The sequence below is a fragment of the Juglans regia genome, chromosome 3, assembly GCF_001411555.2.
Source record: "Juglans regia cultivar Chandler chromosome 3, Walnut 2.0, whole genome shotgun sequence".
Taxonomy (NCBI): Eukaryota; Viridiplantae; Streptophyta; class Magnoliopsida; order Fagales; family Juglandaceae; genus Juglans; species Juglans regia.
The window spans coordinates 4,280,317-4,407,247 of NC_049903.1; the positions used below are offsets into that span (position 1 = coordinate 4,280,317).

Below are 126,931 nucleotides of genomic sequence, written 5' to 3' on the forward strand. Positions count from 1 at the left end.
ATGTGAGCATTATGGGAATTACGAACGGACTTGGATTTTTGGGTCGAAAAGTCAAATCGTTTGAATGTGTTGATCACAATTAAATCTTCCATAAAGAGGTATCATTATCAATGTAAATGAAAGTAAAGCAACAGAAAAAAGTTGTTTAGAATAATGGAACTGATCAAATAATATAAATGATCCCTTTCTTTAAATAATAAATATATATGCAACGACGTACAATATTGAAAAATGGAAACATACAATTCTGAAGTAGTGCCACTGGACTGGACTTAATATTAATCTTGGAAAAAGACCAGAAGATCATTGACTCATATGATATGATACACAGCTGTTTGAAAAATCGACAGACAGACAGACGGACAAAGAAATCCATATCATCTTTATGAAAGAAACGTGATAATTAAAGCAGTTAATAAGTCTGAATAAACTCAATTAATTCCCCCTCTCTTTCTATTATTAAATAATTAATTAATTAATTAATTAAAACTCTCTCTCTCTCAGCCGTTTCTCTCCAACGTTCCCATCACCTCTATCGGAAAGTCTTTTTGTTCACGGGATAAGGGTTGATGCTTCGGCTCCACCCACCTCCCCTCCTCGTCGGCCATGGCCTTCATTTTCGTTTATCTTTTTTTCTTCTTTTTTTTTTTTATAGTTTCCCAGTAGCACCGTTTATCTTTATCGATCTGTTGCTTTTCAGCGACCTAAGGTGGACATGTGCCCCTTCTTCAACTTCTCTAAGTGCCAATCGTCAAACTGGCAAAAGAAATCCGCCTATATGTGCAGAGTGTTCGCCTCACGCGTGGCTTATGCTGCAGGTGATCTTCACATGCCGTCGTGCCTCGGAGAGCACTCTACCACCACACACAGCAGTCTTGGGATCTACAGCTTCAGATCTTCCAAATCTGACTGTTCTCTTCACTCCAGCTATGATGCGTGGCCTGCACGCGCCACCAACGCTAGTAATGCCCCCTCACCAGCTATTTGTTACAGTTTTCGGTTGCTACACCATGTTCACGCTTTTCCTAATCAAGGATCGAGTGAAAGTTGATGAGACAGTTCTTCCAACCAATTCAGACTAACACGTTGCAATACATCCCTTTGTACTGCGGATTCCAGCTGCAGTTTTATAGTCTATTCATCAGACTATTTAAAAACTATCACCAAGCGGTCTCCCCTTGTGGGAATTGGATGAGAATCAATTTTTTGGCTCCTATTACCCCCTTTGTTTTTTTACTTTTGTGTTGTAATGTGTGTTAGTTTTGTAAAGACCGTAAGCGACTCCCAACCCACCGAACTTGTGTATTGTATCCATTAATTTATCTATAAATGCTTTATTTGCCGAGAAAAAAAAAATTAATTAATGCATGAAATGGCCATTATAATGTGCGGTATATATAAAGATTCAAGCAAATTAAGTCAAACTTAGTCAAATTAAGTAATTGATTAGTCGCTTAAATCCATTATAAATATAAAAAAATAATTATCTTCTTCATCAGATCATGATATGGGATCTTCGATCATTTACTGAATTAATTATCATTCACCATGCATGCATCCAGCTCTCAAAGATGATCTGTAGCGTTAGTGTGTGTGTGTGTGTATATATATATGTATGTAAAAGATGATCTTTTGCCCCGACAAACAACGAGAAATTTGTTACCAACGAGTGGCGTTACGGCCAAGTGCATTGGACAATTAAATTGCTTGGTGGGGGCAGCTCGTTGAACCTACTGCGCGAGAAGCAATTTATATTGTCTATATAATAAAATAATAATATATATATTTATATATATATGTATATTCTCGTAGTCGTGGATGGGGAAGCCTTTTCTTCGATGATCTCCTTAATGCTTTAAAGTTGAAAAGAGACGTTTCGTGTATGGATGCAGCCTATTCGAGCTTTGATCAATCAGTACCGCGTTTTACACATTTCCCTCGCGCACGAAACTTCTCACACTAGTACTAATGGTATTGGAATTTGTGGTCGGCGCGGGTCCTCTACAAAGAATAATTATATAGATTTTTTTTCTTCCAAGTACCCTCCTAATTAATTGAGAGTAGTATATATATATATATAGTCTCGTTTTAAAATTAATTTTGACTTTGTGAAGAAATGTCAATTTTAGTGTATCGAATTGGGACCCAATTACGTACGTACGTACCACATCATAACCATTATTTCCCACACTGCGTTAGGCTTCCGCCTGAATTCTTCATTAAACGTGGGTTGAATCTCTACAAAGAACCACGCGGTGTATATATCGTTGAAGGGATCGCAATTGGTACTTTTATTCTTTGCATTAATCCATGAAATAAAGGGGAATATAGTACTGTCAAATAGATCAAACGTTGATAATTCATGCATATTTTTTTAAAGTTCAAGGGGTGATTATTCTTGGAAGAAGAGGGGAAAATTCCCTGCAAATTAACCAAATTGGACGAGACCAAATGAAGGACTAGGAGTTTGGTTAAACCAAGAAATACAACCACTTCGTAGCCGCCACCTCGACGATGAGTACTTTAAGATAGGAACACACGACTAAACTAGATTATTCTGAATCTTTGGGGCGTTTTTGTTGACCATTAGACACCAGGAAGCATGACATCATTCTACGCCTTCCTAGAGAAGAGTTGAAACTAAGATCAATAATCAAGTTTATTCAGTCTCTTTAAAAAAAAAAATAACTCTATTCTAAGGCCTGACTAACTGCATGACATAATCTAATTTAAAAGATAAATTTTAAAATTTAAATTTTATAAATCAAATTATGAAATGCAGATAGAATGTGGTGTAGAGGCTTTAGAATAGTATTTCTCAAAAAATGAGACCAATCATAAATAGGTAATTTAATTAAACAAATAGATATGATCGGCAATAGCAACCCATGAAAATCAGGCTTTGAATTTATGACATTTTTCAGAATCGCTATACAACTTATACCATTGATCAAAGGTGAATGCTTCTCAATGTGATCAGGGTCTCCAACTTGAGGAAATACTAATCTGCGATTTTTTATTTTTTATTTTTAAAGAAAGAAATTCCACCCAAGGTTATAGTGAAGCATTCCTCTATCCCAGTAATTAGTACCGATTACCAACTTAAACATCCATCTCCTATTTGAGAGCTGTACAGGCTAGGAGCAGTTTCCATCTTTCCATTGAGAGTGCTGACTTCAGTGTACTGTTGAATCATTATCCTACGCAGATTGCAGACTCACTTGCCCGGGAGTTGTTTTCTCGTAGTCGGCACAAGCCTCTGGGCCGTCTTCTTCACTAGGCGGAACCAGCTGCCAAAAGAGTGGCAGATATGTGTCCCACTCCTTCAGAATAGCCGAACCTTTACTGCTCCCGGTTTTTTCCTTCACAGATTAGTTAAAATTAAAAGATCAAGTTTCAGTAATAAAATAAACAATGCATCTAGTGACAGCTCCACACGGGATCTTAAAAGGAAAAGATAAGTAATTCGATGTGCACCTTTATAAAAAGATATTAGGATTAATTACAAAATTAGTTCCTGAGTTCTAACCCGCTTGCAAATCATTACCTCGATTTCAATTTTTACAATATACTCCTAGGTATGCAAACTTTGCAATTAAATCCTTCCGCCCATCTCCCGTTAGGTCATCTAACAGCGGAGTTACTATGTGACAACCAATTAGACTCGACACATGGCTCTATAATGCCAGGTGGCAACCTCACCTTCCGCCCATCTCCCGTTGAAATCAATGGAGTGATTTACAAACAGGATAAAACCCATGGGACTAATTTTGTAATCAACCCAAGATATCATGAAGATCTCCCAGCTAGTGTGCCAACATAACCTTGAGAGGTAAGTCTCAGGCATAAATGTAAAGATATGAAACTATTGAAACTTTTTCATTACAGTGTGCACCTCTGCGGTGTGTTGTGTGGGTGCATGCTAGCTTGGAGTTCATTAAGTGCACTTACAACATGGGCCTCAATAAGGCTCTTCAGCTGCATTTGCCCCACGGGGGCAGTCAATCTTTGGATCTTCACAATTTCTTTATTCACCTGTCAGTGAAATAATCATAATGGTCTAAGAGGGAAAAGGGGGGCAAACGGAGAGAATTATTATTCTTTTTTTTAAAAAAAAAATAATAATCATAATGTTCTAAGATGAAAATTGAACTGCTAGCAGCAAGAGAAAAAAAAAATCAAAATAAAAAAGGAAACTCAGACAATTTTTTTAACTGCACAGTGATTCCCATGAAGCGCTGCAATAAAAAAACACAAACCTTGGGGAGGAGAGTGTTGTCCTCGTCAAGAATGTATGCCAAACCCCCAGTCATACCAGCAGCTACATTTCTACCCACTCTGTCACAAGTTAAATTTAGTTCAAATCATTATCTTCAATTTGCTTCGGTGTAAAGAAAAATATGCCAGCTATGAGGCGTTACTCACTTTCCAAGAACAACCACACAACCACCCGTCATGTACTCACAACAATGGTCTCCAGTGCCCTCCACTACTGCTTGAGCAAGAGAGTTTCTAACAGCAAATCGCTCTCCAGCTTTCCCTCTAACAAAGATCTGACCACCAGTTGCCCCATACAAACAAGTATTCCCTACAATGGTCGCATCTTCAGGGCAGAACCCAGTATTATCGACAGGAGTTACAACCAACTCACCTCCAGCAATACCCTTGTAACATATATATTAGAGTGTCAGATTTTGTGACTCATTGGCCAACAGAGTTAGTACAGCAAATCAGCCAAATTTGAAATAGCTCAACTCGGTATATATTATGCTTAGCTCTAATATTATCCCAAACTTAAGTAGAAGAAAGAGAAGGTAAGCACAACTTTTTGGGTGAAAAACAATTTGTTGGCTGTCTAATGAACTGTCACTTCAAGAATAGCAAACTAACTGCCATGTCGATGTAGCCCAGTTAACATTTTTTTGGCAAGTAAAACGTAACCCAAACTCAATTGGATTACAATATTTTCTTTTTATAAGTAATTGGATTACAATATTGCTCAAGTCATGAACTAAAAGTCCCAAAAAATAATAGCTCAACCATGTCATTTGATTGGGTTTCAAGTAAAACCTTCAACTTCTCAAACAGTAAAGGAGGCAAAGATTTGGTCAACCAACCTTTCCCACATAATCATTAGCCTCTCCCACCAGCCGAATATTCATGCCAGGAGTCAAAAAGCATGCAAATGACTGCCCCGCACTCCCTGTAAATCTGAATATATAGAAGAAAACTGATTAGCCAGCTTTTCAACAAAAGAGATTGCCATATGCACCCTTTCAGTTATTAATACTTGCTATGTCAATCCCACAACTTACGTTATGTTCAATTAACTATTAAAAAAAACTTACGTAATGTTCAATTGCCCAGCAAAGCCAGTGTCACCATACTTCTTTGCAATTACCCCCGCTATGCGCCCACAAACAGCACGATCAACATTGTATATCTCTATGGTCTTATTTACCACTTTTTCATTCTCAATTGCATCAGATATCTGCGCAGAAAAAAAATCTTATTTTTGTGGCCATAGGTAACAAAACACAGAATTAATGTTTTTTGCTAAATTGGCATTAACCAACACGTCATTTTTGTTTCATATTCTTAAGAATCAACAGCTATCAAGCTCCTTCACCTCAAAAGAGTCAAATGTAACAAAATCTGAATCAACCATCAACTTCAACAAATCATTTTTTTTTATAAGTAAGAAGAAATTTGATTGATATAAAGATAGGCATTGCCCAGGTACACCGGAAGTATACATGTGAGTACACCAAATTAAACTTCTTCAACGAATCATGTTTGAAGGATTAGACTTTGAGTCTAAATTACTAATTTTCTCTAATAAGTTTGTGGCTTTAATTTCATATGTAGGAAAATGAGTATGATTAAGCCTAAACTAATATTTATCTATAATATGTTTGCTGCTTTAATTTCTTATTTTAGAAAAATAAGGTCTCGAATAGGTAAGTTTAGTTTTAGCAATGATTTTATCTACGTTTTTCGTAGAAGTAGGACAGTTGATATACAACCTCCATTGTATATCAACTGATGGTCCATTGTGAATATCCTGTGCTTTAATGTCCAATCCCTCAATTTGACTCCTAAGTTATAGCAAAAGTATATTCCAAGAAAATTTTCTCGAGTACTACTTCGCCATTTTTTCCTAATAGAAGTTCGATTTAAAAACTAAGTAGCAAAAATACCAATAAACAAACACTAAATGTGTTGTGTTGAAAGTACCATTAACATCAATAGTCGTTACCTCTGGATCTGCTAGTAAAATATCATCCAGAACAGGACCATTACTATGAACACCCTGATTCCTGATTTCGGTACTGCTCCATTTTGGTAACCCAACATTCTGAAGACAAATGATAAAGTACTTTTATTTTCAAATGATAGAAACCACACATGGTAAGAAAATAAGTCATTAAATATATACATACAGAGAGAATAACACTGAGATCCAGATGCTGAGTTTTCATCAGAGAGATATCTCGTGGTCTTAATAAATCTGTCCGACCAATTATATCGTCCAACTTCTCATATCCCAACTGCGCCAACATGCCTCTTACCTGGCCATTTTTTAAAAGGAAAAAGTACATGAAAAAAGCTAGAAGAAATGGACCTTGATGGGTTTAACAAAAATAATGGTTGTCACAATAGTGAGGATTCTACAGTGATAAAGAATGAATCCTCAAGGACCATAAAGATGGCAAACAAATCTCATCAGGGGAAAAATGAAAAGGCAGATGGATTACCTCTTCAGCAACATATAAAAAGAAGTTGACAAGATCACCAGGCACACCAGGGAACCTAGCACGTAATTCTTCTCTCTGAAGTAAAACGTGTGTTAAAAGAATGGACAAAACAAATGCAAACCAAACTCTATTTGGAAAGATCGCAGGAAATAATGAAATGAAATTAACAAATTAGCCTTACCTGACTAGCAACACCAACTGGGCAGTTATTTGTGTGGCAAATGCGAGCCATCACACATCCAGTAGCAATCATTGCCACAGAACCAAATCCATACTCATCAGCACCCATAGCTGCAGCCAGTAGGACATCAACTCCACTTTTGAAGCCACCATCAACTCTGAGAATAACCCTTTCCCTGAGCCCATTTTGGATGAGTGTCTGGAGAGGACATCAATAACTAAATAGCGTATACAGTCTCTACAAAGAAAATCAAAAGAAGTAACTGCCTCTACATATCTCATGCGTGTCAAATACTAACCTGGTGAGATTCTGTAAGTCCAAGTTCCCAAGGACCACCAGCATGCTTGATGGAACTTATGGGGCTGGCTCCAGTTCCACCATCATGCCCTGATATCTGCAAGGCAAATGAGAGTTGTCGGTAAAATACCAAAATAGGGAAAGAAAAGGTAAGAAATATTAACAGTGACCTTTGAATTTTCACTGGACAAAGAAGATAGAATTTTCAGCTAGAAAGTAAAATTAAACTTCTTTCAACATCTCCAGTAACATACTTTCAGAAAATGTAAACAAAAACATACAAGATGTTATCCAGCAAAATAAAGAAATGGTTTCATATGCAAACGAATATGTGCATTTAGTTAGAAGGCTTATTCCAAACTAACGGATTTCTAGTTACTCGTGGTAAAAAGCCTATTGGACACTTGGAGTATCTCAGAATTATGTGAATAATAGTAAAATGGTTTGAGTTAAGATGTTTTATTGGATTTTGGAAAATAAGAGAAAATTTTGAATAAAAATATTATAAATTTAAAAAATTGTTTGAATATTATTTTTGTTTTGAAGTTTGAAAAAGTTGTATTGATTTCAGTGTTTTGTTTTTAAGTATGTAAAGGTTATAATGGTTAGGTAATGATTAGATGAAAAAGTCAAATATTTAAAATTGAAAAGTGTGTGTTGAAGTGATGTTTGGAAAGAAGATTGTGAGAAGTTTTGAGAATTTCTAATCTCGTCTCATTACCCAAGCATACCTTAAGATGCTTAAATTCAAAACATAAGTTGCAAGACTGATTAAATCCCGTTATAATATTTAGCAAAGAGATCATCTCTTTACTTCATTGTGATGTGGCTAGCACATTTTCGCAAACTGTCTCGTTATGATGATCAAGAGGTAATATTATTTCTCTTTTTCTTCTCGTTATTATTTTCCTTTGACGGTTCTATACATACATTTTTTTTATCAGTATTCTATACATACAATAGAGAGGAAAAATTTAGAATGGGGCAGTTACCCATTAGCTTTCAAGCATTTGAGCGAGGGGTGGCGAACCAAAGGAAACAAGCAAAAGAATACTAGAACATGGTTTTCTTAGTTAACAAAATAAGAAGCCATAGACCAATGTACAACATTTAGTTCAAAAAGAAATTAAAGATCAATATAGAACGCCCTTTACAAACTCAGCTCTCATATGCTACTGGGTTACCATGCTATACTAGCATACTGTCTGTAACATAGTCTGATGGAACACACAAGTTATTGACATCTCTATAATGAGATATAGAATGGAGAAACTATGCTGCGGAAATGTAAGATAGGTCACTGCTTAAAATACAAAGATGACAAGCTATATACCTGTATAATATCAGCATTACCCTTTGAAACCCCAGAAGCAACAGTGCCAATTCCAGCTTCTGCCACTAGCTTTACTGAAACCTTAGCCTTAGGATTAACCTATTTATTCAGCATAGATTAGTTATCATTTTGATCAGAGTGCTAAGTATCTCATTCTTACAAAATATTCAGATTTATGCAACTGATAATCACCTGATGAAGGTCAAAGATCAATTGTGCAAGATCCTCTATAGAATAAATGTCATGGTGTGGCGGTGGAGAAATCAGTGGTACCCCAGGTTTAGAATTTCTCAACCTTGCAATATATGCACTAACTTTCTTCCCCGGCAGTTGACCACCTTCACCAGGCTTCGCACCTTGTGCAATTTTGATTTCTAATTGATCAGCATTGACCAAGAATGTTGGAGTGACCCCAAAACGTCCTGAAGCAACCTGAAGATGATGTAGTGACTTCAGTAGAGCAACAATATTTAAATGCTTAGTTGGAAGCTAAACTCCTAACAAATTCATCAAGAAAGAACAGCCTTATGATTATGATTAAAAGATCATCACTTTCATCTCTAATCATCGAATAAACACAATTATGCAACAGTGCTAAACACTGATTATGATTATGATTAAAAGATCATCACTTTCATCTCTAATCATCGAATAAACACAATTATGCAACAGTGCTAAACACTGAATAATATAGTTAGAGATTGTGGAAAACACTAAGTTATGAAATTTTTCTGAAGCAGAAGTTTAATGAAGTGACCTGCTTGATGGCACTTGTAGCTGTATCCCCATTTTGAAGACCCTTGAGATGAGGCAGTGTTGGTGAATACCCATCAACAACATCTGTAAGTGGTCTCCAGCGTATGGGATCCTAGATGTCAAATATACAGAGCATATCACAATCTCCAAAATATGTCTCAACTTGACAGATGGAACTAAGAGGGGATATAAAAAATTAAAAAATGGTTGTGCATTACAACCAACTTATAGAAAGAGAAAACTACCTCACCACCTTCTCCAGAGTTTGATCTTCCACCTAATCTATTCATTGCAATGGCAATTGCTTCATGAGTTTCCCTTGAAATTGCTCCAAGTGACATCCCGCCAGTGCAAAACCGCTGAACAATAGAGACAGCAGGTTCAACCTTTCCCACAGGAATTGGGGTGCGATCACTTTTGAACTCAAGAAGATCACGAAGAACCTATGCCAAACAAGACCAGTAGACTTTATATGATAACAGAATGTTGATTTAAAAAAAAAAATTCTAAAATATCAGAAGATGAGAAAACAATAGATGACAAGGCAGCACTCACATTGACAGGTCGGTTGGCCAAATGTTGCTGATAAACTGAAAAGGAACTTTCACTCTTTTGGCGAACAGCTTTGTGGAGTAACTTTGACATCTCAGGGTTGTTTCCATGATACTCCCCTAACAAAAATAAAAAAAATAAAAGAAAAAGAAGTGAGAGCAAATAGGCTTCAGAACTTTTTTGATCTCTCTCACATTTTTTATTCTCTCTCCGTACATCTACCATGGGTGAACCCTTCTGGTGATCTACACTGGAATCATCATCCCATTAGCTTTTACTGGGTCTGCAATATTTCTGGTTTAAGATGGGCTATTTAAAGCACTTATTAATAGAAACCAAGGTTTTTGTATTATCATTAGAGGGGGGAAATTTCTTCCATATTACTGAAAGAAGCAGGAAGGTTACCAAGGAGTTGGTATTCAGCCTTTCTAGCGCTCATTGGCTGGCAAACACGGTGGAAGAATGCTCCCTTTCGGAGAGAAGGATTTTTTCAAAGACTTTTCGGGTTGGGTCTTTGGCAATAGTTGCTCACCGGCGTTCTAATGCCTTTGGACGCTACTTGGAAGTCACTGAATATGGTGGTAATGAGCATCGAGGCCTGCTTATGTTCCCGGCAGGGATGGAAGGACGGGCTGGAAAAATCTGTCCATGGAGATGAAGCATGCTCTATCTTCCCTCTCCAAGGTTCCAGTGGAGGTTCAGGGTGGTGGGAAGGGGAAAGAGGTGGGTGGTCAAACTAGGACGTACGCTGAGGCTGCATTAGGTGGTGGAGTAGGAAGTAGGGGGTGGCGCATGGTGGTACGGGACAGGCTATGGTGTCACAAAATGGAGAAAAGGACAAAAAGAATTGGGTAACAAGGGAGCGTTCTCTAGCAGGGAGGGTTGGTCGAAACTCTATACCTGAAATAGTTGGAGGTGGCCCATCCGATGCCTGTGCAGGAGAAAGTGAGGGGCAGAAGGTACTCTTTGGTTTGAAGGAGGAGCTAGTTGGCGTGAAGGAGGAGCTTTGTTGTTTGAAGAAGGTTGTTGAAGCACTTATAGGCAGTGTGGACTGGGATTAGGCCGAAATTAAGGTTGGATAAAGGTAAAACAAAGATGGGCTTGGGCTTGGGCTTGGGCTTGGGCCGGACACGCCAAGCCCAACCCAAAATGAGCTGGCATCTCAAAAGGATTGGGCCTTCCTTTGAGAAGGGCTCCACATACTTAGCTAGGCCCAGTGCGACATTGGCCAACAATGGCAACAGCCCAACAACAGCCAGTGAGGGACTATTATGTCGCCAGCAACGGCCCAACACCAACGGCTCATCGCCAACGACTTTAGAGGCTAACTTTGGTAACCCCTGCACCAGAAATCATGCGCCGGAAGTGAGTTTGTGACCTGAGGAGGCTACACAGCTAGATCCCGTGTCATCGGGAGGGCCAATGGTCAATGGAGAGGCACAGAAGGGTGCAACAGACCTGTCTAGGTTGCCTCCCGCCATCACGACCGTGAAATCGACGTCACCGATGCCCACGACTATTGAGTTACCGCAGGATTCTGAAAAGGAGATGACAGGAGCGTTGCTGGGAGGGTTGCAACACTGTGAGAAGTCACAAAACATGCTAACAGCGACCTTTGGGCTGACAAAACTTCCCTCGATTGCCCAAAAACCGATAAAGGCACCGGAATCCTCTTTAGTTGCCCAAAAATCCCTATCTGTTGACCCTAACAATGCGGGAAGCCTAGTTAACTCAGAGGAGGTTGCTATGGAAGGGGCTCTGGTAGTATTTGAGTCTACAAATGGAGAGGATGCAGCAAGGGGCAGGTTCTCTGTTGAGAGGATAGTACCTACTCCATTGAACTCGTTTCATCCGAGGGTGTCAAATTGGGTAATTCAAAAAGCCATGGAGATCAAACATTGTGTTGGGATTACACGCCAGGGTTTTGAAGATGAATTTTTGGCGTTACTCACAGCTATTGAAGCTGGACGTGCAGAAGCCAAAGCTGATCCCTCTCTTAATTTGGATAAAAAAAGAGAAAGAGAACTCAAGAGGCTTACCTGGGCAATGAACGATGAGGGAGGGGAGGGGAGCAGAGCTCTAGCCAGGGGCGTCTTAAGGGAAGGGCAACGACGGTTCTGATATGAAGCCAAAAATTATATCTTGGAACGTAAGGGGGTTGAAAGAGGAGGCCAAACGGCTCCAAGTCAAGAACTTACTTCGACAATGGCAAGGTGATATCATCTGTTTACAGGAGACCAAGTTAGAATTAATTACAAGTCAAATAGGTCGAAGTTTGTGGAGAGGGCATCATGTCGAGTGGTCGTATCTGCCTTCTAAAGGAGCATCGGGTGGTGTCCTTATCATGTTCGATAAAAGGGTGGTGGAAAGATTAGAGGAATGCATGGGTGATTTCACTATGGCTTGCTCCTTCGTAAATAGAGAAGATGGGTTCCAATGAGCATTTGTAGGAGTTTACGGCCCTAATATTGACACAGAAAGAAGATCATTGTGGGAAGAATTGGTGGGACTTCTTAGTTGGTGGGAGTTACCAAGTTGTATAGGGGGTGATTTCAATGTATCTCGTTTCCCAAGTGAAAAGTCAGGTATATCCCACATCACACCCGCTATGAGGGAATTTTCTGATTTCATTTCAGAACATGCGTTTATGGATATCCCACTAACGGGAGGCACGTTTACTAGAACCAACACTCGAGAACTCCCATCTTGGTCGAGAATTGATAGATTTTTGCTAAGTCCAAAATGGGAGTTACATATTCTTGATGTAACTCAAAGAAGACTTCCTAGAGTATGCTCTGATAATTTCCCTATCCTCTTGGACGGTGGAGGCATCCAAGGAGACAGAAGGTATTTTAAATTCGAAAATATATGGCTTAAATCTGACGGTTTTGTAAGATAGGGTTAGGCAATGGTAGTCCTCTTATGATTTCCAAGCTCCAAGCTTCATATTGGCAAGAAAGTTAAAGGCGCTAAAACACGATTTGAAGCAATGGAATGAACAAGTGTTTAGCAATGTGCTACTATAGCGATGCTCCCTTCTGGAGGAGTTACAGGGTTTGAAGGGTGAGGAGGAGGCAAGAACTATCTCTGAATCCGAAAAAACTCCCAAGAATCAGGTAGTCGCTAAACTTGAACGAGTATTATTGATTGAAGAGATCTCTTGGAATCTCTTGGAAACAGAAATCAAGGGCACAATGGCTCAAGGAAGGAGACAAGTGCACGAAGTTCTTTCATAGGGTAGCTAATTCACATCGGAGGAACAACGCTATTGATACATTGATGGTAGATGGAGCAGTTTCTTCAGATCAATCAAGTATCAAGGACCACATTGTACAGTATTACGAACATCTTCTAGCTAAACAACAACCATGGAGACCGATAGTAGATGGGTTGACTTTCTCAACACTAGATTAGCAGTGTGCAGGGTGGCTCGAGAGGCCCTTTGAGAAGAAGAGGCATGCAAAGTTGTTCAAGGCATGGCTAGTGACAAGGCCACAAACCTTGATGGTTTTACCATGGGTTTTTCCAAACCTGTTGGAAAGTGATCAAGGGTGACCTTATGCGGATATTTCAAGAATTCCATACATATGCTAACTTTGAAAAAAGTCTCAATGCTACCTACCTAGCACTCATTCCCAAAAATGTGAGGTTAGTGGATGGTCGCAACTATCATCCCATTAGTTGCTGGGGAAGTTAAATCTCGAAGCCACAAAACGCATTTGTCGAAGGCAGAAAAATTCTAGATTTGGTTCTAATTGCAAATGAAGTGCTGGACGGATGACTCAAATCTCAAGAACCTCGGCTACTTTGCAAACTAGATATGGAAAAAGCTTATGATCATGTTAATTGGAAATTCTTGCTTTATTTACTTGCAAGATGCGGTTTTGGAGAGAAATGGATGAAATGGGTAGAGTTTTGCATCTCAACAATCTGTTTCTCTATCTTGGTGAATGGTTCACCGGTGGGTTTCTTTGACTCCTCCCATGGTTTGAGACAAAGATATCCACTCTCTCCCCTACTCTTTCTATTTGTCATGGAAACTCTCAGTAAGATGATTGTGGGCCTTGTGGAAGGTGGTTTTCTCTACAGTTACTCGGTGGGGAATGGTAACTCTTTTAATCTTTCTCACTTGTTGTTTACTGATGACACTCTCATATTTTGTGGAGTAGACCTCGGGTATATCCAATCTTTGAGGACTCTTCTTCTTTGTTTTGAAGTTGTTTCGGGTTTGAGAGTTAATCTCTCAAAATCTGAATTGGTACTGGTGGGGAATGTTCCTAAAGTGGTAGCTTTAGCCTCTCTTGGGAAGTAAGGTATCTTCTCTACCTCTTCAGTATCTTGGCTTACCCTTGAGTGTTTTCCTTTAAATCAGAGCAGATTTGAGATGTTGTGATTGAAAAAGTGGAGCGCAGTTTGGCATCTTAGAAGAGATTGTATCTATCGAAAGGTGGTAGGCTCACGTTGATTAAAAGTACTATTTCTAACCTCCCCACCTATTTTTTGTCATTGTTCCCGCTCCCAGCTAAGATTTCCAACCGTATTGAGAAGCTACAATGAGATTTTTTGTGGAGTGGTTTGGGGGACGAGTTCAAGTTCCATATAGTCAATTGGTCCATGGTTTGCACTCCATTTTCTGGGGGTGGATTGGGGATTCGTAACTTGATGAAGTTCAACCAAGCTCTATTGTGTAAATGGTTGTGGCGATACCAACACGAAAGTGGGGCCCTGTGGAAGTCCGTCATTGATGCGCAGGTTGGGGAAGTATGGAGTGGTTGGTGCTCGAATAAGGTACGAGGCCCACATGAGGTGGGTTTGTGGAAATACATTAGGAAGGGTTGGGAGACCTTTAGGAGACATACACATATTGTAGTGAGTGATGGCTCTCGTGTTAGATTTTGGCACAATAAATGGTGCAGTGAACGAAGTCTCCAAGACACTTCCCCCGCCATATTTGAGCTCGCACGAGCAAAGGATGCATCAACTCTCTTGGCCTTTTCTAGTGGCTCCCCTCACTAGAATGTTGATTTCACTAGGCAAGCCCAAGATTGGGAGTTGGAGGTTATCACAGAGTTCTATGCGGCACTGTATTCCGTGCGCATGATCAAGGGTACAATGGAAATGATGTTTTGGAGCTCTTCCAAGAAAGGTAAATTCATGGTTAGATCATTTCACAAAGTTTTAACGACCTCAGGCATGCCCACATTCCCATGGAAGAGCATCTAGCAGACGAAAGTCCCTTCAAAAGCAACTTTTTTTGTTTGGACATCAGCATTGGGCAAAATTCTCACCACAGAAAACCTAAGGAGACGTCAGATGATGGTGTTGGACTGGTGTTGCATGTGTAAGAAAGATAGTGAATCAGTTAACCATCTGTTTCTACATTGTGAGGTGGCTAGGACCATGTGGGCTGATTTTTTTACAAGATTTGAACTATCATGGATCATGCCCCGTAGATTGGTGGAGTTTCTAGCATGCTGGAGAGGTCTCCGAGGAAATACACAAGTTGTAGCAATCTGGAAAATGGTCCCCATATGTATGTGTTGGTGTATTTGGTGGGAGCGAAATGATAAAAGCTTCGAAAACCACGAGAGAACAATAGAGGAGCTGAAATTTTTTTCTTTAAAACATTGTTTTCATGCCATTGTTTGTAACAAACTAAATATCCATGACTTTCTACTTTCAGTTGTAAACTCTAGTTAGGTACTTCTCATCTATACTCCCTGTGTACTTGGATTTTGCCTATTATTATGAATAAAACTTCTTGATTACTGATAAAAATAAATAAATAAATAAGGCTCAATTTGGATTGAGAAACACTCTCAACCCATCTCATCATTACAACTTTTACAAATTTCCACATAAAATACAATAAACAATTCAGCTTTTTCAAATCCCAAAACAATAATAATATTAAAAAATAATATTCTAACAATATTTTATTCAACTTTCATCTCAACCCATCTCATCTCAACTCACTATCCAAACCTAACCTAAACAAACCCAAAATTTTCAAAAAATTTTGGTTATGTATTACTTATCATTTACTTGGTCATGTATTAATTATAGCATGGTTAGAATCAGTTCTGGAATGGTATAACATGTTCAATTAAAGTGATAATAAGCTATACCTCCTGGTCTGAATTGTATAAATCCAAAATTTTCTAGTCTTTTAGCCGTATCCTCAGAGAAAGCCTTCACCCAAAAAGATAAAGTCTCCCTTGCTAGCTGCAAAAAAGGAGGATTTCAAAAAATGGAATTTAATTGACAAAGACACCATCAGTACAATGCAGCATCATGTATAAGTTCAAAGATTATAATTAGTTCAGGAAATTGCACTATACAAACCTACCACTGTCTGTGAAACTTAGGCGAACCAACTGAGAAACTCTATAGGTGACAATGACATGTAGCCATAAGAAATAAAGCCCCAAATTAACACACTAAAAACAAATTGATAGCAGTAATAAAAAGTTATTACAGTTCTCCAATTCCAAAGAAAGTGAGTTCCCAGAAACATAGCTTTAAGTTCAGTCTTTATGCTCACATGCAAACTCACAGTAGTTGTATATTGCAATTTTGTGAAACTTATAGCTACCTACTCTCTAACAGTAATTGTACTAGTTCATCACCTCCTCAACAATCCAGTTTCCCTATTCACTGGTTTCAAAGAGAATTAGATATGCTCGCAATGCAGTCTTTGCTCAAGCCCAAACTCACAGCAATACAATTTTATCTTTCACTGAAGTGAAACTCATCTAATTCTGCAGTGAATTCATTTGTTTTTGCTGAAGAGAATACCTTTTTGTGATTTAAATGGGTTCTAGAAAAATGATTTAAAAATAAATTTCTTGGACACTTGTACTATATGCCCCTTTCTGTACTGATATATATGTTGAATTTTGTCTACTGTTGAAGTTACTAATCCCCCCAAAAAAATATGTTGAGTTTCATGGCCAAGTGCTTCATTTAAGCTGGGTTTCTTACCTCATCAAAAGTTAATCCACCAATACTGGAAACGCTCCCACAAAACGCAAGATCAACAATCTCCTTCCCCAGTCCATAAATCTCAAATATCTGTGCACCACAATAACTAGATACCGGAAACTGGTAATTAGATTGTCACCATGATCAGAAAACATAAATAACAAACGCAAAATATAAAGGGGCCTATTAAAAAAAGGATGTGGAAAACAATGTAATCATATAATAATTCATACAGAAACGATAAAACTTATTCTAAAAACAACAGTAGTGAAGAAGCGGTTCATACCTTGAGAGCAATGAGATGCCCATTTTGGAAAGAATTTTGAGAAGACCGGATTTAACAGCCTAAAATGGTACAAAGCAGTCAATATAAATTACTAATGAATAGGATAGACCAAGAATTTAATGTTTCCCATTATAACCATGGATAAACAAGTGGATAAGTCTTAAGACAAGTCATTACATAATGGTCTTAAAAGAACCGTCAAACTTCCCTATTCCTAGAAACTTTATAGAATAGTCAAAAGAAGGGATGTTGATTACATTTTCTGTCAAAACCCACGATAAATATGCCAGGTATTCAGAGTCTTCTTTACATTTTTCAACCGTGTCCTTCAACGTAATATTGAGGGTGCGTGCGCACAGCATCGGTGCTATCTTCTCAGTCCGTATATTAGTTTGATAATTGTAAAATTTTAAATTGTACCATAACATATGTAATCTTCATCTTATGTATTAATATGCTGGAGAATAAACAAGCTCCGTATGTTCTAGATGGCTTTAGTAATTGTGTACATTCAATAACTTGTATATCCTCCTCTGAAAAACCCTCAATTTTGACTATAGCTTTCCACGTCCGTTAATCTGATAAATTTTAATGTTAGATCTAAACTTGCATTGTTATGTGAAAACAATTTTCAACCAATACCTAACGAACAGGTTTTTCTACACAATCATAACTCGTTTCAAACACATAGTGCATTATCCTTTCAGTCTTGATTCAACAAAGTATTTTACCTTCTTGTTTTTTGTTGGAAAGTTTCCAAAATCTGCCTAGTCAACTCTGCTGTATTCTAGGAGATATCGGGTGTAAATGTGTGAATATTCTAAGAGATTTAGTTTCCTTAGAAGTTAGTATTTAATTTATTATTTCCTACTTTATTCTTTCCTTTTTTCTCTTCAGCTGTAATCTATATATACTGTCTTGTACCTATATTACGAATTTTAATGAGAATAATTCCTACAAATTACTCTCTCATTCTAGATTTTTCACTTTTTGATACATAAAGACAACAAAATATTAGTAAAAGAGTGTTGGGGTGCAACTCACATACATAGGAAAGACACAGCGACTACCTAGTTCTCCTTGCAAACCCAGGTAATTTTATTTAAAAGGTTTCTCTCATCATATTAGATTAGTACCAAAAATATATTTTAAAAAAACCAATATAAACAGCATAAGAACCAATACTGTGATGGGTTTTACAAGAATTAACTAAATATTTCTTCTCACGTTTTTTGTACACAGTTAACATGAGTGCCTGAATTAAATTTGGCCACAAACACAATCTGGATGTATGATACACCAAGTACTCCTTCTAATTAGTACAAGAGCTTTGTCATTTATCATCCTCACACACCACACTTTTTTATTTTTTTTCTAAAAAATTTGGTTTTATTCTTCTTAAACTAATTGAATTCTTCTACTCATCATCTATATATCACACATTTAGTAAGAGAAAAAAATAAAAGTGTGGTGTGTGGGGATGATAAATAGATTTTTTCTTGTTACAATAGCCATCTTGCCATTGCTCATGATGGTGTAGATCCAAAAATATTACTTCAAATATTGGCATACTGACCTTGCAAAAGTTCTTTTGAGCCTGCTCAATCGTTACAGTAGGCATCTTTCCATTCCTCATCAAGTTTACTGTTTTATTACTCAGACGCCACTGCCGGCAAGTCTCCAATGCCAAATACGGACATATGGCACTGAAAAATTAATTTCAGGGCTACAGAGTTGAGCATTTTCAGGACGATAAAGCTCAGCACAAGCAACATAAGAATTCTAATATCGATGGAAGCAGAACCCTCCAAGGTCCCTTAATAAAACAGCTATTGTCAAGTTTTTAGTGGATGGAATATGAGAATTCTTGGCAAGCATCAACACATCCTTACTGATATGCATGTAAAACAGCAACAGTTGATGATACAACAGTCTATTTTGAAGCCTTTTAAAAGTACAAAATTCTAAGATAATGGGGAATCAAATTAGTTACTAGACATGCTGAAATCTAATCTTGTCCCTTTATCACATAGATTTACTTTCAAGGAACTGTTCCTACATTTGTTGAAAATACACCATTTCATTTTTATGGACCTGGTTCAAATTTCCAACAATTGATATATAATACAAAAGGACTTCTTTTGCTTCCTACGTAATGTCATTTATCCAATTGAAACAAAAGAGAAGGTGAATGAGCCTATATCAGTAAATATCTTATTTTATTCTCTTGTGAAAGAGAAGATAAACATTCCGAAGTAATTGGCACCAGATCAAACAAAATATTTCCTCAAGAAAGTAATATGAAAATTAGTTTCAATATTTTTCAGCATAAACAGAAACATTATAAAATGTAAAAAAGCCACTATATAGAAAAATATAAGGAAAAATGACCTTGCACCATATCCAATTAAACAGGCAAACTGATGGGTGCTGAAGCACTGAGCAGTGTCCACTATAATAGATGCTGACATTCGCAAGCCATTCTGAATAAGATGCTGATGAACAGCACCAACAGCAAGAAGTATTGGAACTGCAGGACGAGTTGCTTCCTGGAAGAAAGGCAAAGACCATGTTACTCAGAATAACCAAATCAATCTTCAAAACGGTTGTCTTGGATGCCTAAAGAAGGAGAAGATGAAAGAAAGTAGTACAAACATCCCCAAGAAGAAACAATAACATTGCAACCACAAGCTACCTAAATAAGCACACCCATCTTCGGGACAGATATATAATCACAAGCACGAATGAGAGAGAGATCAATGAACCCCTATGTATGTCAAAATGGGAATTGTTTATACAACTTCCACTGCTGATTATAAAGCCACATAAACTTAATCAACAAAAAATGCCCGACAGAATAACAATCAGGATGTAAAAAGGTTGATTATCAATAACACAAGCAGTGAACCCAGAAAGTTGATATTCAATGATCACTTGATTAAATATATTCTGAATTTTTTCTAACAACTAGGTATGAAGTGTCAGACTGAGTTTTTTTCTTTTTTTATAAGTAAATGATTATATTGATATGAATAGGCATAGCCCAAGTACACAAGATGGTATACCAAAGGTAACACCTATTTCGGAAGAGGAAATCGAAAACTAGAAATTCATCAAAATTGAGGCCACGAAAATCCACAGCTGTGGCCCATAGAAAAAGAGTGCTGACAAAAAATAAGTTTATATAGGAACGATATTGTAGAGGGAAGATGCAATGCTACTTACAAGCACATCAGCACGGTCAGAGAGAACAAGCAGTTGGGAACCATTTCGAACAGCTTCATCAGCAGCTTCACAAAGTTTATATAGCGTCTTTTCCAAGGAACCATCAACCCCTTTATGGATATCAAAAAATGTTGGCAGCACTTGGCATTTTAAATAGGGATCCTTCAGCAACAACTCGAGCTCCCCTTCATTCAATACAGGACTAGACAAAATTACCTGCCCCAAGGCAATAAACTAATTAAGCACAGTTGAAAATACAAAAAGTATTACAAAGAATCTATTAAAAAATACTAAATAAAACTAATTTCAAAATAAATATTACAAATATCATTAAAATGGCAGTGATGAAGAAAGAGATATGCTAACAGACCTGCTTAGCATTTTCAGGTCCAACCTCCAATATATTTCCTCGCTTCCCAATATTGACTTCAAGAGACATGACTAATCCTTCCCTAAGAGGGTCAATAGCTGGATTTGTAACCTGAAAAGTACACAATTGAGTTACTGAGAAAAAATGAATATGATCTTTTTTTATAAGTAACAGATTATATTAATAAGAATTGGCATAGCGCAAGTACACAGAGGGTATACAAGAGTTTACACCTAATTAGAGGAAGAAATAGATACGAGAAAATCATGAAAATATAGGCCATTGAAATCTACAGCATTTGCCCAAAGGAATCAAGTTTTCACAAAGAACAATCTAATCTCCTACAAACTAAAATATCAAGATTTTGTCAAAAAGTTAATTTCAAACTAAAATACTTAAACAGCAAAGAAACACCATAATTTTTAGAATGGTTTTTATCATATGATCCCACATATGTTATACTTGTGTACATAAGAACAATTCACTAGCAAAGAAGTTCAAGAAAAACGTATTCATTTAATAAAAACAGTCTAAATAGTATCTCAACTAGGTAGCCTTTTAGAGAAGGCTTGATTGTTGTTTGGGTTGGGTTGGGGCGGTGGGGATTGAACAGCAAGTGGCAAGTTGCAGAACTGCATATATTTTAAATCACCACATCCAATGGCGTCACACCAGCTGTAGAATGAAAGGCACAACATGCACACACAATGCCCATCACAAATCATTCAAATACTGCGCTCTATGATCTTTCCAGGCCGTAATGCCCTAAAATTGGTCAAGCATTATATGAGCACAACTCTAGAGTGGTGGTAAATTGAACAAGAGCATACGCATGTGAAAGGAAGTTTCAGACAGATTTTCAGGTGCACTGGCAAGAAGATTGAAGGGGACTATGACTAAAACTTCAATTTAACATTTTATCATATGCTGAGGGAAAGAAGTTAAAAAAAAAAAAAGCATAGAACTCACATGTGCGCACCCGTGTGCGCACATAGTAAACTCCAATAATAAAGTACAAGTTCATCCAAAATTACAGCAAACCTGTGCAAACCGTTGCTTGAAATAATCATAAAGCATGTGTGGCTTCTGAGACAATATTGCCAATGGAATATCATCGCCCATGCAAAACGTAGGCTCCTTCCCTTGTGCAGCCATAGTTTCAATAACCATTTGAACATCTTCGCTTGAATAGCCAAATGCCCTGGTCCCATCAAATACAGGATAATAAGCTCCATTCAAGATGGTGACTGTTGAAAGAATATATTCAAAATAAATTCTTGGCCACCACCATTTTTTTTATCGATAAACTAAATTTTATTGAGCATGAAATAGACAAAGGCCCGAGTATACGGGACATATAAAAGAGCATCGCCTATGCGTGCTAGTTTAGCGATACAAGGAGATCATGAAAAGACATGCCATTAGAATCAATTATAATCGACCAATGAAGTAAAGTATTGAAAAATAAAGATAAATGTTACTTAGGCACCACCAAATTACTAAAGATAAATGTTACTTTGACCAGCACACACGGGCGATGCTCTTGTATATGTCGCCTATACGTGAGCTTTTGCCTATTCTTATGATCAATAAAATTTTGTTTACCGATCAAAAACTTTGACCAAATAAAAACCTTTAGTACTCCCGTTGTGATGAATTAATTCAGTAACACAATCAACATCAATATATACAAAAGTAACATTATACTTTACATGGAAAATCAGTCCATCCAGTGTACTAAATGCAATGTATTTAATTTAGCTTCCACAATTTTAGAAACTAAGATGAATGCCTTCCTTCAAAGGAAGAATAGATAAGCATTCATAAGCAAAACACCATTGGTATAATTGGAACCAAAATGCAGTCCTTTGAGATGCATTGATCATGAATCATAGAACTTTGATTAGATTTCATAAATGTTATAGGCAGAGTAAAATATGTTTAATAGCATTTAAGAACGAAACATGTCCAACATCTATTACACCACAATGCTATAATATCAGAGGCATCTCCTAACCATTAATGGAATTGAATACTCACTGTTGGTGTCTTAATATTGCATCATTCTCCATTCCTGTTGTTGACAAGAAGTTCACAGGATTCAAGGATCGCAAGTTTTCCTTGACCCACTTTCCATAAGGATTTGACAAGGCTACTCGGCTTTTCACCTCCGTATTCTCATAAACCTGCAATTAAAAATGTTTAAGATGTATGATAAGCCTTAAGGCAATAACAAAATTCAAAATATAGTTATGAACAAACCTGGCCACTGTGTAAATCAACAGTTATCATCATCCCTGGACCTAGACGGCCTTTCATTGTAACTTTTGACTCATCCATCGGTAGGACACCAACCTGAATAAGAACAAAAAAAAGGTTAATATCTTAAAAAAACATTGCTGGAACATACTGGCCTTTTTTCAGAGAAGTTGAGACATACTACCATTAACAATAAAAGCAACAGTGAACAACATGGCTTGTTGTGTGACTTATAACACTGTAGTTTATAAGACAATCCCTTGATGTCCATAGCTGACAGATGACCCCTAAAAAGAGCTAAATCTGAGTATATTGGTGTCTAGGAAGCCAAGGATTTCTAAGCTCCAAACTAAATGCTGACCCCATCAAAATACAAGCCAGGGCTATGTTCCAATTGTCCCACTAACCCTTTTGATAGTAGATCGATTTTTAGTTATAAACAGAGAAACCAAGCTTTTTTAGTTGCTCCCAGGTCCAAGTCATGCCTAAGCCTGAACATCAAAACATTGACTTGATTTCCCTTTTACCGTCCAAATAATACAAAAAAACAATCAAATCAAATAAAACACAGAACACACCTCAGATGCAACATAGACAATATTGTCTGAAGTCCGCCAATACCTAGCTGGGCGAAGTCCATTTCGATCAAGACATGCCCCAACTGTTTTTCCATCGCTGCACAGTATGAAATAGGAAAACAACATCAGCAAGAAGAATGGAAAGTTTGAAAAAAAAATACATAACTAAGAGATAGCAACTTATTTCCTATCTCTATATCCTTTGCCTGTAGGAGTGGCTAATAGAATGGAAAGGATCTTTCGTGCTTTTTTGTGGGGAAGATTGGAGGATGATAAAATATTCCACTTGCTTAAGTGGGACAAGATTTGCACTCCTTTATCTTTGGGAGGTTTGGGGGTTTGAAATCTTTTAATATGGCACTTTTAGGGAAATGGTTGTGGCGGTACCAGCAAGAAGGGGATGCCCTTTGGAGGACCGTTATTGATGCCAAATATGGGAGTATTTGGGGAGGTTGGTGCTCAAATAAAATAAGAGGGGCGTACGGTGTCGGAGTATGGAAATTCATTTGCAATGGATGGGGGGCTTTCTCCAGAAATTTCAGATTTGAGGTGGGTAGGGGTAACCAGATCAGTTTTTGGCATGACTTATAGTGTGGAGATGATGTCTTGAAGAATGTTTTCCCTTCTCTTTTTAGGATTGCCTTTGATAAAGGTGCTTCTGTCTGATTATATGGATAATTCTGCTGGTTTTATTCAGTGGTCAGTGAAATTTATTAGAGATGTCCAGGATTGGGAGGTGGGGGACATCACAGATTTTTACAGCTTGCTCTATGCTCTAAACATAAAGTCAGGAGGGGATGATAGATTGCTTTTGGATTCATCCTGAAAATAAGAAATTCTCGGTTAGATCTCTGTACAAGGTCATGGTGATACATTCTCCTACTGATTTTTTTCCTTGGAAGAACATTTGGAGAAGCAAAGTGCCTCTCAAGGTGGCTTTCTTTGTTTGGTTGGCTTCTCATGGGAAAATTCTTACTATTGATAAGCTGAGAAAGCGTGGTATAGTTGTAATGGATTGGTGCTTTATGTGCAAAAAGTGTGGAGAATCAGCGGATCACCTTCTTCACCATTGTGATTTGCCGAAGGCCTTGTGGGATGAGGTTTTTGTTAGGCTTGGCATTGCTTGGGTGATGCCCAAGAGAGTGGTGAATCCTTTGGCTTGTTGGAGAGTTATTCAAGGCAATCGACAAATTCCGCCTGTTTGGAAGATGGTACCTCCATGCCTTATGTGGTGTATTTGGAATGAGAGAAATGGGTGCTGTTTTGACAATAGAGAACATTCAATTGGGAGGGATTAGAGACTTTTTCTTTTATACGTTGTTGCTTTGGGCTTCGGTTATTGTATTGGATGGGACTAGTCTTAATGACTTATGTGATGTGCTGTTTTTCCGGCTTTAGTTTTGTAATTAGGTATTTTCTCTTGTATACTTCCTTTGTACTTGAGCTATGCCTAATTATGTCGATTAATAAATTTTCTTACTTATCAAAAAAATAAAACAGAATGTGAAAGAAAATGGAAATTAACAATATATATTCCACAAGATTTTTTTAAGATCCAGGACATAATAGGTAATAATCACAGAGCAGTGACGAGCAAATGGCTGAATTGCTTAGATGGGTCATCCCTCAATTTGGTGGGATCAAATCTACATAAATACAGGTTGGTAATGCAATCCTAATTCCTACTACTCTGCGACAAAGGCATTGATGAAGAACTTCTATTCTTGATTTCACAAAGGCTTTCTGCCACATAATTTGAGCATGAAACAACTGATGTTTCACCTCAGTTACAGAAAGTCCATGATAGCATATTATCTTATGCTGGGACTATAATTTTCGGAACCACTTATAAAAAAAATGAAACTAAAACTGGCACCCTAAAATGATCAGGTATAGTATGGTGCTGTGGACCAAAGTGGCTTCAACTGAGACTTCCAGAATTCTGTATCCTAGTTGACAGCAGCGATATAGCAGCATTTGGCCAAATCGATAGTGCTATATTTGGCAATGCTCCACTAGAACTACATTCCCCCATATTCTTAAACTTCTCAGTTCAGCATTTCCTCTTTCATTTTACTCATAAAAAAAAAAAAGGTTCAGCATTTCCTCTTCTTCATTTTGTCAACTAGGATTATCATCTGGCGATAGAGATTCTAGCGGTATGGAAGATGGTTGATGGTTCCCACGATGCTACCTCCAGAAGGCTCCTCCATTTGGCCGAAACCCAACCTCCCTCTGTTATGACCGGCTTTTCCTCCAATCTCCAAACTGCCGCCAACTTCTTGCAGTGCAACTGCCATTTTCTTCCACCACTTCCCCTCCCTTTCTTCGGGTATGAAGATGATATTTCATCTGCCACCAACTCCGTACTCCACTAGTGCCATGTATCAACCGTGAGCACTATAACATCTCTAACCAATAAAACTTCAACTACCCATGAGATTGCAAAGAATTCCTTCTTCTTGCCAATCGAGTATTCCTCCAGCATTTTAGTGAATCAGTTCACCGTGTACATCCCCAAGATCATCTCCTTCGGAACCTTCCAACTTCTCTCTGTTATAAGAATTGAACTACTGCCTTCCGCCAATTATGCAAACACTTTAGACTCGATAAGAAGCTGTTTCAAGAATCCCATTATTAAATTCCTACTAATCAAGACTTTTTTTTTTATATCAATACCCTACTAATCAAAACTTGAAAACTCGTCGTTAAGCACCAGGAACCATCATTGGTGAGAAAGGGGTAAGGAGAGAGAAGTTCCTAAATACTTCAGTTCAAAAATCCCTGTGGTTAAATTATATCTGTTTATAGCAATATAAACAGATCTGAACTCAAAATTATTCAGGCCATCCAAACTCATTGACTACCACAGATCCGAACCCTATCCCTACGAATCATGATTAAGATTTCCAGCAAGCTCCTTAAAACATAAAATAAATGGTAGAAGCAATTCAAATTTTGATTGCATCAGCCAATTGGAACCTTTCAGTTATTTTGTCTAATGGCCTTTCCCATTGGAACCTTTCCTTCCATAGAGATGCACAAGATTGGGAGATGGATGACTTCTCGGCCTTTTTTGACCTTGTGTACTCCACTAGTGTGTCGGGGGAAGGTGAAGACAAGATATATTGTCGTCCCTCTAAGAAGGGAGTTTTTACGATCCGCTCTTTTTATCATTCGTTGAACATGCACAATTATGTCTCATTCCCATGGAAGAGTATTTGGAAGACAAAGGCACCTCTAAAGGCCGCTTTTTTTGTATGGACAGCTTCTTTGGGGAAGATTCTTACAATAGATAACCTCAGGAAACGTGGCATTATAGTTACGAATTGGTGTTACATGTGCAAGAAGAGTGGTGAGTCTGCTAACCATCTATTACTACATCGTGAGGTTCCCAAGACCTTGTGGAACAAAGTCTTAGCACGTGTGGGGTTAGCATGGGTGATGCCAGAAAGGGTATGTGATTTTTTAGCCTCTTAGAGAGGCATTAGGGACAACTCTCAATTAGTAGCCATATGGAAAATGTTACCTATTTGTCTATGGTGGTGCATTTGGAGGGAGCGAAACGCAAGATGTTTTGAAGATCAAGAGAAATCAATGGAAGAACTTAGATTTTATTTTTCAAAACTTTACTCCATTGGTCAATTGCAATTGATTTTCATGGCAGATCTTTTCATGATTACCTTGTATCTCTGAACTAGACATAGATGTGCTCATGTATATGTCCTGTATACTTGGGCTCTTTTTGTATCCCTTTTGATCAATAAAATTTGTTTACCGATCAAAAAAAAAAAATCATATTATTTAATCTCCAAATCCTCATATCCTCATTTTGGCCAATCAATTACGATTGATTTCCTTGTATCTGTTTCAATGGGCTCAACTTTCATGATTTCCTTGTGTCTATTTCTAGATCCTAACTAGGTGTTTGCTCTTGTATATGTCCCGTGTACTTGGGATACAGCTATTCCTCTGTTAGTATTAATAAAATCTCTTCTACCTATCAGAAAAAAAAAATGGCCAATCAAAGTAGACTTAGGTACACTTCAAACACTTGTTGATCTAGAAGTCTTACTGATGATTTATCATTTCATTAAAAAAAAGGACCATACTATTCTTAATGCACTAGGTAGTCATGAGGGATTACTACCAAAGGGTACATACCAAATTGATCAAAGGCTCCTCACACAGACTAGAGCACGTAAGATATTTCCTTATTCTTCAATTTATAAGTCATGGCCTTTTACTAAACAATATCAGTGGCACAAGTCCATATTTTAGTTACTGGAATTTCTAACCTGAAAACTTCCCAAAACCATGAACTATAAGAGTCACTAACAAGAGAATTGAGGTCCTTTAAATTGCCTTTGGAAGTGTTACCTGAATAAGAGTAAAGCAGGTCCATCCCATGCCTCCATCTGACCCTTGTAGAAGTCATAAAAATCAATCACCTAAGGAAACATAAAAATTTCACCACTTTTCATGAGTGATATCAATTTAAAATTACAGAAAGTTCAGTGTGATCAAGAAGTGGAAAATTACATAAAACATGTTGGTAAAAAAAAAAACTCTCTTTTTGATAGGTAACTGGTAAAAAATATTTGGAGACTAGATTCATGTGATTTGACTTAATTTAGATTGGGGGAAATTTTTTAACAGACTTCACAACCACCATAAGATTGCTGCTAATTGGGACATTGTATCATGGTATAAAGTGGAAAGAAATAGATATCGCAGTACAAGATTTTTTATTTGTTCGCACTCTCAAGGGCATGTAAATTGTGAGCACAAATACCTCAGGATACTTGATCGCAAGCGTTGGATGATTCTTGTATGCCTCGGGAACAAGAATCATTAGAGCTTCCTCAGGAGTACGGCCACTCTTTATTAATAACTGGACAGCGCATAATGAAGGAACTATTGTCAGGCAAAGAAAAATAAACTGGTCAAACTTAACAGATATAAATAAGAATGTCAAAAGGACAGACATTGACAGATAATCAGGTTGGCCACAAAGTTTATGTTTCAAAGAAGAAAATACATTAGATAGGGAGAAAATCCTCCAGCAGCTCATGAATGTCCCAGAATATCATTAAAAACATATTTAGATCAAAGATTCACTTCAACATGGATCATCAATAAAACACACTCTTTCAGGCACCAATAAAAGCTGGCAATCAGTATAAAAGAATAGGAATCTTTCAAAATTACAAGCAACTTTCAATTTTGCAAAGATCTTTCTTTTTTTTTTCTTTTTTCTTTTTTTGGGGGGGGTGTATCATAATTTTGCAACTATTTTTTTTATAATTAATAAAGTTTATTGATCTTCAAAATTAGGCATAGCCCAAGTACACAAGTGGTATACAAGAGAAAAATACCTAATTACAGCCTACGAAGAAAAAAAAGATGCATGCAAGTCACTAAAATTTTTTTGATAGGTAAAATGTTAAATGCAGTTCACTAAAATTACCCCCATCTAATACAATAGTCTTAGCCCAAAGTAACAGAGTTTGGAAAAATGAGTCTCTAAAGTCTAATCCCCCCCAATGAGCGTTCACCATTTTCAAAACATCTTCCATTGTATTAAATTAACAGCCCAAAGTAACAGCGTTCACTATTAATTGCCTACAAATAGGTAAAGTTTTTACTTTATATGCTTACTTGCTAGGATGGCAGCCTGTCATTATAAGTTACAAACTTGAAGGTTTCAGAAATAAACTCCACCAAGAGAATATTTTTCTGAAACAAAATTCAACTTCTCATACTTTTGTCTTTTAAATAAACAAGGGCTCCTATGACATATTATTAAAATGACGATAAATGTGATGGCTCGTACTTCTGCTGTACTATCAAGATTTGCAGAGTCTGACGCCTTTGAGTTTCCATATGGACAAATTTCATTTTCACGTCCATGCCATACAGGTGACTTCAATGAGGACTCCCGAGATTGCATCCAGTTCAAGTTACCCTAAACAAAAATTCCAGTGTCAAAATAAAGAAACTATATTCTAAATCATATATGGCGTTTGCAGCGTAATATTACACAGAAAGAAAAACTCTATTCATCATCCCCACACACCACACCTTTTTTTTTCTCTTACCAAATGTGTGATATATGGATGATCAATAGAAGAATTCAATTAGTGTAAGAAGAATAAAACCAAAAAAAATAAATTAGAAAAAATAAAAATAAGTACGGCGTGTGAGGATGATGAGTAGCAAAGCTCAGAAAGAAAACTCCCATAGATAAGAAATCTTAACCTGTATGGTATTGATTTCTCCATTATGTCCAAGTAATCTCATTGGTTGTGCAAGAGGCCATCTGGGACTAGTATTTGTGCTGTACCTTCGATGATAAATAGCAAAAGGGGATGTATAAAGATCATTTCGAAGGTCATAATAAAATGACCCAAGAACTTCTGAGCGAAGCATTCCCTTGTAAACTATTGTTTGATTGGACAAAGAACAAAAATAAAGCTCATTTCCCCAACTTTCTGAGCCCACTGCTCTTTCAATCAATTTTCGGCAGATGTACAGTTCGCGTTCAATGTCATCAACATTCTCTTCTTTCACAACTTTAACAAATACTTGCTGTATGTTGGGCATGGTTTCTTTTGCATAGTAACCAACTACAGAAGTATTCACAGGGACAGGCCTCCATCCAAGCACCTCAAGACCCTCTTGTCTAAAAGTATTTACAATAACTACAGAAGCAATAAGGATTAACCATCAATTAACAGATTACATGTACAAACTAACAAATACAAACACACATATTTTTTCATTTGGGTACTGGCACATAGATAATAGATAGGCAAACAAATGGTGTTACATAAGTAGATATTAAAATAAATGGAAACGAGCAATGAATATTTCACAGAGAACTAAGGAATGAATGTATTAAAAGACACATATTGTATAAAATTAACAAAATGGCATATATGGAAATTGAATTATGATCTTTTGGATATGGTTGAGTATATCCTTTTGTATACTTGTGTTGTGCCCCTCTGCACTCTTGATAAAATTTGCATTACTTATAAAAAAAACTATATAAGTAAACAAATCGCTTTATTTGACTCCAAACACAGAAGGTATAGTCTCGAGCCGTGAGTGTTGTGGTGCCAAGCGTGGCCATTTCAAAGATCGTGCAGAGACGAGGGGGAGATGGCAGTGTACTGTTGGGGTCAAATGAGGAAAATATTCTAAGGGTGCTGGGTGATATGGAGGAAAAAGTTGGGACTTTATTAGATGAAATAGATTGGCGGAAACACTATGTTAAGGGTAAGGAGGTGCTGAAGATGGGCATGGCCCATGATTCAGGCTTTATTGAAGGGAGGAGCTTGGGCCCTGAATTGGGCCAGGCCGTAGGCCCAAAGAAAGGCTAGAGGGCAAAGCAGCGGGCGACCGATATTTCGGCCCAGGTGTCGAGTCATCCTCCGATGGCGCTGATAAGCACCTCGCCGGTTTCCACATAGGCACAGAAAGAACCACTGGTCGCGGTCGACCACTATGGTGAGCCGATAGAGTCACTCCAACGGGAGGATTTGGAGGACGGCGAGATAGCAGAGGAGCTGGTAGTGGCTGAGACCTTGAGGGTTGATCCCCTGTCGTCGTCAGGTGGGCTGTTGTTGGGGAGTGCACAGACTCAGTCATACGTGGTGGTCAAAGGCCCAGATGTTGCTCCTGCGCGTTTAGTCTCGCCGGCAGAGGATGGGTTTATGGTTGATTTCCCGTCGCCGCCTCGTGGGCTGTCTTTGGAGAATGCACAGACTGAGTAGTGCATGGTGGACGGAGGCCCAATGGTGATTTCTGTGTAGTCAGATGTGTCGGAGCATGTCCTCGCGTTACTGGGGTCTCTGATAGACTCTCTATCACTGGGGATGGTTTCTTTTGAGGAGAATAAGTTTGGGGATGGGGTTGAAGAATTAAATTTTTTTGCTCCTGCCAGTGGGGAACCAGATTCAGTGTGTCGCTCAGAATTGGCTTTTTTTACTCCTGCCAGTACTGATGAGGAGGGGGTCATTCTAACTCCTTTGTGTACACTCCTTCCCAGCTCTAACTATGGGAGTTGTTCGTCAAAGTGGGTTTTCAAGAAAGTATAAGAGATTCAAGTTGTCATTGGGATTTTGTTTGGAGGTTACAAAAAACAATTTAAGGCTCTCCTCGTATCACTTGAGGCTAGCCATTCGAAATCAGCCTCAAAGCGGGATAGGGAACTTAAAAAATTAACTTGCTCCATTAATTATAATGTGAAAGAAGGGAGTGGCGGAAGCGATAGATCGAGAGGGAGGGGTAATATAGTTTTTTTATGAAGCCTAAGATTTTATCATGGAATGTACGGGAGCTCAATGATCGCAATAAACGCATTCATATTAAATCATTATTGCGGATATGGAAGGGTGATGTGGTGTGTTTTCAAAAAACAAAGTTGCGATTCATTGATAGGAAAATTGTGCGAAGTTTATGGGAGTGCTCGTATGTGGTTTGGACTTATTTGGCCTCTTTGGAAGCCTCAGGTGGAGTGTTACTTATATGAGATAAAAGAATGATTGAGTTGATTAAGGAATGTATTGGAGAGTTCTCGGTTGCGACTCTATTCAAAAATGTAGTTGATGGATGGGAATGGGCATTTGCAGGCTCCTATGGTTCTAATGTGGATAGGGACAAGAGAAGGTTGTGGGAGGAGTTGGTGGGCATATACTCCTTATGAGATGTGTCGTGGTGCATGGGAGGTGATTTTAACTCTATTCGCTTTCCTAGTGAGCGATCAGGGCACCGTCGACATTCTATGACCATGAAAGAATTCAACAAGTTCATCTTTGATCTGAACCTCATGGATCTCCTTCTGGTAGGGGGCGAGTACACTTGGTTAAATGGGCGGGTTTGGTCGAGATTGGATAGATTCCTTGTATCTCCTTCGTGGGAAGCAAAATATTCGGAAGTAAGTCAGAAGCGACTAGCTCGAGTCAGTTCAGATCATTTTCCTATCATTTTGGATTGTGGGGGTATTCACAAGGGGCGCCGGTATTTCAAGTTTGAAAACATGTGGCTAACAGTGGATGGGTTTGTAGAGATGGTGCGTGCTTGGTGATCTTCATATCATTTTATTGGTACTCCAAGTTACATTCTTGCAAGCAAGTTGAAGGCACTAAAACAAGACTTGAAGAAGTGGAATTTTGAGGTTTTTGGTCACATTGACAATCAGAAGATTACACTGTTGGAGGAACTGCAAGACTTGGAGGATAAAGAGTTCTTGGGGGATAATTCGGAGGAGGTGTTATTGAGGAATGGCATGGTTATGGCAAACTTGGAGAGAGTTTTGTTGTCAGAGAAGACTTCATGGCTTCAAAATTCCAGGACCCTTTGGTTGAAAGAAGGTGATAGGTGTACGAAATTCTTTCACAAAGTGGCTAATTCACATCGGCGTAACAATGCTATTGAGTCAATTCAATCAAGTTCTCAGGTGCTATCTTCTCCTCCTGAGCTAGAAAACCATATAGTACAGTACTATGAGACCCTTTTCACAGAATCGGTTCCTTGAAGGCCGAAGCTTTTAGGCTTTGTTTGGTTATTAAACCTCTCTCAACTCATCTCAACTTATCATTACAACTTTTTCAAATTTCAACACAAAATATAATAAATAATTCAACTTTTTCAAATCTCAAAATAATAATAATATTAAAAAATAATATTCTAACAATATCTTATCATCTCAACTCAATTCAGTTCAATATCCAAACGCAACCTTAATGTCTTACATGTTGAGGCAATTGACTCGCAGAATGTGAGTGTTTTGGAGAGACCTTTTGTTGAAAAAGGGATTTACAAGGTCATATATGGCATGGCTAAGGATAAAGCGTCGAGGCCAGATGGTTTTTCAATGGGGTTCTTTCAAACTTGCTGGGACATTGTGAAAGGTGATGTTATGCAGGTTTTCAGTAAATTTCACTCTTTTCAAAAGTTTAAAAAATCTTTTAATGCGACCTTTATTGCTCTCATTCTCAAAAAACACGGGGCTTTAACTATTGAAGACTTTCGGCCTATAAGTCTGGTTAGTAGCATATATAAGATTATCTCGAATGTTCTTACCAACCGGCTTAGCCCGGTATTGGAACATATTATTTTCAAGTCCCAGAATGCATTTATTCGTGGGAGACAAATTCTTGATTTAGTACTCATTGCAAATGAGTGCTTGGACTACAGATTACAGGAGAGAAATTCAGGTGTTCTGTGCAAGCTTGACATGGAGAAGGCATATGATCATGTGAATTGAAAATTTCTCTTATACTTGCTTGAGAGATGTGGTTTTAGGGATAGGTGGATTGCATGGATGCGTCATTGTATTTCAACTGCCCGGTTCTCAGTTCTGATTAACGGCACACCTGCTGGTTTTTTTGATAGTTCGCAGGGATTGCGGCAAGGAGATCATTTATCTCCTCTTCTATTTGTTATAGTTATGGAGGCTTTAAGTAGGATGGTGCAGGCTGTTGTTGGGGGAGGTTTCTTATCGGGTTTTCAGGTGGGCAATGGCTCTGGTGACCCTATTATCATCTCACACCTTCTTTTTGCAGATGATACATTAGTTTTTTGTGAAGCGAATAGTAGTCAAATCCAAACTTTACGAGCATTGTTACTTTGCTTTGAAGCAGTGTCAGGGCTAAAGGTGAATATGGGCAAGTCTGAGATGGTTCCTGTGAGTGCGGTCTCTAATATCCTCATCTTAGCAAGCCTTTTGGATTGTAAGGTGTCCTCTTTCCCAATGAAATATCTGGACCTTCCGCTGGGAGCAACCTTCAACAATAGAGCTATATGGGATGGGGTAGTGGAGAAGATAGAGAAAATGTTGGCTAGCTGGAAACATGTGTATTTATCAAATGGGAGCCGCCTCACTCTTATCAAGAGTACTCTCACTAACATCCCCACTTATTTTTTATTTTTGTTTCCTATGCCTGTAGAGGTGGTGAACAGAATGGAGAAACTCTTTACGGCTTTCTTATAAGGAGGCATGAGGGAGGAGAAGAAATTTCATCTGGTTAAATGGGAGACTGTATGTGCCTCAGTTGTGAATGGGGGGTTGAGAGTGTGTAACTTGAGAACTTTTAATAAAGTTTTATTGGAAAAATGGCTTTGGAGATATCATTTGGAGGGAGGATCATTGTGGAAGGATATTATTGACACTAGATATGGTGTCGCTTAGGGTGGTTGGTGCTCTAAGGAAGTGAGAGGGGGTATGGTGTGGTTTTATGAACGTATATAAGGAAGGGGTGGCCATATTTTGCAAATCAAATTCGCTTTGTAGTTGGTGAGGGCATTCGAATCAGATTTTGGCGAGACGTGTGGTGTGGAGACCACGCATTGGAAAGGGCTTTTTCGGCCTTATACCGTATTGCAATCAATAGGGAGGCTTCAGTGGCAGACGTGTGTTTATTCTCTCATGTTGTGCACCAATGGAATATTCTTTTTAATAGGGATTTCCATGATTGGAAATTACCTATTGTTTTAGAATTTTTCAGCTTACTATATTCTATGGAGACTTCTATGGCACAGCGAGATAGTTTGAAATGGAGGTCTAATAATCACAAGTTATGTACAGTTACGGCATATTATAGCATCTTGACAACACAACTTGATATTACTCCGTTCCCTTGGAAGAATATTTGGAGGTCTCTTGTGCTTTCTAAAGTAGTTTTTTTTGTTTGGAGTGCTGCTCTTAAGAAGATATTGACCATGGACAACTTAAGGAAGAGAGGATGTGTAGTGTTAGATTGGTGCTACATGTACGAGAATAATAGAATCTATGGACCATCTCTTACTATATTGTGAGGTAACAAGAGTGTTGTGGGATGAGATCTTTCAAAGGGTTGATGTTGCTTGGGTTATGCCTATGAGGGTGGTGGATTTGTTGGGTTGTTGGTCAAAGATGCAAGGCTGCCATCAAGTGGCAGCAGTGTGAAATATGATTTTGTTGTGTATTATGTAGTGTATTTGGACAGAAATGAATGCGGGTTGCTTTAAAGATAAGAAACGCACAATGACCAAGTTGAAGAATTTTTTTCTCCACACTCGAATGTGTTGGTTTTCCACTATTGTATTACATGGGGATAATGTTCAGGAATTCTTGTCTTTAATTTATCGCTTTTAGAATGGATTTAGGAGTTCTTATCTATACTTCATGTGTACAAGAGCTATGCCTATTTCATTCATATATATAATATCTATCTTTTACTGATCAAAAAATAAATAAAGCATCTGGAAACTGCAAAACCTGCAGAGACTATATTGCAAGACTCTTAACTATGTGGTGTACTTAGAATGACCACTTCTGAGTTGCAGAACATTATCTTTTTTAACTCTCACCCTTCTTGTTTCAAGTAAAGTGACTCTATACCCATACCAATCCTTCCATGGCATGTCGAAGGCTCAAGAACCATTGACTAATATATATGTAATCCTCATCAATCAACCAATTTCCAATTATATTATCTTATTATTTGTATATATGAAAATATAAAGGCAAAGAGAGCCATAAACAACATTCATGAAGAGACACACATGCTTGTATCAGAAAACAAAATGAAATAAGTCAAGCACACTTGATCCAAACTATAAAAAATAGATAAATAAATAAAACCTTGTATCAAACTACTTAAACACACCTTTTTTGGCTTCTTTCAATAGGTCATCATCTTTGGGAAGGAAAACCATTCCAACACCAGTATGCAACTTATCAAAGGAAGCAATCCCTTGCTCGTTAGCCCAGTTGTTAAATAGATCCCAGGGAATAGAAGTCATCAATCCTGAACCATCACCAGAGTCATTATCTGCTCCACATCCCCCACGATGCTCCATGCAGCTAAGAGCTATGAGAGCATCCTTGATTATCCCATGGGATCCTTTGTTGTCCAAATTGGCAATGAATCCAACTCCACAAGCTCCTCTTTCTGATATTATATCATCCAACTTTGCAACCTGCCGAGTATGAAACTAGGTCATGTAGACAGACATGCAGCAGTTCATCTCACAAGAAAAACAAAGTAATATCACAGCACATCAAAGTGCAATGCCAACTCCAAGTTTGACTGAAACAATTGGCAGATAACACAAAATCTGTGTAGAACCTCTAGCATATCAAGATCATTGCATCTTTATCTATTATGAGGTCCTCAAACACATGAAGACAAAAATGATAGGGTAATTAAAGGGTACTTGTCTTGTTTTACCTCTTGAAGCAACGATGGAAGAAAGATCAAGTTGCTATATTTAAGTAGTTTTCAGTTTTGACTTGAAGCTTTCCATGTGTATGATTCACATTGGATTTAGACCTGTATTACATGATTTTGAAGTCATTAGGATTATGGAGTTAATTAACTTTTCCATTTGGTTTTTCATTTTATGAGTGGTGGTTAGTTTTATAATTAGTAGTGTAACAACTCAAGGAAGGTCCAAGCCACATATGGACCCATACTCCAAAAGGACTAGTCAATATTATAATTAGAGTCTCTTGAAATCGTTATGAAGGGCAAGATCTTCTTCCTCCTTACCAGGTTGGGATTTAATTCACTAACTTCCTATACTTAATCAGGGTATTACAGATAGATCTATAATTTTTACATCTCCTGCAAATTAAGGGTGTTTTGGTAAGACTAGAAGTTTCAGAGTGTCTTATAACTATTTTCTCGGTGTCCCAGGATCGTGACTAACATCCCGTGATACTGTTTGGATTTTTTTTTTTAAGTGTTTTTGCTGCTACTGTATGACTATGAGTTACTCCCAGATTGCATATAACTGATCCTCATTCCCAATTAGTCGATAAGCATCCAAAAAATTGACCCTATTGATCTAAAGAATTGAGCTGTGTGTGTCAAACACAAATGTTCTCGCTCTTGAGTTTAGCTCCTAAGAAAGCAAGAAAAGAACTTCCAAAACATTATATATGTTACCTATATCAAGTATGCAGCGGTTTAGTGCATCTCAAGAGAATCTATATCCAATACGAAAGAAAATGTGAATTATATTACTGCAGTAAACTTTTTAGTTCCACGAACTAACAAATGAAAACGACGCGGAACTTCTCTCTGGAACTCACTTCAAAACGACATGTTTTGCGGACACATCAACGAAAAAAAAAAGGTTCTTCAAGTGATTGATAATTGATATGTGAATCTTGATTCCATTCCATTTCACCAAAAAATTAAAAGAGGATCTCAGTTTTTTAGCATTGAAAAAACTCATTTATGGAAATGAAGCCCAAACACGTTCTCCGAGTCATCACGTTCTCCAAGCGCTTAAATAAAAGCAGCAATCAAAGCAAACGTTCAGAACTCAGTCTCATTCATAACCGCACCTTCGCTTTTAAATCAGAAGCAGCATCCGGTTGATCATGCAAGGCCGTACTTGCACGTCCAATATCGAGGACAGCTTTGGCAGTCGACGACCTCGTCGCCACAAAATGCGGGAAACTCCTCGCGCCTGAAGACGCTACGAATTTCCGCCTCGTTCGATTCGATTTACAATACAATCCGACGAAATCAACGAACAAGCTTCCATCATTTGACTGAACAATGGAAGGCGGTCGAGAGAAGGAGCGACCATTGGAGTGGAAAAGCTGAGCAACGGGAGGAACTGACCGCAGAGCCATAGAGAGAGAGGGGGGAAAGAGAGAGTGAGAGAGGATCGGGGTGTGGTCGTGTGGCGAAGGGAATGTGGGGATGAGGTAGAAGATAAAAGGGAGAGAGGTCCGGAGCTACCAGCCTCACACACACCTCTGGCGTCTACTCCTCTCGTCTCTCTTCCGATTTTCTTGATGTTGCCTCTCAGTTCAGAGTTTCTCTCCACTGCGACGCGGCCCACGCTTCTACTATGTGACTGATGGTTTATTACATTTCGACATGCTTACAATGTGACAACTCTTTTAAAATTATTTTACAACTTATTTTACCGTCAAATAATAATTATGCTCATTCATTAAAAATAATTTAAATTTAATATAAATATCTTTTATTTCAAATAAATATATTATCATTTTTAATTTTATTATTCTCTCATTTTGATCATATCAAATTCAAAAACGTAATAAATTGAAATATGTGTATAATTACCCTTATTTGTGGAAAGTATATTGTGTAATTAATTTATATACTCTACTAATAAGATGGTCAACCTCGTACCATTTCCATATGTCACTTCTAAAAAATAACAAAATTATTAGATAAAATAAGAAAACGATATGTTTTTTTTTTTCAAAAGTCCGAGTAAATAAAATATATTTTGCACTTCTTAAAATTATTGTTCATTTTATATCCGATCACTTTTGGATATTGCACTCTTAAATTACCACTTTTTCTTAAATAGCATCATTATTTTTTTTTTTTTTTACGAATTTAGACGATAAATAGGTAAACTAACAATGTTAATAGCATTACAATTTTAAGGGTCGAATTTTTAAGTTGAGAGTTGAGACTACTTTTGTAGAGTTTAATAATGCAATGTTCTATAATGATTAGTTGGAAGTGAAATGCGTATGTTAGGCTGCAGGAGAATCAGAGGTTTGGATTTAAAATCTACGTCAACTCATTTCAATTCATATCATATTATCATTATAATTTTTTTAAATTTTTATATTAAATATAATAAATAATATAATTTTTTTAAATTTTAAAATAACTTTTTTAAATTTTTATATTAAATATAATAAATAATTTAATTTTTATTTTACTATTTATAAATTATGTCAATTCATTTTTAAATTCAAACATCTCCAAGCTGAGGACTGCTGCTTAGGAAAATTGAGTCGAACTCAACCCGAGTTGAATCCCAACAATATTATAATAAAGTCGTCGTTAGCTTTATTTTGCAAGGAGAAAATGCTGCATCCACCGTGGATGCAGCACTACAAATTTGTAGTCAGCTATTGATATTTTATTATTATTATTATTATAAATCTTTTATTTAAATATTAAGTAAATATTTTTTAAAAAAATATTAAAAAATATTAAAAAATATGTGAAAATAATAATAAAATAAAAAAATATCATTTAAGGTTCATTTGAGTAATAGAGTGTGATGAGAATATTTTAATATTATTTTTTATTTTATTTTTTATTTTATTTTTTTTTGTTACTTGTTATTATTATTATTTATAAAATATTTAAAATTATCTCACGTGCTACATTATGTTTAGAAGACGTTTGAATTTAAAGATAACTTGAGATGAATTGAAATGAGTTAAAATAAATTATGAATAGTAATAAGATGAGTTGTGAATAGTAATGAGATTTGTGAGTTAAAGTTATTGAATAATAATGAATAATAGTGAGATGAATTGAGATGAACTGAAACGTCTTGCAAATTCGAACGTCTCTTTAATCTTATCGACCCCTCTCGTGCTACACTGTCCACTGTCGGTGGTGTAGCACGATTCTTTAACAGGGATATTTCAACTCAGTTGTGGCTTGAATTAAACACAGCGTCGAGTCGTTTTCAGGACGATAGGTTCTTTAGCGGGACAATGACCGGTGTTTTCTGGACATCTGTCGGTCACCATGAGGAATGTCCTTTCTCGTGCGAGTAGGATGCCGGTTTTGTCTGCCTGAAGTAGTTGATCCTAGATAGTTGACTGCCGTGGATACTTGAGGAAGAAAAACACTTGGAATTTTGTAGGATTAGCTTGGTTTCTGTGGGATTAAAGTCTGCATCTCTAACAGAATCTTTATTTTTTTTAAATAATATTAAATACAGTTATAAAATACAAAAATACAACATATTTTTTTAAAAAGAATAGAGTTTATTATTAACTAATTATTTTTTTTTTTTTTTTAAGTGTACTTGCTCACTCTATCTTCAAAAATATAACATATTGCGTGGCCTTGATCCCGGGTATCCTCTCTGATGGGAAAGTCGGACTTTTGGCCTGAAAAATATGAAGATTCGTAATGAAAAACACCTCACTTTCTATAATATTTTACATAAGAAAAACTCTACTCCCACCGAGTAATATGACCAATTTTCTGTATCGATTTTTTTTATTTAATGAATTTGTGATTTTTTTATTTTTTAAAAATATTTAAAGTGTTTCAAAAAATAGTTGATAAAAAAAGGAAAAATTTAAACTGTTCGATGAGGATTTGGGTGTAGGCTGTAGCATCAGCCTTTACATGATTATATTTTAAAATAATAGATATTTTATAAAATATTTTATAAAAATAACGTCAATTTATAAAAATACTTTTATTTTAAAACATATATTATGAAATATATTGTACGTCAAATGTGTTGTATGAATATCATTATTCTGATATTTTTGCTACCAGAATCATTTCTAAGTAAAATAATGAAAAATCACTAATATAGTAACCCAATCGGCAAAAGTTTGGAGATCGTTCTTTCCTCTCTTACCTGAGATCACATGTTGGAAATAGGTTATCTTAATAAAACTTGGAGGTCTTTTCATATTGGTACTTTGGCAGGGTTGCGGTGCCGGGCTGCCCCTCTCAGAATTAGTTGTTATGATTCAATCCAAATATACTGTAGTAAGGTTGCGTTTGGATGTTGAACTAAATTGAGTTGAGTTGAGTTTTTTATGAATAGTAGTGAGTTGAGATAATTGAATGAATTTTATGGGATCTACATAAAAATAGTTTAAGTGTGTTTGCATATTAAGATGAATTTATATATATTTATATAAAATTATAAATATATGTGACGTCATAGCTGACGCAACTGGTAAAAAAAAAATATTTAAAACCATGCAACCGGCTTTTATTCTTTCACAATTGTGTAAACCGATCAAATGGAAATACGAAAATCGAGGCATGGAAAGAAGAAATCGAGGTAAAATGAAACAATAGAAGTGAAATTGATCTGATGTTTGTTAGTATGGGGCCCGAAGATGAGTTGTTTATTGAACTTCATTCAATAAAAGTGAACCTTTGTGTTTGGATGTCGGAGGCATTTTAAAAATGAACTCATCTGATATGAGTTGATCATCCAAACGAAACCTACAAGTCTTTCTGATCAAATCTATAATAAGAAGCTACACCAACCGCCTATCCCAGTCTTTAAAAAAAAAAAAATTGTGAAACAGTGAGAAGTCATTCCATATCCCACTTTTGACTTTACACCTCAAATTCTTTTTTTTTTTTTTTATTTCTTCTTATTTATCTGTATTTTATCCTAAAAATAAAGTGCATAATGGTAGTTAAATATTGGTTTTAGAAAAAATATATATTAATTTATATCATTTAAATCACCATTTGTTTATCATAATCTGTCATTTTTATTTTTATCGTGTTTAATGTCACGACAAAAATAAATATGATAATTTAGAAAATAATAAAAATAAAGTTTTTTCTTAAAAAATATATCAGAAAATAATAAAAAGTAAAATTATGGTAGTTGGACTCGTTTGGTTACGCAGTTTAAATAAGATGATATATTTTATTGAAAGTTGAATAAAATATTATTATAATATAATTTTTATTTTAAGATTAAAAAAAATTAAATTATTTATTATATTTTATGTGAAAATTTAAAAAAATTGTAATGATTATATGAGATGAGATAACCAAACCAACCATAAATCTTAGTTTTGGTAAAAATATGTATTATTTTAAAGTCCTGCTAGGTACAAGTGGGTTGGTGTGTTAATATTTTATTCAACTCATCTAAAATTATCTCATATCACTTCGCTATTCATACTAATTAGTCAATTACTAATTATATATATTTTTTTATCAGGATTTGAGAGAGTGCCCCTGGGGGGAGAGAGAGAGAGAGAGGGAGGGGGGACAATAACATTGTGTTGCTGATTGTCATTAAATATTAATTTGAATAAAATAATTATAAAAAAATAAGAATAATTAAGTTTAGATAATAAGTTGAGATGAGATGAAAGTTAAATAAAATATTATTTTAATTTTAAATTTTTTTAAATTGACTTATTTATTATATTTGATATAACAAATTTTAAAAAATTACAATAATTATATAAGATGAGATAAAATGAAAGAAATATCTAAATAGTGTGTAGTCGTGTAGGCGGTGTGATATTGGATGCATGGGCTTATCTTTGACCCCTGGGTTGGTTTTGGATTTCGTGTGACACAAAACGTACGACTAGGACTGAGCACCGACAATGTCAAAGTCAGAGTCAGAGTACCCTACCTCCAACTCCGACTCCAACTTCTTAGAGCGAAGTCGGATTTGGGTTTTATTTTTCTTCAACTTATTTGAAATTTAAATTTGACAATCTCATGCTCTCACTAGTCGGATTGAAAAAATAAATCATTTGTACAAATTAATGTTATTATACGTTAATATTATATGTTATTATATATTAATGTTTATACATTAGTATTACATTTTATCATACATTGATTATTATACTTTAGTTATTATATATTAGTATTATATGTTATTATAAATTTATATATTTTTGTTTATACATAATACATTAGTATTAAATGTTATTATGTATTAGTTATTATATAATTAGTATTACATGTTATTATACATTAATATTTATACATTAGCTGTTATTATTCATTAGTGTTGTATGGTAGTAACAATCAATAGTATGATGTTTACATATACATATATTTTTATAAAATATGTACAATATCAGAGTCAGAGTTGGTACATTGCCACCTCTGACTCTGACACTAAATCTTTTTGTTAAAAAAATTCTGATTTATCATAATAGCGGAGCTAGAGCAGAGTTGGTGCAAAGTTAGATTTTCAAATTTTTATGCCCTACTTAAGACACCGCCAAAGCTATTTAATGAGAATTGTTTGTTTCACGTCTGAGTTATTTAAAAAAAGTAGTTCTACAGACCCCGCTAACAAGTCCCGCTCGTAGATCCCGCTTGACGTGGTTTTTCACATGACAACCACGTGTTTATTTTAATTATTAAAAAGAATGGAGAAAAGGAAGAAGAAGAAGAAGATAAAAAAAACGAGATCCTTTATTTCACAATTCCGAAATCCCCTTTATGCTCCCCAACTCCAGCACCGTCATCGAATTGAGTTCGCACTGCAACAAAAAAAAAGATTGCCTGCATCGTCTCTGTAAGAAGCTTACAAAACTGTAAAGCATGAGAATGCCAACTTCGACGCAGTTCCTCAAACAAAACACAGTAAAATATTATCGCGCGAGTAACAATTTGCACAGGAGATTGTATCAGATTGACACATTTTCTCCCTCAATTCATTTTCATGTTAAAAACAAAGGATAAAAATAATAATAAAGACAACTTTTAAAACTCAGTCACAATCCAAAACGAAGAAACAAAAAGTCTCTCCAATGGTGGTTTATACTTTATAGTGGCTAGTAAAAATTACGGAATTTTAGAGTTTGGATCGTAGCTTTTCCCCGTTTGGTTGGGTTCCTCGTCGTTCTATGGAGGCGATGAAAGGGTATGTTGGCTAGGTTTCGAGTTTGGATCACAACATTTTAATTTTGGTTTTTAATTTTATAATTTTATAATTTATTCGGCAGCCACATCAAGCGGGATCAACGAGCGGTGGGCGTAGCTTTTTCTATTCTAAAATTCGAGAAAAAAAAATTAGAAATTTAATACATATTATTTAACAACTTAATTAGTTTTTATTTTTTAAATAAAATAATATTTTGACTATTTTTATAATAAATTTCGAGAATATAAAAATATTTTTTTATTAAGCTAATTAAGTTTATTTGTCAAATGTTATGTTTTCTTTGTGGACTTTTTAAACATAGGACATGGAACTTTAATAGAATGATATTTTATCTGAGGAATATTTTTAAAAATAAAATACCGAATGAAAATTGGTTAAGAAAAGGAGAAAATAATAAAATGAATTAAGGTAACAATTTAAAAAAATAAAAAAAGAAAAAAACTCTCCGCCGACCTGGAAAACCTATTAATACTCGGTGCAGCGCCAAGAAAACAGCAACAGAAGCTTGAAAGAAAAAAAGAAAAGAAAAGAAAGATTTGGAACGTTTCAGAAGCCACCGAATAACGGAAACCTAGATTGTTCTTCCTCAAATTTAAATTGTGGTGGCATATGCGTCCCTCACGACCGCTGAATTTAAATCATTGACGGCGATTCGTGTCTGGAAGACGATATCTCCGCAGATCTGATTTCAAGAAAGAGGTTAACGTTAAACTCGATTTCTTTTTGGTCTATTTATTTCGATCCAATTAAATCTTTCAATTGAATGCATGCTTGGTTAAAGGGATTTTTTCCCGTCTGTTGGATGCGATCATTAGGCTATTTTCCCAATTTTGATGGGTTAGGGTTCGAAATGTTTTCTGATGTCGACTTTATGGTTGAGGACTTGATTTTTTTAGTATTTTATTTTGAAACCATGACGGTGGTTATATACATTATGCATGTATTCCTGCGTATCAACGTATGTATTAGAACTTAAATATTACGTCGATAATTTTGGGGAACTTGGAACATTTATGGTGAAGTTGGTGAGCAATCGTTTCTGGACGATTTTTATTGTTTTGTAAAAAGATTGGATGCTGTTTTACGGTGTTTTGTAGGCTGAGATGGAGTGTGCTGATTAACCAATTTTGCTTTTATTTTAGGGGAACATTACTGTTTCCCTCTTGAGAAAAAATTGTACATGATCTCTTCCTCGACGTTCTATTACTGGCAAGACCGGGACATTACGTCTTGTAGACATCAGAACTGATGGTCCTTGCAGCCTAAAACTTAAAAGTTGCTTCTTAGACATTGCATATGATGCGTTTAATTTATTAGAGGGGAAGTTTATCTGATTTTGAGGTCCTCTGTGGTCCTTGTGGGAAAGTTATAAAATAAAGGGCGTCTATTACTAGATTTCTTTATATGATTTGGATAAAATTATATTAATGATGGAAGAACCAAAAGTTATATGTGCAAATGATAAGAATTTTGATGTAAAAGCGTCCTGTATACTTGGGTTATACCTTTTATTTTTATCAATAAAATATTATTTTACCGATCTCAAAATAAGAGTTTGAGGTAAAAGCTTTGGTGAATCAATTGTAATTGTGTGACTGGGAGGACTTTCTTGTGCTGAAATACCACATTCGAATGACCTGCTAGATGTTTATTCACTTTCCTTTGCATGTAACTTTATTCACATTATTATTAGACAACTAAAAAGTAGCAATTGCAAATCGAGGACTAGTAATACTTGTATAAAGAGTCAACATATAATATGAAAGTAATTGGATATTGCTCAAAAGATTTGACATGTTTTCCATTCGTATATCCGTTTTCTGAAATATCATGTCTGAAGCTGTACATGTGATATGGCATGTCATATGTTAAAGATTATAATTGCTGTGTGGTTGTTTATTCATTAAGTTTGAGTCCCCTTTTGGTTTCATTTTGAGATTTGTTTTCTGATCGACTTGTAGCTTCTTTGCAGGTTAGATGTTGTGTATTGCTACTAAAACTGCATTTTTCCGAGTTGAATTTCGTGAAACTTTTTTTATGTATGATGGCGGTTCTGATGGATAATTCGTTGGATCTTTCATCAAGGGAACGTGCTCAACGTCTTTACAAATTGGTATGCCACTTCTTTGTTGATAATGTATTATTTTAAATTTTTTATAAATGTTAAATTCTCGACTCTTTCTTTTCATATTTTATGACAATGTCTACATAGTCATTCGTAGATATATTCTAGTCCATATGTTTTTGCTTCATCACTCTCTCTCTCTCTCTCTCTCTCTCTCTCTCTCTATGTATATATAAAAAATATATTCCTCTTCTTTTTATTCTTTTGTAATCCAACATTTTAGTGTTTCACTTGACAACCGAGCCATCTTTCATGGACAAAATGCTAATTATTATTGGCAAGATGGTGATAGGAAGGAAAGATTAAGGATGTATAGTAGACTGAGTTTATCATGTTTTCTCTGTGAGGCATTATAATTAAGCATCTCAGTTATTTATCATAAGGCGTCTGTTATTAAACTTTTGGTAGCTAATTGGTTAGGCTGTTCTAGCTGATTGCTTAATATGAGCAACTTTTACCATCGATTATTTTTCTTTTTGAGTAAGAATTACGAACATCTTTTTACTGACATGTATTGTGCTGTAGAATGTCGACTTGGAGAATAAACGCAGGAGACTGGCCCGGGCAAGTATTCCCTCAGATCCCACTGCTTGGCAGCGGATGCGAGACAATTTCGAAGGAATTATACTTGAGGATCATACTTTCTCTGAACAACATGATGTAGAGTTTGGTCTGTGGCAGTTGCATTACAGGCGAATAGAGGAGCTTCGTTCACACCTCAATGATTCTCTGGATTCAAATGGTTCAGCCATGATCCAGGATGGGAAATCTTCTTCAAGACCTGATCGAATCTCAAAAATACGTTCTCAGTTTAAAACATTCCTTTCTGAAGCAACTGGATTTTATCATGATCTGATGTTGAAAATCAGAGCAAAGTATGGTCTACCCCTAAATTGTTTTCCAGGTGATCCAGAGAATCAGTTCGTAGTGTCTAAAGATGGAAATAAATCTGCTGAGATGAAGAAATGCTGGATTTCTTGTCATCGCTGTCTGATTTATCTGGGTGACCTATCACGTTATAAAGGTTTATATGGGGATGCTGATTCCAAAAGTAGAGATTATGCAGCGGCATCAAGTTATTATATGCAAGCTTCTTCAATCTGGCCTTCAAGTGGCAACCCTCATCATCAGGTTTTGCTTCTAATCCATTGTTATCATGATTTTATCTCACCTGTCCCCTATTTTTCATAATTGATTTCCTTATCATGCTAATTTGTACTCTGCTTATTTCAGCTTGCATTATTAGCTTCATATTCCGGGGATGAATTGGTGACAATCTTTCGCTATTTTCGGAGTCTGGCAGTTGATAACCCATTTTCAACTGCAAGAGATAATTTGATTATTGCATTTGAGAAGGTATTGTTTCTTTGGCCTAAAATGAGGTTTTCTCTCATGCATGAAGAAGTACGGCAGAAAATATGCATATATTTTGTTATTATGTGTTACAATACCTATTCTCATTATACAAACTGATACGTACCTAAGATTTATTTTATGGCTGGAACATTTAGGTGCGGTTTGGATAGTGAGAGATGAGATGAGATGGTTTTAGATGAAAATTGAAAGTTAAATAAAATATTGTTAAAATATTATTTTTTAATATGATTATTGTTTTGGGATTTGAAAAACTTGAATTGTTTATTATATTTTGTGGGAATTTAGAAAAGTTGTAATGATGAGATGAGATAAAACACTTTCACTAATAAAAATGGAGAAAAAGGATGGTGGTCAGATATATGGCTTTTTTATATTTATTGGTGCCAAATTACATCATACATTGTTTTTCCTCAGAATCGGCAAAACTTTTCCCAGCTGCTTGGTGATGGAAAAGCTTCCTCAATCAGGACTGCACGTGTGCGAATGCATGGGAAAAGAAGAGGAAGAGGTGGAGCAATGCCTCTCTTGAAACATGAAAACACAGATGTGAGTTCTGTTAAGGAGACTGCATCCAGTATATCTGATATTTCTAAAGCTTTCAGCATTAAGTTTGTTCGACTTAATGGTATTCTTTTCACTCGTACAAGGTATATACTGTCAACATTTATATTTCTGGTGTATTTAAGATATACCTATGAAATGAATACTTTCTGATATATAATATATTCTACAGTCTGGAAACATTTGGAGATGTTTTCTCTATGGTTAGAGTTGATTTGCTTGAGCTTCTTTCTTCTGGGCCAGAAGATGCATACAATTTTGGTTCAAATGCTGCAGACAGTGGAATGACGATTCTTAGGCTTATAACAATTCTTATAGCCACAGCTCACATTGTTAGTAGGGAAAATGAGAATCAGTCATGTGCTAAAATGTTACAACGTTCGGTTTTGCTTCAGAATGCATATACTGCCATCTTTGAGTTTATGGGGCTCATACTTGAGAGATGCATGCAACTGTTTGATCCATCGAAAAGCTATTTACTGCCTGGAGTGCTGATTTTTATGGAGTGGTTAGCCTGTCATCCTGAAATTGCAGCTGGCAGTGAAGTTGAGGAGAAAGAAGCTGCTGCTAGGTCATTTTTCTGGAGTATTTGCGTTTCATTCTTGAACAAGCTCTTGTCAAGTGGATTAATTTCTGTTCTTGAGGATGAAGATGAAACTTGTTTTGTTAATATGACTAGGTATGATGAAGGTGAAACTGCCAATCGGCTTGCACTGTGGGAGGACTACGAATTGAGAGGTTTTCTCCCTCTCGTTCCTGCACATATGATTCTTGATTTTTCAAGGAAGCAATCTTTGGGGAGTGATAATAGTGATAAGGAGAGACAAGCTCGCTTTCAAAGGATTATAGCAGCTGGAAAGTCTCTTGTTAGCATAGTTTGGGTTGGGCAAGAATATGTATCTTTTGATCCAATGCTGAAGAAGTTTGCGATTGGCATTGAATCTCATATATGTGATGATTTTGTGCTTACTAGTTCTTGGGAGATGCCTGTTTCAAATGGCATGGGACATCCACCGGGGAAGAAAATGAATGTGGGAAATTTGCAGCCAGAGGCACAGCCATATTTAGAAGGGGAAGAAGAGGATGAGATTATTGTTTTCCAACCATCTGTGACTGATAATCATGCAGATGCGATTGATCCCAAGTTTTCTTATAATTTTCATGCCCCCCTTGGCAATGCCCCCCTGGGTGACAAGGGATGTTGTATCGAATCTGTTTCAGCCCCACTTGATGGTAAAATATCAGAGAGCACTTTAGATACTGATTCAATTAACCCAAATGCTCCAATATCTCTTACTACCATTCTGCCCCAACATCTGCAATCAATACAACCATGTAATTCAAAGTGGCTGCTGGAGCAACAAGTTTGTCTTGCCAATGGATTGAACAGTTTGAACTTAACAGAGAATAGGCTTGTTGGGAAACCTAGTTTGCAAGAACATTTTGAAGTTTTGGAGCCGGCTGCACTCTCAGATGCCCTCCCACAGACTCTGGATATCAGTGCTGGCAATGAGCTTTTTGCTCAGGTTTCTGACTCCAGGATACCATCCAAGTTTGATTCAACTATGTCTACTGGAGCCAGGTTTGATAGTCTCTCTCTGAACTCATCAATGACCTTGCCAGCAAGTTTAAGAAAGAATCGAATGAGCAGGCCGCTGAGGCACTTTGGTCCTCCACCTGGATTTGGCCCTGTTCCTCCAAAACCAGTGGGCGAGTCCTTGTCTATGACTACTTTGGAGAAAGAGACTTTGAAGCTAGATGATTATAGCTGGCTAGATGGATATCAGTTACCATTGCCAACTAAGGACACTGTGTTTGACAAGCCTGTCACTCACACTGCACAATCGTATCATCAAGCAAGCAAGGGCAATATGGGTATGATATGTTTTCCATTTCCCGGAAAACAAGTTCCAACTTTGCAAGTCCAAATGGAGAACCAGAAAAACTGGCAGGGATACCAGGCTCCTGATTATCTGAAAGTATACCAGAGGTGGCAGCAACAACAGCAACTTTGTAAAATAAATCAGGACTCTATTCCCATGCCAAAGCAGTATGAAGGACAAACGTTGTGGGATGGCCATTTCTTTGTGTGAGGTCATTATGAGAACATAGATGGTAAATTGTTAATCAGCAATGTTTTTTTTGTCTTTTTGCTTCCGAGTTTCTGTACTCTTAAAAAAATCACTGTCACTATTACATTTGTAAATTTTTTACCGGACAGAATTTGCTGATTCATTTCCTTTTTTCAGGTTTTGAAGAATCTACTGTTGTGATCAATCCTGTGGGCTGGCACAACACTAATTCAGCGTCACCTTTTTGCAGTCCTGCTGCCATTTTTATTAAGCTTTGTTGGAGAGCATGTCGTGGAGTTTTTCAAGTGCCTGCTTTTGAACAGGTCTCTTTCTCCCTCTCTACCATGTGCAATTGCATAATTTTTTTCCCTATTTCAGGTGCATTACATATACTTACATGTTCTGTATGAGGTAGTAGTTTGCCTGCCATGCCCACAATGTACATATATGTCATGGGATGCAGGTATAGTGACAATTGAAACTAAGGTGAAATTTTGGTTAGAATGTACAATTTTTTTTTTTTCCAAAAATGGTTAGTTTATCTGCAATGCACAGACTGGTGGCCATCTGAGCATTTATGATGCAATCTAGGTCTGATTTTTTTGTGCCACAAACCAACCCACTCCCCATATTATACAGGGGATTGGAGAATTGCAGTAGATTACTTTGCCAATGATCTTAATCCATGGCCTAAATAAATTTTCTGTGTCTTTTGATCAGCTTGTGCTGAGGTCCCAGACTGGATAGGCGGTGATGAAAAGGGAGCAAGTTGGGAAAAATGGAAAATTTACTGAAGAAAACTGATGGTTGGATGTTGGTCACAAAAATTTGTACCCCGGCACTGGGTGGGGACCGCCCAATGTTTGGATTGACATAAAATAAGAAAGCACGAGTTTATCCCATGTACTTTCTCGAGGAAAAAGTTAGTTTCAGGAGGAATGCTACTAGTCAGTGCATCATTGCTGTAGCAGGCAACCGATTGATAGAAAGCTATTGAGGCAATTTTGCATGAGCTACTTGAAAGCTTCCAGTTATCAGATTCAAAAGGGTTTGTGGAAAATAGGGTTTGGCTAAATATGTAGTCGGATTTGGGATGTTATGTGATAAATAAAGCATGTTCTGCGAGCAGAGACACATTTTGGGGTTTTTAGCTATTTGGTTTTTAGAGCGTTCATGTTTCTCGGTGAATGCTTGACGTGATTGTTGGTATTGGAACACTATTTTTCGAGCATTTGTTAATGGCAATACGTGGGTTTTGGTATTTCTGTTGATGTCTAGGTTTCATTGTTCAATAACTTACTGCCTTGTGTTGGAGTTTCATCAACCATATAAAATCCTTCCAAATTACGATTTGAAAAGGATAAATAATTTTAAGTTTTCCGAATTTTCCCATTTCTAGGAACATAAAAATAGTTAACCGTGCAGGTCTTGCTGAAGCAAGATCTTCGTAATCTCAAGATCTCTGACCTAAAGCAACTTGCAGGAATAGTGCTACTATACTTCCTCAATTTGACAACTTGGTGTCCTTTGTGCAAATTGTATTTTTATTTTTATTTTTGCTTTTATTTCAAACATTTTTAAAAAATAAAAAAAATTTAAATGCATGAGCTGTTAAAATAAGGGAGCAAATTGAGGAGGCTTAGTAGCAATAGTAGCATTATTCGTGTTTACTGCTGAGTCTGCAGTTTTATTTTCTATTTTGCTCATCTTTATAACGAAAAAAGGAAGGAAAAAAAAATAATAATAAAGGAGAGGACCAATGTCAATGGAACAAATAATTAATAAGTTCATCTGCCCCATACAAAATTCTCAATTGAAAGCAGAAAATACAAATCACATACACGTGTTTGTCTCATTAGACCAAAGAATTGATCAAGATAATAAATTCTGTTGCAGTTTTACAATTAGATGAATACACTTGTGGCGCTCCTGTTTATATATATAGCATATCTGTAATTAGCTGAAACATATAATTATATATTATCTGTAGGTGTATATAAAACGAATTAAAGCATATATAATGGACAAAAAGAACCAATCAAAACTACTTGAAATTGATTTGTTTCAAGTGTCTTGGGCAAATATGTGAAATATGAAATCCCGGAAGCGCCTTGAATATTGCCTTGGATCAACAGCAGATATGGAGGTGGGGTCGTATTGGATGGATTTGTATGCATGCTCGATCTTCTTGCTGATGTCGTAGTCTTGAAGTATGTCAATTATTCCAAAAAACATTACAACCTCGTAATACTCCCCGGTTGGTTCTCCGAGGATCTGATATTCATAACCACTTTGTCTTACAGTCTTTTCCACCCGTGCAGGCATGTTCAAGCCAAGCTTAATACTAGCCCATCTGCAATGCTCAGATACACCATTATATCAAAACATCTTTCTGTAGTTTGAAGGACAGCGATCTAGTGCTGTTTTAATGTCTTTTAGTTGTATCAAAGTCATCATTGTTGATACATAGAAGGCGAATGTTTTCTGATCGAATGTATATAGGTCATGGACATGTAGATATATACTTTTACATCGGGAAGATCTCACACATTGACTATTACTAATGATTATTTAGCATAGAAATTTCACCTGGATGGATCAAGAAGAATCTGGTCCATGTCTGCTCGTGAAAGACGAGCTGGAGCTCCTTCATCCTGGGAGTCACCTGCAAGAAGACAACATTCCATTGTTGTAAGCGAAAAGCATATGTGTGAGATTATGAATATAAAGCGGATAATCATTTGAAAGAGTGAAAAATGACCGATAGTTGTAGTCCGGGATTGGGAAGGAATCAGGTCACCAGTAGGTGATATTTCTTTGAAGTGAAGACCCACCAAAAGACTATAGTCCATAATTCTCTCCTGCTCGAGAAATTCACAATCCCTATCAATTTGCCTACAAGAACGAATGTACATTTAAGAAGGCCAACAAAGATAATGAAAAAATAAAAGGAAATTGTGCCCCATGTGGTGGCAATGGTTGTTGTTGACATGATGGAAACTGAATAAAGCAATTAGAGACTGAAGGGCCTTACTACATTCACCTGCAAAACTCCTGAAACCATGACTTCTGCAGTCGGAATATGAAGTTTAGATCAAGGTCTTTAAGGATAGTGGTGTCATCAATCTCTGTCTCGGACTTATCTGTTGTGCGGCCAAGGGAAGATCCCTTCAAGTCGTAGCGTCTATGGATGGAATATTCAGTACACATGAGATTCCCCATGATGATGAACCGTACCTACATAATCAATCACATTAGTAGTTGTGCGCATGTAGTAAGTGGTGATGGACTCAAAAGTTTTTTTTCTTACTCGACATGCAGAACCAAACGCATAGGAGCTAATGCAGCTACTAAATTGATAGTATGATAGTGTTCATATACTCATATTACTTGATATCGAAAGAAAAAATGGGAATTGATGACTTTGCCACATTCATGCAAATTTATTGCACAGGTTGCTATGGGACTACTAGCAGTTTTACCTTCTTCTGGATAGGCCCGGTTAACTTTACACAATGCAGACCATAAAATTTGGTAACTAGAGTGTTTTCAAAGGCCCGGAAATGGTTATAATAAGCTGGAAGCATCCTTAAAAGCACCTATATATGCAAATCAATCACCGGATTAAAACTGGAAAACAGTGTTTCAAACGACAAATATATGGGTAAAACTCTGTACGACTCACTTTTGTTTCTGCCTTTTTTATAGTCTTTATCATGTAGCGGTCATCGTTGGTCAAGTAAAAGAAGCTACCACTTTTACCAGGAGAGGAGAGTTCCCGAAGAGCATCATTTCCACAGATCGATATCATGTAATCAGCAGGGTCCACATTGAACAACTTCCTTAAAGTCCTGAAGACGAGAAATGATAAACATTCAAAGATTAGAATAACAAAAAACAAAATCATCTGCTTCTGCCTTTTTATAGTCTTTATCATGTAGACTAAAGGTTGATATGATCCAATCATCATCCTATCAAAGTCTTTTATTGGCTCCCCCCTCCTCCTCTCAAGACAGTCCTTCGATTCAATTCCTGCTCCCACATGATGCTCAGCAAGATTCGATGACCCATGATCCAGGTTGGAAGGCTCTACTGCTAATTTTTTTTTACAGTGGCAACGAAGCATTAATTGCTCATGTGCACTAGAAAACAGACAGCAGAAACAATATGTTATACCTGAACACTAATGGGCAGTAATCCTTCCATCTAAATTCACAAGACTGGTGTGGTGGGGTGTACTTGGATCCTTCAGGAGGAAATCTCGTCCATACTTTTTCCTTGGGGTCAAAAGCTGAAGGCTTCAAATCAAGGGATGCAGCTGGAGCGGGTCTTCCAACAGAATGCCTGTCCGTCAATCCCATAGTGAGTGAAAATAATAATAATATGCAGTCATATATAAACTAAAACTCATAGAAGGGAAATTTTAAGCTTTTTATCTGTGAAATTGAAGTAGGAAAAGGAAAAAAAGATACGAGCCTTAGCCTATTTTTTTCCAGTTCATAAATTTTGTATCTTTGTAACAATCATTTTTGTTCATTAACAAGTGAATAAGAATGAAGTTTCTTTAACATAAGAAAACATGCATAAATGATATATCATTGCAGCAAGCAAAATTATAATGGATTGGACTTCTTCTCAAAATTCTAAAATTTGAGTGAGAAGATCAAATGAAAACAGACTAAAAATATGAGTAATTAATACCTGATTCCCAACTGCAAATTGAGCATGAGCTCATAATTTTTGTGCCCTTTGCTTATTGTCTCTCCTTGTCGCTTTGCTTTCCTAGGTACTTTCATTGGTAATCCGGGGTTTCCCCTTGCATCATCGATATGCAGACCCAACAAATCATCCTCCAAATCTCTGCTCGCCATTGAATTCCTACGAGCAAAGCCACTAGATTCATCCCCATCACCATCCCACATTTTCGTTCTGCTCTCCACTCCTACGCTTACCCTTCCATCAACTGACATTCTCCTAGGCCTAAAACCATCCCCGGACTTCGATGACCTCCACACTGCAAGCTTCTTTTGTGATGGCAAAATGGAAACTTTCTCTCCGGGACAAATCCTGCATTCACTCAAATCAAAATTGTACACATCTTGAGGATCCCATTCAAGATTCGCTTCTGGGGATGACCCTGATGGATAATAAGTCCCATTTCGCTCACACGGATCCTTACTCCAGTTCCCCACATAAAAACTCCCATCTGGCCATTTGAATGTTCCATTCCCTTTAGGCAGCCCATCTTCCCAATACCCATCATATCTGTTCCCATTAGTCCAAACAAATGTACCCTTACCACAAATCTCTCCGTTCTTCCATTCTCCAACGTAATGGTTCCCACTCTTCCATTGATACCTCCCTATACCTTCTTGCAACCCTCGCCGCCATTCTCCTTCGTAACAATCCCCATTGACACAGTTCTTCACGCCATGGCCGTGCTTTAAATTCATGATCCATTGTCCCTTATAGGTATCCCCGTTGGACCCCGTATACGTACCGGTTCCATCCATATAACCGCTCTTGAACTCGCCCTCATAGGTAGCACCGGAAGGCCAGCTAAACCTACCTTTCCCCATAGTTTTGCCTCTGAACCACTCTCCCACGTACATGCACCCGTCGGTCCAAAGGTACTTCCCCTGTCCATGAGGAAAGCTGTCGGACCATTGGCCTGTATAGTAGTCACCATTGGGGAGAACCTTCTCTGCATGATATATTTCGCTGGTGCCACTTCCACTGTTGTCGTTGTCATCATTGTTGTTGTCGTCGTCGTCATCTGCATGGGCTACTGTTGTCGTGCCGAAGAGGCTGTTGGCACGTTTTTTTGCAGCCTGTGTCTTGCGCAGCGTGGCCTCCCATGCCCTTAGAACACCGCTTTCTTTGCTCATTTTGCAATGCTTTTCTTCCTTTTATTTGTTTTTATTCACATTCCCACTCTCTTTAGAGAACGATTTTTAGACGCAAACACGAAATGGTATTGGATGATACTTGTTCGAGCGAAATCATGGAGACCCAGATGACGAAAAAATATATATGTATATATATCAAAAGTGTATTGTGCAACAATGCATCGACAGAGAAGGATCAGAAAATGTTGAATCTTTCAATGTCATCTCTTTATCTATGTTTCTTTGTTTTTCTGAAGGAAGCGAAAAGAGCGATTGAACCAAAGAGTGCCTTTTCTTTCAGAACCAGAACAACCGGTCATGGCCGCGTTAATTTTTGGTCTCCAAAATTTTCAATTGGTTGGGGTTACGATATTGTCACAGCTGGTATACCTAGTATTCGTACAATGTAATGTCTAGATCTTGGACACTTGTCACTAATGAAGTGGCCAAGATCGAGGTTGCTGTGTCGGATCGAATTCTATGTTTTATTTTCTAAAGCTGTGTCGGATTGAACTTGTTCAAAACTAAGATTCGCGTGTCCTACTTCTTTAGTGTGATGACTTTTGACTCAGAACCCACAAAACGTCCCCCCGTCTTTGTGATTCAGAGAGACAGAGACTCGTTCATCTCCTACAACCTCTACAAACCGTGACAGTTGGAGAGAAGCGCGAAAAGCCAGCTGATGTTTACTGTTCTTGGGTTCGCTCCCTTACAAAAATAGGGGAACTTTGATTTGCTAAATTAGGATAAAGAAGTTAAAACCAAACCAAAAAAGGAAAAAATTATTATGCCGCCCAATTCTTACCTTTTCATTTGACCGCTGATCAGTGGTTTTATTTTTTATTTTTTACTTAATAATAAAGAAAATGATTTTAAGTATATTGATATATTTTTTTATTTTTAAAAATATTAAAAAAAATATGAAAAAAAGAAGTTACTTTTACAATTAACGGTATAAATGAGCGGTACTACTCAGGTGGCGGTCACCAAAAATTGTTCTTTTCTTTCTTTTTGTTTTTCGGAGGAAAAATCAGCCCTCACACTACCAGAATGTTCCTATGGATAACAAAACGGGCTCTAAGATAGATATATACCAATAATAAAATGGGGCCAGATCGAATTAACTGTCACAAGAAATTCATTTGACATAGATCAGGAGATAGATAAATGTGAGCATGAGCACAAACCGATCGAGTTTAGCTTACCTCCAATAAATATATAACAAGAGTACCAATATTGCAATAAAGAGTGAGTTGGGTTACTATTCTTTTTCCCCCCTAAAGTGATTTCTGTATGGCCAGTTAGACAATTGTTAGTGATAGTAAATCATTCAGCCAAATCCAAGTTTCTTAACATGAATTAATTCTGTGTAATTGTTAAGAGTAATACTAGATACAGTTTTAAGGTGTGCATGTCTCACACACTCTATTTGAAAAAAATAGGATTAACCATTAAAAAAGTAATTTTTTCACGTGAGCTTAAGATGTATTCACTTTTTTAAAAATGAATTTGCAAGACTTACACACACCGTGAAACTGCAAATATCATTTTTCAATAAAAAATTTTATTCATCATCCATACACCACACACGATACATAATTTTTTAATTTTTAACTTTTTTCCTTATTGAATATGTGATTTATGGATGATGAATAAAAAAACTCAATTAGTTTGACATGAATAAAACAAAAAAATAAAATAAAAATAAGTTCGGTATATGGTGTGTGTAAGATAATAAATACCAAAACTCTTTTTCAATTGTTAATAGATGCGTTTTACCAGCTACATGTGGTTCTCTTGGGATAGTTCGCATGCTTTAGAGGCCACAGCTTGGTCGTATGTTTTATTTTACATGGGAATGAAAAGCTATTGATCATTTAGCCATGTATAATAGAAGCACACACATATTATTGCTATATATCCATTAATCCATGAGATCATAAATTTAACAAGCACTGCTTAGCAGAGATTATGTATTACAGTCGATCGACTAATATGAGATCCTCGCTCATGCTTCTAAGCGAGGCATTATATATATATATATATAGATATATATATATATATATATTTCAATAATTACCAGTACTCATGGCGCGCCAATAAATTATGAAATCAACTGAAGAAAACCCAGTAGTTCCAATGTAATATGGTCTTAATTTCATAACTTATTAAGTTTTGCCATAATCAAGACAGTGACAGAAGTGGCGACTGGGATGAAAATTTCATTAGGAATTGCTCGTGGCAGTACTCTTTGCTTGACCGCCCATGCAGTTAATGGGACACCAAAGATGTAGAGTACTGAATCCTTTATTCCAATGCCAGCAACCCCTGTGCCCGAAACCACTTCTTGGAAGATCTTTTGAAACTCATCCTTCGTCAACTTTCCTTCACCTGGGTGGTATTTCTGCAGGCAGCATTAACCATATATAATGCATTTTTAATTAAACATGCATGCATGCATATATATACACTTTTATGGACTTTATATAGCATTTATTACGATAAGCTAAGCTTTAATAACTAAGAAATACTCTAGCCACAAAATGATATACAAAAACAATTCTACAAACTAATCATGTGGTTTGATGTGGTTCGTCAGAGTATAAAATTATTTTTATTGTAAAGTAGATCTAATGGATCAGATGAAGTCATGTCAGTTTGTAGGATTACTTTTGCGTAATTCCTTTATAAATGTAGTAATTTGTTTCAAGGACTAGCGGCCCGAGTATTGGAGGATACCTTGTAAAACATACATGCATATGAATTAGGATTAATCAATGCTTACTTTATAGGCGTCTTGGAGTTTGTCAGCCTTTGGTACAAGAATTTGTGTGCAACCAAGTTGTTTATTGATTTCCCTGTCAAAATATGACAATGCATGTTGTCACAGATCGAAAACTTGTTAGAAAATTATCAATATTGTACACGAATTAACTAATGTGTTCATCATATCTGAACAAATATATATCTGATATGGAAACAAATTAAAGGTTGATCATTACTCGACCGTGTCGCATACTACCCTGTAGAATTCAGCAAACGTCCACTCCTTTGGGGAATTTGCAATATGCGTATCGTAGCAACTTCCTAATATTTTCGGATCGATTTCTTTGCCCTTCTTTTCTTCATTTCCTGTATAATACTTAAAAAGGGTTACTCATTCCAATAGGAAAATAATTAGGGGAAAAAAACAAAAAAGTCTTGATTTTTATACGGTTACTACGATCGAATTAAGTGGAATCCAAAAAGTTTCTTGGGAAGTGAAAATCGAAATGCCTTGTAGGAAATGAAAATCGAAGCGTACGTCTTTCATTCAAGAAATTATAATTCATGATCATTTAAATAGAAGGGAGGTGCATATATACAATATTAGATGGGTAAGTGATCAATGATCAACGTGGTTGAAGTACTGGAATTTTAGTGTTGTAATCAAGATAATAATAAAATTAAGGAGCCAATAATATAATAAAAAAAAAAAGATAATTAAGAAAATTCTGTAGAGAATGGATAGATATATCTTAATTCAGAAAAGTTTTAAGGACGGATCAGAGATCATGCATGGCAAGAGAAAGATAGAGATATTCAAATATCGATAGATAGTAACTATTTATATATATATATATATATATATATATATATATATATATAATACCGGAAGAAGAAGATTTCGTCAGAGCTGTGCCCATCTTTCTCTAGCTGTTGGCTAGCTTCTCGATCCTTTGAAAGAGTTGTGACAAGTACTAATATGAGTCCTAGCTAGGGATAGACAAGAAATCAACTTCATATATATATATATATATATATATATATATGTTTGATCTGATCCAAGAAACAGGAAGATCACTTGGCCTGCAGGTTGCCGGAAAGAATATATATGTTCATTTCTTAGGCAAGAAGCAGACTCTTAGGCCGGAAGCAAGCGGCCTTATCATATATGCTAGCTAGGAGACAACTTGATGCATGCTTAAGGAATCACATTCCCAAACTCCTATGGATTTTTTTTGTTTCATCTAGTTAAACAGGAAATCTAGTTAACTTATTATGAAAATCTAGTTAAACTTATTGAGCCTTCGATCGATGTCAATGGCATAAATATATATATATGATGGTAACACAGTACCATTTCATGTGATGGACAGCAAAATATAACAATGATTCGCATTAATTTGTTAAAAAGTTGTTATTTTTCAAAGAAATCTTACAAAATAAATCTCACAAATTAAATAGCATAACTTACTGTATAGATAATGTTAGATTTACGTACTTTACAATAAAATAAATTTTACAATTTAATGTACTATAGCAAGTTACAAGATGATTCAAATATTCTGCTATTTATTAAATGGTAATTGGACAAGTGACACGAAGATCATCTTCGGAAGATGATTCAATAGAGTACTGTACGTGTTTTGATCAATGTTATATTGATCACTTTGTTCTTATAAATTCCAATGGAAGGTTTTTTTTTTTTTTTTAACCTATAATATGTGAAGATGATTATCAATAACAAATCTCATACACAAACCCCTCAATTTAGGTATAAATTGTAGGAATTATATCTTTTCTAGCGAAAGAAAATTTCTAAGCTAATTGATCTTTACGCAGAAGATCGGATCATGGTATCTTGGTATCTCCACACAAATGGGTTACGTACGGGTAGTAGATCAACGATGAAAACGACATAAACATGACCTCGTTTGTTTTTAAAAAATATCTTATCTTATCTCATCTAATTTTATCATTATAACTTTTTCAATTTTTAATATAAAATAAAATAAAAAATTTAATTTTTTCAAATTCTAAAATAAAAATAATATTAAAAACTTTTTCTCAAAAATGATATTAAAACAAAAATGAAATGAAATCATTTGAAATTCTCAAAACTTTTTCTAACAGTTTTCTTTTTAAAAATCAAGCAAACAGAGAATATTTATCAATTTCAATTTTCAACATTTTTATCTAATCGTTACTTAATCATTACAATTTTTATAAATTTCAAAAAATAATTCTAAACTCACTTAGGATTCATTCTTGATGGGTCCCGATGAATTTTTTTTAAATTTTTTTTTATTTAATGATTACGAAATTATTTTTTAAATAATATGTGAATTTTTTTTAAATATGCAAAATATGAAAACATATGAATTAAAAAAATATAACAAAAAACTATAATTTGTCGGTAGCCATCCTCGTGTTGTAGCACGGCTCAATTTCAAAACAAAACCTAAAAATCAGTATATCTTTTTTAAATTTAAAAATAAAAATAATATTCAAATAATTTTTTAATATTCTTATTTAACTTGTCTCGTCTCATTTTTCAAAATTTAATAAAATATCTTAAATTAAATATGTTTTTACTATTTATAAATTATTTTATTAATATTTACATTATTATGAAATATTCAAAATGTGCAAACATGCATACGGATTAAGAAAAAACAGCAATACAGCCCATATATAATTAAAAATAATAGGAAAGATTGTAAGTTTTTTAAAAGAATTCTGTTACGTAGAATCAATTTTATGTATTTTTTATATATTTTATTGATGTAATTAATTAAAATAATTATTTTATATTAAAAAAAGTGATACAATAAATGTAGAGTATGTAAAAGAATATGTAAAAGTGATTGGATATGAAAAAAAGAAAAATCCCTAAAAAAGGAGTAAAATTATCACGTGCAAACTTGATTGGGAATGTGTATTCGCTAAAGAAACAAGCTAGCTAGAAGGCAACATTATTATTCTTGAATCGTGTCATCTGCCGCCGGTTCATTATCCTCAGCCATACGTGCACGCTTATTGTCTTTACCGATTGATGGTTGGGCAGAGACATGTGTAAGTTGGCACAGTAAAGTATTTTATAAAAGCATATTTTATTTTAAAATATGGTTACGTGTTGTAAAAAGTAACGTATTAATATTTTTTTATTTAACGTACATGTTCACAACTGAATCACAAGCGCAAGTCTTCTAAAAAAAAAAAAAAACTCTGAAAAAGCCAACTACAAAAACTCTGCCTCCCTTCCCATTCTTAATCCAGAAAAACTACCTTGGGTTAATTTGTTTCTCTTGTGGGAGCTCCGACGGCAAATGGCCGCAGAGAAGTATGGGTGGAGAGCAGCCGAGCAGTTTTTCTTGGAAGAGAATGATGGCGATGATGACGAAGGTGTTGGGTGAAACAATATTATAGTGGTGGTAATGGTGGTAGCAGCAGTGATGAAAATGGTGATGAGGAAGAAGGTGGTCATAATCAGGGTTCGTTCTCTGATGCTTCATCTTCTCAGCAATGGCCACAGAGTTATAGGTTGGTGTTCTTTTCCTTGGTTTTTTCTCTGTTTGGTTTTTCAGAAAACATGTTCTGGAAAATATTTTCCTGGAACATAACAGTATCATGAAAGGCTTTTCAGATTAATTTGGAAATACTACCTCTTTGCATTTCACTCCAAATCCAATATCAGTAGCAGTGAACCGAACTTACAAATCCAAGATTAGTAGTTTATGATGTCTAATAGTTTTGTTATTTTTGTTCATGTTAAATTTCGGAATGAACAACTTCAATCTCTTGAAAAAGAACAGATTCCATCTCTGACTAGAGTTTCAAGTCCAAATTTGACTCGAAAGTTTTTCCGCCATCCTTGAAGCGTGTGGGAGGAGACGGGCTATACACAGTGTCTTGTAGTTATTTTTCCGTGATTTGATCCAGAGGGTGATAATTATATTAAATCAATTTTCCTGTGCCAGTTTAGGGACCCTTTCCCCTATTAACGTTTACGCTAAATTTGTTTGGATGATGAGATTTGAGAGGTCACTCACTATCTAGCTTGATGAGAATTTTGAAAAAGACTGTTGCCGCTTATATCCCTATTTCAATGTGTGATTTTTTCGGCAGCCCTTGAGAATCATGCAGGATTGGTTTGGGAATTCACGGTCTTCCAATTAAATTGTAGCATTTAATGACCTCGGTGCCAACAAATAGTTATCGTGCTCAAACGGCACGTACATACTGAGAATGACATGACATACACTATAAAATGTGTGACTATTACCTGACGAATGATTTATGAAAATGAGAAATGTGCCAGTTGGTCTTTATGTTCTTTGAATTTCTTAAAACCAGTGTCTTGCACACATGAAAACAAGAATATGAACTTCGCTAACTTGGCAACGCTGATATGTCCTTAAAGGCACCCTTACGTATGTAGCTGAGGTCCAAAATAATAAAAAAAAAAAAACTAGCTTTACACATGGAGAGGTCTTGTTTAGTAGGGTAACTTAAGTATATAGATATAATGTCGACAATTCATAAAGTACAAATAGGAATTACCTGGAAGGGAGTGCACATTTCAAGAAATTCTATAATAGATTGAATTCGCTCAAGTACTAAACATTTTCTCTCGGTCTTTTTCTCATTTTGTGGCAGAGTGACTACTGATTCTTATACCATCATAGCATCACCAAGTTTTGGATTTCTTAGACTTGGTTCAAGTGCTATATATTCAAGCTTTGACGATCGTAGTAAAAGCAGTTCAGACCTGGATGGAAAGTCTCCTTTACTTTCTGATCAGGAAAGAATTCATCGAAGGAAGACTTGAATAGGATCTCAAGAGCTCAGTCATCGTTACCAGAGAAGGCCTCATTTAATAAGCAGCTGACTGGGGAGTTACCCATTGGTCATGGTTGTAGCTTTACTCAGACTGTCTTCAATGGGGAGTTAGTGGTGTTCTGTTACTATATAACTAACATGTCTGAGCTTCCTTTTGATACGCGATACACACTCTACCACTGATGCTGAGATTCCTGATATCTGTGAAAAAATTTTCAAGAAATGAGATTCATTACTGAAAGAGAATGTCTAATGTGTGAGAAATCAAAGGTTCGACTTTGATATTTCTCATACTAAGGAAAGCAAAAGTTCAACTTTGAGTAATAGCTCACCTTATCGAAAATCTTGTGAATAGGGCTTTTGTCATCTGTTTATGCTCTTCGATTTGAACTTCTACTTTCGGCTCTCTTTGGAATGAATTTGTCACATTGCATTGTTTTGTGTCAGGAGTTAATGTACTGGCTGTTGTCGACCTTCTTTCTACACCTTACATGGTGAAAGAAGGTGGCTGGGCTAGTTGGTGGTGCTATTTCTTTTTGCAGCTATATGTTGTTACACTGCCTCCCTCATGAGATAATGTTTTGAGAGCAATAAAGGTATCATAACCTACCCAGATATAGGAGAAGCTGCCTTTGGAAGATTTGGACGCCTTGTCTGAGTTGCTTATCACTTTAAACAGAAGCACGATATCTTGTTTATAAGTTGCTCAAGGATAGTTCTTTACAGTCATTGATGGCAAATCTTTTGTTGCTCTACTGTCATATTAACAAATTATAGTTGATCATATTTGGTCGGTTCATAGCACATATTCAGACACGATGATTTGACTACATTAAAGTCATTCTGAATTGTATGGTTGAGCTCTATTTTCTTCAGAATTTTTAAATTGGTAATATCAGGATATGAAAAAGAGTGCACGTATGTATTTATAGTCTATTTTACTTACATCTCAGTTTTCTCATTTCCAAAATCTCTGATGTTAGTGTATTTATGGATCTTTGTGCAGATTCTTTTTTATACTGAATTATATGTTAGTGGCACTCTGATCCTGATTGCTTGAATCGGATGTACTTAGTGCTTTGTCTGATTTTAATAAGATTTTTTCCCATGTGTGCAGTCCTATTGTGTAGATTTTATAATTTTGGAAGGAGATAATCTTACCAAATCCGCTGGAACATCATTGGACTGGGCTGATGTTCATCTGGACTCTATGCATTGGTTTGGAATTCTTAAGTGCCCTGATTGTTCTGCCAACTGTTTGGATGATGGATCTCCACATGATCTCATACCTTTCAGGTGTTGTAAAATTTTTCTGTAAGGCCTCCATCGGGTTCCTGAGATTGTGAGATTGTGTATATAGCTGAGTTCTTGTGATCTATTTTACAGCTGGTCAGGTCTTTGCCACAGTTTTGATAGCCCTATGGGTTATGTGTATGTTTCCTTGGTACAATAGATGGCATTGGGTTCCATCAAACTGCTCAAGTCATGAATGAGGTGGCATTCCATTTGTCATTGGTGTGCATGGATTTTGCCATTCTGGGCATTCTGTGTTTCCAAATATCTACCAGTCAATGGCGGACAAGACAAAATTTAGCAAAGCACTCATAATATGGTGAATAACTTTGTGGTTCCCCTTGGGCGCACATTTACTTGCCTTTCTGTTACTTGTGACTTATCTTTTCATTTCTGTGCCGTTTCCTGTTATGTGTAGTTATATATGGGGTGTTGCAATCATGGGATATCTCATGTTTGGTAAGCATACATTGTCCCAGATAACTTTGAACATGCCACCACACGCTTTTGTTTCCAAAGTTGCAATTTGGACAACCGTAAGTATGAGATTCTTTGAAATGGGATTTTCATCCATGTACATGGGTTGGTGGACATTTATGTGGTTTCTAAACTTAGATTTCTTGCATTCTGGCAGGTTATTAACCCTTGCACTAAATATCCTTTTCACAAATACTATCCTTTGATTGAAATCAAAGGTGTATTTCTTTAGCTTTTTCTGCATTTTTTCTTTTGGCTAAATTTGATTCCTTAGCATTGAACAAATATGCTCTGTTGATGAACCCTTTGGCAAGGAGTATAGAGGAGCTGCTGCCAGTTAGAGTTTCAAATAGTGTTGTGGTGTTTCGTTCTTATAAGAACAACGCTTGTTGTTTCTTCAGTTTGTGGCATTGTGCAGCTTTTCTTCTTCCCTTTTGGAGGGATGCTACTCATCATCCCACACCACACACTTTACATATTTTAATATTATTATTTTATTTTATTTTATTCTTGTTAAACTAATTGAGTTGTTCTATTTATCATCCATACCCACATATTTGTTATAGGAAAAATGAAAAAAAAAATTAAAATAGGTGTAGTGTGTGGTGTGTGGGTACTGTGGGGGATGATAAGTAGAATTATTCTTTCGGTAAATATTTGTACTTTGACTTAAAGAAAATACTTCAATTTTTTCAGTTTCATCTTATATTTGGTTAAAAAAGTTATCGAAATATCATCTGCAAAATCATACACTTCTGGACATAAATTAATGTTATATGATTTTCTCTAAATAACTCTTTTGCTTTGACAGTTAGCTATATAAAACTATGGAATAGCCCTTTAGATCAGTTTTACATTTTGACCACGTCATTCCAAAGTCAACTACAATTCGCAGTGGGATAGAGGTGTGAGGGTGATGTGCATACAAAATGCCCAATGCTTGTGATATTCCTGTGAACTCTTGACAATTACTTTTTTATGTGCTAAAGCCTTAGTTTATTTAGTTTGTCTGGGATTAAAGGATAGTAAATTGAAGTTGAAGTGAGTGGGTCTATTGTGCATCTCCATAAAGCATTTTGTTAGAATCAAGCGTAAAGGACCTCATGATATAATTATACAACATTTGGAATTATATATTACAGTTAGTTTCTAATGAGGTGTTTTGTATAATTTGCCCTCAGTTGACCTAGTGCAACAGGATTAGTTTTAAGTTTGTATAAAGGGAAAGCTTCGATTTGATTCAAATCCTGAACCAGGTCATGTTGGGGTTGCATGGAGTTCAATCTGATTAAGTAATGCCACTTTGGTGCCATCAAGATTTAGTTTCTATTTTGAATGAGATCATTTTACTTTCAGATGATCCTTATAACTAATTTCCCTTGTTAAAACATATTCATAAGGAGGTGGTGGAAATAGCTTCTACTTTTGATTCATTCTCATTCTTCATTGAGGGACTCATAACTCAGTAGTTGTTTTGTTTTGGTTGCAGGTCTTCTGATGGCTTTAATGGGTTCTCTCCTTAGTATACTTGTGGTAAGCATACATACAACTAAGATTGATAAATACATAGTTGCATTCCACAATTGCCAATTTCAGGCAAGTGAATTAATATCATTCAACATATTTGAATGCCGCTTCTATAAAAAACTTTGGTTTAAAGAAAACACACTTAGTTGAATTCATTAAAAAAAAGTTTTGTGGACAACATGACATAAGAATATTTTAGCTTCCCAATGCTGATTTATGCCAGCATGACATAAAACTAATATGTTTTATGTGGTGGATGTTGCTTTAATCCAGGCAATGATAATGCCGGCTTTATGTTTTCTTAAAATTGTGGGGAAGAAAGCTACAAGGACTTGAGTAAGCAGTCTTTAACCTGACGTGTTCTTTGTGCAAATCATCTTTGCAAGAAAATTATTTTATACATTTGGCAGTGGGAATCTGATGGCAATTTCATGCTACAAATTACCATGTCACATTAATAATGGCTGACATGAAACCTTCTGAGAAAACATGCAGTTGGCTTTGTTTTTGGCTTATTATAACATAATAAACTGGGAAAGGGGAAAATGTAACAAGAAAAAAAAAAAAAAAAAAAGCCACCGGGTGGGCCTACAATGAACTTGTTGATCCAAAGGTTGAGTTAATCAGATGACAATTTCAACTTCAACAGTGAGTGGTTGTGACTACGAATACAGACTTAGAGATGGATCTAAATTTTCTGATAATTCCTCAGGAGATTGTCCTACAAACAAAAAGAAAAGATTTCTGTATTCTGGATCTCGGATTCTCGAGGCTGAATGATATGGGAAGAGTAATAAGTAATACCCAATTGACAAGGAGTAATTAAGGAAGCCATCAGATTGAAAGGAAAGCATTGCAATCACAATGCATTTTCAAGTCCCTCTGGTTGCTTGAATCAAAGTTGTTTTGAGACTTATTCTTGGTTGATATGTTTCCCATGCAGGTATAGTTCAGACGATAGGGTAAGAATTAAGAAACTTCTTAGGGATGCAGATATAAAACATGTTTCACTAGAGTTTGTTTTTTACTCTTGACCTCTTCCAGAAAAGCCAGAGCCTTTCTGTAAACAAGCTCCCTTTACTTACCATGTTCATGTCCTTTTCCGAACGTTTCTTGCAAAATAAAAGAAAAGTCCTTTTTCTGAATGTGTATTGGTTTGTCCTCCATTGTTTACACTTTTTCTTCCTTCATATTCAGGTCCTTGCAAGTTCCGCAATAACCACAGATTGTGAAGAGTTGCTGAAATATTCAAAGGGTTGAACTTTTCAATAATTCTGGTGGGTAATCGTCCCAGTGGTAATATGGTATGCATGTTCATTTTTGCACTGCACCAAATATTCAACCCACATGCTTGAGCAAAAGGAATCGGACCGCTGTGAATGTTGAAACTCGATATACTCTGTTTATCATTAGCATTTTAAGTTTAAGGACTTGTGTTAAGACCATTACTATGGCAATTTGTTGTAGTAAAAACGGCTTCAAAGATGTTTCCATTTATCTTCAATCCTCATGTCGAACCATGCAACTAAATCACGCTCTATACACTGGCATGAGAATATAATTTTTCTTCGCAACATATCAGTCTGTAGTCCAAAGTTTTTTTTTTTTTTTTTGTCCTACCAACTAACAAAATTATATATATTTTTTAAAAAAATTGAATTTTGTAAATGAAAACTGAAAAGTCAATTTTATCTAAGAAATTCATTTTTTTAAAATATATTGACTATTGTTAAATATACTGATCAATTGGGTGCTCCAACAGACTTTCTTTTTTATTATATTATTTGGAGCAGAGCTGTAGCATAATTGATGACACTGGAGCAGAGTTGAAGTCTACCCTGAGGCCATTATCGCGGATTGCAGGCACATAGTACAAAAAGCCCTTTTAAATTGGCAATGGCCATTATCATTTATCCATTGTTGAATTGAAGCCCCACCCATTTGAACATACAGTCGCCTTCCTAATTTTTTTAAAGGTGGAATATGCTACGTTTGTGACAAATGACACAGCACGCATCACTTCCACTCATATATAATATGAAATTTTAAAAAATTATTAGATACTCTCAAAGTATAAATAATAATGTTGCATTTTTATCCAGTCACTTGAAAAAATTAATTTTAATTAATGTGATCTCTTATGATATGATATGATAAGACTACCACGCGTTCGGGAGTTATAGTATCTAATAATTTCATTATTCTTCTTTTGGGTCTATTAAAATCCTCAAACAAATTTGGTTCTAACTTCTAACTTTTTTTTTTCTCACTTTCTCTTTATAATTAAGAAATGAAAGTCAACTTGATTTTGTAATTTTATGTCTTATTAGTGTATCCTCACGCCAGCCTATAAATATTAAAATTATTTTATTTTCAAGTTAGTAAATAGAATGTATTATCTATATCACTTAACTGGTAATATTTGATTTGTAAAATTTATCTTTTAAATCAAATTAAGTAATGTAAATATTTTACTAAGTTCTCTACAAGTCAGCTTGGAAAAAAAATTTCTAAATATTAAAGGTAAATGATATTTGTAATCCGCAGGTTTTGTGCACTTCCTTGAAAAAAATAGATATTCACATATAAAAAATTATATTTTAATAATAGACCAAACTTAAAAAAAAAAAAAAAAAAAAAAAAAAAGGGGAAGTGAAGCTTCCACTAACCAAAACTTGTTTTCTATATTTATTCAAATAATAAATAATAATTATTTTCATTAGTCACTATTTATTATTTTACATTATAAAAAATATCTTGTACTTTATAGAAAAAAAAATAGAATGTAGAGATAAATAGTGACTGATATATACTCAATAATAAATGACCATGTTAATTTCTTGATTTATTTTTCTTTCTTAAATTTAAAAAGTTAAAAAATAAAATTAATAAAAAATTAAAAATTAAATAAAATATTATTTTTAATATTATTTTATTTTAAAATTTTAAAAAATTAAATTATTTCTTATATTTTACTCGTAGATTTAAAAAAGTTTTAAGGATGGTAACCAAAGTTACCAAACCAGCAGTTTTGAAATCAATCAAGTGCTTCTCTCTTTGTTCAAATGAAAAATTCTAAATATAAGTTCCACACCTTGTACACCTATTTAAAAACATGTGATTTTATTTTTTTATCCTCATATTTCATATTGAATTCAATATGAAATATGAGGATAAAAAAGTAAAATCACATGTTTTTAAATAGGTGTGTAAGGTGTGAGACTTCTGTGTAGCACAACTCTTGTTCAAATACCCTGCAATCAAAAAAAGAGGGAGTTTCTAAAATTCTTGAAAAACATTGAATGATTTCCATTTCCCATTGTGAGTCGTGACCGGCCACCGTTTGTGCCGGTTGACAAGCTCGCTACAAATACAGTTCCATTTCATTAGGAGTTCAATTCCCAGGGAAAGAGGGGAATTCATTTCAGAGTAATACTACATACAGTCGTGGAATGCGCAAACGCCATGCAGTCGCTTTGAAAAAGAGTGGGGTCTATTATTAAAAAATTAATTTTTTTTCAGGTGAGTCCCTTATTTATTCACTTTTTTCAAAGCGACTGCACGGCGACTGCACGCTCACGACTGCAAGTATCATTTCTCTTCATTTCATAAGGAAAGAAAGAAGAGAAATAAAAGAGGCACTGGTATTGAAATTTGAATGTGCAGTAGCAGTACTGGCGTGGTGTGTCCTGATTGACTAGCCATGCGTATTCCGGTTTTGGAATCGCAATGGGAAATGGACATGGAAGGTTGTCGTTGTAGTAACTAAGAGGCAAAGGAAAGCGGACCCACCGGCGCCAATATTCCGCAAAATGTCAGAATTGGTGGCTCGCACCGGTCGCCATCAGCAGCGCTACAACGAAGGTTGCCGCCTCGTCGCCGGGTATTTCTTCTCTCTGTCTCTGTGTCGCTTTCTTTTCTTTTTCTTAATCCAATATTTTTTGCGGAATGCCAAATCCCAAAATCAATAAATTCCCAATGTCAATCTGGAGAAAATCGTTACCTTTGGGGATAATTAACTATTTTTTTAGCGAAGAATTAGTTTTTGGAGTGTTTCGACAAGTTGTTGAGTAGAAGATTGATTGGATTGGCAGGTGTGTTCCTTTCAAGGATACCAATGGTATTGGAAGTAGTGATGGAACGTCTAAGAAGGATGTGGAGGTACTAATGATCAACTCAACTAGTGGACCTGGTCTTCTATTTCCGAAGGTATTTAATGAACACTTATGTTTTTTGGTGATTATTTTCATGATCATAGATTATGTTTTCATCAGTATCTTGCTCTATTATATTTAGTCTACCAAGTCACGACTAGCCTTTTTTTAATAAAAAATACTTGGGATTTTTGGGCCTTCATCACTAAAGTTACTATTGTCTTCTCGGTTGTCCATATATGTGTGTATATTTATATACATGTATGTAGATTCTAGTTGTTGTTGTTGTTGTTTTTTTTTTTTTTTTTTTTAAAGTAGAACAAACTTCATTCATTCATAACGGGACATTACAATTTTAACCTGCAACATATAGAATACAAGCCAACTAATGCTTTTAAGGCTATCAAATACACAAATTTCTTTGTGACTAACAGGATTAGAACTGTAACTCTCTACAGACAAACTGTCTAAGAGACAACAATCTATCCTAAGACAAATTTAACAAATTCCACATTCTGTCCTAAGACAAAATTTTACAACCCCACACTCTGTCCAAGACGGAGCAGAGGACACACTTTATAGACAAAATCCAAGAGACTATGGTTTTTTTTTTTTAAACTTAAAACAAAAGAAATAACAAAAAACGTAAAAGATACATGGGAAAATAGCGTATTACAGCTTGGAAAGCTATAGATTCATATTTTCAACCTTAGAGGAAATTAAAAAATACAAACACCAAGATTGTAGTGGGAGGGACACACGCCACCCTGGAAATACGGCGGAACGTTAGGTCTGAAGAAACCAATGGCCCTGGTCCCAGAAAAGCCGTGCATGACAGCGATAGAACTCTCCTTGTGGTGGCGCGTGGATGTCACGCGCGCACTTTGGGCCTCACGTGTAGCTCACGTGCTGCTCCATTCAACAAGATTCTTAATCCGTCTGAAAGATCGGCGCCTTGGAAATCTTGTGGTGGTCGCTGGCTCCGGTGAACAACAAATATGCATTTCGTCCTACTGTCAACGAAAAAACAAAGAAAACCAGAAAATAAAAGAAAAACTAGAGAGAGGAGGGAGGAGGGAGAGAGGGGCCAAAGCTCCAACCCCCCTCCTCTGGTCTAGGTTTTTGAAGGGTGGGGGTTTAGATTGTAGAGAGAAAAGGGAGAGAGCTTTAGGGTTTTTTCGGATCCTTCTAGTTGTTGTTGTCTAAAGAGTAAAACTATCAAACGATGCATTCTATTGTATTTATATGGTCTGGGAACTTCAATTGATCGAACATAAACTTTATATGGTCTGGGAACTTCCTAGATAAGCTATGATCAAACATCCATGCTGCACCTATTAAACACGACCCTTGCATCTTTGCTTTTGAGCCTTGTTGCTTCATGTAATCGAGTGCATCCCATTTTTCATCAGTCTCCACTGTTCGAAATTAACTCTTTCTCGTGATTTATGATTGGAAGAATCTGTTTGACCACACCTTTCAGAGAAAAGGTCTATCTCTAGTTTTGGGTTTGGACATGCATGCCTACCTCTTTCCTTGGGCCTTAAGCTTCCAGATTCCTGTTATAAATATAGAAATTATTTTGCCGAACATATGCAAGGATTCATGTTTATTATGAAACATAGTACCTCATCTACAAAATACTTTCCATTAGAGAAAAGACTAGATAGATTTATGTTACCTCCAGTTTTGCACCTCGCTTGCTCCAGCCGATCTTGCAAGGTGTTGGGTACTTCTTTGTGTTCAACCTTAGATTCACAACCATCATTTTGCATAATAGTTTTGCTATTATCATTGTCAACTATCACATCACATATCTTTCGATTTGAAGATATTTCGTCCCCACGGGCATTCCTTTTCCTTAAGTGCTATCAATAGTCTTCTAAGATCCAATGATCGCACAAGAAATTTCTCTTTATCCTCCCTGGTTATCTCGCCCTCTTCATAGGTAAGTGCCGCATCATCCAAAACTTTTTCAGCCTCCTCATTCACATCATTCTCGGCCTTCACCAAATTTACTGCATGCCTTTTATGGTATTGCTTTTCTTTGTCCATCGTGTGTAACACTTACCTGGACCTAGCTTTGCATAATGCTTTGTCCCTTTAGTAAGAGGGATCTCATTAGGAAATTATTCTTTTCTATCCTTATGCAGGAGCCTCTCTCTCTCTCTCTCAAAACTGAACGCCAAATAGTTTTTTATGCTTGGAAGATCGCCAAGTCTTACTGTTCAATAGATATTTGTTTATCAAATTTTATATAATCAAGATTCAAGCAGTAATGTATGTGTAATCCACAGTAAAATGTGGACGTGAGTGGTGATTGATGATTTGTAACAGACCCAGTTGTTATATGCATTTTGTATTTTAAGTGCTGTTATTTGCTTCTTGTAGGGTGGCTGGGAGAACGATGAGACAGTTGAGGAGGCGGCAAAACGTGAAGCTTTAGAAGAGGCTGGAGTTCGAGGGGATTTAATGGTATGGATAAACTGCTTTGTTTTCTTTTGCTCTATAAATGCTCTTGCTATTTAGGGGGGCAAAAGCTATTGTAATTTATTAAGATGATCATGTGCGTGGATATGCATGATTGTGCACACGTGTTAGTGTAAATGAGTTGATGTTGGCAGTAGCATTAGAAGATAAAACTCATGCAATGCTACTTTTCTTGCCTGACATGTCCTGACATTGGCATTTTCTTCTGTCTGCTTTGTGGTCTCTCAATGCCACACCTGCTCTGTTGTGATAGCCCCTCCCTGATTCTTGGTTGTATATTCAGTTGACCCTCATGTTACCCAATGGGAGGTAGAATTGTTGTCCAAGGGTGGAACAAATACCTTAATTATTTAGATGTTGCATAAACCTTCTAGTCTTATATTTAGTTTGTTGGGATTGCCTGTTAACAGTGCAATTGCTTTCTTTTAGGCCTTGTTTGTTTTCGCAGATGAGATGGAGATGAGTTGAGATAAAAGTTGAAAGTTGAATAAAATATTGTTAGAATATATATATTTTTAATATTATTTTTGTTTTGAAATTTGAAAAAATTGAATTGTTTATTTTATTTTATGTGAGAATTTGCGAAAGTTGTAATAATTAGATGAGATAAGATGAAAAGTTTTGTAATAGCGGATGAGGCCTTAAACTCTCAATTCTGTTCTCTCCTTCATCTTTGTATCCTTTTACTAATTATTCTTCTTCTGCTGCTGAAAGATTTGGTTGGGTAGGACCCGACCAAATCTACCTTCTTATTGATCTGGTTCATGTTATTTGGTAGTTTTTTATTGTTACAGTAGATATAGATGATTGTTTCACTTATGTCAATTTGTGAAGTTTTATTTTTTAAAAATATTTACTAATATCCCATTGCCTTAAGTTGAATATGACTTATGGTCTGAACGCCTCAGAATTTCAAGTGATGTTAATTGAATGAGGTGGATTTCAATCATAGTTGTGGGTCTTTTAGTGTGCATGTGTTGTTATACAATAATAAGTCTACTTGTACTTGGGAATTTTTTTATTTTTGCTAAATAATGAAAAGAACTGGTCTTCTATGTTTACATAAATAATAAATGACCTTGTTGATTTCTTCTTGACTGTTTTTCCTGCTCTTTCGTACTGCTAAAAGTAAGTTTTGAAATCAATCAAGTGCTTCTCTCTTCGTTCAAATACCCTACAATCAAAACAGAGGGAGTTTCTAAAATTTTTTAAAAACATTGATTGATTTCCTTTCGTGCAATTTTTGGCCTAAAAAAGTTATGTCTTTATATCAGCATTTTCTCGGCTACTACATCTTCAAGAGCAAAACCCTACAAGATGAATTTAGCCCGGAAGGTATGTGCAAAGCTGCCATGTACGCTTTGCTTGTGACAGAGGAGCTGCAGTCTTGGCCAGAACAGAGCACTCGCCAGAGACATTGGCTAACAATCCCTGAAGCAAAGAAGCGCTGCCAGTATCAGTGGATGCGAGAAACCCTTGAGGAAGGTTTCTCAAAGTGGCATGCAGATCGAATATCAAGCAATTTGAAAAAAGAGAACCATGTAGTTTCACCTGATTCTGAATCAGAATTGATGAAGAAGGCACCTGTCTGAATTGATATTGGTGCATTTCTTTTCCTTCAAATTTAGGTATTGCCTTCTTTATCTGAAAATTCTGAGTTCCTTTTTCTTTTTTCCTTCTCTTTTTAAATACTTTTCTCTCCTTTTTTTTTTTTTTTTTTATACGGATCTTCATCTCAGGAACTCTCATGTTACTGACTTCTTGGTGTATAAAGGATTTAGGCAGTCATTTTAAAGAGACCCAATAGTCGTTTAGGCAATGGCATACAGAGAAGCGTCAGTGGTTTTAAATTTCACGCTTCCTACATGGTGATGCTCCAAACTTGAACAGAAATTTGCTTTTATATATATATATATATATATTGGAGCCATAATTTGTTCTCTCTTTGTAACTTCTCGCAAGTTGATAGTTTCATGCACACTATCTATAGCAATATTGGCATCCAGAAGCTCCGTCAAGGTGAAATGTGCAAACTCAGCCGCGCATGTTCATAGGCCATGTTTCTATAAATATTGGCTCGGGCCTCATTGTCCTCTGCGATCTCAGCTTGAAAAATAAAATAACTGGCATATATACAAAAACCAGCCTTTTTTAAGAGTTTGTATATATATAGCATCTTCAATGTTTTATAAAATAAGCGAATGATATTTTCTCTTCTTTTTTTTTTTTTCCTTGGATCTTCTTGTGTCTAACCATATGGTATTTTTTATATACGTTTTGTTATTCATTATCCTCACATACCATATATAATATATTTTTTTTTTATTCTTTCTAAACTAATTGAATTTTTCTACTCATCATCTATATATCACATTTTTTGTAAGAAAAAAAAATTAAAAATTAAAAAATTATGTGTGGTGTATAGTGTGAGAATGATGAATAGAAATTTTCTTGTCATATATCCTAAGTAGACAAAGTTGGTATAAATTTCTTGAAAGTCGTAGTGTACCAATTAATTACCCTAATTAATAATTTCGTTTGCTCCATTTAATTTTTCATATGGATTTCTTCAGGGACAGGTCAAAACAAATACATAATGATATTTTTGTAAAAATCTAAACATTGATTCAAAAACTTTAAACTGTTAGATATTAATTTGGTTAAACGTTTAACCCTCAAAATCATAACGTTTCCCTACATTTTTTAATCTGACATCCACGACGGACGACGGTTTACTCTATCGACACTGATCTAGCGGTAGTCTTTTTCTTTTGGCAGCTTCATTCATTTATCAGTATTCAATGACTTAACATCATGCATATACATAATATTAAGATATTTTAATCCAGCCTATAAGTAGCCTTTCTCTGTAACTTGAATTCGTGATGTGGTCTCTACTATGATACTAATTATTAAAGATTCAATCGTTAATTCAAAAGCCTTAAAATTGTTAGATACCTTTAATCCTGATCATCCTAACAATTTCATTGTGAGAAACCAGAGTAAATACGGGCCTCTAGTTTTGCATCCCGCATGACGTATTTCGAAAAGAATAAATCTTCTTCACACACTACTGTGTGAAGAAGCCCCAGCACACCTAACGTGCTAGGGTGAAAAAAAAAAAATTATGAAAGGTGTGATGCGACTTCCGACTGATGCGCAGCACAACCCTTTCGAAAAATCATTCGTTTATTTTATTAACAAGAGAGATGCCTTCCTGATCAATTGTGGAAGTAGAAAGATGCAACATGTGTGCGTTCTGGTACAATGGGTTCCCACCATTTCTTAAATGAAAAGATGGTTACCAAACTCATCTAAACTAGCTATCTTGTCATTTAAATTTTTTCTTATGATTTGGGGGAGAAAGAGAGATAAAACAGCTGGTCTTGATGTTGATGGAGCCCAAGCCTGATCGCTAAAGTTTCCATTAATATCTATAATGCAGTAGCTAGCTAGCTTGGTCGCTAGCTTTGCTCAATCATTGATGGTCAAGTAAAAAGAATAGGGAAAAAACATATCCAAAAAGAAGTCTTGCGAGAGGTCAATCACCAAGCATGCAGAATGCTGAGACGTATGGATTCGAAGATGATTTGAGATGAGTTGAGATGAGTTGAGATGGATTGTAAATAGTAATGAGATGAATTATAAATAGTAGTGAGATTTATGAGTTAAAGTTATTGAATAGTAATAAATAGTAGTAAGATGAGTTGAGATGAGCTGAGATGAACTGAGATGACTTGCGAATCCAAACTGTGCCTTAAGTTGCCACTGATCCAAACTTGCATCTGTCCAAATGTCCTGCCCACGAGTTGGAAAAACTGTTTGCAAAATAGTCATCATTGAATATGACAGCCCGGAAAAATTAGCAAGCAAAGTCGATCTATATATATATATATATATATAAATACTGCTAGAGTCACCGTTGATTTAGTATGTGTTTTTTAATGTGTTTGTTTTACAATTATTTTTTATAGAAATTTTTTAAATATTTAAATAAAATAAAATAAAATAATAATATTATTAAAAAACACTTCCTTAATCATGAAGTAAAAAAAATTATTAAAAAATACTTCCTTAATCACGAAGTAAAATAAAAAAATAATTTTTTTTACTTCATGATTAAGAAAATATTCTTTAATAATATTATAAATTTTTTTTAAAATATTTAAAATTATTAAAAAAATTTATATTAAAATAATTATAAAAAAATTACATCAAAAAACACTTGATAGAGCCCGCGGTGACTCCCAACAAGTGGTGGCTCTATCATTTTCCATATATATATATATATATATATATATGTAGCTACCTCTAGGCCAGGTTCGTAGTGGCAGCTCATGAAGTTCTGTTATCACTCTTCGTCATTATAGTTTCACTTTCACTGATCTTGAATTTCTTCAAATTAAGTACTTTATAACGTAAAATTATTTCCTCGAGATGCTTTCTCCAAACACAAACTTACAAGAAAAGAGAACTTGTCTTTAATTGCTTTGATTTCTTCCCACGACAAACCGCCCAAAACCACACGACAGTTTTTTGGCTTAAGTCTTGATGACCATCGAATTTCAAGGGCTTTAATTCTAACCCTACGTTCCGGCCGCGTACGTACATGGGGTATAACTATGTACTGCATGCCCGCAATTATGCAAAATATATATATATATATATATATATATATATACACAGTTATGCTTCTAAACGGTCGGCTTGATATTAGAAAGAAAGCAACCCTCATTTCATCTATTGCTACATCAGAAATCACACAATAATCTCAATACTCTCACTCACACTGAATAACTAGAAATTTAATTATCCTCCACTTTGCTTCGTCTCTCTGCACTGCTGCCAGAAAACCTCCACAATCAGGAATCTCAAAGTTAAACACCAATCTGATGCCGATCATCCGTTGCCTTCATGGATTTTGCACCACCATCTCTCTTTCGCATCTCTCTCACACGGTTGCCCCTTCTCACAGCTTCAGCCCTGTCATTCCCTCTCCCTCTCGCAGAGCTTTGCATAAGCAATACAGAAAAATGATAACAAAAATTAAATCAACAGCATTGAGATGCAAAAGGAGTCAGACTATAAGCAGTACAAAAAAATGATAACAAAAATTAAATAAATAGAAAGTCTTGCAAATTCTCATAGGATAGGTTTAAAGAAACCCATTATTTAGACTACTCAAATATAGCACGCCATCTTCGTAGATGCTGGAAACTATCTCAAATAGCTTACACGATGTGGGTTGAAAGGAACTCATTTATGGGTCTCTTAAGCATTATTAGTACGAGGAAATCAATACAACAGACCATACTAGAGAGAGACGGAAGTGGGTCACTAGATCAAGAGTCGAGAGGGATGGGAGAGGAGACGAAGCCGTGCTATAGGGATGGGAGAGGGGACGAAGTCATGCGATAGGGGACGAAGGGGTTGAGATGGTGGCAGAGGAATTGACTCCATTTCTACGCGACTGTGCAATCGATTTCAAGTGGGTGCAAATGAAAGGGACTGCTTCTAAGCTGAGAGTGTTTCCAGAGAAATCGATTTCGATGAACATTACTGAGTGGGGGCTACTGCGATGCACTCCATGATAACTTTGGTGGGAAGCCTACGTGTCAATTTACTATTGGCGGGCTGTTAATTGGAGAAAAATGGATGGACCGGTTCTAAGGTATTCTCATACATATATATATATATATATTCAAGGGGTTTAAGAGAAATGCTCTAGCTACGAAAAAAATTCGTAAAAGTAAACTTTTAAATTAATGTAACTTAATATGATACGTTAGATTATAAATTGTAAAATTATTTTTATTGTAAAATAAATCTAACTTATTATATGAAATCATATCAGTTTTGTGAAATCACAACTTATCTCAAAAGTTTTAACTAATGGGAGGATTAGGTAGATTTAATTATTTAATTATTTGTATTATATTATTAACCCCTTCACATGTAGGCCAGACTCCCCTCAATGAGTGGGCCTATTAATACGTGGAATATTTAATTAAATGGAATAGAATGTAAAGTCTGGGTTCGAATTCAGGACCTCTGCTCTGGTACCATGCATGTGAAATCACCACTTGTCTCAAAATAGTGGTGATTTCTCAAGTTTGTGGGATTACTTTTGTAGAATCTTTTTGTAGTTGTAGCACTTCTCATATATTAAACTCATGTCAAAACAAATCTTTACTTGGAATTGCATTGGATCAAGATCACACAAAAGTACTAAATTTTCGATCTCCATCAGTACTCCTCCCCGTATCTATGCTAGCTGCAGGTAATTACTTGATTTGCCTTGCCATCCAAAGTTTTAGAAAACTCCCATTGTAAATGCAGATGATCTAGAGCATGCATGCATGCATTGGGATATCACAAAATTCTAGTACTGGAAGAAAAGTGTTACACGGACTAGGCCGGTTTCTCCCAATGCATGCGTTAAATCATGATCCGCTGCCACAAAAAAAATATGTAGTCATTGAATACAAAAGCAATTGTACTTATATTGATTGATCATAATTTTTATCTTCTAATTAACGACATTATATAAGCTGTAAATGGCATTTCCCGAAATTTAAATTTCAGGAAAATGCTTGAACATATGATCTACATGACTAATTATTCTTCAAAATGATATATATGTTAAGATTAAAAAAATCAAAACTCATTATACTCATTAACCTCTATCATAATTCACCCCATGCAACATGAGAGTTTACCAATCCAAGACGTTTGGGAGAGGGGGGCGGGGGAATCGTCGATCCATAAAATTAATCTCTCTCCATATGCATATATACACATTTTATATATATATATATATATATGAATGCATTTGGATCAAATGACTAATAAGGGCTGGTTTGGTTACACAAAACCAATGTATCTCATCTCATTACAATTTTCTCTAACTTCTACACAAAATATAATAAACAATTCAACTTTTTCAAATTTTAAAATAAAAATAATATTAAAAAATAATATTATAATAATATTTTATTTAACTTTCAACAAAATATCTAATCTCATCTGAACTGCATAACCAAACCAAGCCTAACTCTCCCGGCCACCTCTCATATATGATGTATACGGCCTGCTCCGTCTTTATATATTAGAGACAGTCCATCCAAAGGATCAGATAAAGCTTCAAATTAGCTCTCTCAGAAGGAAGAGGAATATATACATGCAGGTTACTTGGCCCTCTCTCTCTCTAGGATTTGGACGGTACCCGATCGAATTAATTAAATATAGATCTCTCTAGATCTAGCTCTCACACACGCACACCCGAAATTAATCTGAATAGTGAATTAATAATGAATAGCAATCCTGATTGATCAAGCTGCATGATTATGCCAGAGATAGAAACATCATCTAACAAATCCAGGCCAATGATCTCAATAATTAATGATCCGATCCTCGCGCAGTACGTATAGGATGATCATGATCTGTACGTGTATATATGTGTGTGTACCAATGAAACTTGCTAATATAAATATACGATCGATCTTCGCGAGTACCACACTAGTTTTATATATATATATATATATATATATATATATATATATATCAAACAGCGCTGGCCGCCTGCTGGCAGGGTATGTTCATCGCCCTCGCTCCCTCGTGTGAAAGAAAAGAATCTTTTTCAAACAATCACTATTATCATCACAACAAGCCAAAACTAAGTTTGGAAAATGAACCCTAGAAACTATTCAAACCACAAAACCTTATAAATACAAAAACCTGTCTTTTTATCCTATAATATGTACGGCAACCTGCAAATCAGGCCAATATATATATATATATATATATATAGTACGTACTAGCTGACACGGGAAGGCGGAAGCAGACACGACTAATATATAGTAATTACATACATACATGCATGTGATGCATGCGTTACCTAGCCTCGTCGTCATACGGCTATATATATAGGGGAGTCGGGGACTAAAAACATGTATTTCACCATCTGGTATTGTCACATTCGAGCTTTAATTGAACATGAGCCAGTTATAAATTCTTCTGTGCGTGCTTCACAGAAAATGCGACACACATAATCCAGCTGCTTGCATGCTACCTTCTAACAGCATTTTGAGACCTCCGACTCCCAACACGCGCGTGTAAAAAAGCAATAGTTTTGGTACATATAATTATTTTCTTTCCTCGTGATTGTCATGGCAATATGGGATTAGTTTTCTGTGATATATAGTTCCATTTCAACTGCAGGGCGGAACTGTGTTGTAGATTGCAAAATTAATTAGTCTTATATATTGTAAAATTACAATTTTAAGTGTAAATATTCTAAAAATATTTAAGATTGCCCCCAACACTCAAACACACATTATATCACTCAAATATCCTTAAATCTATTAACATAATAGCTTTGATTTGACATTTCTATTTCTCTTTATTTGCCTTTGGTATGCATTATGCAGTTTGTTTAATTTCATATCAATGATATTATATAAGTTTTTCTTATCTTTCTGAGCTTACATAGTTACATGATTTTTTAATTTGTTTTTCCATCTGGGTCATTCTCGACTTCATTGAGTTTCTTGCCTATCATATGTACATAATCTTCCTTTACAACTTTTAAGATGTTTTTAACCACATATTAATCAGTTAACTAGGTAGAAGTTTCAATAGAGTTTATCTAATAGTTAAAACAAATCTTTAAAATTCTTACATATGAGAGGCAGCAGATTTATCTAGCTAGATGATTGATGAGATGTTTCTAGATAGACAGAGTATGTGAAGAATTTATTAGTTATTCACATGATTTTTTTGTTTGTTTATTAATAGTAATACAATTATACAATAAAAATCTTAACGACTTTATATTATTAGATACTTTTTCAGGTTTATTCTTGATCTATAAATTTTTCTTAAAGTTTAGAAAAATATGAGTAAACCGATAACAATTATATAATTTTATGACATATGATTATTTTTTATATTATTAGATTCTTTTTCAGGTTTACTCTTAATCTATAAATTTTTCTTAAAATTTAGAAAAATATGAGTAAGCTAGTCGAGAATAACTGTATAATTTTATGATGTATGATTATTTTTTACATATAGTCACATGGAAAGAGTACATATTACTTATACTGACATATACTACACACTTTGCCAATCGCCTCCAAACACCAAATCCTAGTTATGCCATTGATTTCAAGGAATAAGTACTAGTGTTGTGTTTGTTTATCCTATGAAGGATTAAGTGCGCGACCGTACTTCCATTCTCGTGAGATGCTTAAAAGTTGTACAAAGTAATTTAACTTCGTCATTATAAAATTAACCTTCCTTTATGAAACAATCTAGGAAAATAAATTCGAACCGCTAATTTTCGCTCTCCTTTTCTAACCAGATCATTTTGCACGTACCAGTATATATATATATATATATATATATATATATATATATATATATAGTACCACCACTGATAAACGACCGGATCACTAAGCTATTTCATATCAAAGCATAAAGCTTAGTACGTTAATTAATTAGCTATGTTTTGGATTCATGGCTAGTTTTTTTTTTTTTTTTTCTCCCCTGCAAGAACTGCTGCTCCTATGACTGAACGATTTTTCCGTACTTGTCTTAGCTAGCAATATTTTCAAGTAACCTGGGTTCCAAATTCGCCTCTTGCACTTTCACCACAAATTTTAGCTTCAGTTTCAGCTCCCATCCAATTAGTTCTTTATGATCTCTACAGTATTACTCCCGGATTAGCACTTAAACCCTTGGAATTAGGAAGACAGAATATTTAAGCTACGACCGAAGCAAACCGGAAGCCATTAGTGGCCAAGATAGAGTACTTGTATCCCTGGGTTATTAGATATTTTTACCCAAACAAGGTTAAATACAAAGAGTCAAACATGACATACGGCCTCCAATTACGTACAACATACAAGCTAGAGAGAACACATATACACCATATAATAATTATTATTGTAGCTAGTTCTCAGGGAGCTTACTCAATTCACACATCTGGATCCAGGCTTCAAACCACATCAACTTGAGGGGATTCATAGAACACACTTGAGGGCAAGAACGACGTCCCGGCGGCCGGCAGATTCTCTATCGTCTGCAGGGGAGTGAAAACATCATCATCATCGTACGGATCGAACTGGTAACCCGAACTCTCCGTCTGCTCTTGACCGAGGTCAACTACTGGAGCCTCCGGCGAATAATCATCGCTGCCGGCCTTCATGACCGGACCAGGAACCGTTTGATGACCGCCGACATCGTTATCGGTGCATAAAAACTTGGTGGGGACCGGAAACTCGGCGTCCTGGCCAGTGAGCTCTTGGACCAAGGCCCTAAATTGGGAGGCACTGGTCTTGACCTTCATGGGATTGGAGATATACACCACCTTGATAGGCTTAAAATTCTTCTTGGATTTGGTCTTTTTGGCAGCTTTTCTCTGATGCACGCTGATTGGTAGATTATTGTCCATTGTTGATTGCAGGTGGAGGTTAAAAATACAAAACACTAGTGCTCGAGGCTCAAAAGGATAATATTTTTTTTTTGCATGAAACAACGACTGGGTATATAATTTGTGAGCTAGCTAGGGAGCTCCTCTCTCTCTCTCTCTCAGCATAAGCAGGTTTCGGAGAAAGAAAATGGTGAGACTCGTGTGAAAGATAATTGGTGGGAAATTAATGAAAGGGTAGAGAGAATGAAAGTGGTTGAACTAGTTGCTATTCCCAAAAGAGAGCCAACCACGACAGCGCGTGAACCGACAAGATGTATTATAAGATTTGATCGGCTGTCCACGCGCTTAAAGGTGACAGTACTGGAAGGGATCGAGTGTTCACGGCTGTAGCTGATTTCCGTGTCATCAGCAGTACAGCAATCGAAGCCTTGATATGCAGATGATAATTCTAGAGCGCGGCCATATGATCATATCCGAAATCCGGATAGATTCCGTGGCGTCATCGCTTGCCGACATGATAACGTCATAGTACTCAAAGTGGTTTCTGGGATGAGCTGGCTTGAATTCGATGCTCATCCGATTTCCCGAGCGGGTAAAATCTCAGGAACATCAGCCGCACCATATATCTTACATAAATATTATAATGTTTATAGGAATGAAATAAGATGGAATAAAAAATTTATAAATATTAATAAAATAATTTATAAATAATAATAAAATAAGTTGAACTTTTTATAAAATTTAAAAAATAAGAAAAAAAATTAAATAAAAATATTATTTATTTTAAAATCGTAAAAATTTAAATTATTTTTTATGTTTTGTTTAGAAATCTGAAAAAGTTATGATGATTAGGTAATGATTAGATGAAAAATTTAAAAATTTAGAATTGAAAAGTATTTGTGTTTTGATGTTGACAATAGATGAGATGAGTTGAAACCATATGTGAAACCAAACGAGTCGAATACAAGAAGCATTTCAAATCATATAATCATTACAACTTTTTTTAAATTCTCACACAAAATATAATAAACAATTCAATTCATTCAAATTTAAAAATAAAAATAATATTATAATAATATTTTATTAAACTTTTAACTTTCATCTCATCTCATCTTAACTTACTAATCATTAACCCTTTCACTAACTTTCATACAAAATACAATAAATAATTCAATTTTTTCAAATTTCAAGACAAAAATAATATTTTAATAATATTTTACTCAACTTTCAACTTTTACCCCAACTAATATCATCTCATTTTTTAAAGTTGAAAATTGAATAAAATATTGTTAAAATATTATTATTGTTTTTATATTTGAATTGAAAAAATTGAATTGTTTATTATATTTTGTATAAAAATTTGAGAAAGTTATAATAATGAGATGAGATGAGATAAAACACTTCTTATATCCAAACCAATGCTAAAAGAGATCGAAGCTTAGAGCAGTTCCAATGAATTCTTTATTTTATCATTTAAAATACATCACTGAAACATATTTTTTCTATTTTACATACTGACTTTTACAATATACAATACATTAGCTTATCTATTTTTTCTTCATATCATTTAAATATTATACTTTTTAATTATTTTTATTCATTTCAAAAAAATTTTCTAACAACTAATGATATTCTCATATCTTTTGATATTTGTAATATCTTCCCATATAAAATGTCATATAATTATGTCCTATTTTAAATTATTCCAAATTTATAAACTTAACCAATATATAAATTAGTATTATTGTTTTTATAAAATGAAATAGATATTATCAGAAAACCCAAAGCCATCAACGACCAAAATCATTCTTTGCTTTGTCTGTTGGTTAGTCCAACATTTTAACAAACATCTCTTGTGCACAAGGGTCTATGTCAGAATTAGGAAAGATGAGGCCGGATAGTTGTTTAGCTAAAATGCAAAGAATGCAGAAACAGAGTATTGAAGGGAAGAAAATCTTTAAGCTGCATATATTTCTCATGTCCTTTCTAAGCTGTACAGTATACTATTTATAGAAAGAATTATATAATGTAAAAATACTGAACTAGCCCTAAAAACAAATATACAGATAACATGATTATTTGCTGGGAGGTTGTTGTGAATTCTGTTGCATCTTGTTGGAGACGTTTTGTAGTGCTTCAGCTGAGACGTTTGGCAAGGTAGCTGCTGTATCATTCCGTAACATCCCCCCGCAAGATGGAGAATAGATATTTTCTATTCCCATCTTGGATAACAAGAAAACAAATTGTGAAGAAGGAAGTGCTTTTGTGAAAGCATCCGCAAGCTGAGAAGAAGATCGAATAAAACATGTCCGCAAGAAACCAGCTTGGATTTTGTCGCGGATGAGATAGCAATCCATTTCGATGTGTTTGGTGCGCTCGTGAAAAACTGGATTCTTGGCAATATGGAGTGCGGCTTGATTGTCACAATATAAATCTATTGGAAGTGAGATGGAGAGACGCAAATCATGAAGGATATAAGATAACCACTGTAATTCACATGTAGTTGTTGCCATGGCCCTATACTCGGCTTCAGCAGAGGATCGAGAGACGACTGCCTGTTTCTTTGAGCGCCAGGAAATGAGTGATTGGCCAAGTAAGATGCAAAATCCCGTAACTGAGCGACGTGAGTCTGGGCAAGATGCCCAATCCGAGTCTGAGTATGCACGAAGATTAAGTGAAGAACTGGAAGAAAAAAGAAGACCTTGCCCAGGAGCATTTTTAATGTACCGTAAAACTTGATGAGCAGCATGTAGATGTGTCTTCGTGGGGGCTGTCATGAATTGGCTCAAGTGCTGGACTGAATAGCAGAGATCGGGCCGAGTGATAGTGAGGTAGAGAAGTCTACCAACTAAGCGCCAATAGGGAGGTGGATCCGAGAGAGGATCACCCTCATCTTTGTGAAGTTTGAGGTTCTGATCCATTGGCAATTTGAGAGGTCGAGAACCGAGTGTACCAGCATCAGCTAGGATATCGAGTGCATACTTACGCTGGCAGATGGAAATTCCTTTGGAGGAGCGGGCCACTTCAATGCCAAGGAAGTAACGGAGATTGCCGAGAGATTTAATTCTGAAATGATCTTTGAGAAATTGTTGAAGTATTTCAATAGAATCCATGTGAGAGCTGGCGACGATAATATCGTCGACATAGATAAGGAGGGCAGTGAATGAGCCATCTTTGAGTTGAGTAAAAAGACTGTAGTCGGCTTTGGACTGCTGAAAACCAAAGAGAAGTAGAGCATTAGAAAATTTCTGGTACCATTGTCTCGAGGCTTGTTTGAGACCGTAAATACTCTTGTTGAGACGGCAAACTTGAGAGGACGATCCCTTTGAGAAGCCAGGAGGTTTGCGCATGAATATTTCTTCATTTAGATCGCCGTGAAGAAAGGCGTTTTGAACATCAAATTGCTTGAGGTACCAGCCTTGGATGGATGCAGCAGCTAATAATGTTCGGACAGTAGCTAATTTAGCCACGGGTGAGAAGGTTTCGGTGTAATCGAGCCCTTCTTGCTGAGTAAAACCTTTGGCGACTAAGCGCGCCTTGTAGCGTTCGATGCTACCATTAGAATGATATTTGATTTTGAATATCCATTTGCAACCAATAGCACGTTTTCCAGGTGGCAAGTCAGTGAGGGACCAAGTATTGTTGAGTTCAAGTGCATCTATTTCAGATCTCATAGCCTCACACCATTTAGGATTTTTAAGAGCTTCACCATATGTAGAAGGTTCAATGGAAGATGAAATGGCAGAGGCAAAGGAAAAATAAGAGGGAGATAATTTGTAAAAAGAGAGAGTGGAAGTTAGAGGGAAAGCTTTACCAGGTGCACATGGTGTTGCCGCAGACAATGAGGAAGAAGGATCACTAGGAACATGAGTCACCTGCAAATGAGAGGAATCCATTGTTTGTGAAGTAGATGGAACGGGTAGAGAGGGGCAAATGTAGTTATTGAGGTGGATAGGATTTTTACGTATGCGTGTGGATCTTCGAAGTGGTGGAAGTGGAGGTGGAGATGGTGCTGTTGGAATTTCATGATGAGGTAAGTGCTGGTGGGATTCAGTGGGAAGAGTTTCTGGAGTTGGCAGAGTTTCTGGATTTGGCAAGGTCGTGCATGTGGAATCTGGATCAGGTAAAGAAAAATTAGGTGGCAAGGTAGGAGTAGGAAGAATATCTGTTGTGGGGAGAAGGGAGGGAGTTTTAAAAGGGAAGAGTGTTTCATGAAAGATGACATTTCGGGAAATGAAAATGTGATAGGTGTCAAGATTGAGTAATTTGTACCCCTTTACAGAAAAAGGATAACCGAGAAATGCACAACGTTGACTTCGAGGATCAAACTTGTGACGATTTTGGAGAAGAGTTGAGGCAAAAGCAAGGCAGCCAAAAACACGTAAGTGGGAGTATGAAGGTGGTTTATGAAAAAGGAGTTCATGGGGACTTTTATTTTTCAGAAGTGGGGTGGGAATCCGATTGATCAAATAAGTGGCGGTAAGAATACAATCGGACCAAAATTGTAGAGGAATTTGAGATTGAAAACGAAGAGCTCGAGCAACTTGAAGAATATGACGATGTTTGCGCTCGACTAAACCATTTTGCTGGGGTGTTTCGACACAAGATTTTTGGTGAATAATGCCATGATCAGAGTAGAAGTCAGTCATGGAAAATTCTGGTCCATTGTCGCTACGCAAAATTTTTATTCTAGTGTTGAATTGATTTTCGACCAAGTGGCAAAAGGATTTAAGACATGAGCAAGCATCAGATTTGTTTTTCAGTAAATAGACCCAAGTACATCGTGAATAGTCATCAACAATGGTGAGGAAAAACCTACTGCCATCATGAGCAACAATGGAATGAGGTCCCCACAAATCACAATGGATAAGTTGAAAACAAGAATCAGTGGTATGAGTGCTGGAAGTGAAAGGTGAGCGAGGTTGTTTGGCAAGTGGACATACTAAGCATGGTAAAATCTGCTTTGTATTTATGTGTTTGATTACAAGAGAATCAGAAAGTAATTTCATACGATCATGAGATGGATGACCCAATCGATAATGCCATAAGTCATGGACATTATCGGCAGGTTGTACAAAACCAGAAAAAGAATTTTGTGAATGAAAGTTTTGTGACAAAGTGTTGGTTAAAGCTTGAGGAGAAACAGGTTCGTGCATCAGCTGGTAGAGTCCATGTTCCAAGCTACCCTTCCCAATCGTTGTCCAGGGCGAAAGGGCCTGTATAAAGCATGAAGTAGATAAAAATATGAGACAACAATTTAAGTCATGGGCGAGTTTACAGCCAGATAGCAAGTTAAAACTAAAAGAAGGTACACATAAAACATTGTGGAGAAAAATATTAGCTGTGACTTGCACGGTACCAACATGAGTAACAGCAGCGATTTCTCCATTTGGTAATTTGACAGTTTGTGAAACTATAGCAGTTATTGAGGTGTAAAAGGAAGGGCTACAGATCATGTGATCCGTGGCACCCGTGTCAATTATCCAAGGAGTAGACAAAAGAGAAGAGGAGGAGAAACAGAAGGAAATACCAGCAGCAGAACAAGAATTAGATTGGGAAGGTATAACCGTCTGAATGTGGTTGGCGGATGGAGAAGAATCCTTGCTGTGCAGTAAGGCTATGAGGTCTTGATATTGCTCTTTTGTCAACGTCATACTTGATTCGGAGGAAACTTCAGCAGAGGTGCCAAGAGAGGTTGCATTTGCTCTTGATTTGTGAAATTTGTGGTTGGGGGGGTACCCATGAAGCTTGTAGCATCGTTCAATAGTATGCCCAGTCATCTCACAGTGTGTGCAAATAGGAGCTGTGGCATTGCCTGATTTAAAACAATTTGCTAATGTATGACCCGTGATTCGGCAATGTGTACAATATAGTTTGTCTTTACGGCTAGAATGTGGTGAAGGAGTGGAAAATGTTTTTCGACTAGCAAGGGCTATGGAGTCAGTGGATGGAGCTGAGGATGTAAACAAGCGATGGCGTTCTTGTTGTTGGATGTATGAAAAAACTTTGTTAACTTGTGGAAGGGGGTCGATTAGCATGATCTGGTCGCGGACATTGTTGAAGGAGTCACGTAGTCCCATTAGGAATTGAATGACGCAGTCCCGTTGGTATCGGTCCGTAAGAAACTTGGTTGAGCCACAAGAACAAACAGGTAACGGGTCATAAACACATAATTCATCCCAAAGAGATTTGAGTTTACCGTAGTATGTGTTTACTGAATCTTCATCTTGGGTAAGAGTTGCCAAAGTCTTCTTGAGTTCATAGATGCGTGGGCCATTTTGTGGTGAAAAGCGTTCCTGCAACTCAGTCCATATGAGATGGGCATCATCAACAAATGCTACAGAAGATCGTAGGGGTAGACTAATTGAATTTTGCAGCCAAGACACAACCATATCATTGCATCTTTCCCACAGCTCAAAAAGTGGATTATGAGGATCAGATGGTTTGGTGAGAGTTCCATTTAGGAATCCGAGTTTGTTCTTGGCTCGTAGAGCACGATGGATAGATCGAGACCATGTAGAAAAATTTTCGGCAGTAAGGAGTTCTGTGACAAGCACAGTGCCAGGATTATCTGATGTCTCAAGTCGATAAGGGTTGGTTGGGTCTGCAAGGTTGGTATATTTGGTAAGAGGAGGAGGAGGAGGAGGAGGAGGAGGAGGAGGATCGATGGTGGCCATTTTTACTTCTCTGATACCATGTCAGAATTAGGAAAGATGAGGCCAGATAGTTGTTTAGCTAAAATGCAAAGAATGCAGAAACAGAGTATTGAAGGGAAGAAAATCTTTAAGCTGCATATATTTCTCGTGTCCTTTCTAAGCTGTACAGTATACTATTTATAGAAAGAATTATATAATGTAAAAATACTGAACTAGCCCTAAAAACAAATATACAGATAACATGATTATTTGCTGGGAGTTTGTTGTGAATTCTGTTGCATCTTGTTGGAGACGTTTTGTAGTGCTTCAGCTGAGACGTTTGGCAAGGTAGCTGCTGTATCATTCCGTAACAGTCTAAATGTGAATAAAGAGAGTTAAGAAATGGGAAAGGAAGAGAAATTAATTAAAAATATTTATAATAATAAATAATATCATCTACATCTAGAGATTTCTTGTAACAGAAATAAAAATATATTTAAAATAGAATATCCAAAGGATGGCACTTTAGAGAATATTTCTTTATATTTTAAAGGAAAATATATTATAAAAGATCCATTAGAATTGCTCTTAGGAAAAAAAAAAAAAAAGTTTCCAAACATTTTCACTATAGATAGTTTTGAACTTTTGAGTCATCCCATTAATGGAAGGGAATAGCTTCTAAGGTGGCCACTGAATGTTTTTTTTTTAAATATTTAATAAATTTTAAAAAATATTTTTTTTAAAAAAAAGACAAATTTATTGGCTATTCGTTGGACTCCCTCGGTGGGAGTAGCACGGTAGCACCGTCCTAATGGTAAAGTCCAATGTACTATTTATTGATCTAGCCAATATACCTAACAACTGTACGTAAATGTCAAACAGTTTGAAATCAAGCAGGAGGAGACTCCTATCATCAAAAGTCGGGACGGCAAAACGTTTCACTCTCTACGTAAGCTTTACACCGGAAACAAAATCTGTAATCATGAAGCCGACCTTTAAAAGAAAGAATAATGATATATATATATATATATATATATATATAATATTGTATAAAATATTATATAAATCATTTAAAAGAATAAAGTAGAATTGTGAGGTTAGAACTCGCACGCACGTGGTTTGACTTTCAGGTGACTACGTCATTTTTTTTATATTATTTTATTTTACTACCATTATCATTACTATTAAACAAATCATCTAAAATACTGGGTATCAAATGAAGCCTCACATGCAACTAGGAGTGTGTTAAAGCAGCGTCCAGAAGTGCATGGGTTTGCGAAGCAACGAGGATCGTTAGACCTTAATTTCATCCGATGGTTCTCTTTCGTTTCAGCTTAATTTGTAATAAGATACCAATATCACATGCAGGATGAATCAAATTAATAATAATGATATATATTAAATATAAAAATCTTTAATATTTTATTAAAAAAGTAGATCTTATTATAAAAAGCTCTTTTATTTTTATTTTTATAAGATCTAGGTTTTTACAAAAAGTAAAATAAAAAAAAAAACTTATCGAAAGACTGGTAGCTTCAGCTTGGCCTCGAGGACGTACGTACGTACGTACGTGGCTTACTGAGTGACACTAGATCTCTGGCCTGTTGTACATGTACTTACACAAGTACTAATTTATTTTTTCTTTGTTTTATTTTCAGTCTCAAGTAAATTCAAGTGTTAATGATGAAGTTCATCATTTAAATCTGTTTTTGTTTATTTATTTAATATATATATATATATATATATAAGAAAAGCTGGAAGATTTTCATCATCATAAGCTGTAGGCGGCCGGGTGCTGCATGAGTACTCTCATGATCTTTTAGCAACACTATTTAATGGCGAGATATATAAGTCGTCGATATGGAAAAAAAAAAAAAAAATGTGGCTGCATTAATATCTCTAGCTACCTGATCTCTTTAGGGTAGAAGTTGATACAGGAAAGTGAGAAAAAGGATGATTTGCGTGGTCTTCACGTAAGAATACCGTCCACTCATGACACGAATTCATATATAAAGCATTATCGATCGCCATACATATCCATTATTGTTACTATTATGATCATCATTAATGCTGTTGGATAATGTTGAGCAAACAAGAGTACTAGTTCAGTACAAGCACTTAATAGGGTATGGTTGATTTTCTTTACATGATGTAACTCGAGGGTTGAATTATTGGGATGACCTCCAAATTAAAGTATAAATTAGATATTTTATCATATGTTGAGATTACATTAATTAAACCATGTCCCCAATGAAACATTAATTTCTAATTATTATTATATATAGCACATTTTATGATATTGTAGAATTAGGTCGACAGACATTATATATACAATGATTTATCAGACAGTTCAAAAGAATTAACAACCATTTAAAATGGACACAAATTAATTAGAATAACAAAAATGTCATATGCAGTTAATTTTGTATATTTTTTGTACACTCAACTGATATAATTGGTTACATTAATTTTTTTAATATAAAATGATTGATTTAATCAATAACATTAATTAAGTGTAAAAAATACATAAAAATAATTGTATCTAATAAAATTCTTAGAATAATCCAAGACAAATTCGACATAAAATGATCAGAGAAGTACATGTTTAATTGGTTGAGTTTTTATTTTATTTTAGTTCTTAGTTTTATGAATTAAGGCCTTGTTTGTTTTCTAAAAATATCTCATCTCATCTCACCTCATCATTACAACTTTTTCAAATCTCCACTCAAAATAAAATAAATAATTCAATTTTTTTAAATTCTAAAATAATAATAATATTAAAAAATATATTCTAACAATATTTTATTTAATTTTTTAATTTTAATTTCAACTCATCCCATCTCATTTTTAAAAACAAACGAAACCTAAGTGGTGTATCTAGCTTAACCTGCGCCAGTACCAGCAATGCTATTTGGATTTAGTTTGAAACTTGCACGAATTTAATTTCTTTTCATTCATTTTTCCGTACAAACTGCATCCAACCTGCCTAGAAGTACTACATTTTGGCTGGCAGAGAGTGCTGGAAGCATCTAATTAGTGGACCATTAATGTCGACCAGTACGTACTAATTTCGATTTATGGCCCGCATGCAGCATGCGTAACGCTGCCCACGATTAGTCTCGCTCGCTGGTCCTGACACCTGAATACTGGGCCGTCAGTAGTACTGCTGGCTTCAGAAAACCACCTTTCCATTCTTTCTGGTTTCCTCTGTTTCATGCCGACGAAGCGTTACTTGCAAGAGCGGGTACGGAACATCAAGGACGACGTCCTAAAACAAGCCGGGCTATATATACCTAAAAAAGGTACTTTTGCAACAAACTGATGGATGCCAGATCACGATGCAAACCCAGATTATAAATTAGACGTTGACAGGAAGTTATAGTGCATGGAACTTGGAAGTTCATCAAGCTCAAAAGCAAAAACCGAATGTAATATTTGTGAATCTCACAGCAATGGTATGTTTATGCATCTTCATATATGCAAAATCATCTTTTTTAAAAAATAATTTTACATATGAACAAAATTTTCATATTGATTTATATTTTTTTGAACTAAATCATAATAAAATGTTATTTTTTTAATTTTCTATTTGTTTTCTAAAATTATTTTTTATATATATTTTATAATTAACATTCACTTTATATTATCAACTTAATACAAATTTTATATATCAAAATCATCTTAATATAAAATTTACAAAATTAATTTTAATAGATAGGAGAGAGAAAAAAATAAAATTTAAAGAAGTACTATTTAAAGCTATGAAAAAATTTAGAGATGCATAAGTCAATATAGATAAATTTAAATACATATTCTCTAAATTCAAATATGAAAATGAAGATGAAGAAGTTACTACCAATACTGTCATATCACAAATGTACTTCACGTTCATGGTTAATCATAGTCACATATGCATGAAACGAATAATGAGTCTTACTACCCATTTATTACTTATAATTTATTTAAAATTTTTTATTTTTTTATCATTTTCTTTTAAATATTTTTTTAACATCTTTAATCATTAAAAAATATTAAAAATATATAATTTTATAAATAGTCACTTTCTTAACTATTAAGTAAAATTAAAAATTAAAAAAAATTAAAAGTAAATAGGTAATAGGAGTTAAGGGCTTATGTAAATTTACAACTTGTTTTTTTTCCCCCTTTGTTTGTTGGTGGATAGTAAGCCTAGAATATTCCTACCATTCAAATGACTTGCCCAAACTACGCACGTACGCTAAATGTGGGGCTCTATATATATATATATATATATATATATATATATTTATACATGTGGCTATATGTATCAAGTTGCAGTAGTAATGCTCTACCTGCCCTTTCCCTTGCTTGCTCCGTGTGCCAATTGCAGGTCGGAAAGTGACTCCCAGCAGCCGGCCACCAGAAAATACAAGAAATTAAAATCCCACTTGACACTTAAAAAAGATATCAATCATGCATGCATGTGATCCTGTAAAGATACACGTACATTTATTTTTACAATCTGTTATATAATCATATTTTAAATAGAATGTATTTCAATAAAATCATATTATTTTTATAAGTTATGTTATAAAAATACTTCTAATTTAAAACAGGATTGTCTAAAAGACCCTTAAAATAGTTGTATGTATTTTCTTTAATATATATATATATATAGATATTCGTATATATGATATAACATATCGACAGGAGAGTACGTAGAGCATCGCATGTACATGTCAACATGATAGAGCTAGCTAGCGGCAATGCAATGGCACGCCAATATAGAGATCGAGATTAGTGGGCCAATGTGTTTTGGTGGGGTTTCATATATTGTACCATTCCTGTAAGAAGCCGAATGGTTTCCTTTTCTCCAGTACTGCACTGCATTGCCCTACTGTTTGCCACTATAACTGCATGGTCCATACTCTAGTATCTATGCCCTGGCACGTAGAGCCCGGACGAGGAAAAAAAAAACAAAAACAAAATCTGCCAGAAGGTAAAATCTTTTTACAAAAATAGATTATAGTAGCAATTTATTTTTAAAAATTAAGCAAAATCTTCTAAATAAAAATAATAATTATCTTATAAAAAATACTCTTTAAAGATAGATTGTGAACAACACCATATAAAAGGCAAAAAAAATTTTAAGTTAACAAAACATTTTTTTTTATAGTTCGAGAGAAATATATATATATCTAAAATTGATGTTGATTATTAAGTTACTCGATGGATGGAGAGGACATTGAATCTCTTATGCCGTTATTGCTGAAATTCATCTAGTTCTGCACCAATGTGTATGATTCATTCTTCTCTAAAGTCTGTGTCGCAATGGTTTGCATATAATACGACGATAAATGTTCTTATATGAAATAAATTTAGAATTTTAGGAAATCTTGAAGAAAAATAATGTTATCTCAAATATCTATTTTAAATCTAGTGGATGATTTTTAAATTGAACCAAGTGTTTGAAAATCTTTCAAATATTTTAAAATTATAAAATTATTTTAAATGGGGTATTTTTTGTGTTAATGAACCAAGTCTATTTTTCAAGTTTCTTTAAATTTTAGAATCCGAAAATAATATATTTTTAAAAATTAATTTTATTTAAATGATTTTATTTCTCCTAAGAATTATTTATTAAAATTCATCATTTTATTTTATGATGAAGAATATTATTTTTGGATCAAGAATACAAATTTTTGTTCTAAAATTTAGTGTAGTTCCCATCCTTATATATTTTATCTATTTCTTCCTCTTATTTTTTCATGTATTATTTCACCCTTATATTAAAAATAGTACACGTGTAGGGCTAGGATCAAATTGCCCAAAACCCTAATTCTCTCTCTCTCTCTCTCTCTCTCTCTCTCTCTCTCTCTCTCGGTAGCTCCAACGACATCATGCACCACCTCTAACCACCGCGAGCAGCAGGAGTGTGACCTTGGGCTATGACCGGTTGAGGGAGTAGGGGCATTTGGTCTAGATGGTGCTCTATTTGATCATCGGCGGTGAAATTGGTCGAGGAAGGTGGGGCTTGGGCATGACCTTTGGCTACAACTGTTGGAGCGCTCGGTGCAGGAGACTGTGGCTAAACCTAGCAAGACTGTGTTGCCATCGTCATTTCCATATTCATCCAACCCCAAACTACAAGTCACGCCACATCACACCACTAAGCTCTTCTTTTTGTGTGGCGATGGTTGAGTGAGATAAGTTCAACGATAGACCTTAGACTAAAACAAGGCGAGACTACGATGAGGCTGGTAATCGATGAGAGAGAGACAACAAAAAGCATAAACATGAATAAAATTGACATTTTCTAACAAAACGAGATACATATGTGGACTACAAGTTACTGTTCATAATACTTGGCCAGGGGCAAAATCGTAGTAACAACCGGCCATACATGGGCATAAATGGACTAAAAGTGTCAAACAAAAATACTATTTATTTATGTTCATACATCAGTAGCTGCTTTTAATATATAAGATATATATATATATATATATATAATAGTTCAATGATGTACCATATGCAATTGAAGTTGAGTCAAGGAATATTTAAAACGAATGCTACATACAAATTCATCATACGTGCAAGCCCTTTTAAAAAAAGAGTAATTCTACATATAATTTTGAAATATGTAAAAGCTCCATAATCGCTTTGAAAATGAGTGAGATCCACTATCAAAAAAGTAATTTTTTCATGTAAATCTTATATTTTATTCACTTTTTTTAAAGTAATTACGCGGTGATTACACAATTCACGATTGTAAATATATTTTCTCTTAAAAATAAAAGAAGGCTCGTTATAAAAGCAATAATTTATTTAATATATATGTATATATATGTATTCTACTAGTTTTTAAAAAGTGTATAAAACTTCCATGCTCTCATTTTATGAACGGTTTAACAAAATTAGGAATCAATTTCCCAAATTTCAATATATATTTATAATTTACATTTCAACTATCAAATTCCTACGTACGTACGCGCTATAAGAAAATTGCTTATTTGAGATCAGTTGATTACAGCGAAATGACTATTTATAACAAAAATTGATTACAAATAATCTTTTGGTTGCAATAAATTAATCATAAAAATCTATTTTTCTTGTAATATACCTATTTCAATCCACTTTAATTACTACGATTCCGCCTTGCAAGTGTGGCTTCAGTGCCTAGTGGTCTCCATTCTATCCAAGGCTCTGTCTTCTTCTTTTTTTTTCTTTCTTTTTTCATCACTCTCAAATTAAAAATAGATATACTTTGCATCATCAGTAATTATAAAAGATTTTAAATTTCGAATCCCTAATTATTAAGGTTCATACATGCACCATCAAACTACTTAACAATCACACTTTACGTAAACTATTAAAATTTGATCGTGCCATTTAATTATTTTTAATTTGTCTCAACAATAATAATTGAAGTAGGGTGCAAAATGTTAATTGTTTTTATAATTTGAAGATATATTGCGCCAATTTTAATAAAGTTAAATGCGAAATATAAAAGTTTCGATAGTTTAATATTGCAAAGTGTACCTTTCTCCTACAACTCTGATTTGATGTCCTCTCCACGACCATCGGAATATATCCGTCCAAAAAGAAGAAGAAAATGTGCCAATACCTATAAAGGAAAAGCTGAAAAAACAAAAAGCTGGGTCAGGCTAGCCAGGCTGGGCCTCCGTTTGGAAAGTCCAAGATCAAATACACAGCAAGAAATCGTCCGGACCAAACAAAGATAAATAATTAGGCAACACTTGCAATACTTCAATAAATTATTTTTAATAGTAAATTTTATTTTTTTAAAATAATTATATAATATTTACATACTTTACGACTGTATATAATATTACTCTATCATAAATCGACATAGTTGTTCGGCCATACACATAGAGGTTGAATCCTAAACTCAATTTCTAAACGTTTTGAAAATATGAGAGAGATCACTTCAGCATTCAAACATTATATAAAGTGGCCGAATTAGAGAGGTCTACTCTTCCTCCCTCCATCATTCACTTTTTTTTTTTTTTTCTTTTTGTAATTTCCCACCCAATCAACGGGATGGGAAGTTGGGAACTCTTAACTCGTTCTTTGCTTATTAATTTATTGTCCATTGCCTTAGGCTTCAGCCAAAAAAACAAAAGGGTAAACCTACAAATATAATTTATAAAAAAATGAATGGTTCAAGCACAGGCGACAAAGTTGTTGGGCTCCACGACTTCTATTAAGATACAAAAGAAAAAACAAAGACAACCTAGAATGAGTGCCAAAATGTATGAAGATATGTTTGACATGTTTACATGACATATTCTTCACCAACTGTTAATGGGTACTCCTACCTACCTACCTACTGTTGTTTTTCTAGACGAATCCAAATTCTCTCCCATTTTTCAATTATTAGCTTGCTTACTTGTTTTTGGGCATTAATAGCTTGTCATTTAAAAAATAATGATATGCCTATAATTTTTTTACTATTTATTTTATAATTGGCATTTGCTACCCATCATCCTACATCACACTCCACTAAGACTGTAAAATAAACAGGCTACTCGACATGCAGCTCGAATTCGACTCGATTAAACTTGAAATCAACTCAAATCAAATATTAAATGGGTTGTTCATAAACATAGAATTGAGCTCGATTATTAAACGATACAAACTCATATGAAACTCGACTCGTATATATTTATACATAAATAATACAATATATATATATATATATAATAGCCAAAAGTTATATATGTATTATTAATTATGTATATAGAATTATAGTGACTTATAGTTATAGTCCACTACATAGACTATAAATTTAATTTATAATATTAATATATCATATTGATATATTTATCTTAGTCTTATCAAATATTGAATTGTTATATAAAACTTTATGCTTACAGGCTATAGGCTATAGACTATAGTCATAATTTATTAACTTATAACTTATGGTTATGTCATTATATATTCTATGAAGTTATATCATATTTATGATTCTATCATTCTATAAAGTACTATTAATAACTTATCACTAGTCATTAATCTTATTACTTTATATATGATTAATCACTAGACTCTGGTAATATTGTATTCATAAGATTATATAAATTATAGTAATATACATATTTAGTATTAATATCTATTATTATTAATTAATAAGCTCATACTAGTAAGTAGTAGACTACTAGACTAGTGTCTATTGTGTAGTGAGTCTAGTGACTAGCAGTAGTAGTCCAGTATTAATTGTTACATAATACATATGCATTATAATTACAAGCATAAATAATAATAATATTTTATACAAATATAAGACCGTATGGTATCAATATTTAAGTACCAATACACTCATCTTGTAGTTAATAAAGTATTAGTATAATACTATTATTATATCATACTAATTAATATAACTATAATATTATATTATGAATACTAAATTATAATCTTTGATAAAATTAGGGGCGTAAATTGGTCAGTCCGGTCCGATCTGAGATTTTCGGTCCATTATTTTTTCCTGATTGTACCAGACCGATCATCCATAGAGACTGGATTGTACCGGTAGTTATCAATTCGGTCTGGTCGGTCCGTTCAATCCGGTCCAATTATTATTTTTATTTTTTATTTTCAAATAAATTAATAACAAAAATTATTTAAAATACTAAATTAAAATTAAGTAAATTATTAATGTGGATTATATAACCAACTCGTTAAAAAAATATTTTATACGTTCAATAATAATAAATTAGATGAAAATTACATACTTAATTATATAATTATTATATACAATAATATATATAATATTTAAAAATTAAAAATATATATTTTTTCAATTTGGTCGTTATGGTCTGGTCCGAGGAAACCCACCCCGGGACCGAACCAAAGACCAAAAGTTGAGAAATCCTTAGACCGAGACCAATCAGTCCAAGCTTCGGCCCGGTCCGATCCGGACCGAAACGGTTGATTTCTCTGGCTCGGACCGATCGGCTTTCACCCCTAGATAAAATATAATGTTAGACAATTTTATATAATTAAATACTATAAATAAATATAGTTTTTTTTACAACACTACTTGCTAGTTTTATAAATTATAGTATATAACAATTAACATGTATTATAATTTATAGACTATAGTATTTTTTTAAAATAGAATATAGTAGTATTAGTATTGTTAACGTTGTCTTTCACATGCCTTTGGGCTAAGGTCTAGCAACTCGAATGTTGAGTTTTTCACCTGCACACTTAAGAAAACACAGAGAGTGGGGGCCTTGGTGGAGGTCGGAGAGTCTCCGATGCTAAAGTCACTATATTTCTTTAGTAGTTCGTGCGTGAGTTTAGAGGAATCAGAAAAAGTTATTCGTACCTAGGGGTCGACTTTTATACTAGGTTTTTGGGTGAGACCAGCTCCTGCCTGGCTTCAGGGAGTCCATGTCACTTTAACTGTTCTCTAAATTAGGACCCTTTAATGCACTATGACTTCTGGGGCAACGTCATTAATGTGGTATAGAGTATGGGGAGCTGCAACATTAATGTGGCATGGCTCACTAACTCACTTTACTTTGTGGACGTTCCCTAGTAAGCCCCTCCATGTCTGCTGTTTGGAGATTAAGGGTTCCTCATATTTCCTATCCACCAGCCTGCGCAGGTTCCTGATGGTAGGGTGTCATCGAGGAGGTGTCAAGCCTACAAGTCTCATCTGCCCTTACCGTCTTCTTTCCCTACGCGTGGATTGCTTCGTGGGTGGTTTTTTTTAGTGTATTAGTGTATGCAGGGCAGCAAGTTGGCGTCAAGATTTATGTCTCCATTCATGAAGACTGAGGATTTTATTGAGTTTACTCCACATTTTTTATTTTGAATTTTAATGTGCTAAGTTCCATAATTTTTTTCTTGTGTAAAGTATTTTTTGATTCACTTGTTTCATTAGGATATCAATGTCATTTAACGTACCATAGCTATAATAGACTCTTAAAGGTTTCATGATGTAAATTTGTATTTAATTTGTTATTTCATATTTGTATTTATTTAAATTTCTTTATTATTTATTTTGAAAAAAAATGTTCAAATCTCGAGCTCAGCTGAAATCAAACTCAAGTCGTTAACAGATAGAGCTTTAGATCGAGCTCAGTTCATTTACTTTACAAGTAAATGAACTGAGCTCAATCTAAACCTTAGGCTCGGCTTACAAACGAGTTGAGCCCAAGCTTGCCATTCTTGTGAATGAGCCGAGATCGCACATCCCATGCTCGCTCGAACTTGGCTTATTTACAACCCGACACACCACACATTTTTTTAATTTTCTTGTTCTATTCCTATTAAATTAATTGAGTTATTCTACTCATTATTTATATACCACATATTTAGTAAGGTAAAACATTAAAAAAAATATTGTGTAGTGTAAAGATGACGAATATAATTTTTTTAAGAATTAATTAATATATTCATGACATTTCATTTAACATAATTTAAATTATACATTATTTTCTGCTATGTAATATAAAATTGCAAGTTTATTATTTTAGTAAAAAAATAAAGAAACAAAGACGTAATAAATTATAATGATCAATTGTTTGATTACAATGTCATTTTCTTGATTGACCCTCACAGTAACTGATACCTCTATTGTATCCTATATGTGGCCGTTGCGGGAGCAGAGGTGGAGTGAGGTAGTCAGTTAGGTTTTCTTTCCAAAGAAAATAACGGTTTTTCTCCGTCGAGGACGGCGATGGCGAGGGGCGGTGTTGATAGGTTAGAGGTGCTATGGGAGAACTTTCGATTGTTGGAGGAGGAAAGCCTGAATCTAGAAATGAACGAAGTGGAAGGTAAGATGAAGGATAAAGGGGACCGAAGTCTGGTAGGGAGGGTTTGCTTGGATAGAGTGATCGGGAAGGAGATCCTGTCTTCAATGATGGCCAAGATCTGGAAGATTAGCAAAGCGGCAGTTTTCCAGGAGGTAGGTACCAACATTTTTGTTATTACTTTCAATACACTTGTCGATTTGGAAAAAGTTTGGGAAGGACGACCTTGGTTATTCGACAATCATCTTCTTGCACTCCGAATGTTTGATGCTGGGGCTCAACCAGATTCTATGAAATTTGAGGAGGAAGTGTTCTGGATTCAACTTCATAATCTTCCTATGGGGTACATGGATGAGTCAAGGAGTTATCAAATTGGTGGTTCTATGGGGAAAGTTTGGGCGGTTGATGTGCCATCTGATGGGGTTGGGTGGGGGAGATTTTTTAGGGTGAAAGTAGAGGTTCCTTTGAGAAAACCAATTGCTAGGGGTCGTTTGATTACTGTTAATGGGAAGAAGGTGTGGGTGAGCTTCAAGTATGAGAAGTCATCGAGAATGTGCTTTACGCGTAGATGGGCGGTTCACAGGGCAGATGGCTGTAAGGGAGGAGGGAGTATGGAAGGTAAGGAACCTCAATTTGGTTCGTGGCTTAGAGTAGAGAAGAATTTCAAAGTAAGTGGATGGAAATAGAAATCTAGATGGGAGTATAGCTCTGCTAAAAACTACGAGTCTGGCTTCCAGAATGGGGGTAAGGGGAGTGAAGGGGGAGATAATGAGGGGATGGAAAGGGGAGAAGTGAGAGTGGAAGAAAATACTAAAGTAAATAAGGGGGAGACTGGGGTGGTGGAGAAGAATTTAGGTATTGCTCTAGTGGAGGGGGTTGGGGAAGTTAAAATAGGGAGGGATTTAGTGGAGGTGGTCAGTGAGGTAATTGAGGGGCAGCAGGGGTATTAGGAGTAGCAGAGGTGAGTAGTGATGAGGGGGGAAACCAACCTACCATTAAGGGTAGATGGAAGCGCAGGGCAAGGGCTAAGAACGGTTTACAGGTTCATGAAGTCCTAAATCTTGGGAAGAAAAGAGTAGACAGAGAAGGGGAAAAAGAGACTATGAATATGAGAGTTACAGAGAAAATTAAAAAAGAAGGGGAGGGGAAAGGGGTGGGGCTTGGAAGTTGTTTGGGAATATGTTTGGCGGAGACTGCTCAACAGCCCCACCAGGGGCCATGATAACCCTTAGTTGGAACTGTCGGGGTCTTGGCAACCCCCGAACAATTCAATTCCTTTGTCAGGTGGTAAAGGAGAAGAGGCCAGATATGGTTTTCATTATGGAGTCACGGCTGAAACAGTGTAGAGCGATTGGTATTTAGAGGAGGTTGGGTTTTGAGGGTTGTTTTGTAGTGGAGCCTATCGGTTTGAGTGGGGGACTAATTCTTTTATGGAAAAGGGAGGAGATGGTTGAATTAATTAACTTCTCTCATAGACACATAAATGTATGGGTGGATGAGGGGGGAGGGAGGAAGAGATGGGTTTTGACTGGTTTTTATGGGGATCCGATAGTTCACAAAAGAAGAGAATGGTGGAATTTGTTGAATTCTTTTGAACCAGGGGCTGGAATTGGATGGTGTGTGGTGGGGGATTTCAATGAGATTGTGTGTCAGGATGAAAAGCAATGGGGAGATTAAGAAGTGAGGATCAAATGGAACTTTTCAGAAAGGCTTTGGAAAAAGGCAATTTGTCTGATTTGGGATGGAGGGGTGATAGATTTACCTGGTGGAATGGGCATGTGGATGATACTTTTGTTATGGAGAGGTTGGATCGGGGGGTAGCTAACTATCATTGGCTGGTTTTGAACTCCGATGTTAAGGTAGAGGTGTTGGCTACGGTGTGTTCTGATCACAGCCCATTATTGGTATGCTCAAGTAATGGGGTTAGAGGGGGAATTAACAGAATGGGGCATAGCTTTAAATATGAGTTGTGTTGGGATCTGGAGGAGGGATGTTCAAGGGTTATTGAGCTTGAGTGGGGGAGAAACAAGGATCGTATGGGAGGTATGTCAGGGGTGTTGAACCTCTTAGCTGGTTGCAGAGGGTCCCTTAAGAAATGGAGCAGAAATTTGGTTAAAGAAAGAGGAAGAGAGATTGCTTTGAAAACTGAGCAACTAAGGTTGCTACAAGAGGTGGGGAGGGGGGGCAAGATAGGCGGGAGGAAATTAAGAGGAGAAGAAAATAAGTGGAAAAATTACTTGATCAGGAAAATGTAGCTTGGAAGTAGAGGGCAAAAAGGCATTGGCTGCAGAAGGGGGATAGGAAGTTAGGAACACAAAATTTTTTCATGCATGTGCAAATCAGAGGAGGAAAAGAAATTTTATTAGTAAAATAAAAGACGAGCAAGGGGAGGTTGTGACAGAGCCTGAGGTTGTTGCAGAAACGTTCAAAGCTTACTATGAAGGTATTTACTCTTCTACTACTACCCTACAAATGAGACAATTGATGCTTGTCTTAGTTGTGTGGAAGCTAGTGTTTCCGAGGAAATGAAGCTGAGTATGGAGCTAGTTTTTTCTGAGGAGGAAGTGGAAAGGTCTTTAAAAGAGATGTCCTCCTTAAAATCTCCTGGGCCTGATGGCTTTAGTGCTGGTTTTTATAAAAATCATTGGGGTGTGATTGGTGCAAAAGTAAAGGAAGCTGTTCTTGAGGTGCTGAATGGGGGTCCTTTGGATAGGAAGCTCAACTATACTTTCCTAGCTTTAATTCCTAAGGTGAAAACTCCCCTTTCAGCAAAAGATTATAGGCCTATTAGCCTGTGTAACGTGCTTTATAAGTTGATCTCTAAGGTAATAGCAAACAGAATTAAGGGGGCTTTGTAATACATTATTTCTGCTAATCAGAGTGCTTTTATCCCTGGGAGGCTCATTACTGACAATATTATGATTGCTTATGAGCTTTTACATTCTATGAAAGCAAAACAAAAATGGAAGGTAGGTAACATGGCCATTATGCTAGATATGACCAAAGCCTATGATAGGGTGGAATGGTCTTTTTTGAAGGCCATATTAATGCAGATGGGGTTTGGGGAGAAGATAACAAGGCTGATCATGGATTGTGTTTGTTCTGTGACATACTCATCGTTACTAAATGGAAAGCCAGGGAATATCATACGGCCTTCGAAGGGGTTGAGGCAAGGGGACCCTTTGTCTCCTTATTTGTTCATCATTTGTGCAGAGGGTTTGAGCCAGCTGCTGAGAAAGGCAGAAGTGAAGGGTGATGTATGAGGAATGGCTGTAGCTAGGGGAGGTACAAGAGTGAATCACCTTATGTTTGCTGATGACTACATAATTTTTAGTAGAGCAAAGGCTGAGGAATGGAGAAATATTCAGGCTATTTTGAATTGTTATAAAGAAGCTTCTGGGCAGACCTTGAATAAGCAAAAGACCTCTTTAATGTTCAGTTCCAATACCAGTTTTTTGACTCGAGAGGGGATCAAAAGAGAGGCTGGTGCTGTTTTATTTGATAATTTTGAGAGATATCTGGGTCTTCCAGCAGTGGTAGGGAGGGCAAAATACAATACTTTTCGAAGTATCAAAGATAGGGTGTGGCAGAAAATTCATAATTGGAAGACTAATTTTTTGTCTAGGGCTGGAAAGGAAGTGATGGTGAAGGTTGTATTGCAAGCCATCCCTACTTATTCTATGAGTGTTTTTAAGTTGCCAAAAAAATTGTGTAGTGACTTAAAGGCTATGATCTCAAGGTTCTGGTAGAAAAATAATAGGACTGAGGCTGATATTCATTGGAAAAAATGGGAGATGTTGGGGGTTTCAAAAACTGAAGGTAGTCTTGGTTTTAGAAGTATGAAGTGCTTTAATAGAGCCATGTTGGCAAAACAAGGATGTAGATTGGTCCAGAGGCAAGATTCACTGGTGGCCAGGATGTTTAATGAAAAATACCTGAAAGGTCAGTTTTTTACTTCAGAAAAATTAGGGAGATCCCCTTCTCTGATTTGGCGAAGTTTATGGGAAGTGAATGATGTGATTGAAAGGGGCTTGAGGTGAAGGGTGGGAAATAGAAGGAATATCATGACATGGGGTCAGGAATGGCTTCCTTGTCCTATTTCTTAATGTGTCCAATCTCCTGTCCAAGCCTAGCAGCAAATGCAAAGGTGGCTAAATTAATTGATGAGGAGAGAAATGAATGGAAAGTGGATTTGATTGCTAGGGTTTTTAACAAGGAAGAAGCTAACATGATTTGTGCTATACCCATTAGCTGTTTTGGGGGAGTTGATAGGAGGTTTTGGGGCTTCTCAAATACGGGTAAGTTCACTGTAAAAAGTGCTTACCATGCTGATGTGCAATTGAAGACAGAAAGGAAATGATGTTCCTCTGAAGGAAACAGGTACGCTGATCAGTGGAAGAATGTGTGGTCTATGGAGGTGCTTGGGGGTTATAAGCAATTTGTCTGGAATGCTTTGACTAATGCTTTACCCACAAGAAATAACATGTTCAAAAGGAAGGTGACTGAGGATTCCATGTGTCTGGTATGTAAAAGAGAAGAGGAGGATGTTAAGCATGTATTGTGGTGCTGTCCTGGGGCTGCTGATGTGTGGGCTGAAGCGGAAAGCCCGGTGAGGAAGTGGAGTCCCATCTGCCCTTAACGTCTTCTTTCCCCACGCGTGGATTGCTTCGTAGGTGATTTTTTTTAGTGTATTAGTGTATGCAGGGTAGCAAGTTGGCATTAAGATTTATGCCTCCATTCATGAAGACTGAGGATTTTATTGAGTTTACTCCACATTTTTTATTTTGAAGTTTAATTTGCTAAGTTCCATAATTTTTTTTTTTTGTAAAGTATTTTTTGATTCATTTGTTTCATTAGGATATCAATGCCATTTAACGTACCATAGCTATAATAAACTCTTAAAGGTTTTATGATGTAAATTTGTATTTAATTTGTTATTTCATGTTTGTATTTATTTAAATTTATTTATTATTTATTTTGAAAAAAGATGTTCAAATCTCGAGCTCAGCTGAACTGAAACTCAACTCGTTAACAAATAGAGCTTTAGATCGAGCTCAGTTCATTTACTTGTACTTTAAATCGAGCTCAGTTCATTTACTTGTAGTAAATAAACTAAGCTCGATCTAAACCTTAGGCTCGGCTTACAAACGAGTTGAGCCCAAGCTTGCTATTCTTGTGAATGAGCTGAGATCACACATCCCATGCTCGCTCGAACTTGGCTTATTTACAATCCGACACACCACACATTTTTTTAATTTTATTGTTCTATTCCTATTAAATTAATTGAGGTATTCTACTCATTATTTATATACCACATATTTAATAAGGTAAAACATTAAAAAAATATTGTGTAGTGTAAAGATGACGAATATAATTTTTTAATAATTAATTAATATATTCATGATATTTCATTGAACATAATTTAAATTATACGTTATTTTCTACCATGTAATATAAAATTGCAAGTTTATTATTTTAGTAAAAAAATAAAGAAATAAAGACGTAATAAATTATAATGATCAATTGTTTGATTACAACGTCATTTTCATGATTGACCCTCAGAGTCACTGATACCTCTATTTTAAATTTTTAAATTTTGGGGGCGGTTGCAAATATAAATTTCTTGGAACCAAAGCTATCAAATTTTGGACCTTTTGCTCTGAAGAGCATAAAAGTCATTTCGTCAGTAAAAAGAAGCTTCTGCAAGCTTCTAAGCGGGCGGCGCAGGTCAAATGAAGCCGCCTATTGGTTCAACGACGATAAAATTGCACGTTATCAATCGCACCTGTTCCCATGATACGTAAAGCACCCTCTGATTGACGTAAATCACGGAACTGCCATTACATACAACAAGAATAGCAGGATCGGTGATTCGTTGTACGCATGTCTCGATCTCCCCCGCTTCATAGCGTCTTTATTGGCCAGCTTAAAGTTAAAAGATGATAAAATAATTTATATCAAAATTTTTTTGTATTAGATTAGATATTTTTAAAATAATTTAAATTTTTATTATAGTGATTGGTTAAAGATAAAAAATCATAATTAATTTATCAAATATTAAAATATTAATTTTTCACTTCAACCATTTATAGATATCTATGTAAGTGCATACTTTTTATTGACATTAAAATGGGTATGTGGTTAGTGAATAAGGAATTTAGATAAGTTGAATCTCAATTTTTAGTTATTAGCATTAAATGATTTTTGAAAATATGATTTTGTAATATTAATTTAATTAGAATACAATTATTATTAATATTAAATTGGAAGAATTATAAAATATGATACAAATAAATTAAATAAAAAAATTATTAATTTAATAATATTTTATTTTTATATAGAGAGTGAATGGCTAATCTAATACAGGGATTGAATTTAAATGGAATGAACAAATATAAAAAAATGTGATATTAACTAAATTTTAAAGATGCATTTGACCAAGCCAAGTCCATATTTAAAATTTAGTCAATATCACACTTTTTTACATTTGCCTATTCCATTTAAATTCAATCTCCACATTGGATTAGTCATTTACTCTCTATATAATAATAAAATATTATTAAATTAATAATTCTTTTATTTAATTTATTTGCATCACATTTTATAATTCTACCGATTTAATATTAATACTAATTATATTATAATTAAATTAATATTAAAAAAATCATATTTTCAAATGTCATTTAATGCTAATAAAAAAAATTGAGATTAAACTTAATTGGAGTGAGAAATTATTATTTTAATGTTTAGTGAACCAATTGTGGTTCTCTATATTTGACTAATCACTGTAGCAAAAATTCAAATTATTTTGGAGATGACCAATCCAATGTAGAGTCTTTTGGGTATAAATTATCTAAATTTTAACTAATTTTCTCATTTAAGCCAATGAGGATGCTCTTAGAGGATCATATTGTAATTTGAAGGATATAAAGGGCTCATTTTGAAGTGTTAGATTTTACTAAAGGAAAATACTTATTTTACTTACAAGCATGTTTGAAAAATAAAACATTCAGTGACATACATAGCAAAATTTTCTTTATCCTCGTTTGGTTTTACAGATTATATGAGACAAGATGATAAATTTGTAAATAATAATAAATAACTTAAAATAAGATATTTTATGAAATTTTAAGAAATTAGAAAAAAAATTAAATTAAAATATTATTAAGATATAAATTTATAATATTATTTTTATTTTAAAATTTGAAAATAAAAAATATTTTTATTTAAATGATATTTGAATATTGAGATGAAATGAGATAAATTGAGATCATATGTAAAGCCAAACATAAACTTAGAATATTAGATTTTAAATCTTTCTAGTAAGTTAAATCATACCATATTAGTAACATGCATGAGAGTTGTGTCCTTTGTATTGGCTTGTGAATAAAAAAATTCCAAAGAAAAATATTTGTGCAAAATCAACGCATGCAAGTTGTTTTAAAAATAATTGTATTTTCAGATATTTTCATTTTAAATATGAGTCAAATATAAAACACTTCTTATGTATGATTTGTAGTGTAGTGTGAAGATGGTGTTAAAATTTGTCCATGTGCAGTTACTTTCATTTGACAAAGAGGGTTGCGTAATATTTTCACTAGTTCCTGTTCCCTTGATATTTCTTCGAGTCCTTACCGACCCAGTTAAGTTTACTATTCCAAAAATTGGCACGTTATTCCGCTGTTCTTTGAGGCTTAGAAAGTGAAGTCCGCAACATTTCAATCCAAAATAGAAAGAGATTCATATCATTATTCTCGTCTATCAATTCAGTATCTTAAGGGTGTTCAAATTCATCTCTATGTGGATGTCTTGAAACTTGAAAGACTCTGAACGGATATAAAATACTGCTTTGCTTTGATCAGGTTCAAATAACAGGTATTAACTCTTGATCTTCTTCCTCATCTTCGTTAAGAAGAACAAAATCTAGTAGTTTCCGTGATCCGAGCATAGAGATCTTTCACCTGTAGAAGTACGGGCAGCGGAGAAAGATCCCTTCTTGACAGCGGTGAGAAAAGAAAAGTACATAAAAAAATACGGGTGGCTTTGAAAAATGAGAAAGAGGGAGGCAGAGGAAAAAGACGTATGGAGGAGCTTGGAATGGTCTGGACGTCACGCTTCGTCTAACCTCTCTGTGCCTTTGAAAGAAATCTATTTGCTTCGAACGCCGGACCTGCGATTTCATGGCTGACAGTTTACTGGTGACTTGATTCTATCTGACGGGTATGGGAGGTTGAAATTACGTAAATACCCTTATTCATGGCCTATGGTTTGGGTTTTACCGGGTTAATTATGGAACTTCAATCTACCTGCCATCAGTACCTTCGAGCCCTGCGACATTTTCCTCTTCCCAGACGTCTGCTTTCTTCTCAGCCCTCTCCTCTCTTTTTAATTTTCGTTCAGACGCCTGCTTCGTTCTTTTCATCTCAGAGCTTTCGTGTCTTTGGGGTTTCTCGGGGCTTATTTTCATACATAACTTTCTTGTCTTAGGGTTATCCTACTCGTCGAGCTCAGGTCTTGGAAACGAGGGCCTTGTCATTTTTTGCCAAAACAAGCAAAGCCGTCCTACTTGGTTTCTCGCTCCCGACAGAAAGTTACTGAAGTCTTCAGCTACTCTCCTCTCACTCACTCTCTCTCAGTCGGTTGCGTCGCCCTGTTTCGTCGCCTGCAATTGCCGTCGCACAAAAGTCCTTCGGTAAGCTTCCTTTTCCTTCAATGATTTTTTTTTCCTTTTCTCCTTCACCTAGCATCACCTCTTGATCAGCTCCTGCCACAACGGCTCACGTATTTCTTTATGATTTTCGCGATGCTGGACTGCCCGTTTTAATTAATGAGTAAATTCTTCAATCTCTATTGCATTTATGCGGGCCAATTCTTTTTTGAATCATTTAACTTAATGTCTATAGATGCCGCTATTGTGTTTTTCTTGATGCTCAGGGATGTTTCACGTCCCCAACCTGGATGTAAACTATTTATTTTATTTTCGCTTCTCTTGTGATACCTGTTTGCTCCTTATTAGTCATATGTCTTTACTCATAATTTATATTGGGCTTGGTTTTTTTGCAGGAACACGTATTAGTGGATCGACCCCCGGGGGGGGGGGGGAAGGTTGGAGCTAACGAAGATGGATGCAATTAGCTTGTATGGATATGCCTTTGATTTAGTTTACTTGCAAGTAAAACTATCAAATGATTTTTAGGCCTCCTGAACATTGATTGCAAGAATTCTATGAGAAAGTATTGCAAAAGCAGGCGTTTTTTTGAGTTTACAAAACTAGCAGTACAAGCAAGTTTTTGTATCGAAATATATTAATATTCAACCTCTGTGGTTCCGTATAAGAGTAATCAAGCATGTGCCTCGCACTAGTTATACCTAGGAAGACAGTTTGTAGTACAAAATACTGTATGCCGATCAAAAAGTCAAACCAACGTAGTGGTATATATCTGCAAGATAGCTCACTGCGCAGGTGTTTCAGTTTTCTTCCTTAGCTTCTCTCCCATCTTCAGCTTCTGAGTATTGCTTAGACAGTAAAAATCAGTGTTTTTAGCACCGTCTTCTGTTATATGCGTTGGTAAACAGTGTTTTCTGCTTCAAGTTTGGGATTATCTATGCAGTTTGTGGTGGTTTTAGAGATTAAAAGAAAAGTTGGTGGTTTTGGTGAATTTGGTACTGGTAGGGTTTTGTAAAGGTTTAGGATGCTGTTCTTGACACCCGGTGCCAATAAAAAAAAAAGGATTTTGTATAGGTTTAGGATGCTGTTCTTTGACACCCAGTGCCAATAAAAAAAAAAAAAAGGGTTTTGTTAAGGTTTAGAGGATCTTTTATCTGATTGTACGGAATAGGAGGTTGATGAAGTAATAGTTTAGCTTAGCTAGAAAAGCTATATGCATACTGTGATTTGGGTTTCTAGTTATTTCTGTTTGAGTGGATTTAAGATTTTGGGTTTTGTTTTGGGGCATAACGTGGCAGATGTGATGATTGTGATGGTGATTTCATGGGCAGTAGAACAGTGGAGATTGGTGCAGAAGATGGTAATAACGTTATGACAGGGATGCTGAGTTTGGTTCCTGCAATACCCAATTCAAATTCTCTGTAAATTTCCTTCTATTCCTCCCAGTTAGAAGTTCACCTTTGATTTGAATTCTACTGTTAAATTTCTTTTGCTGTGAAGGTTCATTGATTTTTCAGGACTGATACCAGAATGCATATATATCTTTTCTATTAAAGTTCTTTTGATGTGTATATTTTCCATTCAATGGATGAACTCAGTCACAAATAATGATTTAATACTGAACATCAAAATTATGTTGATTGTGTAAGTCTAAAAAATTTATCTCTATTGTTCAGTTATTATTAAGAATGTAGAGGTTTTACATTATCAATGCATATTTCTATGGATGGATATCTGTATTGTTAGCATAATTTTAGCTTTTAGACCTGGCTGGGGTATATTGATTCCTCGGTGTTCTGGGATTTTAATTTATTTCTTAGTTTTTTTGGTGATAGTACTGAATCTTGTGGCTTTTAGTGGCACAGAAGGAAACACCATTCGATCTTCTCGAATTTCAGACTTGGGAACATTTGAGCAGTCCCTTGGATTTCGCATAGAGGATGCTGCTGACCTAAGTATGTTCCAACAATCTGAGTCTTTATCTGAAGTATTGAGTAGAAGTATCGTTTCCAATACCAATATCTTAGATCTAGATTCATTATCCATATTGTATGTAAATAAGCATGCAGATATGAGTTGCCTGGTAACGTTCCACATGAATCTGTGATAGTCCAATATCCATGTTAGCTAATTCTTATGGCCTCACATCCAGGTGTTGTAGTATGGTTATTGTGGTCCATGTGTTCTGCAATTATTCTTCTGTAGGCTCAAAAATACCCTTGATTGCTGATATTTTGTCTGTTGGGTAAATTTTTGTTACCTTTTCTAAAATTCCTCCTGAAGAATAATCTTCAAATTCATGTAATAATTCAGGTTATAGGAATTGCCATTGCCAGTATTATATTGGTATTGTTTCAGAGTTGACAAAATTCTATTTTGGTAATGCATGTAATATGAAGTGTCATAGATTTTAAAGAACTTGCGAAATATGTAATAATATGGTTTACGCAATTTTTAGGATGCATATTTCTGTTCTTGTATGTCTCATGCATCTTAACTCATTTTGTCCTTTTGATAATATTATGTCTTCTAGTTCCTGTATATTACCAGATGAAGTCGAATGGCCAGGCACTGGGTACAGATAATCAGTTTGCCACTTTAAATAAGGTAATCTTTATGTTTGTTTACGGTTGCTTCCTTCAAGTTAAATAAAATTAGTACTAAACTCAGCTATCGTGCTCTCTCTCCTGTTTTGTGGAATTTAGTCACTTTGTATTCTCAGATATAAATCTATTTGCTCCTATTTTGTGGTCTTAGACATTACAACTACAGACAGAACCACAAGCAAATCTGGTTTCTACATTTGGTGGCCATCGTGAAAACTGGGGGGAGTCCACTATGGCAGAAGCAAGCCCAAGGACTGATACCTCAACAGATGACACCGATGACAAGAATCATGGGGTGACGTCTCTTAATCTTTTTCTTCTGTTTTGAGATCAGATCTAATAATTACTTATTAGGACTGCTACTATGTTTTAATTAGATGCTAACAGTAATATGTACTGTCAGTGACATCATATGATAAATCTGTATTGGTAATTATCATTGCGTTTGGCGCCGCTTGATGAACAGAACCCCAAATCCATAGGAACATCTTTCTCATTGGAAAGCTTGGATGCTCTTTAGCAGTGGATTTAAGCTTTGTGTTTTCCTTGTGCAGCATGAAAGGGGTCAATTGACTGCTGTTGTAGTTTCTGATTCCAGTGACAAATCGAAAGAGAAATCAGGGGATCAGAAGGTAACATGATTTGAATAATTTTTATTCAGATAATGTCAGTTCGACATTGTTGTATATTTACTATTGTGTTTGAAAAGAAAATCTTGCAGACATTACGCCGGCTTGCTCAAAATCGTGAAGCTGCCAGAAAGAGCCGATTAAGGAAAAAAGTAGGCCCTCATGTTATTTTTTTCTTGAATATTGTTTCATTTTCATGCTACTGTGTTTTTTTAACAAATCTACATATGCTGGAATGCAGCTTACACTGCTTATGGTATACCGTTTATAATGTTTGCCACCACCTCCTTTTTATAGGCATATGTACAACAGCTTGAGAGTAGCCGGCTAAAGCTAACTCAACTAGAGCAAGAGCTGCAGCGAGCCCGCCAGCAGGTTTGAATATGGTCATTCTACTCTATGCATAATCTATTCTCTACTTTTATCTTTTTCCTTTTCAATATGAAGATTTTGGATGTTGTCTTTCTTATGGTTTCATTGATTTTTACTCGTGTAGGGCATATTTATTTCAAGCTCTGGAGACCAATCTCATTCGATGAGTGGAAATGGTATTTACCTTATTTCCTCCTTTTGATATATATGGTTTGTGTGCCTGGAGAATCTTTTTCTGATCGCTTTAGAATCAGCTTCCTTAATATTTTGTATTGTCGTTAAAATATTTATTGAGGTCCAATTTTACTTGGGCACCTCAAGTGGTTGCTTATCTTAACTCTCTTGTATACAATGTGTATGCGGAGTACACATTTTGAGCTTTTTAATGAAATTTTTGTTGCTTGTTAAAAGAGTATGCCAAGCTATCCATGCTTATTTCATTTATAGCTCATTCAATTTGCTTTGGCAGACTACATGAGATGAACTCAAGCCTAATTGCTGCTTGATTTCTAAAAGAGTTTCTCAAACAGGTTGTTGGCTTGCCCACTTGAAATACGTTTTATTCTAATGTTCATTGGTTTTGCCTTATTGGGTTCCTCCAAAGGTGCAAAGCCGGCAACCTTATTCTATCATTGGCCAAACCATATTATATGCCATTATTCTCCAAGCATCTACGTTGATTTCAGTCTGTCCTACATTCATGACCTTAATGAGTAATTTAGTGGTGGTTTTTGTGAAGTAGTTTTCTTTTTCTAGTTGGGAATTTTCAGTTTAGCGGCCTCAAGAAGAGAGAGAGAGAGAGTCCAAGCCACATATGAGCCTACTCTAAAATGACTCGTTAACTTCTTGTTCTTGAGAATTGGGATTTCATTTACCACTTTCCTATGCTCAATCTGGGGTTACTATAGTCTCTCCTTTGAATTCCTGACGTTCGACCATTTCATTATGGGGATCAAGTCCCACTTTTTTAGTTGGAATTGGTTTTGATACCATCTCACAATCGAAGGAAAGCTCAAGCCACATTTGGACTATACTCCAAAAGTGATAGTCAATATTACAATTTGAGCTCCTTGGTATCCTTATAAAAAGTAAAACTTTTTAACCCCAAACAATTTGGGTCCCATTCACCATCTAGTTCTGAACCATTTGTAAATAAAGCCCAAGCCACATCTGGGCCTATGCTTCAAAATAACAATTTAGTGTTACAATTGGAGCCTATTGGAATAGTCATAAAGATCAATTAACTTTTCCCTCCCCTGTGATGTGGTAATCCACCCCCTTCGTATACTCAATCTGGGGTATTACAGTATACATCTTATATATATAGGTTTTGCCTTTTGAGTTTTCTTTTCCCTAAAAAAAAAAAGAAAGAAAAGTTGGGTTTGTGCATGTTATGATTCCTGGGTTGCAGCTTAAATGGTTGTATTCTTGTGTGATCCTCGTTGTGAGATTTCTTAGTATGATCCTTGAATTTAGATGCCATTAGTAACAAGCTAGATTGCATGTATCTTTGCGCATCATTCATTCCCGTATGTTTTCTTGTTTTCTTGGTGCTAGGGGTGCAAACTTTCCTTTTCCTTATAACAGATCTTCAATGGTTAAAGGTTTTCCATGTTGATTGCATTGGTATATAGGTGCCTTGGCATTTGACATAGAGTATGCACGGTGGCTAGAAGAGCACAACAAGCAGATAAATGAGCTGAGGGCTGCAGTCAATTCACATGCTGCTGATGCTGAGCTTCGCACCATTGTTGACAATGTTACGGCACACTTTGATGATATTTTTAGGCTGAAAGGCATTGCGGCAAAAGTGGATGTTTTCCACATCTTGTCAGGAATGTGGCAGACAACAGCGGAACGATGTTTTATGTGGATTGGTGGCTTCCGATCATCTGAACTACTCAAGGTCAGTTTATTTTTCATGCTCTCTTTTCTCTCATCTGCTGTAGATAAGAATGTGAGGTAGCCGGAGATCACAAATAGTACACCTTCTTGTCAGAATTTTCGATGTATTCCTTTTTTGAATCATTTCATATGGTTTTAACTGTACTGTGAATAGTGCAGCTTCTTGTGAATCAGTTGGAGCCGTTAACTGAGCAACAATTGGTGGGCATCTACAACTTGCAGCAATCATCCCAGCAGGCTGAAGATGCTCTCTCACAGGGCATGGAGGCATTGCAGCAATCCCTGGCCGAGACATTGGCCAATGGGTCACCTAACCCATCAGGATCATCTGGGAATGTGGCGAACTATATGGGTCAAATGGCCATGGCAATGGGAAAGCTTGGAACTCTTGAAGGGTTCCTTCGGCAGGTAATTTTCTCTTTTGGTTTCTGTCCCTCTGGTATTAATGATTGGACGGTAGGTTTAGAATGAAAGTGATTTATAGGCAAGTACTTTTTTCAAGGAGAAATGATATTTGCATCAACAAATAATCTCGTTCTCTTTGTGCGGTCCTCTGGCAATTACCAGGCTGATAATCTGCGTCAACAAACACTCCAACAAATGCACCGGATATTGACGACCAGGCAATCAGCCCGCGCTCTTCTTGCAAAAAATGACTACTTCTCTCGTCTACGAGCACTCAGTTCTCTCTGGCTTGCCCGGCCACGAGAATGAGAAGCACAGAAATCCTCAATGAAGTTGTTATCCCGAAGGCAGCCCCCCATCCATTCGAATTAAGCTTCAAGTTTGTGAAGGGTCAGGCATATGATTCACACCATAAGTCAACTACAGCTGTTATTAAATTTCAAATTCCTTTCGGGACCTGGTTGTGGTGCCGTAAGCTCACATTTGTGATATAAGCCTCCATCTGTAGTTCTAGTGTAGGTGGGGTGGGGGGTCACGTTTGTTTGTTGTTGATATTGTCTCCATCTGTAGTTCTAGTGTCACATATGTTCTTCTAGGTATTTTGTTCTTACTCATTATGCTCAAAACTATGGTGATAATCTTATTATGTTAGATGTTAAATAGAATCGATGAGAAAAATAGCACATTAGTTGTAATGTAAAATCTAGGTTACAGCTCTCAATTTGTATACCAGAATTTATTTATATATTATCGGTGCAGGAGTTCTGTTTTGGTTGTTTGGGAATCTTTTCTTCCACGTGAACATTGATATCTATTTTATTTTTATCCCGTCTATCCGATCTATACCGGAAAATATCAAAACGACGGCAGTTAAAGAGTACAAGGATGAAATAATGCTTAAAATAATCTTGTGCTAAAATACATGGCAGGTTTGTGGCAAATCTGTCACATTATAATGCTTTCCGAATATGCGTACAAAAATGAAGAATAATGAACAAAAACATACACTTGGAACTCCGGGGTATGTTTGGAGACGCTCTTAGCTATCTATTATAAAGTGGTGTGTCGTCCTCTAAGCATCTGATGCGTTTTCAAAGTTGGAACTCCATACATATGGCTGGTGGTGTATCATATAGAACACGAATATAAGTAATTAGACTAAATTATAATCGGTTTATAAGTTGGTTTCACTAAATTCTAACTGCTCATGAATTTAATTTTTTTTTTTAATTTAGAAAGTGGCTACTAGTGTATTAATATATTTTTTTATTTTTAAAAAATCTTTAAATGAGTTAAAAAATGTGTAAAAAAAAAAGAAAAAAATGAATTTTACTTTTAACCCACTGGCCATGTGGAATGACCGAAATGCCATAAATTGTAACGTTGCATCTTCTCACCCCCGTGACCCAGCCTTCCTCTACAAACTTCTTCATTTCTCAAAACAGAACTCTGCTCTCACCCTCCGTTCGACGGCGAGGTTTGGACGACGGCGACTTCCTCATTCGACGCCTTTCGTTCTTCAAACCAAAAAACTCATTACTCCAAGGCTAGGTCACACGACGGCGATTTCCGCAAACCGCAGCAACCTATCACTCGACGGCGACTTCTTCATTCTGGAGTAATCTGGGTACAAAGCTCCCTTTTGAATTTTATTTTCATACCTGTTGAGTAGTATTTGAACCACTTGATTTCCATTTGTGAACTCTTGTATTTAGATTGAACTGAGATCATTTTATGTGAAATCGATTTGTGAATTCACTGCTGTTCTGTTGTAGTGATAGACATTTGTGAACTATTGGGAATCTATTTGCCCATTTGTGATAGTCGGTGGGCACACGAAATGCCAACTTTGCTTCACGTCGGTGGGGAACAAAATGCACAGCTTCAATTTACAGTTTCGTTGGCTGCTCTTAGGGCTTTTTCACTCTTCTGAAACGGAAGGAAAATTTTCGTGCGTTTTTGGCTTTTTGGTTTGGGTTTTTTTTTATTTCACTAAAGACATGTCAATGTACACGCTGGCCAGTGTGTTAAAATTCAGTGTGCTCCGTAGCAGAACTCATTAGTTTAGATGGATTAAGATCATTTTAATAGCCGAACATAGCCGCAGAAAACTGCTTTCGGGTTCTTTCACAGTTCCCATTCACCGTGAAACCCATTTTCCCACGTTCACTGACGTCCAGCTTCCACAGTTTTGCCGCCGAAGAAGACATTGGGTATACTTCCAGATCTCCTTTTGATTCGTTCCTTTTAATAATAAACTCCAATGTAATGTTTTCTAGCGTACCGAAGGGTGCGATCTCCTTTTGATTCGTTCCCGGAAACCAAATTCACTTGCTCATAATATGGTTCCACTTTCAGCTAATTGCTTATTATGAATCTGTTTTCTATAATTTTTTAATTTGGTTTCCTTTTTATTTTTCCTTTTGTTTTCCCTTTCTTTCTTTCACTTTGCTCTGCGTTTCACGGCAATAATGTTCTTCATTTTTTCCTTTCTTTATTAAGTTCCCTTTTTTTTTCTTTATGGTGGCGTGAGCACAGCGGCTATTGAAATATATCTTTTGGGCTGAGCAAATCCCTTGTTTTCTTCCCCTAATACGCAGAAAATTTTGAACTCATTATTAATTAGTTCCTTCGAGTACTCAATAACAATTACACATTCCTTTGCTATCAGTTCTCTTGATCCCCTCTCTGTCTCTCTCCCCGAGTTTCTACTACTAAGTAGCACTTCTGCTATTCCATCATAGAAATTGATTTCGATCAAGCTGAAAAAGCCCTATATTATTAGTAAGCTAGCGCCCTGCAATCTTTCTAAAGTGCTAACGAGCAAGAAAAGGCCCCTTACTATAAATAGGCTAAGGCGCCTTTAATAATATTATAATATAAGGCGCTTCTTTATCAAAACAGGAGTTGCTTCTGGGTAAATGAAATATCGAATTTAAAAAGTAAGTTTTCCTCGATGGTACAAGAAAATAGAAAACAAGGGTTGACGATGTCATGGTACAAGCATGTACAGTGAAACGCCTGCGAGAAGAGAAATAAAAGAAGGTCACAGGAAAGGAAGCAGAGCTTGGTGCCTTACTGTCTTTCATTTATCTTCCTTGGTCTTTTGGTCATTTTAATATCTTCCAGAATGACAGGTGTCGACTGTGTTAAAATTAGGGCTTAGAATAACATTTTCGCCAGACTGCGTTTGGATGTTGAAATGAGTTGAGTTGAGTTGTGAATAGTAGTATTTTATGGGTCTCATTGAGATGAGTTTAACTTTTTTAGGTTGAAATGTATAAAGTAGGTTGAGATGAGTTTTTAACTTTTTTATGGGAAGTTGAAAAAGTAGTGGGTCCTATCAATGATTGGTTTGAGATAAGTTGAGTTGGGTTTAACAACCAAACACACCTAAAAATATTTTTCATCGACTTGGCTTTTCCTCATTTGGCTACCCGCTCTCCCCAACTGCTACATTTTGTTGGGTATGGTTCTGATTTTTATTCTCCCCATCTTTCTGTTCGTTTTAGAAGCTAGAGTCCAGGGTCTAGAGGATAACTTCCTCAGTCTTTATTTTAGAGTTTGAATTAAATTTTGAGCCTTTACAGCACTGTGACTCGGTTAAATTCATTAGTGCTTGAAATTCATGGCAAGCATACCAGTTGTTTGATAAAATGGGTGTGGGAATCTTGATGCTTATCTCAACTGATCTGGGTTACTGTTGGATAGTGCTCATTGATCTTTCTGAGGGATGAAATGCTTCTTCTTTTTTCGCCTGTAGTTGAGGTATCTTAGTTGCAGGAAACCTATTATTTGAGATGAAATGATCATGTCAGAACCGCTGAAGCTTGTGAAGTTTCATTTTTCTTCTGTTTGACTGTGGGCTGTTGCCATTGTGCTTTCCTTTTTGCTTTTCATTTGTATACATATGGCGACGTTTTCTCAACCTTGAACTTGTGATTGCAGGGCTAGATAGTTAAAAAAGATGCCGCATAGAACTCGGCCTATGGCAGCCCTTTTGTTGTTTACTGGACTCAATGTTGTTCTAGTGTCAACCATTACTCCTGTCTATGATTTCGTGTGCTTCCATCCTTATTGGGAAAGAAGGGTATGTCTTTATTATCGTTATCTATTCGTGTTGTTATATTTTAAACCACACTTCTTTTCTTCTCTTAACAGAGATGGAATGATTTTTAGTTGAGTGATATTACTTTCATCGTCCATATTGGCACAATGTTGTTCATTCATCATGCCATGTCTCTGGCTTCCCCTACATTTATAAAATTATGAAATGGATAACTTCTTTTAACATGGACAAAGACTTTAAGAATACATGCATGCAGATAAAATGTGTGCCAGCACTCAACTTTTAGGGATTTTTGACGATTGTCTATGACAATATTTATTTATTTAATTATCATGACAAGGCTGTTTGGATGTATGTCTGATTTTCTGACCAGTTGGATGCATTAGACCAACCCGGACATTTTTTCCCGGTTCAACTGCCTACTCTGGTTTGGTGTATTGTTGTTTAAACTTATGGTGGCTAAACAACAACTTCTTTGAGAATTATAGAATGCAATCCTAGAGGGACTTATTGTTTTTTTTTGGGGAGGGGGGGGGGGGGGGGTTGGCACATGTTTGAGGTGTTGGTGCAAAAGTTTGTGAAACCTCACTATTTGTATGAGACTGGTTACCTGTCAAGGTGCAGCGTAGTGATTAAAGAGAGGGTAATCCAGGGGAACTCCTACCTTGGTGAGATTTCACGTCATAAAAACAAATTGTAGTTGACTGGTTGTGCAAAAATATGACGCCCATGCTGATTGGTTTGTGAAGGGCATGATATGTTAATAATTATGTCATGTATACTAGAAGAAAGCTTGTTAAGGCATTTGCAAACGTCTAAGAATGTGTTGAGGTTGGACCGATAAATAAAATGGGCTGGCCAACAAATTTATGAGAACCAAACACATTGTAGAAGTCAATGTATAAGATAAAGTTCACCATTGGCAGAGCAATTGCGTTGGTTTTGGACCGATCGAAAAGAAATTGCATTAGTTGGTTTTGGAACTCTTGAGAGCGGAATGCTCATAAGCTGTCCTTAACATGAGTTTTCTTTTAGCAAGAGGTGAAGCAATAGCTTTCAAATAGCCTTGTTAATCAGATGTGATTAAGGAACTTCAGACCCATAAGGTGTGATAAATTAGGTCTGAATTTTGATTACTGTTGATAATAATTAATCCAAATTGATTTAGTCCTGTGATCTGCCAGCCATAAGCATATTTCTTAAGAATAAGGGGCGCGGTGTTAATTACGAGTCAAATGTTACTTAAAAAAAAAAAAGTTAAATGCACTCCCAGCCTAGTGGGAGGATAACAAACCCAAGGTCTTTGTCATACTCTAAAACGTCGATGATTTTGTTAAGATCTCGCATGGACTTCTTGTTTGACCAACACCCGAAGTTGAAAGTATTTTCTGGACTCTTTTTTCCCTTAAACGTTCGACAATGCTTGTAATATGTGTCATTGATACCGATAGAAAAAATGTGCCATTAATAAATAAGCGGTGGTGTTAGCAATAGGCCAGGTTTTGGTTGGTTGTGATAAGCTTGAGATTACAAAGTTTTAGAATTGCCCTAACCAGGAGTCTGTCTACCTGTTTACTTCAAATATTATTTAATATGGTGATCACGTTAACGCGTGTAAGAATATTATTGTGGCTTTTAAGTAGTTGGATACCCGTCTGTTTTGCTGGCACTACCATGAGCCAACTTAAATGTGTATGGGAATTTGGTCAATATAGGACTTATCCATCTTCATATTTTTTCTCCTTTTACAGAGAGAACAGCGTTGTCAAGAGCGTGAACTTGCTTCGGCAAAGAGGTCCGAATCAACACAAAACGTTATGCAAGGTTGAAGGAAGTCAAGATCAGATGACAAAGGAGAGAAAGAAAGGGAAAAAAGAAATATGACAAAGAAGCTTTGCATGAGTAGCTATTGATTTTCATGTTTATATATATATATATATATATATATATATATTGTTTGGAGCTTATATTCAGTATATTTTACTGCTGGGTATGTATGCTATAGGACACCAATCATTTAGAATAAAATCATGGTTGATCTGTCTCTAGCAAATAGTTCTCTTTGTGTTCTGTCTAGGCATTGCAATACTAGCTTTTGATCTACTTTCTGTCCTCAAATGATCGAACTGTGTGGGAAAAGTCATCCTCTTAATATGGTTAAAACTTTCTCAGATAGTTGAAAGATGCAGGGAACTTAAATAATTAAAATTTTCTCTTCCATTAGAATAGCCTTAATTTACGTTCAATACAGTTAGGAAGGTTCCACTCATGGCACTCACGGTTAGCCACCCACCTTTATTCAAGTAAAACAGAAGATGATCGTATAATGCTATAATGCGTTTTAAACATCAACTGTTTCTCTTAAATAAATAAAAACTTGTGGATTCAACTTCCGACCAAAACAGAAAGCATTCAACTTCCGACATTAAATGAATTTGGACTTTGGAGTGCCACGCAAATCAATTGTGTCCCTATCGTAGGATGGTGAGAAAGACCTACTTTTGATGATATGAGTCTCTAAATGCTCATTCATTTTGGTAGGCACTATTATTGCTAGTGCTACCTTCCATTCCTTCTTCTTGAGGGGCTTAATGTTTTAGTTTTACATCAATTTCGTAAGGGTAGTCAAGCTGTAGATCTTCTGGCGTCAGGGTGAAGAGGGGCGTAATATTTGTTATGAGTGTGATCAGGAGTTACCACTCCTTTTGAAAGGTATCATTTGGCTCGACAAACTGAGTCTTCCACGTATTCGTCTCTAGCCATTTTCATTTGAACGTTTGTGTGTACTAACTATGTTTTTCAGGTGGTTTAGGTTTTTATGTCTTTGCAATGAATTTTTTGGAGTTGTCCATGAACTTGTTTTTTATTGAAGTTTCCATGTTTTCATGCATGGGTTGGGGTATTTTATATATATTTATAACCCCCAGATATCGGGTTTTGTAACTGCGATTTTCCTCCACCACAAGTGAGGATAATCAATAAATAAAAAAAAAAAAAAAGTGAAGATAATCAATAAACTTGGAGTCCTAATTTTTTTATTACAAAAAAAAAGTGTCTAACTAAATTCTGTCACATTTTTAATTCGTTGGGCCTACACCTGACTTTAATACATATGGGATTGCATCATCTACAATCCTAAATTACTATTACTTATATATTGAGTAAATTTCATATTGGCTTCACTTAAAACTCCAGATGATGATTCTTTATGTTTGGGTCAAACTACTTGCTTAAGGTCCAAGTCATAGATAAGCTCATATTTTAAAATGTCTCGATACCATAATTAGAGCTCGTTGAAATTATTATAAAGAATATGAACATCCCCTCCCGAACAATGTGTGAATTCATGTTTCACCTTCCTATATTCGATTCAATATGGGGGGCAAGCCATTCATCATAGACAACATGATCAAGTTTCATATTTCTAGTCGAGTTTGATATTATTATTATTATTTATAACAATTCTATATATGTTTAAGTTGCATGATTCTATGCTCCAAAAGAATTATTCAAAGTTACAATTGGAGTTTCTTGAGATCATTGTAAAGAACAAGAATATCTCTCTCGAGTAATGCTAGATTCCTTTCTTACACTCAATTCAATATGGGATATTAGCGGCTTTTATCTCAATTTTATACTATCATTATGAATTTACATCAATGTTTTAGTATTATTGTGATTTTACATTAGACCTGTATTATTTATATATGTGTCTGTACATGAATACAATTGATTAACTTGAATCTGAGTAATCATTTAGGTGTAATTTGGATAGTGAGTTAAGATGAGATGAATTAAAATAAAAGTTGAAAGTCGAATAAAATATTATTTTTTAATATTATTATTGTTTTGAGATTTGAAAAAGTTAAATTATTCATTATATTTTATGTAATAATTTAAAAATATTATAATAATTAAATGAAATGAGTTATGATTAACTCTAAATACAAACAGGAGACTTGGTAACAAATTCACGGGTTGAATATCACAGAATGTGAATGTAAGTAGTAATTGCTTGTTGAAGCATTACTCTCATGTCCATCAATGCATATTTACCAGTTCTAACATTACCAAATTGAAATAAACCTATGGACCGACCTCATAACTAATAGTGGCTAAAGCTAGAAGATGAAAAATAAATCCGGATAAATAATGAAGAGGCCGCACATATGGATATAGATTTCAACGAGTACGTGACCCACCACTCATTTTCTACATTTTAGGTGCTAAGGTGTGTGTGCATATTGCATAATGTATGGGTGGGACCAAATTAATTTGAAAACCCCCAACAAAATAGATTTAAAATCAACGGATCATGTTCGTACCAACCGGAGGATCAAACTCGACCCGATCTGCTGCACATTATTGCCAAGATCAATTCCGTACAGAGAGCCATGTGTCAGGAACGTATAATCGACAATACGTGGGAATTGGAAAAGAATAATGATATTTATTATTTATTTTTTTTTATATTTGTTTTTTTTTATTTTATTTAATAATTAAGAAAGTAAATATTAAAAAAATTATATATATATTTTTAAATTTTTTTAATAATTAATGATGTTAAAAAAATAATAATAATAAAATTTAAAAATTAAAAAAAAACTTGAATAATAGATATGTAAATCCATTGAAAAAGAGAGATGCTAGGCTGCTCTCTAGCAGTGATTTATAAGAGTAGTTTAGGCAAAATTTATTTATTTTTAATTTATTTATTTATTTTTTAATGTTTTTAAATAATTTTAAAAAATAAAAAAATAGATCAATATACTAATAATTATTTACTTAATTAATAAGAAAAAAATTTTTAAAAAATTATATAATCAATCAAAATGAAGGACAGAATGAGAAAATATATTAACATCATTTATTAAAAAAAAAGTGATATTAGGCTGCCGTCCTTATTTTTTAATTTTTCCTTTTTATATTTTTTTAACATCTTTAGAATGTACGCTCGTGAGGTGGCGCGTGCGGTTGACGATGTTGAAGAGTCGGAGGTTTGGTTTCCTTCTGACATACATGTGTTTTTTTTTATTTAATAATCTTCTAACATACATGTTAAGATTACTAACTAGTGCACGCTTGGTCGTGCCACATGTGCTCTCCTTATCTACGCTAGCTTTTTCCCACTCGCATGTGCACCTGTCCCTTCCTACCCTCCCTCTTCGCCCTTTGCTTTCTCTCTCCGCATCTTCCCCTGCTTCGCCGCCTCGCCCTTACTTGTTCTGTTCCCTCGTGACTGTCTTTGTATAACAGCGGTCATTTGCGATTTTCCACTTTTTTTGTCCTGACCGTTGGATTGTAGGGGGAGAGGGATGTCTAACCCATAAATTGGTCCCTTTTTGTGACCATTTTATGCTCTTTATTTGGATCCCCAACTCGTAATCTTGTATTCATTATTATTATAATTATTATTATTAGTAACCCATTATACTTTTAAGACTCGTTTAAATAGTAAAATTAGATGATATAATTTTAAATGAATTAAATAAAATATTATTTTATACTATTATTATTATTTTAAGATTTAAAAAAATTAAATTATTTATTATATTTTATATAAAAATTTAAAAAAATTATAATAATAAGATCAGATAAAATGAGACGAAATCAGATGATTTTTATATCTAAGCGGGCCCTTAACTTTTTAAGACCACCGGAAAATGGCAGCTCAATTATTGGGTTTTAACTTTTGTGTTGGGGTTGCTCGAAATCAAGCCTCATATTAAGGTAGATGCTTGATTGCCAACTTTTGTGTTGGAATTTCCTTCGATTACCAATTTTTTATGACCAATAATAGAGGGAAATACATGATTGATGCTTGATTAACCCAACAAAAGCGCTGAGGTAACTCCAATTTG

The 126,931-nt window shown here is 35.5% G+C and overlaps 8 protein-coding genes and 1 pseudogene across 19 annotated transcripts; 5 read left to right on the forward strand and 4 right to left on the reverse strand.

The window, feature by feature from the left end:
* Window positions 1–2,833: 2,833 nt before the first annotated feature.
* LOC109011587 (ferredoxin-dependent glutamate synthase, chloroplastic) lies at window positions 2,834–38,354 on the reverse strand. The gene is made up of 33 exons (XM_018992851.2): window positions 37,927–38,354; window positions 36,239–36,551; window positions 29,841–30,283; window positions 29,416–29,547; window positions 28,375–28,473; window positions 27,960–28,030; window positions 23,580–23,676; window positions 23,005–23,097; window positions 22,783–22,928; window positions 21,784–21,943; window positions 20,743–20,853; window positions 20,373–20,588; window positions 19,539–19,696; window positions 18,724–18,853; window positions 17,148–17,206; window positions 16,862–16,967; window positions 16,006–16,102; window positions 9,881–9,996; window positions 9,571–9,768; window positions 9,327–9,437; window positions 8,762–9,001; window positions 8,570–8,668; window positions 7,238–7,333; window positions 6,940–7,137; window positions 6,759–6,833; window positions 6,444–6,572; window positions 6,260–6,358; window positions 5,349–5,491; window positions 5,118–5,211; window positions 4,426–4,664; window positions 4,260–4,338; window positions 3,952–4,035; window positions 2,834–3,362 (listed from the first exon to the last, which is right to left on the reverse strand). Exons 1-33 carry the CDS (start codon window positions 38,218–38,220, stop codon window positions 3,201–3,203), a joined length of 4,887 nt encoding a protein of 1,628 aa, XP_018848396.2. The 5' UTR covers window positions 38,221–38,354; the 3' UTR covers window positions 2,834–3,200.
* A 6,163-nt stretch (window positions 38,355–44,517) lies between these two features.
* Window positions 44,518–51,415, forward strand: LOC109011588 (protein SMG7-like). 3 transcript variants are annotated; one of them, XM_035688634.1, is made up of 9 exons: window positions 44,518–44,714; window positions 45,988–46,128; window positions 46,666–47,271; window positions 47,374–47,496; window positions 47,932–48,164; window positions 48,251–48,649; window positions 48,758–50,193; window positions 50,328–50,473; window positions 50,871–51,415. In XM_035688634.1, the coding sequence occupies exons 2-7, from the start codon at window positions 46,057–46,059 to the stop codon at window positions 50,169–50,171; spliced, it is 2,847 nt and encodes a 948-aa protein (XP_035544527.1). In that variant the 5' UTR covers window positions 44,518–44,714; window positions 45,988–46,056; the 3' UTR covers window positions 50,172–50,193; window positions 50,328–50,473; window positions 50,871–51,415. The 3 variants fall into 3 exon arrangements, with proteins under 3 accessions (XP_035544527.1, XP_035544526.1, XP_035544525.1); XM_035688633.1 differs by having other exon boundaries at window positions 45,977–46,128; window positions 48,251–50,193; XM_035688632.1 differs by having other exon boundaries at window positions 48,251–50,193.
* Window positions 51,416–52,151: 736 nt separating this feature from the next.
* Window positions 52,152–56,057, reverse strand: LOC109011584 (phosphatidylinositol 4-phosphate 5-kinase 4-like). Its single transcript, XM_018992849.2, has 8 exons — window positions 54,852–56,057; window positions 54,327–54,494; window positions 53,836–54,001; window positions 53,633–53,749; window positions 53,194–53,387; window positions 52,912–53,045; window positions 52,740–52,815; window positions 52,152–52,503 (listed from the first exon to the last, which is right to left on the reverse strand). Exons 1-8 carry the CDS (start codon window positions 56,036–56,038, stop codon window positions 52,215–52,217), a joined length of 2,331 nt encoding a protein of 776 aa, XP_018848394.1. The 5' UTR covers window positions 56,039–56,057; the 3' UTR covers window positions 52,152–52,214.
* A 1,869-nt stretch (window positions 56,058–57,926) lies between these two features.
* LOC109011586 lies at window positions 57,927–59,800 on the reverse strand. Its single transcript, XM_018992850.2, has 4 exons — window positions 59,691–59,800; window positions 59,041–59,170; window positions 58,824–58,896; window positions 57,927–58,442 (listed from the first exon to the last, which is right to left on the reverse strand). Exons 1-4 carry the CDS (start codon window positions 59,722–59,724, stop codon window positions 58,197–58,199), a joined length of 483 nt encoding a protein of 160 aa, XP_018848395.1. The 5' UTR covers window positions 59,725–59,800; the 3' UTR covers window positions 57,927–58,196.
* Window positions 59,801–62,019: 2,219 nt separating this feature from the next.
* Window positions 62,020–68,501, forward strand: LOC109011585 (annotated as a pseudogene).
* A 2,045-nt stretch (window positions 68,502–70,546) lies between these two features.
* LOC109011605 (nudix hydrolase 16, mitochondrial-like) lies at window positions 70,547–75,466 on the forward strand. 2 transcript variants are annotated; one of them, XM_035688841.1, is made up of 5 exons: window positions 70,547–70,823; window positions 71,035–71,149; window positions 73,486–73,569; window positions 74,859–75,212; window positions 75,324–75,466. In XM_035688841.1, the coding sequence occupies exons 1-4, from the start codon at window positions 70,753–70,755 to the stop codon at window positions 75,174–75,176; spliced, it is 588 nt and encodes a 195-aa protein (XP_035544734.1). In that variant the 5' UTR covers window positions 70,547–70,752; the 3' UTR covers window positions 75,177–75,212; window positions 75,324–75,466. The 2 variants fall into 2 exon arrangements, with proteins under 2 accessions (XP_035544734.1, XP_035544735.1); XM_035688842.1 differs by lacking the exon at window positions 75,324–75,466 and having other exon boundaries at window positions 74,859–75,260.
* A 7,927-nt stretch (window positions 75,467–83,393) lies between these two features.
* On the reverse strand, window positions 83,394–84,290 carry LOC108982222 (sigma factor binding protein 1, chloroplastic-like). The gene has a single exon (XM_018953528.2). The coding sequence runs from the start codon at window positions 84,038–84,040 to the stop codon at window positions 83,585–83,587; it is 456 nt and encodes a 151-aa protein (XP_018809073.1). The 5' UTR covers window positions 84,041–84,290; the 3' UTR covers window positions 83,394–83,584.
* A 25,776-nt stretch (window positions 84,291–110,066) lies between these two features.
* On the forward strand, window positions 110,067–117,785 carry LOC109013347 (transcription factor TGA2.3-like). Of its 9 annotated transcripts, none has more exons than XM_035688597.1 (14): window positions 110,069–110,291; window positions 110,904–111,108; window positions 111,480–111,554; window positions 112,383–112,505; window positions 112,942–113,039; window positions 113,618–113,691; window positions 113,842–113,985; window positions 114,245–114,322; window positions 114,400–114,471; window positions 114,617–114,694; window positions 114,816–114,867; window positions 116,326–116,597; window positions 116,756–117,004; window positions 117,164–117,785. In XM_035688597.1, exons 3-14 carry the CDS (start codon window positions 111,538–111,540, stop codon window positions 117,308–117,310), a joined length of 1,404 nt encoding a protein of 467 aa, XP_035544490.1. In that variant the 5' UTR covers window positions 110,069–110,291; window positions 110,904–111,108; window positions 111,480–111,537; the 3' UTR covers window positions 117,311–117,785. The 9 variants fall into 9 exon arrangements, with proteins under 9 accessions (XP_035544496.1, XP_035544490.1, XP_035544491.1 ...); XM_035688598.1 differs by lacking the exon at window positions 110,069–110,291 and adding an exon at window positions 110,443–110,636; XM_035688599.1 differs by lacking the exon at window positions 110,069–110,291 and adding an exon at window positions 110,645–110,769.
* A 603-nt stretch (window positions 117,786–118,388) lies between these two features.
* On the forward strand, window positions 118,389–123,125 carry LOC109013348. The gene is made up of 3 exons (XM_018995398.2): window positions 118,389–118,628; window positions 120,950–121,091; window positions 122,822–123,125. The coding sequence occupies exons 2-3, from the start codon at window positions 120,969–120,971 to the stop codon at window positions 122,897–122,899; spliced, it is 201 nt and encodes a 66-aa protein (XP_018850943.1). The 5' UTR covers window positions 118,389–118,628; window positions 120,950–120,968; the 3' UTR covers window positions 122,900–123,125.
* Window positions 123,126–126,931: the final 3,806 nt, after the last annotated feature.

Bases quoted from the DNA above. Each gene is read 5' to 3' on its own strand.
- LOC109011588 (XM_035688633.1), top strand. From the start codon at position 46,057: ATGATGGCGGTTCTGATGGATAATTCGTTGGATCTTTCATCAAGGGAA. The intron at 47,272-47,373 runs GTTTTGCTTCTA...TGCTTATTTCAG, and splicing joins GTGGCAACCCTCATCATCAG to CTTGCATTATTAGCTTCATA. The intron at 48,165-48,250 runs GTATATACTGTC...TATATTCTACAG, and splicing joins ATTCTTTTCACTCGTACAAG to TCTGGAAACATTTGGAGATG.
- LOC109013347 (XM_035688597.1), top strand. The intron at 116,598-116,755 runs GTCAGTTTATTT...TGAATAGTGCAG, and splicing joins GATCATCTGAACTACTCAAG to CTTCTTGTGAATCAGTTGGA. The intron at 117,005-117,163 runs GTAATTTTCTCT...GGCAATTACCAG, and splicing joins TTGAAGGGTTCCTTCGGCAG to GCTGATAATCTGCGTCAACA.
- LOC109011605 (XM_035688841.1), top strand. From the start codon at position 70,753: ATGTCAGAATTGGTGGCTCGCACCGGTCGCCATCAGCAGCGCTACAAC. The intron at 70,824-71,034 runs GTATTTCTTCTC...TTGGATTGGCAG, and splicing joins GGTTGCCGCCTCGTCGCCGG to GTGTGTTCCTTTCAAGGATA. The intron at 71,150-73,485 runs GTATTTAATGAA...TGCTTCTTGTAG, and splicing joins CTGGTCTTCTATTTCCGAAG to GGTGGCTGGGAGAACGATGA.
- LOC109011584 (XM_018992849.2), bottom strand. From the start codon at position 56,038: ATGAGCAAAGAAAGCGGTGTTCTAAGGGCATGGGAGGCCACGCTGCGC. The intron at 54,495-54,851 runs GTATTAATTACT...ATTGACGGACAG, and splicing joins AATTTGCAGTTGGGAATCAG to GCATTCTGTTGGAAGACCCG. The intron at 53,750-53,835 runs GTGAGTCGTACA...TTGCATATATAG, and splicing joins TAAAAAAGGCAGAAACAAAA to GTGCTTTTAAGGATGCTTCC.
- LOC109013348 (XM_018995398.2), top strand. From the start codon at position 120,969: ATGCCGCATAGAACTCGGCCTATGGCAGCCCTTTTGTTGTTTACTGGA. The intron at 121,092-122,821 runs GTATGTCTTTAT...CTCCTTTTACAG, and splicing joins ATCCTTATTGGGAAAGAAGG to AGAGAACAGCGTTGTCAAGA.
- LOC108982222 (XM_018953528.2), bottom strand. From the start codon at position 84,040: ATGGACAATAATCTACCAATCAGCGTGCATCAGAGAAAAGCTGCCAAA.
- LOC109011587 (XM_018992851.2), bottom strand. From the start codon at position 38,220: ATGGCTCTGCGGTCAGTTCCTCCCGTTGCTCAGCTTTTCCACTCCAAT. The intron at 17,207-18,723 runs GTCAGTATGCCA...GTACCATTTTAG, and splicing joins CTCAAAAGAACTTTTGCAAG to GCTGTTAAATCCGGTCTTCT. The intron at 5,492-6,259 runs GTAACGACTATT...TTTTCTGCGCAG, and splicing joins TTTTACTAGCAGATCCAGAG to ATATCTGATGCAATTGAGAA.
- LOC109011586 (XM_018992850.2), bottom strand. From the start codon at position 59,724: ATGGGCACAGCTCTGACGAAATCTTCTTCTTCCG. The intron at 59,171-59,690 runs GTATTATATATA...AGTATTATACAG, and splicing joins GACGAAATCTTCTTCTTCCG to GAAATGAAGAAAAGAAGGGC. The intron at 58,443-58,823 runs GTAAGCATTGAT...TGCTGCCTGCAG, and splicing joins AACTCCAAGACGCCTATAAA to AAATACCACCCAGGTGAAGG.